The sequence below is a fragment of the Mus caroli genome, unplaced genomic scaffold, assembly GCF_978045245.1.
Source record: "Mus caroli unplaced genomic scaffold, Mus_caroli_1 scaffold_16, whole genome shotgun sequence".
Taxonomy (NCBI): Eukaryota; Metazoa; Chordata; class Mammalia; order Rodentia; family Muridae; genus Mus; species Mus caroli.
In genome coordinates, this window is record NW_028227271.1 from 99,598,215 (window position 1) to 99,742,393 (window position 144,179).

The following is a 144,179-nucleotide window of genomic DNA, read 5'->3' on the forward strand; positions in this document are numbered from 1 at the left end:
AGTTTGCAAGTCCAATGGGCCTCTCTTTCCAGTGATGGCTGACTAGGCCATCTTTTGATACATATGCAGCTAGAGACAAGAGCTCCGGGGTACTGGTTAGTTCATAATGTTGTTCCACCTATAGGGTTACAGATCCCTTTAGCTCCTTGGGTACTTTCTCTAACTCCTCCATTGGTGGCCCTGTGATCCATCCAATAGCTGACTGTGAGCATCCACTTCTGTGTTTGCTAGGCTATGGGGGCCATTCTTAAACATATCATAATGCAAAATGCATTTACTCCAACTTTCAAAGTCCTCATAGTCTATAGCAGTCTCAACAATGTTAAAAGTCCAAAGTTAAAGGTCTCTTCTGAGATTTATCCAACTAATTAACTGTAATCCCCAAAGCAAGGCAGGAAACTAGCTGGGCAAACTCCAAACTTTGCATCTCTATGGCTGATGTCAAAGCGGTCTTCAGATCTCCACTCCTTTTTCATCTTCGTTGACTGCAACAAACTGCTTTTTCCTGGGCTGGTTCCACTCCCTGTTAGCAGCTTTCCTGAGCATGTATCCCCTGGCTCTGGCATCTTTAACATTTTTGAGTCTCCAAGGCAATTTCAATGTTACAGCTTCTTGTTTCAGTGTCTGGGATTCCACTTGATCTTTTGGACTCCTCCTATGGGCTGGCATCACTTCTCCAGTTCTGCTCTCTGTAGCACTCTAAGCTCAGGGTGATCCACTCCACTATAGCTGCTGTTCCTGGTGATCATTCCATGGTACTGACATCTCCAATACACTTGGCTGTTCCACTCCAACTAAGCTTCACCAATAACCTCTCATAGGTTCTCTTCACAGTGCCAAGCCTCAAATTCTTTGCATGACCCCTTCAGTCATGGGCCATCAAGTACAGCTGAGGCTACACCTTCTCCAATGGCCTTCCATGACCTCTCACAAGCCTCAGCTGTTCTTCATGACATCTTCATGCCTTCAAAACCAGTATCACCTGAGTGACTCTTACACATTACCAAGTCCAGCCACAGCATGAGGTACTGAAAGACCCCCGAAGGGAGACCCTCACTCAAGTCTCGGGACAGCCGCGAACCCAAGAAGACACTGAGACCGAACTCAGAATATAGGAAGGAAGATTTAATAAAGGCACAACGAGAAAGCACATGAACCAGAGCTCTGGGGTCGAAACTCATACACCAAGCATGGTGTAGAGGAGAATCGACCACGACTCAAATTTTTCTCAGGCTTATATAGGGAAAAGCCAAGGGGGGAGCAGGGTAGGAAAAGTACAAGTTTGCGTAACTAAGGGGTTTTGCCAAGGGTTTTTCCAAGGGGCTTTCCAAGGGGCTTTCCGTAACCAAGGGGTCGTGTCCTATATTTGGCAATGTACCCGATCTATTGGAACATTATCTCAAAAATGTTCTTGGGGTTGTTCCAGGAAGCCTTTATCTAAAAAATGTTCTTGGAACAGTTCTCAATTGGGAGGGGGTCGGACTCTGGGGTGAAGAGTTCAGGAATGTACTCTGGGGTGAAGAGTTCAGGAGTGTTCCGGGAACAATCTCCAGATGGGAGGGGTAGGACTCTGAGTTGAAGAGTTCAGGTGGCTAGTAATTTTTCTCCTTCAGTACAACCTTGGCTATCTCTGGAACACAGCTTCTTTGTGTTCCCAGAAAACAATTCCCAGAAGATTTCAACTCAGTGATGCTGGTCTCTTCTTAATAACCACTAATTTTTTTAGCTCCAGCTAACCAGCATTGATTGTCCAAGTAGTCCCTTCTATTATTCACTCTAAAGCCAGAGCCATGTGACTGAAACTGCAGAGTTCTGCTACTTGCAGGAGCTGGAACATGACCCCCTTGTTCCATTACGTTATCACAAGCTTTCTGTTCTCCAACTCCTTCACTACCTAAGATTGTCTGTTCTGGATCTTGCTCTGTAGATTGACCTTATACACAGAGATCACCATGCCTGGATCTAAATTTAGCTGGGTAGGATCTTGCCCCAAGGTCCCACTCCCTTAATCTGTTATCTCCTAGAACACAGGATTTTGCTCCATTTCACTTCCTGGTCCCACTTTAATACTCAAACCATATATTTTATGTTTTTCCTTTCTAAGGTTGCTATGCTTGTTCAAACTTCTCTTCATAAGACTTAACCAGAGAACAAAGTCTCTGCTGGGCTTTTTTGAAACTTCCTTTGACAATGCAATTAATCTGAGTCTCTTCACCTTATCCTCAGGCAGACTTTTCAGACAAGGACGAAAAGTAGCCACATTCTTCACCAAAATACCACAGAAACAGTCTTTATGCCACATTCTGAAATTCTTCTCCTTTGAAATCTCTTGGGCCAGGTCAACACAGTTCAAATCACTCCCAGCAACAAAGTCTTCAATATTCCTACTAGGATGACCCATTAAGCCCCATGTAAAGCATCCCACTGCTTTCCAAATCCAAAGTCCCAAAATTCACATTCTTTCAAATAGAAGCATGGTCAGGTCTATCACAGCAATACCTCACTCCCAGTACCAACTTCTGTCTTAGTCAGGGTTTTACTGCTGTGAACAGACACCATGACCAAAGCAAGTCTTATAAAAAACAACATTTAATTGGGGCTGGCTTACAGGTTCAGTCTATTATCATCAAGGTGGGATTATGGCAGCATCCAGGCAGGCATGGCACAGACAGAGCTGAGATTTCTATGTCTTCATCCAAAGGCTGCTACTGGAAGACTGACTTCCAGGCAACTAGGGTGAGAATCTTATGCCCACACCCACAGTGAAACATCCATTCCAACCAGGTCACACCTATTCCAACAAGGCCATACCTCCAGATGTTGCCACTCCCTGGTCCAAGGATATACAAACCATCACAGTATCCAAGGAACTAAAGGAGTCTGCAACCCTATAGGAGGATCAACAATATGAACTAACCAGTACCCCACAGAACTGTGTCTCTAATTGCATATGTAGCAGAGGATGGCCTAGTCCGCTATCAATGGGAGGAGAGGCCCTTGGTCTTGGGAAGATCACATGCCCCAGTAGAGGGAAATGCCAGGTCCAGGAAGTGGGAGGGCGTGGATTGGGGAGCAGGGATGGGGGAGGGAATAGGGGACTTTCAGAATAACATTTGAAATGTAAATGAAGAAAATATCTAAAAAAAAAAAAAGAATGTGGTCCCTGATAGGTTAACTACATTCCAGTGGATTGTCATATACCTGGGAGTATATGGGCAGGACAAATTAGACTCAATGTTATTAAAAAAAGGACATGAAATTGGGAGGGACAGGGATGTGGGTTTAGATATAGTATGAGTGTGTGTGAATATGGGTGTGAATATGATTAAAATGCATTCCATGACATTTGCTCCTCCACAAAATTGCATGGTGCTTTGTTTGTAGCAAAGACTAAATAAATGTGATTATTGACTAAAACCAGAAGCCCTTGTCTTGGGCTTCCAAGCAGAGCTTGTCATTTTAACTGTGCTGAGTTACTTCAGAAAGCCTTAATGGAATTTGGCTGTAGCTAGGAATGGTGTCAGGCCCCTTCAATGCCAGCACTCAGCAGGTAGAGGCAAGAGGATCAGGTATCCAAGATATTCTATAACTTCCCATCACATCCATAAAGACTGTCTTTAAAACAAAATAGAATCATCATTTCTGAATCATTCTATTGATTGTATTACAGTCATCCCTGTTTACTGGTGGAGGAAACTATATGGCGGTCTAATCACCAGGATCCAGGATCTTTGGAAACCATACTGGAGAGTGGTTTCATCACCTAGAACATACACAAAGATTCCATGGAACACTAGCTTCAAAAGGACATATTGTTTTTTCTCATTTCTATGTTCCATTGTTATGTTATGGCTGTAACAATGATGTAAAAACTGTAGATACATAATGAATGTTTAAGGGAATGAATATAGGACTGTAGGTCCATATTCTTCAACTCACAAGACTACTTGCATCTCTCGTTTTGTTTGTAGGAACAAAATATTTTTCCTTGAGCAATTGAGAGTGAGGACAAGAGAATGTAACTAGTAGGAATCTTTAGCGATAGCCTGTCTAGAGGGAAAGATCAGTACCATTGCTAATACATAAGTATGTTTCGTAATGTTTGTTGTTAAATGTTTATATATGTATATATGAAGAACATCTATATCTAATATACTCACACATAGATATGTACACACAATGAATGTGCATAAAACATATATATTTTATTGCTTTAGCTTAAAAATAAAAACTTTACTTTTTAGTAGAATGTCAAAATGGTCTTTTGTAGAATAACACCTAGCATACATAAATTTGATTTGATACATTAATTATAACCTTGGAGACAAGAGGCAAGTTAAAGTTTATCATGTGATGATATTTGGCTATGGGTAGTGATTCAAATTATGACATCAATATTATTAAAGGCTTATGTGTAAAAGATAACAGTAGCCCTCTTCTTACCAGTAGTGTAATGTGCGGGCTATACCACTCATTGGTGTCTGCATTTGCTTGGGTGTACATTTCTCAAGAAAGAGGGCTAATTAATGCCATGTGGCTCTCATTAATCAAATAACAGGCCATCTCCAAAGTGAATTAATGAATTTCCTACTAATGGAATGCCCCCTGGAAGACTATGGAGTGTAATGAATATTCTTTTTTTTTTTAATGTGCTGTGAACCTCTTTTTTTAAAGGTTTATTTACTTATTACATGTAAGTACATTGTAGCTGTCTTCAGACACCCCAGAAAAGATTCAGTTATCATTAGAGATGGTTGTGAGTCACCATGTGGTTGCTGGGATTTGAACTCAGGGCCTTCGGTGCTCTTAACCACTGAGCCATCTCTCCAGCCCGAATATTCTTATCTAGGTGCCATGTCTGCCTTCAAGAAGATGCAACTTTGTGAGTTCATAGGACAAAGACAGGACTTAGTTTTAGAAAAAGCCTAGCAGTTTATTTCTTGATGGTTTACAGTGGGATGCTGATCTCTTTCCACCTTCTCAGGAGGGTCTGTAAGGTAGCTTCAGCAGCTCTCTGGACACTGACACAGGGGTCCTGCCGAAGAGCCTGGAGTCCTGAGATAGAAACAGAGAGATGAACAAGGAGGGTCAGTGCCTAGTAGGAAAAGCAACCAAAGCCAAGACCTGGTGTATACAGGCTGCAGTGCTGTACAGGTCAGTCCTGTGTGGTCTCAAGTCAGTGCTCACCTTCTACTCTAAAAGATGAAAAGTGATGAATGGCTGGGGATGGAGCTTGGTGGTACAGTGTGTAGTTTGAAATTATAAGATTCAATCTCCAGGAGAGGGAGTGGGGAGAGGAAAAGGAAGAAGAGGAGGAGGAAGAAGAGGAAGAGGAGGACAGAGCCTTCTGATTTTGTTCTCTGCCTGTACCAGATCCTCTCCCACAGCACTCTATACCCAAATAGCACTGGGAGGGAGCAAGCCTCCCAGGAGTGTGGATAGGCTGTGAGTGCAAGTAGGATCACCACTACTGCTCAAAAGAACCTGCCTGGAATCCTCAGGGCACAGGAGTCAAGGGGTGGTCTGGAATGGGAGCCTTCTAGTCTCCATCTGGGCCCAGAGCTGATCTTGCACCACAGAGCGACATACATAAATACCACCAAGAGAGAGCTGGTCTCCCAGGAGTGCCTACACACCCGTGAGCTAAGGTAAGACCACCAATTTTCTTCAAATTGCTGGTCTAAGAGGAACAGTCACAGAGCCATAAGGTCACAGGAACCAAGGTACAACTGGGGACAGGATCTTTCTGGTCTCTGTTTGCACCCCAAAGCTGACCCTTTACCACAGCTATCCATATCCAAATTCCTCCCGAAGAGAACTGGTCTCCCAGGAGTACAGACACACAGGCTTGCAGGAGGGACAAGCCAAAGTCAAAGACAGCAAGACCAGCTAACACCAGAGATAACCAGATGGTGAAAGGCAAGCAAAAAAACATAAGCAGCAGAAACCAAGACTACTTGGCATCATCAGAACCCAGTTCTTCCACTACAGTGAATCCTGGGTACCCCAACAAACCAGAAAAGCAAGACTCTGACTTAAAATCATATCTCATGATGATGATAGAGGAAATTAAGAAAGACATAAATAAATAACTCCCTTAAAGAAATACAAGAGAATACAGATAAATATGTAGAAGACCTTAAAGAGGAAACACAACACTTCCTTAAAGGATTACAGGAAAACACAACAAACAGGTGAAGGAGATGAACAAAACCATCCAAGATCTAAAAATGGAAGTAGAAACAATAAAGAAATTACAAAGGGAGATAACACTGAAGATAGAAAACCTAAGAAAGAAACCAGGAGTCATAGATACAAGTATCACCAACATAATGCAAGAGATAGAAGAGAGAATCTCAGGTACAGAAGATACCATAGAAAACATTGACACAACAGTCAAAGAAAATGCAAAATTCAAAAAGCTCCTAACTCAAAACATCCAGGAAATCCAGGACACAATGAGAAGACCAAACCTAAGTATAATAGGTATAGAAGAGAGTGAAGATTCCCAACTTAAAGGGCCAGTAAATACCTTCAACAAAATTATAGAAGAAAACTTCTCTAACCTAAAGAAAGAGATGCTCATGAACATACAGGATGCCTACAGAACTCCAGATAGGTTGGACCAGAAAAGGAATTCCTCCTGTCACATAATAATCAAAGCACCAAATGCACTAAACAAAGAAAGACTATTAAAAGCAGTAAGGGAGAAAGGTCAAGTAACATATAAAGGCAGGCCTATCAGAATTACACCAGACTTCTCAGAAGAGACCATGAAAGCTAGAAGATACTAGGTAGATCTCATACAGACCCTAAGAGAACACAAATGCCAGCCCAGGCTACTATACCCAGCAAAACTCTCAATTACCATAGATGGAGAAACCAAGATAGTCCACGATAAAACCAAATTTACACAATTTCTTTCCACAAATCCAGCCGTATAAAGGATAATGGATGGAAAATGCCAAAACAAGGAGGGAAACTACACCCTAGAAAAAGCAAGAAAGTAATCTTCCTCAACAAACCTAATAGAAGATAACCACACAAACATAAAAACAACATCAATAATAACAGGGAGCAACAATCACTATTCCTTAATATCTCTTAACATCAGTGAACTCAATTCCCCAATGAAAAGACATAGACTAACATACTGGATATGTAAACAGGACCCAGCATTTTGCTGCATTCAGGAAACACACCTTAGTGTCAAAGATAAACACTACATCACAGAAAAGGGCTGTAAAACAATTTTCTGAGAAAATGGTCCCAAGAAACAAGTGGGAGTAGCCATCCTAATATCGGATAAAATTGACTTTCAACCAAAAGTCATCAAAAAAGATAAGGAAAGCATTTCATACTCATCAAAGGAAAAATCTTCCAAGAAGAACTCTCAGTTCTGAACATCTATGCTCCAAATGCAAGGACACCCAGAATTCTCAACTGAGGAATACCGAATGGCTGAGAAGCACCTAAAGAAATGTTCAACATCCTTAGTCATCAGGGAAATGCAAACCAAAGCAAACCTGAGATTCCACCTCATACCAGTCAGAATGGCTAAGATCAAAAACTCAGGTGACAGCAGATGCTGGTGAGGATGTGGAGAAAAAGGAACACTCCTCCATTGCTGGTGGGATTGCAAGCTGGTACAACTACTCTGGAAATCAGTTTGGTGGTTCCTCAGAAAATTAGACATAGTATTACCTGAGGACCCAGCTATACCATTCCTGACCATATACCCAGAAAATGCTCTAAAATGTAACAAGGACACATACTCCTCTATGTTCATAGCAGCCTTATTTTTAATAGCCAGAGCTGGAAAGAACCCAAATGTCCTTCAGCAGAGAAATGGATACAGAAAATGTGGTACATTTACAGAATGGAGTACTACTCAGCTACTAAAAACAATGAAATCATGAAATTCTTAGGCAAATGGATGGAACTAGAAAAATCTCATCCTGAATGAGGTAACCCAATCACAAAAGAATACACATGGTATGCACTCATTGATAAGTGGATATTAGCCCAGAAGCTCAGAATACTCAAGATACAATTCACAGACCACATGTAGCTCAAGAAGAAGGAAGACTAAAGTGTGAATACTTTGGTTATTATTAGAAGGGGGAACAAAATACCCATGGGAGGCGTTACAGAGACAAAGTGTGGAGCAGAGACTGAATGAAAGGCCACCCACAAACAGCCCCACTTGGGGATCCATCCCATATACAGTCATCAAACCCAGACACTATTGTAGATGCCAACAAGTGCTTGCTGACAGAAGCCTGATATAGCTGTCTCCTGAGGGGCTCTACCAGTGCCTGACAAATATAGAGGTGGATGCTCACAGCCATGCATTGGACTGAAGACAGGGTCCCCAGTGTAGGAACCAGAGAAAGGATCCAAGGAGCTGAAGGGTTTGCAACCCCATAGAAGGAACTACAATATGAACCAACAAGTATCCCCAGAGCTCCCAGGGACTAAACCACCAACCAAAGAGTACACATGGAGGAACCCATGGCTCCAGCTGCATTTGTAGCAGAGGATGGCCTAGTTGTTTATCAGTGGGAGGAGTGGCCCTTGGTCCTGTGAAGGTTCTATGCCTCAATGTAGGGGAATGCCAGGGCCAGGAAGCGGGATTGGGTGGGTTGGTGATCGGGGAGGGGGTAGGGGGTAGGGGGTTTTCAGAGGGGAAACCAGGAAATGGGATAAAATTTGAAATAATGCAAATAAAAAATATCTAATAAAAAACAAAAAATAATAAAAAAAACAAAACAAAAAATAAAAGGATGAAGAAGAGGATAAAGAGGAGGAAAAAGAGGGAGAGGAGAAGCAGGGAGGGGAGGAGGGAGAGGAGTAGGAGTAGGAGGTCATTACTGTCAACAACAGTTTAGATAACAGGACATCATTGGGAATAATGCCACAAAGTGGTGGAGCTGGAGGCTGTGATCAATTCATAGAAATTCTAGGGTCTAGGCAACTTCAGAAAATACTGTGGATGCTAAAGTTTGTTATTTCTGGGCTGGTCTGGCACTTGGAACAATCAATCTCTCTTTCTCTGTGAATGAAACAAAAGTTTGTAAACAGTAGGGGTGATACTTACGCATGGTGAGCTGTTCTCTGTCTAATAACTCCACATATCGTTTGGTCAGATGAAGAATAATGGCATCTAAGGTCAGCAAAAGAAAAGGTTACTGACCTCACTGTCAGGGGAAAGCGGACCTGACTGTACATAATCAAAAGGCTAATGGGCTGATTGGTGACTGGACAAATTATGTAAGTCCCCATATGCCTCTGAGGCTGATGTGTGGAGAGCTTCGACTGGGTGCTGAGCAACCTGAGTGGAAAGTGTTTGCAAGTCCAGCTCATTTAGAAAACTCACAAGCTGGCCTTCTTGGGGTGGGGAGAATGTATTGTCAGGTTTCAAACCTGCATGAGATAGGATTTCTGAATTGGTCAAATTTATAGTGTAATTAAGGCAATGGTGTGCAAGATCAACAAACAAACAAACAAACAAACAAACAAACAAACAAAAAAACCCAACCAACCAGCCAAAAAAACCATGGAGTTAACACGAACACACCAATGGACTGGACCTGCTTACTGTGGGATGGGTCATTAGAACAGGCTTACAGAGACCACTTACATTTTTATAGTAGAAGAGTCTTTAGAGACTCACTCACTTTTGTGTCATAGATTGGCATGGAGGTGACACAGGGAAGCGAAATGTCCCATGTCACAGAAGCAGAACCTGTATCAATGTGCTCCTCACTTAGATCATCTTGCTGTTCATGTGTTCATCTTGAGAACACAGAATGTGATTCACAAGAAAGAGAGAGGCAAAGTAGTTATTCTGCGGTACTAGGCTAGGAAACAATACTCTGGGAAGATTAAAGACCAAAGACTTGGAGCAGTGGATCTTGGAAGACTTAAGAGAAGAGCAGTCAAGTCAGTGGACAGGGGCTGTGGGTGAGTTGGAAGAGGCTGTACTTTTTTCATTTGTGAAAGAAAAGATGATATCACAAGGCAGGTAACACATTTCTTCCCACTGCCCCCAACTTCCATCTTTTTGTCCTGCCATACCAGTCTCATACCATTTCAGGGAGAGTTCGATCAGAGTGAAACCTAAACAGGAAAGAACAGACATGTGTGTGTTGGGACCCAGAGGGGACATTCACCTGTGAGCTTCACAGCTGCGCTCCTGATCATCTCCCAGCTGCTGGTGAAGAAGGTGAATGAATGCGTGTGGAGAATCCACAGAATTTCCTGGTTCTTCTTGGACTGGAAGAAATGTGGATGAACTCAAAGACAGCCTTTGGAAAGTAACCCTTGATGACATTTTTCATCCCATATATGTCTCCGAAGAGAACGAACCGCTAAAGAATAGTTAACATCCATTGCCATACATTGATTGACTGAAAGTTGTCTTATGGTCATTTCAACAAAGATTTAATCAGGAAGGCACTGGAGATCAAAGAACTAGTTGACAGACTTAGTTTCAGGACACAGAAGAATGGATGCTTATTGGACTTGAGGGAGAGGACAGTGTGTGAGAATACTAGGGGTCGCTGCCATCCCAGCAAGGCTACCTTGGTCCTGTTGTTATTATTTCAATAAAACACAAGAAATATAACAGATGTGACCTGAAGAGGAGACTTCAGTCAGCTTCTTGCTAGATATTGGTACCAATTATATGCATCCTTCTGAGGTTTGTCTAGACTCCTTTCTTGCTATTTAGGCAGCACCATCTGTGGTACACTTACCAGTTTCATGCAGAATTGCCTGTAGAAGTCCCTGGCCCGTGGCAGGTCCCGTTCAAGGAGGTGGTCTAATAGCCCATAGAGCTCCTGAAGGCCCAGGAATGGGATACAGATGACCAAGACATCACGGCATGCCTAGAAAACAGAGGTTTTGCTATCACAGTCTACATTTGTCATAAGGGAATAATTGCTCATTGATATACTAAAAGCAACAGTAGAAGCCTGTGGCTTGAAAGGAAGAGAAAGGTGGAAAGAGACAACAAAATGGAATTCTGAGTCGGAGGAGTAGCTTTTGGGTTCAGTGCTAAAGGGTGACTTCTGGCCTAGTTTCTGATTCAGAGAGAGAAGGCTAATTCATGCATCTCAGCCCTGGAGTGAGAGGGGAGGTGAAGGTGTCTGCAGGCCTACTTACAGCTCCAATCTTGGGGTTCGGGTCCCAGAGGTGGAGGAGGAATGAGATCATGCTCTTTTTCACTTCCTCAGCAAAAAATATCTTCCACCTTCTTCCCGTTAGGGTGGCTAAGTCCTCAAATAAGGAGATGGCTGTCAGTCTCACATCATCTTGCTCCTGTGGTGACAAATGGATCTTCTCATAGGCTATTCCCTGCGGGCACTCTTTTGGTACCCAACCCCACCTTGCTATACTTCAAGCAATGGAAAGAAGGCTGGCATCTGAGCACTGGTGTATTCTTGTCACTGTCTCTGCATTCCAAGGACTCTTTACAAAAACTTGCACAGCATAGAAAAAGTAATCCTCTAGACTCAGTTTTGTTATAGGACTGAAGACTTGATTTCTGCCTTTGTGGGGAGATATGATTGCAGAACAACAAACAGAAGAGTTGGCAGCAGGAAGCCAGGGGTGATTTCCATTTGTTATATACTTTCATAAAGTGTTCTGGTTGTATCATTAAACCTAAAGTTGTGGATTGTCTTATCAAAGGGGCATAAGCTTCAGTGCTCTTCTTTAAGATGTCAAATGTTTTGTAAAGGGATGAAAAGCTGCTCATGGATCCTGGCATTGAGTCTCAGATCAAATGAAAACTTGACTGGTAGAAAGACTATCTTATGTCTGCTTGGATGGGGCACCTGTCAATAATAAATCTGATGGCCTATAACTTAGGAAGGAAATGGAAGGTAGGATGTCTAGGAGGCAGCAAGAATTCTGGGATAGCATGAGATGCAGGAGACGTGATGAGATAGATGCGTGGTACCTGAGCAGAGGTAACCAGTCATGTGGCAGAATGTAGATTCAAACAAAGGGGATATTTAAAGCTGTGATCTAGTCAGAGAAGAGCCAAGCTATGTGGCCAAGGCATTTGTAAATATAATTTGAGTCTGAGTCTTATTTCTTAGAGTATGGGGCTGGGAGGAAGAAACAGACCTAGCCTCTACAATGCCTGGTAGGCCTCCTGTGAACTTGTAAAGTTATGGGAAAAATATTTCTTTCTTTCTTTTTTTTTTTTGTCCAGCATAGTTGGAAATGACTTAAAGGAGCAATGTGTGAAATGACCGGAAGGAAAGCCTTTGTTAGCTCACATGCGTACTTTGCTGATGGGGTTCAAAGTTACAACAAGAAAAGAAGCACAGATGGGTTTTCTGTTCAGGCCAACAAAACTAGATTAAAAAATTAGGGAATATCTGTCAAGTTCAAATGTTCTCAGTTTTCAGTTGAGGAAAATGGATTAACACTGAGTGAACTGATTGCTCATGGTGGCGGTGTAATGAGAAGGGGTGTGTCATAGCCATGGGGCGTGGCAAGTCATGGGGGGCTTGGCACAGCCACAAGAGTGTAGCACAGCCACACAGTTTCACTTCTGCCCTTCACAGCATCATCGAGTTCTGATAATTACAGAAAAGCACTTGCACACTGACGGGGAAGAGAGGAAAGTTGACTGATGACACAATTGTGTGCTTAACCTATAGTGAAATATAGAGGGCAAAGTATTACAGAGTTACGCACACTGCAGGATGCACACTGCTAGAGGGAAATTTGCAGGTCTTTACTAACATCAGGGGTGTGTGAAAGTTTTATTCACATATGGTGGAATTAATCTTTACTGGGAGAGAAAATGCCTAACCTAATAACCAGAAAGTGTTTGCATATTGTTTATCATAGCACAGTGTAACATTACTTTCAAATTGGTAAGAAGACTTGTGACGTACATGGGGCTCAGATGTAAGAGAAATAGTATTATTTCAATGAGAACCCAAGAATCTAACAGATTGGGCCTGAAAGTCAGACTTCAGATAGCCCCTTGAAGTAAAGACTGACAGCAATTATCCGTGGAGCAAAAAGGGAAACTTTTTTTTTCCAGAAAATTCTACATTGGGTGGGAGCTCAGTAACCATTTTTTGAGGATAACTTGGGAATTAAACTGATGTTAGTAAATTAAAGAAAATGTTTGGGAAAAGTAGGCAGGGAGCTGTTTTCACATGCCAGGTCACTCTAGAATATAAACAAAGAATAGGGTGCAAAAATACAACACGAGAATTATTGGCTGTGGGTATATATTGCATATTAAAATTAAAATAATAAATTAAAATTATATGTAATTAAAACCTAAAGCTAGTAAATCACCAAAGTTTCAGAAAGGAATAGAAATATTAAGATACTGGAGTAAATAAATAGGGACATGTTGTACTTGAAAGGAAGTTTTTCTTTAAATTCTACTTGATACTTCTCAGGCCTCAATAGTAGATATGACTCAACCAGTTTTCTATAAAATATATAATGAATAGAAAAATTAGGTTTGTGATGAACTATGGAGGGAATATATGTTTTCAGTCTGGAGACCAGAAAATAAATAAATAATTTAATGAAGTTTTAATGTTTATGAAGGCAACACTAGAGAGGGAAGGTAGCAATTCTCTGGCTCCTCAGGCAACTAGACACGAGGAAAATTTTATAGATGATCAAAACATTAGGTTGAAGTTGTTGTGAAACAGATTTTTACATCCATAGAAGTAAATAAACAAGAAAAAAATTACTAAGACACAGTTTGTAGAATAAAGAAATGAGTCCAAAATTTGTACAGATACAGAATACAGAAATGACTCTCCTTCGCCTAAGATTGCTTAGTGATCTTTGGTGATCAGTCAAATAAATTGCAATTTATGAGCCCCATGGTCCCTTCATCAGTTATCAGCCCTGCAGGTAGACTGTGAAAGTCGTCATGGGCAATATATTATCAGCAAGAGTGGCTATGTTCCAATAAAACTTTATTGACAAATGCCGAGTGTGAGCCGGATTTGGTCCATGAGTTGAAGAGTCTTTGAGTTTGAGAAGTGGAACAGATCACGTTGGAGGAACTAGCAATTGTCTTGATGTCTGTATTTCCCAAAGCAAATGGATTGTGAGAGGGCTGATGAGATGGCTCAGCAGATAAGACTGCTTTTCCGAAGATCCTGAGTTCAAATCCCAGCAACCACATGGTGGCTCACAACCATCTGTAATGAGATATGGCGCCCTCTTCTGGTGCGTCTGAAGACAGCTACAGTGTACTTAAGTATAATAATAAATAAATCTTTGGGCTGGAGCGAGCAGGGACTGAGTGAACGGAGTTGACCTGAGCGAGCAGAGGTCCTAATTCAATCCCCAACAGCCACATGAAGGTTCACAACCATCTTTACAGCTACAATGTACTCATATACACAAGATAAATAAATAAAATCCTTAAAAAATAATGACTTGTGAGCAATTTATTTGGGAGAAACACCCAGGAAACAAACCTGGGGAATGAGAATCAGATAGGGGATGGAGGAAAGAAAGGACCATTTGCTTGCATTTGTGGGTGTGCTGCCCTCACAGGCGAGTGGTACTCGAACCTTCTGTGAAGTGAGGACCCTGAGGAATTCGTTCAAGTTTCTTCCCAGGGCTAGCCTCCTCCATAACTATTCTAGCGCACCCTGCTTAGATCGGTTGTGTTTTCTACGCCAGGGAGCATGCTTGAATAGAGGGACATGGGGAGTCAGCAGCCTGTATGCGGACTGTTTGTGGAGGCTCTCTGGAGTGGCCACAAAGGGCTGGTGAGGGCACCCCCACAGACTTCAAGTCCTACAGTGGCCGTTCCCTCACTTCTTCCAGGGAAGGGAGATTCCTGAAAAGGCTCACTTACATCTTCAAAGAAGGTTCTTGTTTGGAGCACTATCTCCTTGAAGTAGAAGTTGATGTCTCTTTCTGTAAGCAGCTCCAGGATCTTTTTCAGAGCTTTCAAGCTTTCACACACGACTTCCGTGCGAGCCAGGTGGTACAGGCCTCTGATGATACATTCTAACATCATCTGCTTATGCTTCCTCACCTGCGTGGGAAAAAAAGGTCTCTGGATGGATAACACGATTCTGTGTGTCTTTTGAAGAGGGTAGGGACTCCCAGGTGGGGGTGGTGGCTAAAACCTGGTTATGAGCACATGTACATCAACCCCAAAGCTGTTAATTAATTCACTTAATTTCCATGAAGCAACCAGATGGGTGCTGCTAGATTATTACCTTGAAACTCTACTTAAACAAATCCTTTCTCCCAAGAAGCCTCTTACCTTGTGAGGAGCCCCGAAGGCTGTGTTGCCCAGTCCCCGGATAGCCATTTGCCTCAGAATGGTGTTGGAATCCCGTGCATTCTGATCCATGAAAATCAGTACTTCTCGAAGATTTCCATGCTTCCAAAGGATTGGCTCCTTCATAAGCTGAAACCAACAAACTCCTCCCCTTTACTTAAGGGATTCCCTTCCCTTCAGGGGAACGCTAAAGGCATCTTAGCTACAGTTAAAGATGGCTTTTTACTGCTGTGGAGTGGAGGAAGAGAGCCCTTGCAAGTGAACCAGCAAATCTTGTAGTGGCTGAGCTCCTAATGTGAGCCTAATTCCCACAGGTCAAGGTAATGAGGACCAGACAATCTAGGTAGGAGGATTTACTCAAGAAGTAGCAAAGACAGAAGTTAGCTATCCCATTCCTTCCCTAGGTTTGCTAGCCTTATGCCAGGGAAGGGGGCTAATGACCTGTTGATTTTGCATTTTGTCTCCCTCACATCTATTATTGTCCATTCTCTGACCCGGAAGGTTGGTTTTCACAGAAGAGGCAGGAGATGGTTGTGAGAGGGACTTCCTTTCTCTCTCACTGCCTGCTTGTGCACCTTTGAAATGGGTCCCTTCACTACTACCCCCCCTCACCCCCTTAAAGGGCCCCTTCCATGGCTCCAGGCATCACTAAGCTACATGAGGAATGCAGTAAGGGACTCGTGAACAGGCTCTGTTGAGTATTTTTCCTTGCCTCAGAGAAGAATGCCATGCCTGTTATCTGATAGTTCTCAGAGGAGGAGGAGAGAGACGAGAGTAGGTGTTCCATGATATCCAGTATGACGCCATGTTGCCAGACTGCCATGCTCCTGAAAAACAGAAACATTAAAAGGGACTTAATTTCTCACTACATCAGAAGTTCTTAACCCGTGGGTTACAATGCCTTTGACAAACCTCTATCTCCGAAAATATTTACATTATGATTTGTAACCGTATAGAAAAAATTACAGTTATGAAGAAGCAACAAAAATAATTTTATGGTTGGGAGGGTCCTGACAACATGAGGGACTGCATGAAAGTGCGATCGCATTAGGAGGACTGAGAATCACTGCTTTAAATAATGGAACGAACTGTAGTGCATTTACAGGGCTTTCAAGCAATACTGTGTCTCAACAGGAATATTAGATGAAAGACTGCCGAGTCTTACATTTTAAGATGGCCCATCCAAGTAGTGAATTTAATTTAGTTTATTTAAATTAGTTCACTTGAATCATTTTTATTTTTTGTCTTTTTGTTTTTGTTTTTTGTTTTTGTGAGAAGTGGTAAGGTTGGAGCACACACTACCACATGGTTCTCCTCTCTGTCCCCAAGGGGACTCTTTCCCCCTTTGTGTCAACTTGATTGTGCATTGCATCTTCAATTCTGTATTCTTTTCCCTCTTGCATCCATTCTAGATAGCCTGCATATTACCTGGCTAGTGCACACACGCCGATGTGATGGGTGTCAGGATTGCTAAGGAGGGTCCATAAGTTGTCGCCTTCATCAGATTCTTTCGCAAGGCCTTCTCTCATGGCTTGGGCTTGCAGGCATTTCAGAGTTGCAGTTGAGAGTCTAGAAGAGACAGCGGAAACCATAGAAGTAAATCAACCCTACATGAGAAGTTGTGAATTCTCAAGTTGACTCTTCCTACTTCTTGTAAGCCTCTCCCAACTTGTAGATTAGTGGATGCTGTTCAAGACAAAAATAAGACAGTCCTATTCTCACACTTCAGTCTTGGGGGTGGGGTGGGGGGAGGCGGTCAAAGGAGACAACAGGGCAACAGGGCATGTGAGCCAATAGAGCCTCCTCAACTGTCCATAAGGAAAAATAAACAAATGATTAAAAAAAAAAACCCTGTAAATGGAAAGTGAAAAATAGTCTAGTTTATTGGATCTTTGAACTGTGACCTGCCAGTTGCCATGATGTAGAGAAGCTGCTGTTGTCTGTGCATTAACACACAGATGCTTGCATTCAGGTACGGCCCTTTATACTGCTGACAATTCGGTGAAGTGACAACGTGTATTACAGCATGTGTGGAGTCTAAGTGGTGTTTAAAATGTCTTTTAAAAGGTTACATTATGATTTGACATTGGAATGAAAAGCTATGCAGAAGGTCAGAGAAACAAGATGACATGATAGAAAGGAAGGACCTGGAACCCACAATTCTCATTCAATTCAGTTTATTCATATTCAAGTTCAATTACTTATATTCAAATTATTTATAGTCAATTATTCATATTCAATCATATGTATTCAAATTCAATACAATTGGTATCCTTGATGGACACAAAAACATTTAAAAATACCGGAAATGTAAGTTGGGCAGTAGTGCCCCACACACAACTTTAATCCCATCACTCAGAAGGCAGAGCCATGTGCATTTTTGAGTTCAAGGCCAGCCTGGTCTAGAGAATAAGTTACAGGACAGCCAGAGCTACACAAAAAACCCTGTCTCAAAAAACAAAAATAATGAACTCCATGTTTTTTGGTGGATTTTTTGTTTTATTATGTCATTTTTTTCTTTTGGTCTTATATTTTGTTTTCATTTCATTTCATGTGTGTGTGTGTGTGTGTGTGTGTGTGTGTAGGTTGGGGAGGATCTGTAGTTGGAGGAAGAGAATCATAGTAAAAATGTATTAAAATTTTTTAAATAAAATGATTTCTAAATGAAAGAAAAGAAAGCACTGATCTATGGTCTAATGGAAAGTTTTACTTTATACAGATGGATATTGCATTTTTCAATTGCTAAAGTCCTAAGATTAGATGGAATATTGTTTTCTTTCTTTGTAGCCTTCAGTATCACAGAATTCCAGCTTCCCTAGTAAGATTCCCCACAAGGGTAACCGTGTTTGCCCTTTAAGAAAGAAAGCACAGCCGTTGTTTCTAATGTGACCAAGCTAGGCAGATACCTTGGATATTGGCTCTGGGAAATGAACCATCGGTCTAGAGTCACGGTTAAAGAATGCCAAAGCCTTGTTTGTTCCATTCATTTTTGTTCAGTTTGGGTTTGATACCAGGGCAGAAAGGCACCAAATCTGAGTTCCACAGCCCCTTTTTGGGAGCATGGGATCAGACCCGTTGATCTTTTGTTTTCTTTTCTTTTTTTTTTTTTTATATTTTTTATTAGGTATTTTCCTCATTTATATTTCCAATGCTATCCCAAAAGTCCCCCATACCCTCCCCTCCCCACTCCCCTACCCACCCACTCCCACTTTTTGGCCCTGGCGTTCCCCTGTACTGGGCATATAAAGTTTGCAAGACCAATGGGCCTTTCTTTCCAGTGATGGCCGACTAGGCCATCTTTTAATACATATGCAGCTAGAGTCAAGAGCTCCAGGGTACAAATCAAAACAACCCGTTGATCTTTTCCTGATGGGCCACTTACCTGCAGGGGTCTGGGAACTGCTGTCGTTCTCCAAGTTGCATCACACGGCGCCTTTGACTAAGGGTAGACATTGGCATTTTCTGGCCCAAGGAGCAGCTGACCAGCTTCAGGAGCAGGGTGAACAGCTCTGGATACAAATGAGTGATATGAGCCCCTGTTAAGATCACTTCGTAGATAGCACAGGCCACCTGGGGGAACAGAGGACCTCTCAGTTAAGTACTTTTCTTTCCTCTGAGGCCATTTGTTTTTCCACTAGGTTGTTACAGAAGCTTGTACAGAAAGCTCCAGACTTTCAGGGACTGTTTTCTAATTTAAGCATGCCTATGGTAAAAACACACACACCAAAGGGAACATAAATTGGTCTGTAAATGACTCAACAGGCTGCGTTTCTTAGGACTATCATACTGGTGTCATGACTTAGGGTAGACACATGTCATGACTTAGTGTAGAGTATGACATTGTACTGGCTATTTTTGTGTCAACTTGACACAGCTGGAGTTATCACAGAGAAAGGAGCTTCAGTTGAGGAAATGCCTCCATGAGATCCAGCTGTAAGGCATTTTCTCAATTAGTGATCAAGGGGGAAAGGCCCCTTGTGGGTGGGACCATCCCTGGGCTGGTAGTCTTGGGTTCTATAAGAGAGTAGGCTGAGCAAGCCAGGGGAGGCAAGCCAGTAAAGAACATCCCTCCATGGCCTCTGTATCAGCTCCTGCTCCCTGACCTGTCTGAGTTGCAGTCCTGACTTCCTTTGGTGATGAACAGCAGCATGGAAGTGTAAGCCGAATAAACCCTTTCCTCCCCAACTTGCTTCTTGGTCATGATGTTTGTGCAGGAATAGAAACCCTAACTAAGACAGACATGTATTCCAGCATAGGAAAATTTTCAACAAACAAACAAACAAACAAACAAAATTAACAACAATGGTCTGTTTGAAGACTCATTTGGAAATATATTTTCTTTGTGACTGTTGAGAAATTTGCTTCCAAAAATGATCAACCACAGTCAACACTGCTGCCAAGTTCAATATGAACTAGACCATAGTTAAAATTAGGTCTCTTGAGAAGTGTGGTTAATGCTCCATTGGGAGCAGGTGGAAGCAGGCCACAGAGTAGATAAGAGACATAAGCAAGTGATCAAATATCCAACTTACTGAGATTGCTTCCGTCCCAGCTATATCATCCTCTAACCGGGCTACCAGTTTCTTGATCAGGGCTCTCATGAGTTTGCCACTGGAGGCTGGGTTTTCAGCCAGTGCCTTCCACAATGTCTTTGTGTCCCTAGGGTGACAAGCCAGGAAGTCAACAGATAAGGCACAACTCTCTGGACAGTGAGCTTTTCCATTCAGCTTAATTTAAGACCACATTATGATGATAATCACACATGCAAAGGCAGATAGATATGTCAGTATCATAAGGCAGTAATGATGGTTTGGTTAACAGCCCAGCATTTTGGCCTTGGAGAGGCATGTAAATATCCAAATAGATGGAAACCTCTCACACTGGTTCATTCTACATGACCAGAAAAAGTAGAAATATTCACTTTCAATAGTTACTTATTTTTATTATAAACATGATGCATTTATTTCTATTTTAAGATGAGAGCTTTTTTGCATTCAATAAAATGTTTGAGAAAATATTACTTGTGGTTCAAATGTAATTTTAAAATTGTTTTTCAGGTGAGATGTTATCAACCTTCACTATCTTTCAAACACTGCATCCTTCATGGTGGTCTTTTCTGGGAGAAGGGACCAGATGCATTAAGACTCTACCTGTCAAAGGGCAGAGGCTTCTGGAGCAGGTTGTTAACAACGGCGTCCATGTGAAAGCTGGCGATCTGGGAGATAGCTTCCAGCATGAACTGGAAACTTTCCTCCTTCTGTCTGAGGACAGGCATGTGATGGTAAATGGCGCTCAGGATCTCCAGGAGCTAAGAGAAAAACATTAAGCTGTCACTGTCTCTCTCCATGTGAATGGCACAAGGAAGCCACTGTTCACACAGTGGTGGGTGGTTGATGCATTGCTAATAATGTTAAAGATGGTGGTTGTTTTTTTCTCACCACTTATTTTTGAAATCTCACTCAGTATTGCTGGTGAACTGGGTATCCTTTATCACACTAGAGAAAGGGTACAGTGTGTTGGGCGTTGTAATCTCCTGTTGGTGAATATATTGAGATAGAAAAAGAATGCAGCCCTTTTGTGACAGCAGGAAGTGTCAAATAAAGGACTTCAGTCATCTACTCAAAGGTATAAGGCAAGTGATGGCCCAGAAGCAACTGGAACATTTTGGAGGAGTCTGTGTCTTAACAGGATGCAGCAATCTCACAGAGATGGTAGAGCAGGGCATTCTGGTCAGAAAGGACACAGTATAAATGTAACAGGGAGAGGCACGAGGGGAGGGGTCAAAGGCCATGAACTCATGGACGAGATGAAGCCAGCTCTAGAGGGCAAGGTAGGCAGTCACTTTTCTGAATTTGGATGCCGAGCAGTGACAGTGTACAATACTTTTATGTACATTCAGATTTTCTTTTTTTTTTTATTACGTATTTTCCTCAATTACATTTCCAATGATATTCAGATTTTCAATATGGGTTACGGCGTGTAACTGTGCAAAGCTACTTTGCCTCTACTAGAAGTTTCCTTTTCTTGTTTTGTATAGATATTTAAATTAAATTTTATTATTACCATATTGTTTTTTGTCATAAACATAACATTTTCTCAATTATTCAAAAAGTATTACAGGTATCTCTTATTTCGATTATCTTAAAGTCCTAATTTAATGGTAACTGGGGAGGGTTTAATACCCTTTTCAAAATCTTTACCGCATTCTGTGAACCAATCACCTTATGCCAATCACACCCAAACAAACTATCTTGTATTTATCAACCATAATTTTCCCACATTTAGCCTCATGCCTAACACATAGTTTGCCATGCTCTTTCAAGAACAAACAAACAAACAAAAAAACCAAACAAACAAAAAAAGAAAAACCAAAAAACCAAAAACCCCAAAACTTACTGGAAAGTAAGTAGGACAGGAAAAATTTCTAACAACCTTACTCAGAGCTGTGTAGTTGAGAATGTTGACAAAGGGATAGGGAGTCTTTCCTTCTGAGATGCTTCCATTCAGTTCTGTTTCCTTGCCTGCTTCTTTTTTTATTTTTTTTTTTGTAAAATATTTATTTTTTTTATTGGGTATTCATTTCATTTACATTTCCAATGCTATCCCAAAAGTCCCCACACCCCCACACCCACCCACTCCCCCACCCACCCACTCCCACCTCTTGGCCCTGGCATTCCTCTGTACGGGGGCATATAAAGTCTGCACAACCAATGGGCCTCTCTTTCCACTGATGGCCGACCAGGCCATCTTCTGATACATATGCAGCTAGAGACATGAGCTCTGCGGGGTGCGGGGGGGTGGTGGTGGTACTGGTTAGTTCATATTGTTGTTCCACCTATAGAGTTCCTTGCCTGCTTCTTAACCTTGGAGTACTGTGTGCTCAGTCTTTGACTTGAGGAGTCAGGAAAGAGTGTTTCCATTTGGAGCAATTAACAGAGATTCCTGCATTGAAGTTCTTTCTGCTTAAGTTCTCAGCTGTGACAGGAGCTAAGCACTTTCCCCAACTCTCTGTCAATCTCCTTCCCAGATAACACACTCTTATGGGGTGTGAAAGAGCAATATGAAGAACAGCAGTGAATGGATTGGTGGCCATCTTAGAAGCACCCATCTACCTATTCTCAACCCTGTGAATCTACTAATCTAATTTCCAAAGGCTTGAGCTGTTTCCTTTTTACAGAGTAGGGACCATTTTGAGTGTGTGTGTGTGTGTGTGTGTGTGTGTGTGTGTGTGGGCACATATGTGTGAGAAGCTCATACTGATAGCCTTGAATTTCTGAATCTTCTGCCTTCATCCCACAAGTGCTATTGCGTTCTGAAAGTTATTGTAATCAAAGATTTAGCTAGACCACTCAAGCTTGTTAACATATAGGTTGGTGCTCTGTTGAGGCCCCTGAGGCTCCTGCCTGTTTCTTACTAGACTCTAAGGATTAGAGAAGAAACAGAATGGAAATATGACTTGGCATTTCAGAGGCGCTACAATCTTGCTCGGTTACAGGGCTGATTGTCAGTTCACCTGATCTTCCAGCAAAGCGCCATGCTCCTTCAGGGCAGCAATCATCCATATGCCACAAGCCTTTGTGCACCTGGGGTCGAGAGTTTCCAAGCCATCCAGTGTTTCCTCCAAGAACACCTGAATTTCTTCACTGGGGATGAATTTGCAGACAATCTGAGGATATAACCACAAATGCATTATCACATACCTTACCCTACATACCTAAACCTGTGGCTGGGGTACGTTTTAGGATAACAGAAAGCCACTGTGATTTCCAAATGCTTAGCATATGACTGAGACCACAGAGAACAGAGGAAATAAGACCTCATCTGATATTTTGTCCCTAAGCAAACTTTACCTGAGGTAGCCTCTTTTGTCATTTTATATTTATTGCCTCTTAAGCATGCTGTGGCAATTTCTTCTCCAAGTACAAAGTCATAGCATATTGTAGAAGAGAAAAGAGTGGAATATATATATCTTCACACACATTTTATATATTATAGAAATATGCTTCAAGTGCACGAGAAATTGTCACATATACTTCGAACTGTGATGAATAACCAAGTGGCTGGCAGTAATCCATTCTTCACTATTAAGATCAGTTGATAAGGTCAAAGAAATAAGAACTGCAATTTTGGTCTCTGGGTATGAGAAGTTCAGAATGTTTGATTGAAAGCAGTGTGTGGATGTGAATGTCTGTGTCTGAATATAAAGCTAATGACTGAGGATAGGCATCCAGGTGGAAGTTGGCAGTTTAAATGAGTTCCCAGTGACATCATCTTCGGCTTTTAACTATCTTGAGTTGGCTGTACTTTATTGGCATGACAACATTCCTACACACAACCATCTCCCCTCGTTGTTAAGTGGTCTAATGATGTTTCATTGAGAAGATAACGAACTCTCTTTTTTTTCATGAATAGTTGCTCATGAAGGCCAGTTTGTGAGTTGTACAGTTCTGAGAGAAACTGTTCAGGCTTCTGTGATATGTCATTAGCTAACATCTCTTCCCGCTCCCCATAAGTTTCTCCTTCTCTCTGCTGCCACTGCTGTCTTGATCCAAGTTATATCCCCTAATAGATGGATTCTTGTAGTTTCCTTCAGATTGTCTTTGGTAATTTTGCTCTTACTTCCCCCCATATGACACTCTCCAGATAGCAATTACTGACCTTTCAGGTCTTTTAGACCAGCCACAATAACTGCACCCTGTCAGGATACTTCCCTCCACTCTGTGACTGTACTTACTGGAGTCTCTTTCCCTCCAGATGCTCATCTCTAGCCTATTCCTTATCCCTTTACTTGGTTTTCTTTTGTTCAATTATTATTAGTTAATGTTTCATTTATTTTTTTCAGACCTCCTTGACTAGGATGCAATTTAACTTTGGGTTCTCTCCTTTTCTCTTCTCTTCTCTTCTCTTCTCTTCTCTTCTCTTCTCTTCTCTTCTCTTCTCTTCTCTTCTCTTCTCTTCTCTTCTCTTCTCTTCTCTTCTTTTCTTTTCTTTTTTTCCTGTTTTTTTGTTTTGTTTTGTTTTGTTTTGTTTTGTTTTGTTTTTGAGGCAGGGTTTCTCTGTATAGCCCTGGCTGTCCTGGAACTCTGTAGACCAGGCTGGCCTCGAACTCAGAAATCTGCCTGCCTCTGTCTCCCAAGTGCTGGGATTAAAGGCATGCACCACCACTGCCCAGCTGGGTTCTCTTTTATTAGCGGCTAGAGTTGATCTTGATATATGTTGTGTGTTCAGGAGATGGTAAGTGAATGAAAACAGGATTGAGTAAAAGACAGAATTGATCAATCAATTCTCACAACATCTAAGAAATAAGCTGTAAGCTTTCATTGCCTGAAGAAGACCAAAGTTATTTAGGTAGTGTAGTGGCCATTCCTGGTTGTCAACTTGACTATATTTGGAATGAACTACAATCCAGAATTGGAAGGCTCACCAATGACCCTTATCTGGAGTCTTGGAGATAGAAGTTTCTGATCTGGATCTTGGTATGGAGATCTTGAGGCATAGTGGCTATGGATTTCAAAAGATTAAATCTCTGAGTTCAAGGTCATCTGGGATTAAAGGTGTGGTGGAACACACCTTTAATCTGGGCTACACCTTCTGCTGGAGACAATATAAGGACATTGGAAGAAGGGAGTCTCGCTTTTGCTCCTTCACCTGCTTGCCGTGTGAGTCTGAGTAACTGCTAGATCCTTGGACTTGCATTCACAGCTACGACTGAACCATTGTTGGGAATCGGGCTGGGAATTGGGCTGGGAATTGGGCTGCAGACTGTAAGTCATCAATAAATTCCTTTACTATACAGAGACTATCCATAAGTTCTGTGACTCTAGAGAACCCTGACTAATACAGGTAGTGTATAGAGGGTGCATCTGATTGGCTGGAAAACACTATCTCTGTCCATTTTACTCCAGGCCCTCCCCTTTCAGAGGCCCCTTGCTTCAGAATGCTTCCCATATGGCCTCATTAATCACAGCCAAGGGCTTGGAACATGTCCTCAAAGTTAGTAAGCTTAGTCATGGGCAGAACAGAAGGTCTTCTGAAAGGCTTATTTGGACATCTAAATCATTGCCTTGCTGTCCTCATAACAGGGAGGCCACACTTACTCATTTAGAGATTAAGCCAGAACTAGCTTTGTTTATGGGGCCAGTACTTCACAGTCATTACCTTAGCTATTTTGGAGGATATCTTGATCTGGACCTGTTCATCCTCAGAGTCCAATCCTTCCTGCAAGCCTTGTAGTCTGTCAACCTCCTGGCAAATGCCTACAGTTTGCAAAGAGAAAGGCAGGGTTTCAAAAAATCCAAATGGAGTTGAAAAGTCTGACTGTCTTTTGATGTGCCAGTACCTTAACTCTTGGATGCTTTTTTTAGTAAACACGGAAAAGGCTGCCTCATCAGGCAGTGACCATAAAGAAAGGGTAGCTCTGTGTTAACTACTCTGCACTCAGTGATCTCAATTTCTACCCATGGAGCTTATTTCAGGTATGTTCTCTGATCCTGTTTCTGTTTTTGCTGGTGAAGCAGCTCTGGCAGAGAGGTGTGAAGTCAGTTGCCTGAGGTCACAGAGTTACTCAAGATAGGGCTGCCTGATTTGAACCCATGTCTGCCACCAATTTGTAACTGCTATTACTACGATTCTTTTTGAAGTTTCATTCTGTGGTGAATTACCTTGAGGAAAATGAAAGAGAAACAATTTAAATATGAAATTCATCAGTAGCTGCATAATTCATTGTTGGTAAGGCTTTATCAATAGACCTGAACGGTAATGACTTCTTGTCATGGGAATGCATATGAATCATAGAAACTGAACTTTCGGCCATTTTGTAGGAGGCAGCCTAGCCCAGTGGAACAGACATGGACTTAGAACAGATGTAGCATAGCCATGGTGGCACACACACCTTAATCCCATTACCCAAGAGGCAGAGGTACATGGAACACCATGAGTTAGAGGCCAGTCTGACCTACAAAGTAAGTAAGTTATAAGGTAGGCAAGGCTACAATGTGGTGACACTTCATTCATTTTTTATTTTGTTTTATTTCCTTTCTTTTTTTATTAAAAAAAACACAAATAATCAAATATACTTAGCCACAAAGCCCTACTTCATTACTTTTAGTGGTGTAAGTAATATTTCTCAATATCTAATTTTCTGTTTTAAAATGTATTGAGTATTCATACATTGATGTTAACTAATTACTAAAGATCGGACTGTCTGAATTTGAACCTGTGCCTGTCTGACATGATTGTCTAGCTAGCTTGCTTGCTTTCTATCTTTTTCTTCCCTTTTGTGTATCTGTGTGTGTATGAGTGTGTGTTTCTGTGAGTATATGTGTGTATGTGTGTATCTGTGAGTGTGTGTCTATGTGTGTTATGAGGTGTCTGTGTCTGTGTGTGTCTGAAGTGTGTGTATGTCTGTGTCTGTGTGTATATGAGTGTCTGTGCGTATGAGTGCCTGTGTGTCTATGTCTGTGTGTGTCTGTATGTGTGTGTATGAGTGTGTATATCTATGTCTGTCTGTATGAGTGTGTGTCTGTCTGTGTGTTATGAGGTGTCTGTGTGTGTGAGTGTTTCTATGAGTATGTGTGCATATGAGTGCCTGTGTGTCTATGTCTACGTGTGTATGAGTGTGTGTCTATGAGTATGTGTGTATCTGTGAGTGTGTGTGTCTGTTCTCACTTGTGTGTGAGTGTGTCTCTCTATGTCTGTGTGTGTCTACCACAGTGCCAGGTGTTCTCCTTTCACGCTTATTGCTTTCCTCCTTTCTCTGAACCCAGAGGAGGACATGACAGCCCACAAGCTCCAGAGACCCTCCTGTGTCTTCCCTACGCACTGCTGGGTTTCAGGTGTATGTGACCATGCTCAGCTCTTGATGTGGGTTCTCGTTTGAACTTGGGTTCTCGTTCTTGTGCAGTAAGTGCTCTGACCCCCTGAGCCAGTTCCCAGGCCCTCCACTCAGTGTCTGAGACTACACTTGATCTCTGTGGCGCTATCTCCTACAGTGCAGAGTTGCTGTTGGTGAAGCATCTGCTCAGTGAACCTTAACTAGAGGTCACAGTTGAGAACAAAAATTTAAAATTCTTTTAAAAAGAATTCTTATTCTTTTTTTTAATGTTCATGGTTGTTTTTCTGGCCTGATGTCAATGCACCACATGTGTGCCTGGTTCCATGGACACTAGCAGAAGACATCAGATCTCCTAGAACTGGAGTTACAGATGGTTTTGCACTACCATGTGAATGCTGGGAATTGAACTGAGGTCAACTGGAAGAGCAGTGAATGCTCTTAACGGCAGAGCCCCAAATTCTTCTTTTAAAGTACAGGCAGTTATTCACATATAACTGAAGCACTGAGGGGAACTCTTTGTCTCTAATCTGGAAACAAAAATCAGACATTCACAGAATGCTCTCTGAAAAAATTATGCAGCATCACAGTAGTTGTGTAATTTTCTCTTGGAGGAAAATATGTGATGTAGAGATACAGCTAATATGTTCAACTTCTCTGTGATTTAAACCAGAGAGAGATTCAAAACATTTTGGTCTACTTTAAGAAATCATTCCAAGCCGGGTGTTGTGGCACACGCCTTTAATCCCAGCACTCGGGAGGCAGAGGCAGGCGGATTTCTGAGTTCGAGGCCAGCCTGGTCTACAAAGTGAGTTCCAGGACAGCCAGGACTATACAGAGAAACCCTGTCTCAAAGAAAAAAAAAAAAAAAAAAGAAATCATTCCAAACATACAAACAAACAAAAAACCCAAAAAAGCAGGATTCTCAGGATACCAGCCTAACATGGCATAAGAAGATATAAAAAGACTAGGCACAAACACATCACAGTTGGATAAGTTAACCCAGGAGGAGGAAAAGGGGGTCGGGGTGAGGGGTGGGGTGAGGGTCGGGGTGGGGTGGGTGATGTGGAGGGGTGGAAACTGGAGTAGAGATGCAATGTGTAAGAGAAAAAAAAACTCAACATGGAAGCTGTTCATCCGTATTCAAAAAGGAAATTATTGTAATGTTTTTTAAATTAAAAAAAAAAAGCTGGGTGTGGCGCTACACATCTTTAATTCCAGCACTCAGGAGGTACAGGTAGATCTCTGTGAGTTCCAGGTCAGCCTGGTTTACACAGTGAGTTCCAGGCCAGCCAGGGCAGTATAGGGAGATTTAAAAAAATAATCCGCTGTGGTGGTGTACACCTTTAGTCCTAGCTCTTGGGAGGACGAGGCCGGGGGATCTTGTGTGTCCTCTACCTTTCCCTCACCTTTTGCACAGAGCAGACCAATGGTGGAGCTGGTGGCTGCCTGCCGGATGGTGGGCAGGGTGTCACAGGAGTGCGGAGCCAGGAGTCCAAGGAGTGACCCGATTCTGAAGTTCTGTGGTGCCTGGAGAATAAAGCAGACACCCAATGTGAGGGGGTGGCTTAATGGTACAACAGGGTTAATCCGTCTACTTGCTTTTCTCTGCATGCTCTTCGGATGAAATTCAGTCGCAAACATCTAAAAGGTACATGATTTCTTATGGACCGTGGAAGACTGAGTGAGCATTTGCACAGTGCTTGCTCAGCTCTGGAGTTGGGAGACACCACCCATGGCTTTGCAGTACCTCTTCACCTGGAACCTGAGATCCACCAGACAAGAGTCTCGGATGTCCCCACGGTTCACTAGCAATGCCCTCTCTGCTTAAAGGAGTACTTGCCTCAACGTCTTTCGTTAGGACTTTCGAGGTGACTTGGAACGCTCTTTCTCTCTCCCAGTGTTTCTGGGAAACAAGCCACATCCGGAGAAGCTGTTGGGCAAAGAAGGAATGTCTTTGCTTAGTATTGTGCATTTACATTTGATTTTTCTTCCCTTCTCCCTCAATTTCCACCTTTCTCCGCTTCTATAACTGGGTGGGGTAAATGGACCATGCTGGATTGCTGGGGGTCATTAGTGTGTCTAACCTGCAGACAGGTCGGGGAGTTGGGCAGCCAGGGTGAGTGGTGCCCCCACTCACGTTAAACATTTCTTCACAGTTCTGTGCATCAGTGTTATCCCATATCATGGATCTCAGAAGTTTCCCTAGAGCATCCATAGAGCGTTCGTAGAGAAACTGAAATCAAGGGTGGCTGTTAGTTTCAGGCTGCAGTGGGGAATATCATCCCCACGGGAGCTTTGTCTTTCTTCGCAGGCCCCAGTCACGTACTTCAATGTGTTCTTTGTCCTTGTCTGTTTCGCCCTCGCTTTTGAGTTTCTCCAGAGGTGGAAGGGGCAGCAGCCTCCGAATATTCTCTTCAAGGATATTCAGGTGGTCGTTTAGTGAGAGGGGAGGTTTCAGTTTGCTGAAATGAGAACCACGTGGAGCAAAGGATAGAATTACAAACAGACCAGCCAGGAGTGCGAGGAGCAGGCAACAAATTAGGTCACACTTTCTGAAATGTTTGAAGTATTGAGGGAGGGGGTGATAGTAAGACAGATACAGGGGATCCATTGCTCTTTGGGATATTGGAAAGATGTTAAGTACTATTAAAGCACTGGTAATATCTGTTAAAATCGCTATTGATAAATTCTGTGGGCATTTCCAGTAAAAAGCAAAGCGCATTTCCGGTTAAAAAAGAAAAGCAAAGATCCTCTTCCCCTTCCTCCCACCTCCCTCCTCCCTTCTCCCTCCCCTCCATTCACACATTTACTATATAGTTATCAGAACAAAACTTGACATGACTTGGGAAAACTTGAGTTCAACATAAAGAGCCCATTCATTAAAATTTGGAAAAGATGTAGATTAGGACAATAAAGTATGAGTCTGAGTTTCCACACTAGGAACATAAATTAAAAATGAAGATGCGGTTAGAAGAACGGGAGAAAGGTACTCAGAGAGGAGTGTGAGTCATGCCGAGCTGGGATGACTACAATCTTCTCATTGCGATTGTCCGACTATTTTCTTAAAATTGGCATGCTAGTGTAAAACTCGAATGCACAATGAACTGCATTTACCCGAGGTCTTCACTTTAATGGATTTTGGTGTGCACATACAAGTGGAAGCAATGCCGTGATGAACACACACATTTCTAGCATCCCCCAATTTTCTTTCTGCCAGTTTTCAGGTTATCTTTTTCTCCGCTTTGGCCCCCATACAATTAACTGTTATTTTGTGTGTGTGCTTAGAGAATCGTCTATTTCTATACAAACTGAGTGTCACCATTGGCTATAGGAGTTGTTAATGTGAATTGAGATGTCATGTAAGTGTGGTACATATTGAATTTTATTTATTTTTCTTTCCATTTTTTATTAGGTATTTAGCTCATTAACATTTCCAATGCTATACCAAATTTTAAATGAGAGATAATATAGATGAAAAATACTGAACGCATGATGAAATGATAATTTACTGGATATGTTGGATAGATTAAAAAAACATGCAAACATGCTATTAAGAATTCTTTTTTTAGAGGTGGATAAGCTAACCCAAGGGTTCTATAATCGCACTATCAGTGCAATCAATGTTCTAATTCTACCCAGCTCTTTCTGATTTGAAAGCTTGTTGCAATGTCGCAGTAATCAAAATAGTGCAGTGGAAGTATATAGGGAGACTCATGGATGCCTGGGACAGAATAGAGAGCCTAGAAATAAACCCTCAATGATATAGTGATTGATTTTTGATGAGGATGCCAAGACCATTCAAAGTGGGGAAAGAAGGACAATCTTTTATTTTCTTCTGATACATTTATGGTGTACATTTTGGAAGCACACTATATGATATATCAATTATGTTATTTATTTATACGTATATACCATAATTTTATAATTATATATCATAATATATATATCTACCACAGAGAAACAGACTAACAGACTATGTAATAGGTCATATAGCCTCCTCGCATCCCACTGTAGGAAGTCCAGCTGTAATTTACTCATGCAGCTGAAATCTTGGATTAGCACACCATTCAGAAGCACAGCTGCTAGTGTTGCCTCTGCATTGCCTTCAGACATATTCATCGTACAGAATGCTACTCTATATTCTTTGATTGGCATTTTCTTATTCTCCTTGGTCCTTCATTTAGTAGCCATTGTTTTATTGTTCATTTCTTTGGTAATGGACTTTTATTTAGATTTTCCATATAAGGAAGAACCAATAGCAATTCTTCTTTCCATGACTGGATTAATTTATTTGGCATAAGGTCATCTAGATGAACCCATATTATGATAAAGGACAAGGTATTCTAATTTTTAAGGCTAAATAATGTTCTATTATGTATATGCTCCCTATAATCTTTTATATCCTTGTCTATTTATGGATACTTAGGCTGCTTTCTTACTATGGATTTTATGAGAGACTCCACAATGAACACTGGCATTAGATGTTTTACAAGATGTTTCATGTTCCTTGCGAATCTACCTACAATCTAGATGCAAGGTTGCATAATGATTCTGTTTTCAATTTCTGTCAAAAATTCCATACTGTTCCCTACAATGTACCAGCATCCATGCCCAAAGGCATTGTACAGGATTCTCCCGCCTCCCACCCCCACCAACACTTGTGGTGTTTTTTTTTGTTTTTTTTTTTTTGTTTTTTGGTAAAAGAGATCTAGCAGGCATTAAATTTCATTTCCTTGATGATTACAGATCTTAAATATATATATATATATGTTATATAAATCAATCAATCAATCAATAAAAGTTATCATTGATGGATCGACAATAATGTGGGAATTCATAACAGGAAGAGAGAAAAATCAGGATAAAAGGTCTTAGGCAAGCAGGATCTCAGGTCTGTGAAGAAAGTGAGGACCAGAGATAAGGGTGCAAGTGATGTTGACAAATACATCAACAAGGGCATTATTGGTGAGCTTTCTTATTTTAACTTTTCTGTACTTTCCAAATTTTGACAATGTAATTCCTTAACTGCAATGGGGAATATGACTCTAAAAACGTGCACAGATGCTGGGGTGGACAGAGACAGATAGTGTTCTAGTGAGCACAGAAAGGGTGCAATGGGCCAGCCAGCCTGGTCAAAACTGTGAAGTCTAGGTTCAGTGAGAGATGTGGCTTAAAAATGGGCTGGAGAGCGAGTGAGGAAGGCCCTCCATGTCCACCTCTGGGACATGCACATACACAGGCATATGTGCACAGAAGACACACACACATACTCACACGAAGAACAACAAAGATTTCTTCTACCTTAGGTATCTGATGGCAATTAAGACTTTCCACCGAACAGGACTGGCTAAGGTATTCAGGGGTTCATCCTTTATCAAGTCCTGTAACACATACACACACACAGACAATGAGGCAAAATATTTCAAAAAGGCTTGGGTCTTTGCCTTGGATCAGAAAGATGCAAGACATGTGTTTCAGGATGGGGATGATGAATGTCATCACTTTTACATGGAACACTTGGGGACCCCCTTTCTTCCTTCTTGGGCACGCACCAGCAAGAAACCAATCAACATCTCCTTGTAGGTAAACTGGAACTTGTGGTCCTCAGCATCTTGGACAGCGATGCCAACCTCAGTGATGCTTCTTGTGAAACTCATTTGCAGATCCATGTCCTGAAGCAAATGAGCCCCAGTAAGAGTCAAGGTCTTAGGCACCCGGCCTGGGTCTACAAACATGTCACCCACAGGTGACATATTTACTCCCTTTCCCATCTCCACTCTTCACCTAGGGTCTGAGTGGCAGGAAAATTAGAATATGAATGTCAATCTCTTCCCACATACATTGGAGTTTCTCTAGAGTGGTGCTGTTCAAGCTTTTTTTTTTTTTTTTTCTCTAACCACAAACCACAGAAGGAAATGAAATAATTAAGACTTGCTTGCACAAACAAAATCTAGGAGACACTGAAATAAGTATTTAATAATACTATTGTCATATGCACTGTATTGTTTATCCTTTTACTTTGTTTTATTAAGCATTTTGCTGTTTATAATTAACTTGATATAATGGTCCCCTTGAGGGGGGTGTTTGTATTCTCAACCTGCAGTTTGAAAGTGCTGCAATGGTTTCTACTTCTGAACTATCTGGAGCCTTAATATAGCTTATTGTTCTTAAATTAGGCTTAGGGGGCATGACTTCAGGTTGGGTTAGTGAGTTGCATGTTTAGATCTTCTCAGAAGACTCAGATCAAGAGGTTATCTAAATGTGACATGCTTCTCAGGGAGGAGTGTGCTCAATGCATGCATAGATTTGTTTCTTTCTTTCTCATCTATATCTGTCTATCTATCTATCTATCTATCTATCTATCTATCTATCTATCTATCTATCTAATCTCCTACCTTATTTATGACAGACACACCCAGAATCTGTAAAATTAAAGACAAAAGCAGATATGGAGTTAGCAACAATCACAGACATTTCCAACCCCCAAAGTGGGCACAGCCCCAAGAGGGCTCTTGTCTCACCGGTAGGTAGAATAGGAACAGCAACAGCAAGAAGGGTAAAGATGGGGTTTCAGGCTCAAAAAAGGCTCTACATTTGGCAGGAAGAAGGGTAATAATGTTCCCAGAGTAAATTGTGGGCAACACTATAAAATGGAGAGCTACTGGGTGGCTGACTGTAGAACTGAACGAACAGTCAGATCTGTAGTCAAGCTTGTGTTGGAGAGTCTGAATCTGTTCTTGTGGTACTGATGCATTAGGGCTACTTTTAGCATGTGCCATTTTCTGTTGCTTTATGTAGGAGATTGGAAAGGCATACAGTTGACCCAGGCCCTGTTAGAATATGAAGGGTACAAACATGCACACAGCTGCCAGTGAGCTTATTTACAGTGTGCTGTGAAACTTTCTGTATGACTCTTGTGTTGGAACTGTCCACTGGCCTTCAGAAAACCATCTCTCCATCATTTCATAACTAGTGTTACTACTGAATTCAGGTGTTTCAAGGTAAAATGTAATTTTTTTAAAAAAATGCATTCTCTGATTTTAACCAATTAATTATATTTTGTATTTTAAATTTTATTATTTATTTACTTGAGAAATGGTCTTGCTATGTAGCCCAGGGTGATCTCAATTTCTCCTTTTTTTCTGTTTTTTTTTTTTCTTCTAGCATAAAAAGAAATGGGTTTTATTGTGATATTTTGATGTTTTCATGTATGTAAATTATCGACACTCTAGTCATAATAACCAAAATGTGGAATGATATGCATGTCCATCAACAGACTAGAGGGAAATGTGATGTATGTATGCAATGGAATTTTGTTCAACCGAAACAAAGAATGAAATTGCTACATTTTTTAGGGGAAAAGGATGAAACTAGAAATTATTGTTAAGCAAAATAAGCCAGAAAAACAAATGTTGCATTTTCTAACTTCCTTCCCCACTGCCTCCCCCAGCCCCTGTCCTTGCCTCTAACTGGTTCTCCCTTCTGGTTTCATGAACAACTAATGGTTCATTCCATTAGTTGTTGAACATGCTTCATCCTGTCTTTAGACATATGCTTCTTTTTATTGCAATTCTCTTTTACTTTTATGACTATATGTATACAAATAAACTCAAACATATAATATATATAGATATAATGCTAGAAAATGCAACATTTGTTTTTCTGGCTTATTTTGCTTAACAATAATTTCTAGTTTCGTCCTTTTTCCCTAAAAAATGTAGTAATTACATTCTTTGTTTCCGTTGAACAAAATTCCATTGCATACATACATCACATTTCTCTTTAGTCTGTTGATGGACATTCATACTGATTCCACATTTTGGTTATTATGACTAGAGCTTCAGTAAACACAAATGCACAGATATCTCTGTGCTACACGTAAGAGTCATTTTAGTATACACTTAGGGGCTCCAGAGCTGGGTCATATAGTAGTTCCAATTTTAGTTTTGTGAGGAACGTGTGTATTATTTTTTCATAGTGGCAACACCAGTAGACACATCCACCAGAAGTTCCTAAGTTTTTCTCTTTCTCCACATCCTCACCATCATTAGCTGTTATTGGTTTTCTTGACAAGAGCCATTTGTGGGGGTGGGGTTCGGGTGGGGGTGAGATAGAATCTTAACGTACTTTTAACATGAATGTTTTACCTGTGACTAAGAAGCTGAAAAATATTCATTGGCCATTTGTGTGAGAATGCCTGTTCAATTAATTCATTAGCCAATTTATTGATTCAATGACTTGTAACATTAGTATTGGACTTTTGGATGCTCTGTAGAGTCTATCTACTAACTCCTTATCAGATGTATAGTTGGCAAACAATTTGTACTATTCTGTGGGCTGTTCCCCATGCAGGTGATGGCTTTCTCTTCTGTGTTGAAGTTACACAATTTTACAACAATCACACTGTCAGTTCTTGGGTTTGTTTACTGTACTTTGATGTTATTTTAATAAAGTCTCTGCCTCTGTCTATACTTTCAAGATCTGTTAAATTACTCCTCAAGAAGTCTCATAGTTTCATGTTGTATATTAAATCTTTGATTTTGAATTTTTTTTTGTGTGTGTGTGTGTGTGTATGTGTGTGCACGTGTGTGTGTAGGGTAAGAGATTTAGATTATTTCTATTCTGTCACATGTGGATATCCAGTTTTATAAGCATTGCTTATGGAAGAGATTCTCCCATCCAAAATATTGTGTTGACACATTTGTCAAAAATGAAATGGCTGTTGCTATGAGAGCTTTCCCCCAGTTCAACTTTCTTTTCTATTGTCCTGTATGCCTGCTTTGAGCCAGGACCATACTGTTTGTGTTACTATGGCTCTTTAGTATAATTTGAGGTCACATATTGTGACACTTAGGAGACTTTGGGGTATTTGGGCTTGTTTTGGTTGCATATTAACTTTAGGATGGTGTCTTAGTCAAGGTTCTATTGCTGTGAATAGATACTATGACCACGACATCTCTTGTAAACGAAAACATTTAACTGGGGCTAGCTTACCAATCAGAGGTTTAGTACATTGTCATCATGGCAGGGGATCATGAAAGCAGGCATGGAGACATGTTGCTGGAGAGTAACTGAGACTTCTACATCAGGATCCATAGGCAGCAGGAAGAGAGAGTGACACTGGGCTGGCTTGAGCATTTGAAAACTTAAAGCCCTACCCAGTGAAACACCTCCTTCAACAAGGCCATGCTGACTTTAACAAGGTCATGAGTCCCAACACTGACATTCCCTATGAGCCTATGGGAGGCATTTTCATTCAATCCACCACAGATGGTGTCTTAGGGTTTTACTGCTGTAAAGAGACACCATGACCAAGGCAATTCTTATAAGGACAACATTTAATTAGGGCTGCTTTACAGGTTCAGAGGTTAAGTTCATTATCATCAAGATGGGAACATGGCAGCATGCAGGCAGGCATGGTGCAGGCAGAGCTAAGAGTTCTACATCTTTATCTGAAGGCTGCTAGCAGAATACTGACTTTCAGGCAGCTAGGATGAGGGTCTTAAAGCCCACGTCCATAGTGAAACACCTACTCCAACAGGGCTATACCTTCTAATAGTGCCACTCCTTGGGCAGAGCATATACAAAACCATCACAGATGGATTTTCTATTGTTATGAAAAATAAGGTTGAATTTTAAATGGAGATGCTTTTAAACCTATAATATAGACATTTTCACAGTATGAATTCTGCCAATTCATGAGCATGCCATGACTCTCTATTTTCTACGTCTTCTAAGATTCCTACAGTGTCTTAAAGCTTTCACTATAGAAGTCATTTACATCCTTGATTATTGCTATTTTTGAATATTTTTCCTTCTGAAGTGATAGCAAATGGAATTTTTTCTTGATTTCTTTCTTAACAAATTTGTTATTGGTATATAGAAAAGCTAATGATTATTGTATGCTGATTTTGTGTTCTGATACTTTCTTGACATTGTTTTTATGACCTAAGAATTTTCTGGTGGAATTTAGGGTCTTTAAAGTATCAGGCCACATTTTCTGTGAATAGAAATATTTGCTTTCTTCTTTTCCTATTTTCATCTCTTTTATTTCTCTCTCTTGTCTTACTGCTCTAGGTAAGATTGAGTGTACTATATTGAGAGCAGGAGTGAACGCCCTTGTCTTATTCTTGATTTTAGAGGGAATGCTTTCAGGTTTTTCTCATTTAGTACAATGTAGGCTACGACTTTATCAGGCATAGCCTTTATTGTGTTGAGATGTTTTAATTCCTGGTTTCTTTAAGATTTTATCATAAAGGGAGATTGAACCTTGTCAAAGTTTTACCTACTGAGGCAATAGTGTGATTTTTGTCCTTGGGTTCAATAATATGCTGCATTGCAGTAATTTATGTATGCTGAACCATCTCCACCTTTCTGGAATGACACAAACTTGGTTATGGTATGTGATATTTTAAATAGCCTTAAATTCTTTTTTTTTAATTTTTAATATTTTTATTACATATTTTCCTCAATTACATTTCCAATGCTATCCCAAAAGTCCCCCATAGCGCCCCCCACTTCCCTACCCACCCATTCCCATTCTTTTGGCCCTGGCATTCCCCTATATTGGGGCATATAAAGTTTGCAAGTCCAATGGGCCTCTCTTTCCATTGATGGCCGACTAGGTCATCTTTCGATACATATGCAGCTAGAGACAAGAGCTCCGGGGTTCTGGTTAGTACATCATGTTGTTCCAACAATAGGGTTGCAGATCCCTTTAGCTCCTTGGGTACTTTCTCTAGCTTCTCCATTGGGAGCCCTGTGATACATCCAATAGCTGACTGTGAACATCCACTCCTGTGTTTGCTAGGCCCCGGCATCGTCTCACAAGAGACAGCTATATTTGGGTCCTTTCAGCAAAATCTTGCTAGTGTATGCAATGGTGTCAGCGTTTAGAAGCTGATTATGGGACGGATCCCTGGATACAGCAGTCTCTAAATGGTCCATCCTTTCATCACAGCTACGAACTTTGTCTCTGTAACTCCTTCCCTAGGTGTTTTGTTCCCAATTCTAAGAAGGGGCACAGTGTCCACACTTTGGTCTTCATTCTTCTTGAGTTTCATGCGTTTAGCAAATTGTATCTTATATCTTGGGTATCCTAAGTTTTGGGTTAATATCCACTTATCAGTGAATACATATTGTGTGAGTTCTTTTGTGATTGTGTTACTTCACTCAAGATGATGCCCTCCAGGTCCATCCATTTGGCTAGGAATTTCATAAATTCATTCTTTTTAATAGCTGAGTAGTACTCCATTGTGTAAATGTACCATAATTTCTGTATCCATTCCTCTGTTGAGGGGCATCTGGGTTCTTTCCAGCTTCTGGCTATTATAAATAGGGCTGCTATGAACATAGTGGAGCATGTGTCCTTTTTACCGGTTGGGACATCTTCTGGATATATGCCCAGGAGAGGTATTGCTGGATCCTCCGGTAGTACTATGTCCAATTTTCTGAGGAACCGCCAGACTGATTTCCAGAGTGGTTGTACAAGCTTGCAATCCCACCAACAATGGAGGAGTGTTCCTCTTTCTCCACATCCTCGCCAGCATCTGCTGTCACCTGAATTTTTGATCTTAGCCATTCTGACTGGTGTGAGGTGGAATCTCAGGGTTGTTTTGATTTGCATTTCCCTGATGATTAAGGATGTTGAACATTTTTTCAGGTGCTTCTCTGCCATTCGGTATTCCTCAGGTGAGAATTCTTTGTTCAGTTCTGAGCCCCATTTTTTAATGGGGTTATTTGACTTTCTGGAGTCCACCTTCTTGAGTTCTTTATATATATTGGATATTAGTCCCTTATCTGATGTAGGATAGGTGAAGATCCTTTCCCAATCTGTTGGTGGTTTTTTTGTCTTATTGATGGTGTCTTTAGCCTTGCAGAAGCTTTGTAGTTTCATGAGGTCCCACTTGTCAATTCTCGATCTTACAGCACAAGCCATTACTGTTCTATTCAGGAATTTTTCCCCTGTGCCCATATCTTCAAGGCTTTTCCCCACTTTCTCCTCTAAAAGTTTCAGTGTCTCTGGTTTTATGTGAAGTTCCTTGATCCACTTAGACTTGACCTTAGTACAAGGAGATAGGAATGGATCGATTCACATTCTTCTACATGTTAACAACCAGTTGTGCCAGCACCATTTGTTGAAAATGCTGTCTTTCTTCCACTGGATGTTTTTAGCTCCCTTGTCGAAGATCAAGTGACCGTAGGTGTGTGGGTTCATTTCTGGGTCTTCAATTCTATTCCATTGGTCTATTTGTCTGTCACTATACCAGTACCATGCAGTTTTTATCACAATTGCTCTGTAGTAGAGCTTTAGGTCTGGCATGGTGATTCCACCAGAGGTTCTTTTATCCTTGAGAAGAGTTTTTGCTATCCTAGGTTTTTTGTTATTCCAGATGAATTTGCAGATTGCACTTTCTAATTCGTTGAAGAATTGATTTGGAATTTTGATGGGGATTGCATTGAATCTGTAGATTGCTTTTGGCAAGATAGCCATTTTTACAATGTTGATCCTGCCAATCCATGAGCATGGGAGATCTTTCCATCTTCTGAGATCTTCTATAATTTCTTTCTTCAGAGACTTGAAGTTTTTATTATACAGATCTTTCACTTCCTTAGTTAGAGTCACTCCAAGATATTTTATATTATTTGTGACTATTGAGAAGGGTGTTGTTTCCCTAATTTCTTTCTCAGCCTGTTTATTCTTTGTGTAGAGAAAGGCCATTGATTTGTTTGAGTTAATTTTATATCCAGCTACTTCACCGAAGCTGTTTATCAGGCTTAGGAGTTCTCTGGTGGAATTTTTAGGGTCACTTATATATACTATCATATCATCTGCAAAGAGTAATATTTTGACTTCATCTTTTCCAATTTGTATCCCTTTGATCTCCTTTTGTTGTCGAATTGCTCTGGCTAGGACTTCAAGTACAATGTTGAATAGGTATGGAGAAAGTGGACAGCCTTGTCTAGTCCCTGATTTTAGAGGGATTGCTTCAAGCTTCTCACCATTTCCTTTGATGTTGGCTACTGGTTTGCTGTAGATTGCTTTTATCATGTTTAGGTATGGGCCTTGAATTCCTGATCTTTCCAAGACTTTTATCATGAATGGGTGTTGGATCTTGTCAAATGCTTTTTCCCCATCTAACGAGATGACCATGTGGTTTTTGTCTTTGAGTTTGTTTATATACTGGATTACGTTGATGGATTTCCGTATATTGAACCATCCCTGCATCCCTGGGATGAAACCTACTTGGTCAGGATGGATGATTGTTTTGATGTGTTCTTGGATTCGGTTAGCAAGAACTTTATTGAGGATTTTTGCATCAATATTCATAAGGGATATTGGTCTGAAGTTTTCTATCTTTGTTGGGTCTTTTTGTGGTTTAGGTATCAGAGTAATTGTGGCTTCATAGAATGAGTTGGGTAGAGTACCTTCTGTTTCTATTTTGTGGTATAGTTTGTGAAGAACTGGGATTAGATCTTCTTTGAAGGTCTGATAGAACTCTGCACTAAAGCCATCTGGTCCTGGGCTTTTTTTAGTTCGGAGACTATTAATGACTGCTTCTATTTCTTTGGGGGATATAGGGCTGTTTAGATCATTAACCTGATCTTGATTCAACTTTGGTACCTGGTATCTGTCTAGGAACTTCTCCATTTCATCCAGGTTCTCCAGTTTTGTTGAGTATAGCCTTTGGTAGAAGGATTTGATGGTGTTTTGGATGTCTTCAGGATCTGTTGTTATGTCTCCTTTTTCATTTCTGTTTGTTAATTAGGATGCTTTCCCTGTGCCTTCTAGTGAGTCTGGCTAAGGGTTTATCTATCTTGTTGATTTTCTCAAAGGACCAGCTTCTTGATTGGTTGATTCTTTGAATAGTTCTTCTTGTTTCCACTTGGTTGATTTCGCCCCTGAGTTTCATTATTTCCTGCCGTCTACTCCTCTTGGGTGAATTTGCTTCTTTTTGTTCCAGTGCTTTTAGGTATATTGTCAAGCTGCTAATGTGTGCTCTCTCTAGTTTCCTTTTGGAGGCACTCAGAGCTATGAGTTTTCCTCTTAGAAATGCTTTCATTGCGTCCCATAAGTTTGGGTATGTTGTGGCTTCATTTTCATTGAACTCTAAAAAGTCCTTAATTTCTTTCTTTATTCCTTCCTTGACCAAGGTATCATTGAGAAGAGTGTTGTTCAGTTTCCACGTGAAGGTTGGCTTTCTATTATTTATTTTGTTATTGAAGATCAGCCTTAGTCCATGGTTATCTGATAGGATGCATGGGACAATTTCAATATTTTTGTATCTGTTAAGGCCTGTTTTGTGACCAATTATGTGGTCAATTTTGGAGAAGGTACCATGAGGTGCTGAGAAGAAGGTATATCCTTTTGTTTTAGGATAGAATGTTCTGTAGATATCTGCCAGATCCATTTGCTTCATAATTTCTCTTAGTTTCTCTGTGTCCCTGTTTAGTTTCTGTTTCCATGATCTGTCCATTGGTGAAAGTGGTGTGTTGAAGTCTCCCACTATTATTGTATGAGGTGCAATGTGTGCTTTGAGATTTACTAAAGTTTCTTTAATGAATGTGGCTGCCTTTGTATTTGGAGCATACATATTCAGGATTGATAGTTCCTCTTGGAGGATTTTACCTTTGATGAGTATGAAGTGTCCCTCCCTGTCTTTTTTAATGACTTTGGGTTGGAAGTCAATCTTATCAGATATTAGAATGGCTACTCCAGCTTGTTTCTTCAGACCATTTGCTTGGAAAATTGTTTTCCAGCTTTTCATTCTGAGGTAGTGTCTATCTTTTTCTCTGAGATGAGTTTCCTGTAAGCAGCAAAATGTTGGGTCTTGTTTGTGTAGCCAGTTTGTTAGTCTATGTCTTTTTATCGGGGAGTTGAGTCCATTGATATTAAGAGATATTAAGGAAAAGTAATTGTTGTTTCCTGTTATTTTTGTTGTTAAAGTTGGCATTCTGTTCTTGTGGCTGTCTTCTTTTATGTTTGTTGAGGGATTACCTTCTTGTTGTTTCTAGGGTGTGGTTCCTGTCCTTGTATTGGTTTTTTTCTGTTATTATCCTTTGAAGGGCTGGATTCGTGGAGAGATAATGTGTGAATTTGGTTTTGTCGTGGAATACTTTGGTTTCTCCATCTATGTTAATTGAGAGTTTGGCTGGGTATAGTAGCCTGGGCTGGAATTTGTGTTCTTTTAGTGTCCGTATAACATCCGTCCAGGATCTTCTGGCTTTCATAGTCTCTGGTGAAAAATCTGGTGTAATTCTGATAGGCTTGCCTTTATATGTTACTTGGCCTTTTTCTCTTACTGCTTTTAGTATTCTATCTTTATTTAGAGCATTTGTTGTTCTGATTATTATGTGTCGGGAGGTATTTCTTTTCTGGTCCAGTCTATTTGGAGTTCTGTAGGCTACTTGTATGTTCATGGGCATGTCTTTCTTTAGATTTGGGAAGTTTTCTTCTATAATTTTGTTGAAGATGTTTGCTGGTCCTTGGAGTTGAAAATCTTCATTCTCATCCACTCCTATTATCCGTAGGTTTGGTCTTCTCATTGTGTCCTGTATTTCTTGGATGTTTTGAGTTAGGATCTTTTTGCATTTTACATTTTCCTTGATTGTTGTGCTGATGTTCTCTATGGAATCTTCTGCACCTGAGATTCTCTCTTCCATCTCTTGTATTCTGTTGCTGATGCTGGTATCTATTGTTCCAGATTTCTTTCCTAGGGTTTCTATCTCCAGTGTTGCCTCATTTTGGGTTTTCTTTATTGTGTCTACTTCCCTTTTTAGGTCTAGTATGGTTTTGTTCATTTCCATCATCTGTTTGGATGTGTTTTCCTGTTTTTCATTAAGGAGTTCTACCTGTTTGATTAGGTTATCCTGTTTTTCTTTAAGGATTTGTAACTCTTTAGCAGTGTTCATTTGCAATTCTTTGAGGGATTTTTGTGCTTCCTCTTTATTGTCTTCTACCTGTTTACCAGTTTTCCTTTGTATTTCTTTAAGTGTGTTATTAAAGTCCTTCTTGAAGTCCTCTACCATCATCATGAGATATGCTTTTAGATCCGTGTCTAGCTTTTCCGGTGTGTTGGGGTGCCCTGGACTGGGTGAAGTGGGAGTGCTGGATTCTGATGATGGTGAGTGGTCTTGGTTTCTGTTAGTAAGATTATTACGTTTACCTTTCGCCATCTGGTAATCTCTGGGGTTAGTTGTTGTCGTTGTCACTGTTTAAAGATTGGAGCAGAAGCTGTGTTCCACTCACCAGCAGTCTCAAAATCCTGTGGCGGTGGTCGTGGGTAGCTGGCAGTACCCCGGTGCTGGTCCAGCCGGAAAAGACCTGTGGTCCTACTCAGGCCGGTTTTCTGCTTCCCTAACTAATGCAGTCTCAGGTCCCGCGCAATTGGATTGGAGCAGAAGCTGTGTTCCCCTCTCCAGAAGTCTTAAGCTCCTGTGGCGGGTGTTGTGGGTAGCTGGCGAGTGTCAGCCGACCCTGCGCCCTAGCTACCCCGGTGCTTTTCTGACCAGAAGAGGCTTGTGGCCCTATGTAGGCCGGATTTCTTTCTCCCCAACCAAAGCAGTCTCAGGTCCCGCGTGATTGGACTGGAGCAGAAGCTGTGTTCCACTCACCAGCAGTCTTAAAATCCTGTGGCGGGGGTCGTGGGTAGCTGGCGGGTGTCAGCCGACCCTGCGCTCTAGCTACCCCGGTGCTGGTCCGGCAGGAAGAGGCCTGTGGTCCTACTCAGGCCGGTTTTCTGCTTCCCTAACTAATGCAGTCTCAGGTCCCACACGCAATTGGATTGGAGCAGAAGGTGTGTTCCACTCACCAGAAGTCTTAAGATCCTGTGGCGGGTGTTGTGGGTAGCTGGCGAGTGTCAGCTGATCATGCGCCCTCGCTACCCCGATGCTTTTCTGACCGGAAGAGGCTTGTGGCCCTATGTAGGCCGGATTTTCATAGCCTTAAATTCTATTTGCTGATATTTTATTGATTTTTCTTAAATGTTCAAACTCTTCTCCCTCATCTTCTCAAGCACCATGATTATAAGCATACCATAACACACCAGATTTTATTTTATATAAAAGATTAGGTTTCTAATAGCTTTTAAAAGGATCTACAATAATTATTTTTATTATAATGTCCTAGCCACATTTACCTATAAGGCTTATGTATTTTCTTTGTTTCATTTTCACATGTTATATTTTATCAGAATTTCATACTCTGAAAACACATTCATGTTCATTTTGATTATCTCTATTTTCTTTTATTTTTGTAGTGTTGCCTTGATAGATGACTAAAAATTAGTGTATCACAAGAAATTTTATAATTAAAAAAATCCTTATTGTTGCTTATTAGACTTGAGGGCAACAGAATCAGGGCCTGATGAGTGAGATTCCTTGGCATAACTGATTCTAGGTTGACCCTCTCTGGCTCTATTTTAGGACTTTGACCCCTTCCTGATTCATTCTCTTGAAGTTACATTGGATATTAGAAATGCCATGATCGATTGGTCAACATTTTTATAGTAGGAGACTGAAGTCATTTCTAAGTGACAGTGAGCCTTGTCAGACAGATTGTCCTTGAAATGAGTGTGATTGTTAGTGATGGTGAGGCTGCACCTCATAGGCTGTCCTCACAGGAATGAGACTGCTCCCTGTAAGTGACGGCAGTGCTAACAATTTCCTCAGGACCTTTCGCAGAACCAGAGCTGAGACAACGATCAGTCAGACCACTGATCTGACCTAGCCTATCTACTCTGCTGTACCCTGACCACTTTCATTGATTCCATGCCTGATAACATCTCACGTTCTGTAAACTCCTGGATGACAGATCTGAGATCAGTGAGTGCCACTCTCTTTGTTCTTCCTGACAGGGACACATTTCCCTAGAACTACTAGGGAATACCAGATTTTGTCATTTATTCTTAAAAACTGACTTATTGAATAACTGATTGTCAGACAATTCTCTGGGGTCTAAGGCGTGGGACTTACTGCTCTGCATCCTTCTCCTGGCATGTGCTGATATCTAAAATTTTATGAATTCCCTACGAACTTATTCTTATCACATGCATATAGGAATATGAGCCAAGGGCAATATTATGGCCTGTATGTAGAATGTCCCCCAGAGGCTCAAGTTTTGTGCTTGATCTCAGATAATGATACTATTTTGAGATTTTAGAAATATTAGGAGGTGGGGCTGAGCTCAGAAGATAGGGAGTATCTTGTTCTTGGCATTTTCTTATCCCCCATCATTCTTGTGTGCCACGGAGAAACTTCAGCCTGTACTCCTGATACCATAAACCATGGAAAGAGCTCTCTGAAACTGTGAGCCAGCTTAAAACTTCACTCCCTTAAGTTGTTTCTCTGTGAATTTATTTTGTTCACATCAGTGCAAAATTCTATCAGATCCTGACATCAAGAGGCCCTGCAGGGGAAGGCAGAAGCAAATGTGGAGACAATCAGGGAGACTTCCACATACCTGCTTTCAGATAAGAATCACTCCCAAGTCTTGCAAGTCTACAGATTTGCAGACTATTTTTGTGACCTACTTAACCAACCTTTCTGGAGACCCATGCTGTAAAGCTAAACTTTGAATTCAACCCCTTGGTGACTGACTCTTCAGGGCTGGGTCAGCTTGACTGTGGCCTGCCAAGAGGATATGAAGTGGTAACAAGTATGGAGCAGTTCTCAAGATAAATAAAGAAAGTGCTATGGGGGAAAGAAGTTTCAGATGAATTGTGACTCAGTTTTGTGGCTTCTGAGGCTGGACTCACACTTGTAGCATGGAAAAATGTCAAGGAGGTCAGTGTGCCTGGGCTGAGTGCAGAGGAAGAAGTGACACAAGATGAGTTGGCTTGAGTAGCTTGATAAATGACACATTTTGGTCATATTAAAAATAAATACATGGTGCTTGTGATTTAATGTCATGGGTGACAAATGAGAGATTAAATAGCTGACACTGAGTTATACTTGGAAGATTAATATACCAAGGAAGTGATAAGCCAGTGGACCTACAGTGGTGTGGGGCAGTTGTTTATATTCAAAGAAGGTTGAGATCACCATGGATACACCTGGCCTGGGAAGGCATCTGGGAGAGACAAAGGACATGCTGTGTCCAAAGACTCAGGAAATAAACAAAACATTTAGCCTTATTCCATAAAATAATGTCTCTGTTCATGTGTTCTCTAACACGCTACATTTTATTTATTGGTCTGGTTTGTATCCCTTTGGCCTAGGTGATTTTCCTAGGAGCTGAGCCTCTGTGAGGTAAGGCAGCCCTAGCCTGCAAGTAGAGTCAGTCCTGTGACCGGGGTTACCTGACAACATTGACCATAGAGAAGCAGGATTTGACCCATGATGTCTTGATCAAGCCTGGCTAGAAGTTGCTGCTTAGGGGCATGGAGGGCCACAGCTCCGTAGATCAAGATGAGGTCAGTCTTTGTCAGACTTTTTTTCCCAGAAAAAATACCCTGAAGACAAAAGAAGAGAGATATAAACCATGTGAAAGAATCCTTTTCTCATATTTTGTCTTTTTCCTGGTGGAGCACCACAAGGGTTGGTTAACTGGATTGAGATGATTACAGTGATGCTAAAACAAACACTCTTGCTTGTACAAATGCCAACAAGATGGACTGTGATACGGGCAGGCCATGAATCTTTTGTTAATTAGTATCCATCCCACCCCTCCTTCAGGGAAGCAGGGTATATCACTGAAGCTGTGACAGGACAAAGATAGGCACACTTAAGCTTTCTTGGTTAGCACTAGTGCCAGAGAAAGTGGAGTAGACTTCTTAGTTAGACAGTTGGCCATCCCGCAATGTCAAGGTTAAGGACTGAGGGCAAGGGCTAAGAATAGTATGAAAAAGGGATATTGATTGAAGAAATAAATATTGTTTGCCTCTGAGAGAATTATGAGCTTCCGAGAAAATTATTCCTTTACCTTACATCGATTGACAAAAAATTTCTCCTTGTCTTGGAATGTTTTAAGAACGTTTAAAACAATATCCAAGTGGTTCTCAGCGCAGAATCCTAAAATTGATGTTGTTCCCTAAAATCAGAAGGAATGGAGTTTTGAGTGTAGTCATGCGTTCAGTCAATACTACTGGAATACTTACCACTGTGTACCAGACACTTTTCTGGTCACTGGGGATTGAATGGAGCACCCTGATATCCCTATCCCTGTGGAGTACACAGGTAGTTAGACAGCTTTGAGGCAACAGGGGAACTCTATAGTGTATACAACTAATGCTACAGGATCCAGAAAGGGAGGACACAGTGGCTGGTGAAGACTCGACAAAATCCATGATATATGTAAGGTAGGTAGAAATTCTTGTGCAAACACATTAAAATTGAGCAGAAGCAGGGCCCTGACTAGCACAAATGTGAGTTGCTGGGATTCCTATGAGGGAGAGCTTCAAATACAAAGTAACTGCAAAGGCCTGATGCCTCTCAGGAGAACTGAGGAAGTGATCATAAAGGTCAGTGCTCCATGAGGCCTACAGGTGATCCTCAAGAATTTGGATGCACCGCTAGCTTTTTTTTTTTTTTTAACTTTTATTCCCAACTGGCAGATAAGGAGTACATATATTTAAATGGTACAGTGTGAAGCTCTGATACACATTCGACACTGTGGGATGTTCCAATCATGCTGAATATATTTGTTGTTCTAAATACCTATATTGCATGCATGCATGCGTGTGTGTGTGTGTGTTACACCTAAAACCTGTTATTTTTAGGCATTTTGAACTAGGTAATATATTATTATCGACTATGTTTATTGAAAAAATTTGAAGTCAATACTCTATTGAAACGGCCTCATATCTGAGGTGCTTTGATTCTTGAGGGCTGGTTCTTGGGAGCTGCTGGTATCATATTATAATGATAAAGGTCTTCCTACCTTACTTGCCCACTGTAGATGTCGCCATAAAATCTTCCTTATGAGTCTGACAAGAATTTTGTCATGGTTCATTGATGGCAATTTGTTTCATGGTTGCTGTCGTACTTCATTTGGCCAACTATGGTACTGTTTTTAGTTCGTAGACATGGGCCACTATCAGTGGCAAGCAATTGGCACACTCCCTTGACAGCTTATGGTCTTAGTCACCACCCTAAGATATAAACTCCTTTGGATCGTGTAGACTATTTGTATGCTTACCCCATGACACTGTGCCTTTATTTGTCTAATTTACCTGCCATTTCAGCCCACCAAAAGCCAGTTCCTAGACAAATGGACTCTCAATTATTCAGTGCTGAACTGCTCCAGAACATGGGAGAAAGCCAGAAGGGCACACTTATGGTTCAACCTTGGTGGAGCCCTCAAATCCAAAGATATATCTCAAAGCTTTTGTTTCGTTTTCTTTCTCCATTTCCCTCAAGTTCCCCTCCCATTTGAAAAGGCTCAGTAAAGTTCAAGCTCAACTGTGGACTCTGTTATGTGTTTATCCTCAGTTTGACCTTGGAAGAACCCGAGTTACATAGCATGGAGGTTGGCAGTGGTGTATCCTAGGCTAAGTAGGGAGTGAATAAAAATACTTCCCTGTATCTCTTAGGTTCATGCTCATATTCTTTCTAGATGACCATTGAGGTCACTCTCAGTTTGAAAATTTAATGATCTCACTGGTCATTGTCATACTCCAAGAAACCAGAAGTGAGACACATCACAGAGCAACAGTATTTGAAATGCATTTCTCAGGAATTTTACACACTTGGCAAAAAGAAGTGAGGTACTGACATTTAAACAGGGAAACTTTTTTCTTTTCAGGGGGGGGATTCTTTTGGACTTTGTGAATAATACTGGTACTACTAGTAATGGTACTAGTGAATAACTGTTTAATAAGACAGACCAGGATTGTTCCAAGGTTTTGTGGTTGGGATTAAAAGCTAGCACTGGAAGAGGGAACTTGAAAGGGATCGCACCTGTCTGTGGTCCCCCAGTAGGCTGGGAGTAACCAGGAACTCGTTGATCTGTGAGCTCACAAAGTCTTTGTCTTGGCAGGATGCTAAGGTAGTCCCCAAGGCTTTCCAAAGAAACTTCTGGAAGACAAAAGATGAGCAGGAGAATTCAAAAGTTAGGAAAGCAAGATGTATGAAAAGAGGGAAGAGTTGAATTAGTCATAAGAAAAGGAAAAACAAACAAACCAACAAACCAGGAGGCATTAACTTATAATTGCCTAATATCTGCATATCTCACACACTCTCTTCTTGACAGCATTCTTTCAGGCTCTGTCTTCGTTGGAGCTTCCTGCACTCCTTCTGAATCTTTTCCTAACAGGTTCATTCTCTATAGCTTCTTTTTGAAAACGTATACATGTATACAATGTCTCTCGGTTATACTCATTCCTCACTGCCCCCTTCCAGCTCTCCTTGGCCCCCTCTAACATATCTCCCATCTACATCCCATCCCATTAAATCTAGTGATGCTCATATGAACTTGTGTATGGGAGTCCTCCACTGGGGTGTGGGTAACCTACCAATTGCTTCCTCTAACTCCAACCAAAGAAAAGTGCATCTCCCTTCCTTAGCAGATATCTGACAGTAGTTTGCAGCTAGGGATGGAGCTTCTGGATACCTCCCTCCTCCATGCTGGAATTTTTAACTGTTTTTTCCTCCCATGGCCAGGGAAGACCTCATATGTTGTTACTGTATGAGGTTAAGCATAAACTAACCAGTTGGAAATGAGACTGAGAGTACATGGACTAGAAACAATCTGTCCTAGCTAAGCTATGATGTGTGAATCAAACTCTAGTTTATGCTGCAAGCCCAATTGAGAAGAATGAAAGCTGAGCCCAGCCAAGCTCATTTCTGAGACAACTACTCAAAGTATAGGGCTGTAGAGCCAGTTGTTGAGTGGCTTTATTTCAGACCATTATTGGTAGCTTGTTACACAGGAAAAACTAACTGGTATACTTTTACTTTACTTGTTTTTAGTGTAAGGATTGAGCAACTGAGAGATCTCACTGCTTAAGTTGTTGTCTCTCCAGGCATGGTAGCTCATGCCTATTATCTGAGCACGTAGGAACCTGATGTAGGAGGATTGCTATGAAGTTCTGAGTTAGCTTGAACTACAGAGTACAACTATATATATATTTTTAACATCCTCCTCAAAACTGGTCTGGCTCTTCAGAGGGTGATTATCTTGGAGCAGTATTGTAGGTTTGGAAAGTCCTGGATGAGCGATATGACATCAAGAACATAGGGCCAGTTTGTGCAATGATGACTAGGCACTGCTCACAAAGTCTTCCATATCCCTCCTCCCTCCAAGACAGGGTTACTCTGTGTAACAGCCCTGGCTGTCCTGGAACTTGCTTTGTAGAGCAGGCTTGCTCACAAAGTTTTAATTGCATCTGCAGGCTTTGTGGAGCAGTCTGGAAAGCTGGTATTCTGAACTAAGTGTGAATCAGGACAGAGAATTTTGACAATTAGATAGAAGAATTGAAGTTTAATAATGGTAATAACTCATTATTGAATTTGGTGTTAGAAATTGTAAATCTTAAATATCTCTATAGAAAACTGAAATTTATAAGTGATTTTAATCCAATAATGACCATGATCAAAGCTGCTTTCATACCCAGCACACATATTGTACTGGTCGCTTTGCTTAGGGACCTGCTTCTGCATCTCTCGAACCCTTGACATAGATCAAATCCTGAATGCTGTGAAGAGTCAGAGATTTAAATATTCCCCCCCCCCAGGCTACATTAGGAATACACAGCAGACTCTGGATTAAAATCCCATTTAGAATGGAACCCTACAAGGTAGAGAGCTATGGGCATGATACAATTGAATGCAAGAACTAGATTTTGAAAAACATCTTGCCTCTAACCTTGCTGAAATTTAGAGTTATGTCTGGTTGCCTAGCTTGTAAAAATGGCATAACAGAAATTAGTGCACAAACTGGCATTTAACCTGTGCTGAGATTGACTTTCCTGTGTCCATTGTTCCTCCTTTAGAGATCTCTGGATCTTAGCCAAGTGCATACCTATGTATGTCAATAGTCCTTAAACATGGATGGGTGCCTATAAGCATGTTGGTCTACATGTTGGGTGAAGAGAAGGAAGTACTCAGCCCTCAGCAAGGGACCTAAGGGAACTCTTTCCTCTAGCCATTTTTTTCTCCTTTTGAATGTACTCAAGACAAGATGGAGGTTAAGCAGACATAAGGTGGATTCCAAAGTCTTTTTGTTGGAAAACCAACCTTCTCCATTGAGCTGTTGGAGTAACTGCCCATTTGTAGGCTAAAGTCCCGACTCAGTTGGCTGGTCCAGGCCACGTCACTGATTTTCCATAAAGATTCCTTGAGCAACTGTTGCAGGAAGTGGAAGGTAGAAGTGAGTTTGACTATTTTGGGGGCTTTCCTGTTACTTATCTCACTTTCTAAAGTATAAATGTATACATAACTGGGGCCGTTCCTTTCTCATTAAGTAACTTGTTATTTTGGAGCCTTTCCCTTCATTTATTTTAAAAACTACTTTCTGATATGTTCTGAATTCCCATTAAGACTAAAATACACAGATGTAGAAATTACATAAGTACTTTCCTTTCCTCTATTAAACAAAACTTATACAAAGATTAAAATAGAATACAACCAGAAACAAATTTCAGTTAACATTTTCCAAATTTTGATAGAGTTGGAAAAATTCCATGTTTGTGTGCCAAATTGCTTATGAAATATGAGAGTGCGCATGTGCACGTGCGTGTGTGTGTGTGTGTGTGTGTGTGTGTGTGTGTGTGAGAGAGAGAGAGAGAGAGAGAGAGAGAGAGAGAGAGAGAGAGAGAGAGTGAGAAAGAGCTTTCAAAGAGGGAATGAAATGTCTTTAAGAACCAAAGAGAGGCACAGGTGCATTTCTACCAACTTGCCCTTTTCTAAGTGGATCTTCTTGATCTCACCAGATGTTCCCAAAGAGAATCAGAGGGTAGATTCTTGAATCCTTTTATTGCTTCATGGGATGATGTCTTAAAAGGACTTTTTTAAATCTCATTGGAGGACAAAAATCTGTTAGGATTTCTAAAACATATGATTTCTCTTATATTCCCTTTTTTCTAAGCTTAGAAAAGAACACTTAATGTCAAAAGCCCATGAAAAGATTGTGTGTACTTTTAAAACTGGAGCTCAGTTAGTGGGCCTCTTAAAGAAAAGAAATGAAATAGTCCTGGAACTTTGAGAGAAGAACATATGTTACATGGCTTTGAAAAAAAAGATTAGTTGCATACTCAGGAATGGAAGAAGGAAAGGAACTGTTCTCAAGGCTTCCTGCTAGAAAAAAAAATAAATTCCCCATCACAAAAAGCTATTTTAAAACCAGTAGCTAGTAAGTGCGTGCTTGGGATTTTGAGACAGGAAGGAGGACATAAGCGAAGTAGGAATGTAAGAACAGAGGACCAGCTGATATATATGTGTATATATATATATATATATATATATATATATATATATATAATCAAAAAGAAACAAATGCTGATTTTTGGAAGAAGCTTTGAAAAGAGGCAGAGGAAGTAACATGGGGAGGCCACTGAAAACTAACACTTTTGCAGTTAAACAAACATTTACTTAGTTACTTATTGGTGCATGTGTGGAGGTGCAAAGGCAATTTGTGGGGGTTGGTTCTCTTCTTCCACCATAGAGAAATGGGGATGGGACTCTGGGTTGTCAGTCTTGGAGACAAGCTCTCTGATCTGCCTAGCTATTCTGCTAGCCTGGAAAGTGGCATTCTCAAGAAGCCACCAGAAATTCTTATGCAGACAGATTATGATGGGAAATGTGCCATACCAAACAAACAAACAAACAAACAAACAAACAAACAAACAAAAAACAAAAAAACCCCTCCCTGTCTCTGAGCTTCTTCATTGCCATTGGCTTCCTGAGCTGGAAACCCTGCCCACTCCTGCCTGCAACTTGACATTCCCCAAGCACTGTTTAGATTTAAACGTCTGAGGAGTTTCTTGGCCACAGAGGAGACTGTTTTCTGGAGAAAGGATACAGCAGGGGCCCTTTGGGTTTTAGAAACCAGGAGTGGAAGAGGATAACAAGAAACAGGCAGAAGGAAAGAGTCCATTTTGGACCCAGAAGTGGGCTTCACATTCATCTGTGTTTTGTGAACTACCAAGGAATGAAGGGGATAAAAATTCTGGAGAAGTCAAGATGTAAGAAAGAGAGAGATACTAAGTACAATCATCATGACTCCTTAAACTCCCTTTAAACACACTGAAGAACAAACATTGCTGTTTCCATTAAGACTTAAAGAAGATTTAAGCGATGATGATGATGATTTTAAAATGCTAATCCTTTTCTCAAGCCAAGGTGCTACATGCTCTTTGCAATGCATTCTTTTGCTGTTAATAAGAAGAGGGATAATGAGCTAATTTACCCTCCATCATCAAGAGTTCCTGAGGATGCCCCCTTACCTGCTGCTGCTCATCAGAGGTGTAGGACCCACCCTTACCTGTAATAGCATGGTTTCCCACAGCACGATGCTGGCATTACTTCCTAGAGATGAGAATGAATGTTGTAACTTCAAATCAGCCAACTTCAATTCTCCCCGACTCAACATCCAGTGGAAGAGTACAAATCAAGCTTTCTCTTTGTTCAGGATGAGTGTTTTGAGATGAAATTTACTGTGTTGGCAACTTTAAATTGCTTGTCAAATAGACAGTGTCCTTAATCTATGATAACATATTATTTTTGCTACTTTCAGAATTAATGACTGAAATGAACACATTTTGTAATGCATATTTTAACATCAACAATGTTTTTCAGGTGTTTTCCTTTTGCATTGGAAAGCTGTAACGTGTGTGAGTGTGTATGCACAAGTATGTACGTGCCCTTCCCCACCCCTCCAATGCATATGCATACTGAACACATATGGGCGTCAGAGGACAACTCTCAGAGACTGTTTATCTTCTACCATGCATGTTCTGGAGACCCAACTCAGGCTGTCATGTTTCATGGCAAGTGCCTTTACCCACCAAGACCTTTATCCCCTTGCCCCCTTTAAAAACCATATAGCCCAAGCTAGCCTCAAACTTCATTGTGTATCTAAGAGTGACTTTGAATAAGAATGTTTGCCCATCTCAATTATTAGAATTAGAAGCATGTATCAGCATGCAGCTACCTCTTAGATAATAGCAAAGGAAAATATTTGTATTTGCCAGGAAAAACAAAAACAGAGCAAAAAGAAAAGTTCCCATAAAGCTGCTATTCTGACGTGTTGAGAGCTAGATGGTAAGGAGTCAAGTCAAACAAAGCAGAGCTGACTGCCTTACCTATCATGCTCACTGCATTAATTGCCTAAAATGAGTACTGTTGCCTTATGGGGTTACAGAAAAATGGGGCAGCATTTCTCTATGGTCTTGTCTCCTAGCATAAAGACACAGCCACACTCTCACATACCTTCCAGAGGCTGCAGAAATGCAGGCATTCGTGTTTTCCACATCTCTACCAGCTTAGGATGGATTATCTCAGGCATAATCTTCAGAAGACCTATTGCACCGACCCCACACAACTGCCCTAAACTGGCCAGTATAGATACTACCTACAAGGCAGAGCAGGGAATGGTCAAGTGAGAATGTGTGTAAAGGGCCCATCTTTGCTTTGTCCTCACATTTTCCTCTCATCCCTAAATTAGATGCTCTTTTAACAAATAAGCTAACTCTCTTCTTTCTCAAGGACAAAATTAATATTTAGACTACTCTTCCATTTCTGTTCTCTTTCCTTCCTTCCTTCCTTCCTTCCTTCCTTCCTTCCTTCCTTCCTTCCTTCCTTCCTTCCTTCCTTCCCTCCCCCCTCTCCTCTTCCCCTCCCTCCCCTTCCCTCCCCTCCCCCTCCCTTTCTTCCTTCCTTTCATTCTTTTTTTTTTTGGCCCAAGGATGAAGGTGAAAAAAAATACATGGAAACAAAGAACAAAAAACTTAATGGAAAGAATCAATGTTTGGATTTACTCACTAATTAAATAAGGACATGTAGACTATTGTTTGAAATAAGGATATGTTTGTGGCAAGATATGGAGAAGAGAAATCTACATTGTAGATATGGGATTTGATTGATGGTACTTAGGCATGAGATTCAGTACATGTTTATTTTAATTTTAATTTTGGTGGGCTCATCTTAGGTCTGAACCGGCATCCCATGTTTATTTTGAAATAATTTAAGTTTGGTAAGAGTTTCAGAGTCAGAAGATTATCTTGTCAGTAGTAAGTTTTTATAAATGCCATCAGTGTAACAGAGAATTATCAATTCCTCTCACTGTGTCTTTGAAAGTGTTTAGCATTCTTTTTCTCAGAATTTTTATTTTAACCCAAACTGTCTGTATTATCAGCTTAAATTTATCCCATTTTGGTCACTCACCAGAAGTCGTGCCAGCAGCTGCTGGGGTGAAGGAAGTTTCACTAGAAAGAGAAAGCAATTTTCATCATCACCGCAGGGGGCCCGGGGAAATTCAGACTGGGATCAGGTATGAGCTCAAAGTGTGGTTGGTAGCCATTCTGGAATGAGTCTCTCAGAACAGAAAAGTTTTACTTTATTTATGGATGTACGAACCAGCTCCTGTAGAGACGACAAGTGCTGTTGACTCCTGGATATCACGCTTCTTCTTCTCTTCTGCCATGATTAGAATTCGGATGATGTTAAACAGGTAGTCCAGTGTTCCTGTGTATTCCTTGGGTACCACGTAAGTCAGGATTCGAGGCCACAGCACCTGTAGGACACATGCAAAGTGTTACTTCTCGTTTTCCATACTTCCTAATATCGTCTTATGTTCCCCCTTTTGTTTGAGAATATCCTCTTTTGTGTGTCAGTATTTCAGTTTTCAGGTCGTGTCCAAGAGAAATAAGCATGTCTACGCATTCACATTTGAGTGCTAGTTGTAGTGAGCGTGGGTGGGTGTTTCTCCCTGGAGTTGTTTCTTGACTTTGGAGTGGAAAAATTCTTCACTTTGAATGATGGCTGGAGGCACTAAGGGTAGACCTGCGTCTCTGAGCTCCCTCCACAATGCCAGGGTTCTTCTTGTCAAAGTGACGACTGAAACTACCCCACATGCTTTCTCCAACTTCAACGCTGAAGTGACACTGTTCTGGTGAGAATGGGGACGAGAGGATGACTGGACAAGAGGACGACTGGGAGTGGCTATTCCTTGTGCTTTGTGGCTCCTTTGCAGCTCTCCTTGTTCTGCATCAGCTTGGGCTTTGCGTATTGGCAACTTGTATTTAATCATGAATTCCCCCATTTCCCTGTAAGACTTCTCATGCCCCCACCCCCCAGTTTCGCTTGTATATGGGTGCTGCTGTATGACTCCTATAACTGGCATCTGGACTGATAGTTTCTTTCTCTAAGGCTGTCTGTGTGCCATTCCATGGGGTCCCCACACGGATTCTTTTCTGTATTTAGCCTTTGATTAACATTTTCATTTGTTCATCATACACGAGGCAATAGTTCAATATGCCAGATTCTTTGACGTTTAGTCAGGGAATTCTAAATGTCAAGAATACTGTGATATATTTCTTTTCTTCTACTTCACTGACTCTTTGATAAGAAGGTTTCAAACTTTAGTGTGCACCAGAAATACTGGTACTTTTCTCCAGATGTAGACTCTGATATGCTGATTCATTAGGTTTATAGCTTCAAAATATGCTTCTGAAACAAATATTCCAAATAACTCAAGAACTATATACTAGCCTGGATGAAGACTCAGACTGTAATTGGAGGGGGAGACCCTTTTGATTGCATCCTGGTTGGAACAATGATTTTAAGTCATCAAAATTTATTTTCAGGTTACTTTGCTCAAGAAAAATAGTTTCTTAGGATCTTCGCTTTGGAGTTTAGATTAACTTTGTCTCCAACTATCCCTGAGCCTGGGCACATTAACACTGCAATATTTCTAGGTAAGTTAAGATAACTTAAGAGCATTAATATATTAGAATCTCTATGAACTGAAATGTACTCTCCACGCATAGGTTACCCATACCCATTGCCTTAATTGTAGAGTTTACCTGGCTTTGAGAAACATCCCTCAGCTGTGTACTGAGCATCAAACTGCAGTTCTTACAGAGTATCAAGAAAGTTAAGACTATCTAACCTTGTGCAAACTCATGCCTTTAACCCCAAGTGAGCAGGTCCCTAGACAGGTGATCACAGTAACTTAAATGGCAACGAAAGTCCCTCATTGAGGAGGGGTTGTCTCAGACTCTATTCCCTGCCACTGGATCCCCTTCCCCTGCCTAGAGTGGTAGAGGATGTGCTTAGTCCAGCTGGGATTGGATGTCTCAGGGTGGGGTGGTTCCCAATGGTGGCTCCCCCTTCTCTGAGGTGAAGAGGAGTCATGGCTGGAGGGATTTGTAAGGGCCGGACTGGAAGGAAAGGAAGGAGGTGGGGCTGCAATCAGGGTGTAAAGTGAATTAAAAAAAAAGTAAATTACTGAAAAAAAAATCCAAAAAATAAAGAACAGAAGAAAGTCCCTTACCTGGGGCATCCCAATGACCAGTGGATCCAGGGATTTTAAGACCTCAAGGCTTGTTTCTTGAACAGATTTTTCTCCATTTTCATCTTCTTGAGAGTTAGATTTAATTGGGTTTTCCTTTAAGACATGATAAACAACTTTCTTTAGCCTTACTTTGGTGTGTTTTCAGACTTCGGGTAGAAGACATTAATGGTCATCTTAAGGGCTCATGGAATCACTGATCTGGATCCCTAATACCAATCATGTTGCCATTGGAGAAATGGGCTAGAAGATACAGGGTTGGCTGAAACATCAAAAGAAAGGTTCTAAGGCTCTCTTCGATGCTGTCCTTTTTCTCTGTCATCTAGGCTTTTACCATTTTCTCTAGGGAAGAAAATGCAAATCACTGTTTGCCAGTGGAATGGATTCTAATTTCAGCTGTGACCCTCTTCCTAGAATGGCTGAGATCTCTCACACACTCCTAGATGGAAAGCTAGTCTCAGTTGCTATGGCCTGGATGTTTTTTTCTCCTACATTCTCAAATGTTGAAATCTTAAACCTCAAAGTGATGGTATAAATAATGGTGGTGATCCAAGGGTGGTTAGGTTGTAGGTATGTGATTGAATGGGAGTTTTGAGGAAAAGACCTAAGAATCAGCCAGTCCCTACATCAAGAATGGCCACACTGAGAAGGCACTGTGTGGGAGGAAGATCTCACCAGAAACAGACTCTTAAATATTGTTTAGAAACCGCCCAGCTCAAGGTATTTTTGTGTTTGTGGCTCAAACAAACTAAGTCACCACTGTAGTATGAAGTTGTGTCTGAAGCCATTTAAATTATCCGGCCTCCCTCATTTGAGGCCCTTGGAGGATATGTTGCTTCCTTAGAGAAAACTGATTTATCCTAGGGTACATTCGTTTTAAATGAGAAATGAAGTCAGTGAAAGGGAAAGGGATCTGAGAGAACCAGGGGGTTAGAGAAATAATAAAAATGGTTAGACAGAGCTTGTACTTGGGCGCCATCACTTTCTTTGAGGTTTATTGAGCCAACTTCACTTGAAGGATAATTACAATCAAAACTGTAGCATGCTCATACCAGGTTCCTGTTGGACATGGCAAACTGGGAGAAGATATAATCGATCAAGGGCCATCCTTCCCGAGCTTCGATGTATCCTTTTTCACACATGGTTTGGATGAGAAGAAGGGTGGACTTCCTTACCTGGACGAGGAGTAATACAACTGAAATGATTTATGCTTCACAGAGGAGAGGGTGGCCCTTCCACGTGCCTGCCAACTTCGGAACCATCCAAAGGTAGGAACTTTAAAAGTATACATTTTTACTCAATCATGATTTATTCCAGAATCTCTTAGGGAGAAATTCGTTCTTTTCATGTATTCCAAACTACTATTTCATATGAAAATTAAAATAATCATTCATTTTTTTCTTGTTTTTACTTTTCTAACATGAAAAATGTCAATCGAATAACAAGATACAGGAAACAACAGCAATTTCCCACTTATATGACTTAATCTTGATGTTCTCAGGTTGAAAATAGGACATCTACGCTAAGAAAAAGACCCATGGCTTATTTTTGGGAAGAAGGTGCACTATCTTTTAAAGAAATATTTCTTTTTGAAATTATAATATAATTATATCATTTTCCCATTCCCACTGAATCCTCTCATAGATTTCTCCATGTTCTGTTTCATATCTATGGCCTCCCTTTTCATTATTACTACACACACACACATACACACACACACACGCACACGTATATGTAATAGATTTGCAAAATATGTATATACAAAATGCTCTGTGTGTATAGTGTTTCTTGAATGTGAATGTTTTTAGGACTGACCATTTGGTACTGGATAACCAGTGCTCTTTCCCAGGGAAGATTCTTTCTTCCACTCTCAGTATTCAGTAGTTGCTACTATTCTTTCCTCTGCTCACGGTTAGCATGTGTTTTGTTGTTCTTGTTTAACCCACATTTGGTAGTCATCTTTTTAAAGAAAATTTCTATTTATTTTGTGTGTGCATGTGCATGGTTGCATGCATTCTCCAGCACATATGTGGAGATAAAAGGACAACTTGCTGGAATGAGACTTTCCTTCCAACATATGGGTGCTCAGGATTAACTCTCAGGTTTTTATGCTTAGCAGCAGGTACATTTTCTCACTGAGCCTCTCTTCAGCACATAGCATCTTTGCAAGTAACCTAGAAAAATCTATTTGAAGAACATCACAGAGTTGGGATGGGAAAACTCTTTGATTCCTGTACTGGCTAGTTTTGTGTCAACTTGACACAGCTGGAGTTATCACAGAGAAAGGAGCTTCAGTTGAGGAAATGCCTCCATGAGATCCAACTGTAAGACATTTTCTCAATTAGTGATCAAGGGGGAAAGGCCCCTTGTGGGTGGGACCATCTCTGGGCTGGTAGTCTTGGTTCTATAAGAGAGCAGGGTGAGCAAGCCAGGGGAGGCAAGCCAGTAAAGAACATTCCTCCATGGCCTCTGTATCAGCTCCTGCTTCCTGACTTCCTTGGTGATGAACAGCAATGTGGAAGTGTAAGCCAAATAAACCCTTTCCTCCCCACCTTGCTTCTTGGTCATGATGTTTGTGCAGGAATAGAAACCCTGACTAAGACAATTCCACTGGGAAGCCTTAGAACTGTATGTAAATTAGAATGTAAATTATTTTTTGGAGTTGAGTTCTTTAAAAAAAAATGACAGTGATTAGTGAACAATTTATAAAAACGTTTCACACTAGATCCTCAAAGACCCAGAATAATTTTAGTCATTTCTAAAGCCACCACTAACCAAATAGAAGTGCCAGTTAAATTCCTTACTTTGACACTGAGGTCACCCATGACAAGTTTGACTGTCTTTTCAATTGAAGTTGTATGATTCCTAAACTTGGGCTCTGAAAATCAAAAGGAGAAACTAAGATCAGAAACAGTGGGAATACAGTGCGATCTAGAATTGGTAAAAACCTATAGAATCAAAGCCCACAAATCGAAGGCTCTGCTCGCTAACACTATACAATACCCCTTCTTCTCCTATCTCTTCTGTCTTCTGATCATTAACCATGCCAGTTACCCTTTTAGTTTTCTGTTACATCTGTTTCTTCCATCACAGGTTAAATTACAGCATGCATTGAAAATGCCATGCCCAGGCTGTAAAATTTAAGACTATTTTGTATTGTTACCAGCCAATTCTTAAACAACTAGACTTTTAAACCTACCATGTTACAAAAAAAATTGAATTCTCACATTTTACTGAATTTATAGTATATCATTTTTTTTTAGTGTAACAAAAAAGAAAAAATACAGTGGACAATTACAATAAAAATATTAATGAAAACATGTTCACTATTATAAAAATGTAATTTTTGGAAGTAAGTGATACAGTGATTCATCACATTCTAGTCTGTTCTAAATGCAGAGAATTCTATACCCCTTCACCAAACTTCTCCAACTTCTAATTTTTAAATTTTAACTCTTCGAGTTTCTTTATCTTTCTCAGTGAAATGCATTTGTAAATTTCACAAAAGAAGGAAAATAACTGAAAATACCTGCTTAGACAGGGGAAGTTACAGAAGACCAATAAGACAGCTTTTCCTCAGTGTGACGTCACACAGAAGATGTAGCAGAAAGTTTGGGGACAATGGGCCTTTGCGACTGTCTTGCTGATGAACTATTCTGGCTTCATCTTTAATGCTTACCCTCAGCATTGATAGTTGATCTTAACAGAGTTAAGATTCCTGTTCGAACAGCCTCATTGGTACTTCTTATTTGTTCATCAAAAAAATCCAGCAGGTCTACAGGGTTGGCGTGAGCTGCAGGTTTAGAAATACCAAGCTTGTGAGAATACCTTCAAAGGATTCGTATTAGCACATGCTAAGTACACAAGCATGTAACATATGGGATTCGTATTAGCACATGCTAAGTACACAAGCATGTAACATATGGGATTCGTATTAGCACATGCTAAGTACACAAGCATGTAACATATGGGGGACTCATTTTCTTCTTAGGTAAGGTACTTGTGAATGAGAGGACAGGAATTTCCACTTGAGGACTGTCAGGGACCCTCCATGGTGGGTTTTGTGACTTCTGGGCACTGGTAGTTCTGTAAGTAGTAATGCAGAGCTAGCTGAGAAGTTTGTTTTCTAAGATACTTGCAGAGCTTGGGTTACTGTCCTCCAACCTGTGTCCTTAGCCTCCTGTAGAAGTTAAGGATGTTACAAAGACAATCTAGAGAAGGCTAGTAGAAGGGATACTAATTCAAAGGAACTAATGTCCCTATAAGAAGAAAAGGGATGTGTGAAGGGGCATGGCAAGACCAAGGAAGATGGAGGCAGAGGCTGGACCAACGCCTCAGCAGCCCAGAAGCTAGAGGGCTGTAGGGCAAAGCAATGGAATGCCTGGGTCAAGGGAGAGTAGTGTGAGTTAGAAGTGATCAGAGTAAAGTGACTTTGAGTTAGACATAGAGGGAAGAAGAATGTACACCATCAGAGGAGTTGGGAAGGGACAGGGAGGGCTGGAAAGACTTCTCAGCAGTCAATGGCACTGATTGCTCATCTAGACGGTCATGGATTGGTTCCCAGCACCTACACAATGCCTCAAAGTCATCTTTCACTCCAGTTACAAGTAACTCAATGCCATATTCTGGTTTCCAAAGGCATTGCACACACACAGCGCACAGACATACACACAAGTGAAATACATGTAAGTGGATGGAACTAGAAAATATTGTCCTCAGTGAGGTAACCCAGATAATAAAGAACACACATGGTATGCACTCACTGATAAGTGGATATTAGGCAAAAAGCTTGGAATACCCATGATGCCACTCATAGACCATATGAAGCTCAAGAAGAAGGAAGACCAAAGTGTGAATGCTTGAGTCCTTCTTAGGAGGGGGAACAAAATACTCACAGGAGGTAGAGGGTGATAAAGACTTGGGAGGAAGAGAGGAGGGGGAGGGGAAACGGGGGCAAGATCAGGTATGGGAGGAGATGGGGATGATAGACAGAGGGTCAGGAAATTGAAAAGAGGTGTGTAGCAATGGGGGATGGGGAACTGGGGGTAGCCACCAGAAAATCCCAGGAAAGCAAGAGGCTTCAGGGACCCAATGGGGATGACATTAGCTGAAATACCTAACAAAGGGAGGGAGAACCTGTAGAGACCATACCCAGAGGTTAGGCAAGGCCCCTGGTTGGGGGATAGGGCCACCAACTCATCTCCAAATTTTTAACCCAGAATGGCTCCTGTCTAAAGGAAATAGGGGACAAAGAGTGAAGCACAGACTGAAGAAAAGGCCATCCAGATACTGCCCCACCTGGGGATCCATCCCATATACAGACACCAAACCCAGACACTATTGCTGATGCCAATAAGTGATTGCTGACAGGAGCCTGATATAGCTGTCTCTTCAGAGGCTCTGCCAGAGCCTAACAAATATAGATGGAGATGCTCACAGTCAACCATTGAACTGAATATGGGGACCCCAATGGAGGAGTTAGAGAAAGGAGTGAAGGAGTTGAAGGGGTTTGAAACTTCATAGGAAGAACAACAATATCAATTAACCAGACTCCCCAGAGCCCCCAGGGACTAAACCACCAACCAAAGAGTACACATGGAGGGACCTATGGCTCCAGCTGCATATGTAACAGAGGATGACCTTATCTGGCATCAGTGGGAGGAGAGACCCTTGGTCCTCTGAAAGCTCTATGCCCCAGTGTAGGGAAATGCCTGGGAGGTGAGATTGGAGTGGGTGGGTGGGTGCGGGAGCACTTTCATAGAAGCAGGGGGAAGAAGGTTGAGATAGAGGGTTTCCAAAGGGGAAACTGGGGAAGGGGATAACATTTGAAATGTAAATAAATAAAAGTATCCAATAAAAAATGTCAAAAAATACTTAAAATTGTAATAGATATGCAATGGCATAAGAGGGATCTGGAGGAGGTGGTCTCTCAGAGGAATCCAATGCCTGTTTCTAAATGTGCTGATTGATGCAGGGGCTTTGGCATCTCCTTTTTCATCTGTGCCAGGTATTTAAAAGAGGACAGAAAGACGTATGGTAATGCAGAAGTAAAACAAAGAGAGAGATAGAGGGAGAGAGAAGACAAAAGAAAAGGGGGAAAGATGAGAGAGAATTTTTTTTCTTTTAAAGTTCTTGAGATTGAAGGAATGACCAAGAATGAGACAAAGAATCAAGCCATGACTTAGGACTTGAAAATATCACAGCGTCTGATATACTCAGAGGGAAGCAATCTCCTATCTTTTAGGGTGAGAAATTCATGCTGGCTTCCCAGAAAAATCTTCTGGTTGGTAGCAGATAATATTCTCTACCCAGAATTACCGTGTCCTGGGTATCCTGGCACGACTTACTGCCCTACCCATGCCACTCCTCCTGCGATCCTCGGGACAGGGGCAGGGGCGGAGAAGGTTAGGCAGAGCTGCTGTGAGCTTAAGGAACATTCTGTATGTTTGCAAGCAGTCCCAGTGACAGCACACACTCGCCCATCTTTGTCACTTTGAGCTCTCTTTATTAGCACTCGGGATGCTGGGTCATACCTAGAATGAGGAAACAGCTTGAAGCTTCAAGTTTGTTCTCCTTTATTGGTGGTTCTGGAACTTTGCAGATCTGAATGGGGGCGGGGGAATAACAACAATCAGAGAGTAAGTGGAAGGCTAAGGGGGAGAAATAATGAGAACCGAACTAAGAGATCCGACGGCATGGACTTCCTACCTGGTGCAGCAAACTGCTGAGGATTGATCTTCTCAGGTTCTTGGGAAGGACAATGTCATAGAGGACTGCGGCAGTGAGGATCTGTTTCAGACTCTAGAACAGAAGCACTCATGGGTTAGTGGACTGCTGCTGCCAATGAGGCAGCCACACAGGAGATCAAGGACAACGAATGAGTACATTTTATAAGAAGAACAAGCCCAACCGTGCTTCAGTTACAGAGTTTTCATAGGGATTCTGATGTCACCAGTTCTTTACCTACTTTTTGCAGTTTCTGTCAGCAGTTGCGGTGAGCTCTCTGCTATGCCCCAGCGCGTGGCCAAAGGGGGCTACCGAATAGGTGTTTGAGTTCCCTAAGCTTTTTGAAACTTGGTGTCCACAGATAGGTTTCAAATGGAGCCCCCCCCCCTCACCTGTGTGATGTAGAAATCATTCTCCTTGTCTCGGTATTGGAGGAGAAGCCAGGATATTTGGCTCAGCGCGAATTCACAAAAGTCTTCCCGATGCAGCAGCAGGCTCACGGTGGGGCCATGGGCCTTAATTATGGCCAAAGCCTATAAAGGCAATAAACAATGATCATTGGTGACACTGTCCTATGTTTTGTGGATGGCTTTCAGTGTATGGGTGCTTTGGGGACTCCATAAATACAAAAATCTACTTTAGAAAAAAAAAACACCTTTAGAAACAAAACTATTCTGTTTTGCTTTGTTTTGTTTTTGAAAATTCATGAGCAACAAACAGCATGTGTAACCACATCTATGTCAATGTTCGTTTCAATACTTGTTCTTTGTTTTCAGTGTATGATCCCTCTGCCCTCTGTGTTTGTATACATGTGCAGATGTGTGCATAATTGAGCAACCTCAGGTGTAGGTCTTGTGAGAGAGGTTGTTTTTGTTTGTTTTTGTGTTAGTCAGGCTCAGCAGCCTAGAGCTTCCTCTAATTCTCATGTCTTTGCCTCTCAACTCCTAGTAGGAGTGTGCTGAGAATCCAGACGCCTGCCCTGCCATGTCAGACTTCTGTGTGAGTCCTGGAGATCCAAATTAAAGGTCATCAGACTTGTGCAACAAGTGCTTTACCAAATCTCTCATAGTCACTTTCTTTCAACATATTGATGAATTAAAAAATTTCCTGATATTATAAAATACCTTGGGACTCCATATTTCCTCAAGATTAAATAAAATCTTCCATTCGTAGGGAAGCTTGTAAAGACACAGGATGGAAATTAAAACAATAGGGTATTTTCAGGGGAGGTGAAACATTTTTTCTAGAGGGGAAGTCTGTTTTTAGTGAATACCTCACCATCTGAGATGAAAACCTTTCACTTTGCAGAGAAGGTAATCAAGACACAAGTTGTTCATATGAAGATGAAACAGTAAGATGTAAGAGGAGGTGAAACACTGCATCCTTCTGAAAAGCTTATTAATAAGCTCAGGAAATAAAAAAAAATTAGTGCCTTCAGGAAGTTCCTGAAACAGACAAGGTTCACTAAACCCCTCCTTTTCCCAGGCATATAGAAGCAGTAAGAATGGCTGAGAGAATTTCTCAGACAAGCTGAACTGCTTGAAAGAAGCAGAAACCATCTGAGCTGCCTAGAAGAGGCTCAGAATAACTGAGCTACCTGGACACCCTTCATCTTGGTAGAGCCACCTGAAGGTTTTGAAGCACACTATAAGCTTCTCCCTTCCTTGAACTGTTACCCATGTTGGGATGGGCTTTGATGATGTAGCTGTCTTGGAGTCATTTCTGCTCCTGTACCTAACCCCTCACCTAAATGCCTGTAAGTACAAGAAAACTTATTGGATCACCAAGTTGGACTTTGGTGGGAATTGGCTCTATTGTTGGTTCTCTGTCCTTGATGAGCTGATGCTTGTTCACATCACACAGCATTGTACACTATTTCGTTGGTTTTCCCTCACGCTATTCCCCCTACAATAGTCTACTTACTTTCCTCCTTTTCTTAGGGTAAATTTGTTAAGATGCTTTGTTCTGAATTTCCTACCTCTACTTCTTACAACCCCTGCCCCTAGTCCACTGTAACCTAGTTTCCATTTGACACTGGGGAAGACCAACTTCCAGAGCAGAACATATGACAAAGATTGGTCATAAAAATCTAGAGTCTCACTATCTTTTTGTCAAAAAAGTGATTTTTTAAAGTAAAAACAGTGTAGTGTATAATTTGATAGCCTACATTCTGAAGCTAATATATGTGGTGATGTGTAATGTTCTACTTTACAACAAACCATATTAAAACTTACCAGCTCATTACACCACCGTTTATTTGACTTGAGACTGTGTCAGCTGCAATGGTTCTTCTAATGTCCCTTACTGGGCACTGCATACTTTCCAGTGTCTTTCTTGACTTCTGTAGTAATGGCCTGTTCATCTTTCCTTCCTATTTTGAAACTTGTTTTTCAGTTTCTGCAATCTCATTCTCCTTTTTCTCTCCCTTTATCCTGTCCTGAGTTATTCCTCTGCATTTTCCCAGAACTCAGTTTTTGTCACACTCAGATCTTCATGCAGTTCTTAGATGACACTATCCCAGATCATCCAGTTATTTAAATTATGATGATACCCAAACCTATGTAACTTGCTTTTGATTTCTGTCTTAATAATGAGCCAAAAGTATCCAAGCCTCCTAAAAATATATATCATAGGCATTTAGGAACCATAAAAATGGCAATATTTTTTGTGCAGCTGAGTGAATTCTTTTGATGTTATTTATTTAATTGTGTTACTAGTAGAACCAGAGTTTGTTTTTTTGGACCTGTTGCTTTTTGTCAAGTTAACAATTCAGTTAAATATAGTTTATGACACATAAAACATACAAAAATTGACAGTCTCTCATTTACTCGTTTGTTTTCCCCACACATTGAAATACCAGAGTGAGATTTTGTTCTCTTCAATCTTTGACACATCTCTGTCATCTGAAACAGGATCCAGGTATATTGTTGTTCTTCAAAAACTTTGAGTGGGACAATGACACAAATACACAGTGACTTGAAGTAGATAGAAAAATTGGTAGACTTAATATACCTCCAAAAACATAACTAATGACACCCATAAGAAGTTCCATATTTGATGATTTAACTGGGAAATATTCTTTTAAAAACTGCTTTAATAGCTTAAAGTGTTGGCAAGAACCTAAAGAAGTTCACTAAATTTTAGGCCACATATGAGTGTGTGTGTGTGTGTATGTTTAGAACATATGTGTGTGTGTGTGCGTATGCGTGTGTGTAAGATACACATATATAAGATAGAAACAAACTCTAAATCTGGTCTGACCAGTATGGGGATTTACAACTTGAGCCTATCTGAAACCTCACTCACATGCATGGGTGAGGCCTGCGGGGCCCATTTCTCCATTATGTACCGGAACAGCATGAAGATCTTGTCAGAGAGCCGGTTAGCATCTAATTTTGGATATGGGAAATCCTTCCAGTGGTTGACATACTTGTAAATGGACTTGCTGAAATTTTCAAGGGCTGTATTAAAAAAAAATACAACCACAGACTGAAACAAAGGTGAAGATGGAAAGAAACATCAAATTGTTCTAAAAGAGAGCACAGACAATTAGCAAAAGTTTCTAAATTATCTTAAAGCTTCATCAAATAACCATGAAAACATGAAAATTATTTAGCCAATTTCAATTAATAGTTAATAGAGTGTAAATTAAGATTGTTGTTATATACTCTTACTAGGAGATAGTCTGTCTAGAATGGAACATATTTAAGACGGCCAATGCCACATGTCAACTAGATTAACTTATAGTTGGTACTCTTACACATCGATGGCAGAGAATATTTGATATAAACTCTTTTGGAAACTCTGTGTGATCTATCTGCACCATGTGAGAAATGTCCTGGAAGCATGTCTATTCTTAAGAAGAAAGCAAATCATAGGAATACCCACCTATACAGAAGGTTTGCCTCATATTTTCATCCTCTACCAGCCTGAGCATGGTCTGCATGGTGAGCAGGGTCATCATCATGAAGGGTATGCTCTGAGACACTGCAGTGAAGGGCACAAGAGGAAAAGGCGCCATTCACTTTTCCTGTGGGTGGTCCTGACTCTTTCCGTCATCCATAAAAAGCATGCCAGGACTTACTGGCTTAGACAGGTGAAGAGCAGTAGGGAGATTATGTTCTTGCTCTTCTTCTCCCAGCTGAAAGCCTGAATATCATTACTAAAGGTGCCGTGGGTCTGAAGGAAACCACTAGCTAGGTAGCCATCTATGCCTGCTGAATACTAATAAGCAATTTTGGATTGTTACTTCACTAATATCCATATATTCCATCTAGCTTTGCCCAAGTCCCGGAGGTATAGCAAATAAACAGGTACTCAATGACATCTGTTCAATAAAATACTCTAGGAACAAATGGTGGACATCGTTTTTTATAAAGTGTCTTCCTGTTGGCAGCCTCATGGAGAAAGTGTTTCTGAAATGTGAAGACAGGAGGGAAAAAGGAGGGTGGAAGAGAGCCTGTTATATTTAGCAGTGCATCCTGAATCAATGGCTGGTCATCAGTCTCATCTGTGCTCACAACATCTCCCATGGCTTTCTACCAATGGATTGTACTGCAGTAGAACATAGACAGTCTTGCTTTTGCTTAACTTTCTGGGGCTTTAGACAATTAGTCATGGGTAGCTATTTCCCAGGGAAGATGTAGGATGCTCCTTTCATACCATAGCTGGTTGCCAGTTCAGCCAGGGCAAGCACAACAAATTCATTTGGCAGCTCTAGAATCCTAAAGTTACTTTGCACTTCATACATCACGGAGTTGAAATCATGAGCAGCAAGAGATACCAACACCTCACCAGCCAGCATTCTGAGTTCTCTGGGAATCTGAGAAGGGAAATAACAAGAATAAGTAGAAGAGTGAGTCTAAAGGGTGGGGTGGGGGTGGGGGTAGGGCAATAATAGTCTATGCAGTATTCTAAGTTCACCTCAATTTTAAAGAGAGGAAAAACAGACTGTTTCAAAGTCATAGTTCAGATCTCTCAGGCAGGTGTCAGTAACCAAGAGTGCTGAGACAATTTTGATGCAGTTCTTAAGACTTGGGGCCAATTGTTCTCTCTTTGCTTCAGATAGAGTTTCACTCATGTAGTTCAGGCAGACCTTGAACTCATGACACCCTTCCCCCTGCTTCCAGAGCATTGGTGTTACAGACATGGGCTACTAATTCTAGATCATTATTTTCTTGCTATTTAATCAGGTACCTTGATGGAGAGTTTATGTTTTATGTTTAAGAAATATGAATTACTGTGGTTGAGTAAATAAAGGTGAAAGGGATTGAGCTAGGTGGTGAGACTTTAATTTTGCTGTCATTCTGATGAAATTATCTTCAAATTTAGACATATTGGGAGATAGATACTTCTATTGCTGATGGTAGTGAGCTAGGTAAATTTAATCAACCCTCCTACCCAGGAAAATAAGGCCTCAACAAAAGCCCACTGTACTCATAAAAGTACAAGAGAGCTTAAGAAATTCCTATATTGAGATCTGAAACAGTCAGATATTGGAAGAAAATGGAGCCAGATACAGAGATAGGAAGTGATATACGAGCTAAGAGAACTGGGGTCTAAGTACTCTTTCTGTCGGCAGATTGCGGTGCTCTCACATGCACAAACTTCCTCATCTAGAAAGATGGATAGATGATACATCTTCTAAAGTCTTCCTTACATTTGTCTCAATTTCCTAATCTGTGTAGTGGTGACCAAGAGACTCTGTAAATAGCTCTATGGAAGCTACCACAAGGAACAAATATTCCAGTTATGGTCATGGTGGCTGTGACAGAAAGGCTTTTGTGCACCTACATGGTGTATCTGAGGCACTCAAAGTAACCAATACTAGTCTCAGTGCACAATCACCACCAAGACCCAAACTTACTTCCTCATCCCTCATGTCCTTAGAAGTGTAATAAATCAACCTTTGGACTATTGCATCATCCATGATGTCAGTATTCTGAATAAAAGAAGTGAGATGACAATAAATGTCTTCCTGTGAACACAGAAGGGGACAAAAGCATTTGAGTTGCAAACATGAAGAACTCAGATAAAGCCTAAACAAAGGACACCATGAAACTAAGCAAGATATGTTTGCTGTACAGTTGTTTAGACTTTCTAAGCACAATATGCATGTTTAAGAGTCAAGCACTTACATATATAGCAACATTAATCCTAAAATATATTATTTTATTTTGTTACATTTCTAAGACAATACCTAATTGAACCAGAGGCAAAGTAGTCAGCATCTCTAAGTGTCTGTCCATCCCTGTTGTAGAGTTCTCAGGGCTGAGGCCTTTGTTATGGTACTAAGGAGCATCCTGTATCATAAAGACCATTGCTGTACTGTGAAGCTTTGTCCCAAGGAGTGTTACAGTCTTTTGTTTCATCCATGCCTTTTTCTGAGACAATATGGGGGACTTTGTGAATGGCAGTGCATCTCTAGGAGACATATGATTTGAACAAATGCCCTATTGGGACTTGTAGATGCTGAAGATGTCCTGTGAAGGATGAAAGGAAGACTGGAGTTCTCAGATCTCCAATTGCCTCCAGCACATACTTCCAGAAATGGTATCAGTGTTTACTGTGTTTGTAGTAGTCTATAAGGATGGCCTTAGGAAGTGTTAGAAGGCGGTATTCTTCTCTGTGTTTCCTGAGCCTATTGAAGCACCTGTAAGATTTTGCTTTGCTCAACATGTATTTTCTGATCTCTGTAAGCCTTGTTCTCTTTGCAAGGGTCACCTTATAGAGCCTTTACCATGTTTTAGAGCTTGGACATGCCCTTTATTTAGAACATTTCACTAATGTTCACTATTTTTTATGTTTGCTGCCACTAATAGACTCATAACTGAAGAAAGAGTCATAGAGTCATCAACATGACTCATTGACTGTTGATGCTGTAAGTACTTCAATCTTAGCACCTCATATACACTATAGTGCAGGATAAGTTCATTTTGATACTATACCTTGGACCATTTTCATTAAAAAAAAAAAGGACATCTCACATGTAGGCATGGCCTGCTTGGAACTTACTATGTAGTCCAGGCCTATCTCAAACTCGTATGGTCTGCCTACTTCTGTCTATTGAGTGCTGGGATTAAAGGCATGATCAACCATGCTTGACTCATGTCTATTTCTTTTAAAAATGGTATTTGTTTCTGTTTATTGCATGTTTCTGTGTATCTATGTACATGTGAGTATAATGATTACAGAGGCTAGAAGAGGGAGTTAGATTTCCTGGAACTAGGATCTATAGTAACTAGGGCTTATAGGAACTTATAGGCTACTGTGTGTGGATAGTGGGGACTAATCCAGGTCCTCTACAAGAGCAGCATGTGCTCTTAACTGCTGAACTATCAGTCTAGACCCTTACACCATTTTCACTGATCAGTTAGTTTTACTCAGTGTGAAAGCAACTTAGAAGTGGCTGCTAAACGTTCTATTCTTTAGTCTCTTTTCTAGAAACTCTATCACAGTACTTAAACAATCTAGAAATCATTTCCAAAATATCTCTAAGTCTTTGAAAGCAGTGCTCTGTGGGAATGTTAATATCTACTATGAGATTCAAACCTAATGTTAGGGACATCTCTATGAGCTACCTATGCCTCATCTTGTCATTGAAGGAAATAATTAGAATCCGTGTTAGTGAGGCCTAGTCTTTGGTATTTTCTTCATGCTAACATCAGGCAAGTAGGTTTGAACATCACTAAGTCATGAGATAACAACATAGATACTGCCTTTCACAAGAGGCAATGTTGAACAATTATTAGGGTGACTTTGTTGGCATTAGATGGGCTTCTGCTTGGATATGCTGCAGCTGTCCTTATTTAGGTAAGTCACACAATGTTAGTGTTTCATTTTTCTCAGTTGTCAAATGAAAATAGAAATACAAGAGAATAGAGTTATGAGGAATAAATATTATGTTATGTGGAGAACATTAAGCACTTTACTTCATAGACAAGCGTTCAGTGAAAGGCGGTAACTGTTGCTTGGTTGTTGATGCCTGAAAAGCCTTCAATTTTTGGAGTAATTTTTAGGTTGTGGGACAAGATGATAGATGGGCATAGGAAGTCTTTGTACACTTTCAAAGCAAACTTCACATTACCAGGGGGGAGAATCTAACCCTCAGGGTTACAAATCTGGTATTTGCCTTTCTCCGCATCTACCCACATAGAGTTATGAACAGGAGTATTCTTGAGTAGCTTCTGTGAGTTTTGAAATTCTAAATACCATTATTTCAGGACTATAGTGACTTCTATTACAAATGTATTTTCTAAAAGATTTAGTGACATAAGAGAAGCCAGGAAAAGTGAAGGAGGAGGGGGAGGAAGGAAGGAATCAGAGGAGTAAGGAGAGGAGGAGGAGGAGGAGGAAGGAGCCAAAGCAAAGGGGATTGTGTATGGATTGTCTCAATAGCTGGATTACAGGTGAATAAGAAAGAGAATTTGCATACCTTGCTAATGTTGTCCTCCTTACTCAGCATCCCAATCGTGAGGTTAATATCTCCAAACATATCTAAATTACACAGACAAAGAATTAAAATATGTATCAAACTGCAACTGCCCCCCCAGCCCCCCAGCAGCAGTAGTCACAGATATTCACTTCTTATCGGTCTCCAGTCTCCTTTTAAAACTTTTTCTATTTTATAGATAGCTCTTAATGATAGGAATATATTGTACTATATTTCCTATCCCTACAAGACTTGAAACTATCAGATGCATAGGGATTATTCAGTCTTAAGGTGCATATAGAACATTCTGGATTCATGGATAGCTTTGATCAAGTGTGCACCATCCTCTACATCTCGAGTAAGGTCTGACTTCCAGGTTCAATGAGATAAATCCTTCACGTCTAATTGAGCATTAGATGAAACAGTGGAACCCCTTGATTTTTCTTTTTGGGCTCCATGTTCATGACACTTTGATTTTTCCCCAATAAAGATCTAAGTATTGGTTTTGTATTTTTCCAAATGACACCACCACCACAGCTACTGCCATCCCTGTCACCATCATCACCATTTCAGATCACCACAACTATCACACCACCCTACCACCACACTTCACCATCATCACCACCACTACCACTGCCGACACCAACACCACTATCACTACCACCAACACACACTACCACCACACAACTACTACCATACCACTACTACTACCACCACCACCACCATTACCACACCACCACCATTGCCACACTACCACAGCCATCATGACTACCAACACAGCCACTATCACCATTACTGCACCACCACCACCGTTACCATCACCACCACCATCAATGACAACAGCAAAAACCACAACAAGGTTGGAATCAAAAGACTACAACAAATTCAGGTCAACGGCAGACTGGCAGAAGGAACAGGGAAAGACTTCCCATGAGCCCGTGAGCCAGGGACATATCCTGTTAATGGAGAATTTTTGGCAAATTTTTTTGGCAAAAAATTGGAAGAAGACATTGTCCAAAGATTTTAGAATATTCAAAATTAAATAAGAACCAACATTCCTGGTATATAGCTACCCTTTCCTTCAAGTAGATTAAATACAACTATCTCTGGGCTTCCAATCTGTCACTGGCTCTTCACAACCAACATTTTATTTTTATTTATTTTTCCATAATGATGAATAGAGGGAAACAATCTGACCTCATCAAAACCATTTCAGACCAACTTTGATGTATACAATCATGCAAAACCCCCACAGGTCAGCGTGTATCAGAGTGCTCACTCCTCAAGACTCAGACATCCTTACCTCCGTATTCTTCCATTCTGAGAGTTGTCTTGGCTGTTACAGGCTTTATAAGAGGCAGCACCTAAGTATCCGAAGCAGTTCAGCTAAAAAGTCAGTGAAGCAAGCTGACAACTCTCTCACATAAGGTTCCTTAAATGAAAATCCTTCTTTCCTTGCTTGGCGGGGTGACCCAGGAGCTTCTTGTGATGGGTCTGCTGTTCGGGTGGATGATACTGGGTTCTACCACCATCACATTTTCTTTGCCTCTGAGCTCCTGTTAACCAAGATGGCTGCATCTCACCAGACTATTGTCTCTTTGCAGGAGACCAGTATGTCTGAGGAGGAAGAGATTAGAAAGTAGGACTCAAACGACTGTTACAGATGAAAGGAGCTGCTTTTCCCATTCTTGGGTCTATTGACCCATGAGTTTAAGAATGGTGTGTATTGGTGGCCACTTTCCTGGCCTGATGTTGGTAAAGCTTTTAGGTGGTCTTGATAGTTCTATTTGGTGAGGTCAGTCACACAACAGGGCATGCTCAGTGGACCGGAATGCCTGTCAGGGGCAGTTGCAAGGAATGACCAACTGACACAGCAGTCAAGCCACTCCTCCCTACTGCTCCCCTGCCCACCACTCCTTGCTGACTTATCAGAACTCTAAGCTTCCCATAGGCTCAGGGTTTTTCTATTTATTTCATTCATTTCCTGTCTATTTGGTTTCAAATGATTTGTTGCATGAATATCTTGGCTATGATATTTTCATAGGGTGGACCTGAATCTTGTCCAAATGCCCAATAAGCCTAAGTCTGTGTGATTTCAGTTTCATACAGGGAAGATGATGACTTCTGGGACAATATATAGGGCTGGGTGTTCAGGGAAGATGCTCATTCCAATTTTGATGGTTGCTTCTCAGGCTAAGTATTTTTACCATACTATCCCATGTTCTTCCTTCTTCCATCTATTTTCTTCCCCCTTCTGCCATCATGTGCTGTCACACACACACACACACACACACACACACACACACCCCACCCCACCCCCACACACATTCTAGGATCTAGCATAACTGTCTCTGAGAAGCTCTGTCCAGCAGCTGACTGAAACAGATGACAGGGACTCTTAGGGAAGAGTTAGGGGAAAGATTGAAGGCCCAGAGGAGGATAAGGAACTCCACAGGAAGATGAACAGAGTCAACTTGCCTGGACACTTGGGGCTTTCAGAGATTGAGCCACAAACCAAAGAACACACACAGGCTTTAGCCCTCGGCACATATGTAGCAGATGTGCAGCTTGGTTTTCATGTGGGTCCCCCAATAGCTGGAGTGGAGGTTTTCCCTAAAGCTGTAGCTTGATTATGGTTTCTGTTCCCCAACAGGGCTGCCTTGTCTGGCCTCAGTGGGAGAGGATATGCCTAATAGACTTGATACACCAGGGTCAGGGGATATTGGGGGTAGGGGGTGGGGGTGGGCACAGGCATCCTCTCAGAGAAGAAGGGGATGGGGAATAGAGGATGGGGGAGAGGCTCTGAGAGGGAAGGACTGGGAAGAAGGTACCATTTGGGATGTAAATAAATAAATAAATGGAAAAAAAATCTAGGCTCCACAAATGAGAAGAAATAGATACTTGTCTTCTGAACCAGGTTTATTTTTCTTAATATTACAGTACCCAGTGTCACCCGTTTTCTAGCAAAAAAGCAATTTGATTTTGATTTGTAGCACACACACACACACACACACACACACACACACACACATCTATTTTACTCACTTTTGTCTTGGCAGACATCTTAGCTGGTTCCACCTGGCTAATGTGAACAGCACAGCAGAGAACTTGGATATGCTCATATCCTTAGGTAGGACATGTATATGGATATACACCCAGGAATGCCAGAGCTGGTTCATATGGTAGTTCTAGCTTTAGTTTTGTGAGGAACTTCCACCCTTCACACTATGAGTGGCTGCAGTAATTACACTCCTACTAGGGGTATATGAGAATTTCATCCTTACCAGCATTTTTTTCTCCATGTTATGCCATTTATTGATTGGGTTGTTTTGCTTTCAGTATTTAATTAGACTTTAGTTTTTAAATGTGTTCTAGATATCAATCCATGTCAGATGGGTCGTTAGCGAGGAGTGTTCTTCCCTTCTGTATAGCCTGTATCTTCATTGTATTATTTCCTTTGCTGTGCAGAAACTTCTTAATTTCATGTTATCCCATGTGCCCACTCTTTGTGTTATTTACAGAGCTGTGGAGTCCTTTTCAGAACTTCCATGCCTTTGTCTATTGAAGAGTTTCCTCTGTGATTTCTCCTAGCACTCTTGGAGTTGCAGGCCTTACAACTCTTTGTTACATTGTAAACAGATTTTGTTAACCATCCATCTAGTATGTGTTTGTCTCAGTTTTCCAAGTCAGCATCACTTTTTCTGAGCATGTCAGACACAGCAACTTGTCCCACTGTGCACCCAGTGCTCTTATTTAAAATGTCAATTCCAGGGCCTACATCCGACCTGGTAAATTTGAACAAGGCAGCAAGAATCTCTGTTAGAATGAGCACTGATCCATATTTTAGCAAGGATCATTAATGTCTAAGAAACACTTGGCAGGATCCTTGCCTCAACAACCCACTTGTAAATAAGCATAAATTTCGCCATGTTTTTGAGGATGATCATTGTGATTGGAAAGGATAACAACTATTCTTCTCCTGCTTTCTGATTCATTCACACCATTAACAGAGTAGTGAGTCTCAGTGTTACTGTGGTGATTACTGTGGCATCCTGAAATTCAATGCTGTTCTGAAAGCATACACATGCAAGTAGTGTTATGTGGATTGAACAGGTTTTGTGTGTGTGTGTGTGTATATATATATATATATATATGTATATATATATATTCCTAAATCTTTATGTGTATATATTCATATATATATATATATGTGTGTGTGTGTATTCCTAAATCTTTATTTGTGTGTGTATATATATACATATATACATATATATGTATATATGAATGAGTGTATAGGTCTATATATATTTAGAAACATGTGTGTGTACCACACATACTCATACATGAATATGTGTGATACACACGCATACAGATACATCCTTATCCACATACACAACAACAAAGAAAAAGAGACCATGACTTTTAGTGATAGTGTGGGTCAGTGATACCTGAGAGGAGTTGGAGGGAAAAAGGGGAAGGGGTAAATAGTATAATTTTATTGTAATCCTCCCAAGTTAAAAAAATACATAAAAATGAAAAAAGAGATGAGAAATAACATGCTTTTGGAATAATAAAGAATAATGTGTAATAACATTAATAAAGTTAACAATTAAAAATCTAGCTATTTAGGAAATTGTTATAATCTTTTCCCATGAATGGTAACAAGTGATTTTTCTGCATTTCCATGAATAAAGATTTTGTTGATTTTATAGAAAATTCGGGAGGCTAGGAGATGATTGATTTATATTAACTTTGTCATTTATTCATCAGGGTAATCAAAATAAATTTTCTTGACTGACGTCTTTTCAGATAAAATACATTTAAACAGATTAGGAATCCTCATAGTCTCAGAACAGCTAATTTTCTCTAATTTTTCCCTTTGGGGAGGAGGGTTTTCTTCTTGCTTATTTTCATCAATGCCTCTTCTCCTTAAACCAGACAAACACAATGTAGGTTTGATTCATCTGAGGCTCTCGAGGCATGTTAAACAGCAACTCCCAAAGCTGGTAAGATTGTGTGTAGTGAGGAATTCAATGTTTATGAAGCCTGAACCCAGCCTTCTTATGAACTAGAGTGCCTCTTTGTTAAGTAATAACTCTCTGTTTTCAATGTACTTTTTCTGCTTCATGCTTCCTGTATTCTTATGGGAAAATAAACCAAGGCCCCCAATGAAATTTGGTTTTTCAAGTATGAAAACATTAAGGGATCCTTTAAGCTGGCATCCTGACCATCTCTTATGCCAAGTTTCCCTCCCCCATTTTCATGGTCATTTCTAAACCATTTATAGTCCTCCTAATTCCAAAGCAATGCAGCTATAAGTGCATCTTTGTGCCAGACCATTGATGTGTAGGGAGTTTCTTATTCTCTTGTATATAGACACAGTAGGAAACTTCTCATCTTGGGGGGAACCTCCCCTCTTGTATTGGCAGAAGTCTGTGATACAGAGGAGACTGGAGAACCTAGCAGGGATTAATCCCAAGGCAATGCCAGTGTGAATCATGAGCTAAGGGAAGTAGGTATGTGTCAGACCCTATTTCACTGACTGAACTAATGAATTAATGTTCCTTGATTAAAAATCCTCAAGAGATGTTACTTGTGAATTACTAATGTGAAACATGTGCAATCAGCAGTTATATTTCCTCTTATCATGAAAAGAATTGCATTAAAATAAAGAGCATGGTTTTAAAGGTATCCCTTTAGGGATTTGGAAAGCTTGAAGACAAAATCTCTTTGGTTCTTTTTATGCAATGGCTTCATTCTTGATTTGTAAACTATACGGGCTGGTTTTAGGTCAACTTGACACAAGCTAGAGTCATGGGAGAGGAAGCAGACTTAACTGAGAAAATGTCTCTATAAGATCTGGCTGTAGGGCATATGCTTAATTAGTTATTGATGGGGAAGAATCCGGCACATTGTGAGTGGTATCATCTCTGGGCTTGTGGTCCTGGGTTCTCTAAGAAAGCAGGCTGAACAAGTTATGGGAAGCAAGCCAGTAAGCAGCACCCCTCCATGGCCTCTGCATCAGCTCCTGTCTCCAGGTTCCTGCCTGGTCTGAGTTCCAGTCCTGACTTCTATTGATTATGAACAGCAATGTAAGATTCACCAATGATGGTGAAACCCTTTCCTACTCCACTTGCTTTTTGGCTCTGGTATTTTGTTGCAGCAATAGAAATCCTAGGCCACATGCTTAAGGGTTAAGCCACCATGCAAACCCTTGCTGGCATAATTGTTATTCAGAGTCCTTTATATTAGGTATGTCTTTGTCACTGACAGGTTTGGAGAGAACTCAGTCTTCTGTTACAATTTGAAGTAACAGGAGAAGGTCTGAATCCTGACCCCTCTTACCTCAACAGATTTTCATGTAGTGTCTTGGTGCTTTGGGAAGAGGGTCACTCTTTCCTGGGGGTCACTAGCTGGACCTTGACCAGAATTTTGAGCATGAAGTTTTGAGATTGTTTCCTCTTAGCCATCTATGCTTGGCACGCAGGCTACCCTTAAAATATTTTTTTTTCCCCAGTGAGACTCTCCCTAAATTTTCATTTGCAGGTAGCTATGAATTGGAAATAACTTCTGGGTACACATAGGGGAATGTATGCACAGCTATGAATTGGAAATAACTTCTGGGTACACATAGGGGAATGTATGCACTTCTTATTTAAGCTCTAAGATGCCCCTCTGATGTAGACCCTTGCAGACCCTATGTATGGTGAAGGCAGTTTATGGCAATTCCATAGCCAGACATCATGCAGGCAGAGTGAGAGACCAGGAACCTTTAGTCCTAAGTGTGGCTACTAACAGAATTCAAACATCCATAAGGATTTTGTTGGAGAAAAGACAAGTTATAAACCCTTAGCTGGATCCAGGATTGAAAGGCAACCGATTTTCATGGCCAGTTCTTTGAATGTCTGTAGCTCTTCATGTGCCCCCACAGGGCCCAAAAGTGCAGAGGTTGAAGAAAGCAGGACTGATGTCTGCGTTTTGCTTACACTGCAGCGGGGCAGACATGTAAAGACAGATCTCCAGTGAAGTTACCAGAACATCTAGACCACCACAAAACTGGTAAAGAGGAAATCAATGGAGCATCAGCAGCAACACAAAGAAATCGTGTTACATCTGCTTAGAAGTCAATCATTGCTACTTGCCATTGTTGTTCCTGTTGTTCTTATAACTACCAAAACCAAAACGAAATAATCCAGCAACAACACAAAACCAGACAAAAGAGACCACAGCCCACAGCATCCCCAAAGCATCTGGTTTATTGAAGATCTTAAACTTTTGGTTTCTTACTTTAAGAGAATGTGTTCTTTCAGGATTCTACCAAATTCTTTTTTTTTTTTTTTTTTTTTTTTTTATCTTTGGACTGAACTATTTTGAGAGTTTATTTTTAGACTGTGACTTTTTCCACTTTTATTTAAGACACACACACACACATATACATGAATATATATAACTAATTCTTTGATGATTTCATACAACATATTTTGATCAATTTTAACTCTCAACTGCTTTCCTTAACTCCTTTCAGAACCTCTCACACTCCATATCCCACCCCAAATTCCTGTCTTATTCTTCTGCTTCCTTCTTCCCTCCCTCCCTCCCTCTCTCTCTCCCTCCCTCCCTCCCTCCCTCCCTCTCTCCCTCCCTCTGTTCCTTATTTCCCCTCTCTCTCTCTCTCTCTCTCTCTCTCTCTCTCTCATCCTCCTCCTGCTCCTCCTGTTGTTCCTGCTCCTCCTTCTCTTCTTTCTTCTTCTTCTTCAACTCAGCAACTCATTAACTCCACTTTGTGCTGTCATATACTTCTGGGATAGGGCTATCTTCTGGAGTCTGGTCAACCTATCAGTGGCCGTACCATAAAGAAAATTGATTCTACCCTAAAGCTCCAGAAGTGATCAACTGTCCTTAACTCCTGAGTAAGGGGTCACCTCTTTTTTTTTTTTTCTTTTTTTAAAATTTTTAATATTTTTATTACATATTTTCCTCAATTACATTTCCAATGCTATCCCAAAAGTCCACCATAGTGCCCCCCACTTCCCTACCCACCCATTCCCATTCTTTTGGCCCTGGCATTCCCCTATATTGGGGCATATAAAGTTTGCAAGTCCAATGGGCCTCTCTTTCCATTGATGGCCGACTAGGCCATCTTTCGATACATATGCAGCTAGAGACAAGAGCTCCGGGGTTCTGGTTAGTACATCATGTTGTTCCAACAATAGGGTTGCAGATCCCTTTAGCTCCTTGGGTACTTTCTCTAGCTTTTTCCATTGGGAGCCCTGTGATACATCCAATAGCTGACTGTGAACATCCACTCCTGTGTTTGCTAGGCCCCGGCATCGTCTCACAAGAGACAGCTATATTTGGGTCCTTTCAGCAAAATCTTGCTAGTGTATGCAATGGTGTCAGCGTTTAGAAGCTGATTATGGGATGGATCCCTGGATACGGCAGTCTCTAAATGGTCCATCCTTTCATCACAGCTACGAACTTTGTCTCTGTAACTCCTTCCCTTGGTGTTTTGTTCCCAATTGTAAGAAGGGGCACAGTGTCCACACTTTGGTCTTCATTCTTCTTGAGTTTCATGCATTTAGCAAATTGTATCTTATATCTTGGGTATCCTAAGTTTTGGGATAATATCCACTTATCAGTGAATACATATTGTGTGAGTTCTTTTGTGATTGTGTTACTTCACTCAAGATGATGCCCTCCAGGTCCATCCATTTGGCTAGGAATTTCATAAATTCATTCTTTTTAATAGCTGAGTAGTACTCCATTGTGTAAATGTACCATAATTTCTGTATCCATTCCTCTGTTGAGGGACATCTGGGTTCTTTCCAGCTTCTGGCTATTATAAATAGGGCTGCTATGAACATAGTGGAGCATGTGTCCTTTTTACCGGTTGGGACATCTTCTGGATGTATGCCCAGGAGAGGTATTGCTGGATCCTCCGGTAGTACTATGTCCAATTTTCTGAGGAACCGCCAGACTGATTTCCAGAGTGGTTGTACAAGCTTGCAATCCCACCAACAATGGAGGAGTGTTCCTCTTTCTCCACATTCTCGCCAGCATCTGCTGTCACCTGAATTTTTGAACTTAGCCATTCTGACTGGTGTGAGGTGGAATCTCAGGGTTGTTTTGATTTGCATTTCCCTGATGATTAAGGATGTTGAACATTTTTTCAGGTGCTTCTCTGCCATTCGGTATTCCTCAGGTGAGAATTCTTTGTTCAGTTCTGAGCCCCATTTTTTAATGAGGTTATTTGACTTTCGGGAGTCCACCTTCTTGAGTTCTTTATATATATTGGATATGAGTCCCTTATCTGATGTAGGATAGGTGAAGATCCTTTCCCAATCTGTTGGTGGTTTTTTTGTCTTATTGATGGTGTCTTTTGCCTTGCAGAAGCTTTGCAGTTTCATGAGGTCCCACTTGTCAATTCTCGATCTTACAGCACAAGCCATTACTGTTCTATTCAAGAATTTTTCCCCTGTGCCCATATCTTCAAGGCTTTTCCCCACTTTCTCCTCTATAAGTTTCAGTGTCTCTGGTTTTATGTGAAGTTCCTTGATCCACTTAGACTTGACCTTAGTACAAGGAGATAGGAATGGATTGATTCGCATTCTTCTACATGTTAACAACCAGTTGTGCCAGCACCATTTGTTGAAAATGCTGTCTATCTTCCACTGGATGTTTTTAGCTCCCTTGTCGAAGATCAAGTGACCATAGGTGTGTGGGTTCATTTCTGGGTCTTCAATTCTATTCCATTGGTCTATTTGTCTGTCACTATACCAGTACCATGCAGTTTTTTTTTTTTTAATCACAATTACTCTGTAGTAAAGCTTTAGGTCCGGCATGGTGATTCCACCAGAGGTTCTTTTATCCTTGAGAAGAGTTTTTGCTATCCTAGGTTTTTTGTTATTCCAGATGAATTTGCAGATTGCACTTTCTAATTCGTTGAAGAATTGATTTGGAATTTTGATGGGGATTGCATTGAATCTGTAGATTGCTTTTGGCAAGATAGCCATTTTTACAATGTTGATCCTGCCAATCCATGAGCATGGGAGATCTTTCCATCTTCTGAGATCTTCTATAATTTCTTTCTTCAGAGACTTGAAGTTTTTATTATACAGATCTTTCACTTCCTTAGTTAGAGTCACGCCAAGATATTTAATATTATTTGTGACTATTGAGAAGGGTGTTGTTTCCCTAATTTCTTTCTCAGCCTGTTTATTCTTTGTGTAGAGAAAGGCCATTGATTTGTTTGAGTTAATTTTATATCCAGCTACTTCACCGAAGCTGTTTATCAGGCTTAGGAGTTGTCTGGTGGAATTTTTAGGGTCACTTATATATACTATCATATCATCTGCAAAAAGTGATATTTTGACTTCATCTTTTCCAATTTGTATCCCTTTGATCTCCTTTTGTTGTCGAATTGCTCTGGCTAGGACTTCAAGTACAATGTTGAATAGGTATGGAGAAAGTGGACAGCCTTGTCTAGTCCCTGATTTTAGAGGGATTGCTTCAAGCTTCTCACCATTTCCTTTGATGTTGGCTACTGGTTTGCTGTAGATTGCTTTTATCATGTTTAGGTATGGGCCTTGAATTCCTGATCTTTCCAAGACTTTTATCATGAATGGGTGTTGGATCTTGTCAAATGCTTTTTCCGCATCTAACGAGATGACCATGTGGTTTTTGTCTTTGAGTTTGTTTATATACTGGATTACGTTGATGGATTTCCGTATATTGAACCATCCCTGCATCCCTGGGATGAAACCTACTTGGTCAGGATGGATGATTGTTTTGATGTGTTCTTGGATTCGGTTAGCAAGAACTTTATTGAGGATTTTTGCATCAATATTTATAAGGGATATTGGTCTGAAGTTTTCTATCTTTGTTGGGTCTTTTTGTGGTTTAGGTATCAGAGTAATTGTGGCTTCATAGAATGAGTTGGGTAGAGTACCTTCTGTTTCTATTTTGTGGAATAGTTTGTGAAGAACTGGGATTAGATCTTCTTTGAAGGTCTGATAGAACTCTGCACTAAACCCATCTGGTCCTGGGCTTTTTTTAGTTGGGAGACTATTAATGACTGCTTCTATTTCTTTGGGGGATATAGGGCTGTTTAGATCATTAACCTGATCTTGATTCAACTTTGGTACCTGGTATCTGTCTAGGAACTTCTCCATTTCATCCAGGTTCTCCAGTTTTGTTGAGTATAGCCTTTGGTAGAAGGATCTGATGGTGTTTTGGATGTCTTCAGGATTTGTTGTTATGTCTCCTTTTTCATTTCTGATTTTGTTAATTAGGATGCTTTCCCTGTGCCCTCTAGTGAGTCTGGCTAAGGGTTTATCTATCTTGTTGATTTTCTCAAAGAACCAGCTCCTTGATTGGTTGATTCTTTGAATAGTTTTTCTTGTTTCCACTTGGTTGATTTCACCCCTGAGTTCGATTATTTCCTCCGTCTACTCCTCTTGGGTGAATTTGCTTCCTTTTGTTCTAGTGCTTTTAGGTGTGTTGTCAAGCTGCTAAAGTGTGCTCTCTCTAGTTTCCTTTTGGAGGCACTCAGAGCTATGAGTTTTCCTCTTAGAAATGCTTTCATTGCGTCCCATAAGTTTGGGTATGTTTTGGCTTCATTTTCATTGAACTCTAAAAAGTCCTTAATTTCTTTCTTTATTCCTTCCTTGACCAAGGTATCATTGAGAAGAGTGTTGTTCAGTTTCCACGTGAAGGTTGGCTTTCTATTATTTATTTTGTTATTGAAGATCAGCTTTAGTCCATGGTGATCTGATAGGATGCATGGGACAATTTCAATATTTTTGTATCTGTTGAGGCCTGTTTTGTGACCAATTATGTGGTCAATTTTGGAGAAGGTGCCATGAGGTGCTGAGAAGAAGGTATATCCTTTTGTTTTAGGATAGAATGTTCTGTAGATATCTGCCAGATCCATTTGATTCATAATTTCTCTTAGTTTCTCTGTGTCCCTGTTTAGTTTCTGTTTCCATGATCTGTCCATTGGTGAAAGTGGTGTGTTGAAGTCTCCCACTATTATTGTATGAGGTGCAATGTGTGCTTTGAGATTTACTAAAGTTTCTTTAATGAATGTGGCTGCCTTTGTATTTGGAGCATAGATATTCAGGATTGATAGTTCCTCTTGGAGGATTTTACCTTTGATGAGTATTAAGTGTCCCTCCCTGTCTTTTTTAATGACTCTGGGTTGGAAGTCCATCTTATTAGATATTAGAATGGCTACTCCAGCTTGTTTCTTCATACCATTTGCTTGGAAAATTGTTTTCCAGCCTTTCATTCTGAGGTAGTGTCTATCTTTTTCTCTGAGATGAGTTTCCTGTAAGCAGCAAAATGTTGGGTCTTGTTTGTGTAGCCAGTTTGTTAGTCTATGTCTTTTTATCGGGGAGTTGAGTCCATTGATATTAAGAGATATTAAGGAAAAGTAATTGTTGTTTCCTGTTATTTTTGTTTTTAAAGTTGGCATTCTGTTCTTGTGGCTGTCTTCTTTTAGGTTTGTTGAAGGATTACCTTCTTGTTGTTTCTAGGGCGTGGTTCCTGTCCTTGTATTGGTTTTTTTCTGTTATTATCCTTTGAAGGGCTGGATTCGTGGAGAGATAATGTGTGAATTTGGTTTTGTTGTGGAATACTTTGGTTTCTCCATCTATGTTAATTGAGAGTTTGGCTGGGTATAGTAGCCTGGGCTGGAATTTCTCTTCTTTTAGTGTCTGTATAACATCCGTCCAGGATCTTCTGGTTTTCATAGTCTCTGGTGAAAAATCTGGTGTAATTCTGATAGGCTTGCCTTTATATGTTACTTGGACTTTTTCTCTTACTGCTTTTAGTATTCTATCTTTATTTAGAGCATTTGTTGTTCTGATTATTATGTGTCGGGAGGTATTTCTTTTCTGGTCCAGTCTATTTGGAGTTCTGTAGGCTTCTTGTATGTTTATGGGCATCTCTTTCTTTAGATTTGGGAAGTTTTCTTCTATAATTTTGTTGAAGATGTTTGCTGGTCCTTTGAGTTGACAATCTTCATTCTCATCCACTCCTATTATCCATAGGTTTGGTCTTCTCACTGTGTCCTGTATTTCTTGGATGTTTTTTTTTTTTTTTGGTTGGATATTTTATTTATTTACATTTCAAATGTTATCCCATTTCCTGATTCTCCATTCTAGAAACCTCCAATCCCATCCCCCCTCCTCCTGCTTCTCTGAGGGTGTGCCCCCACCCACCCACCCACTCCCACCTCCTCGCCCTCGAATTCCCCTACACTAGGGCATCGAGCCTCACAGGACCAAGGGTCTTTTCTCCCAGTGATGCCCAACAAGGCCATCCTCTGCTACATATAAGGCTGGAGTCATGGGTCCCTCCATGTGTACTCCTTGGTGTTTAGAGGTGGTTTAGACCCTGGGAGATCTGGTTGGTTGATATTGTTATTCTTCCTATGGGGTTATAAACCCCTTCAGCTCCTTCAGTCCTTTCTCTAACTCCTCCACTGGAGACATCGTGATCAGTAAGCAACTGAGGAGAGCAAAAGTTTATACTTTACAATTCCAGGTTATATTTCATCACTGTAGGGAAGTTAAGGCAGGAACCTTAAACATCTAGTCACATCACACCCACAAATGAGAGCACAGAGAAATGAATAAACACATATTCACTTGCTTACTTGGTTATGATCAGCTTGATTTCTCCACTCATACATTTTAAGATTTCCTACCTAGGGAGTGGTGCTGCCTATAGTGGGCTATGTCTTCCCACGTCAATTAACTAAATTAAGACAACTCCCATCAGACACAGGGCAGCCAAGGTTTCCTTTCCAGATAATCTAAACTAACTATTACACCCCACCTCCTTGTCAACGCAACATGCAAATAAGCCATAGCCAACATGGACAAAGCCATAGCCTTTCACTCCCTATCCCTAGAGTCTCTTTTGATAATGTGAAATACAGTTCAACATTAAAATTCCCAAGTGTTTTTAAAAGCCACAAGTCTCTTAACTGTGAACTCCTATAAAAATAAAATTAAAAGCTACAGACTTACAACTTATGCGGTGGTTTGAATATGCTTGGCTGTCTTGGAACTTGCTCTATAGACTGATCTTGAACTCTGAGATCTGCATGCCTCTGTCTTCTGAGTGCTGAGATTGAAGGTATGAACCATCACACCTCAACCTAAGTTTTTCTTTTCCTTTTCACAAGATCTTTACAAGTTCTGCATTGTAGTTCATTCTAGATATAGTCAAGCTGACAACCGAGAATAGCCATCACAATCCATCCCCTGTCAATTTGACACATAATCATATCTTCTTACATCCAAATGAAAAAATAACCAGGTCATACTAAAACCTAACATACTATAAACTATCCCTTGTTCAACTGCAAACACATAAGCAATAAGCTTGGCGGGGTGGGCACTTGCTCTGAGGTCACCACTCGCTTCCACACACAAATTTCCCCAACATCCCTGCCACTTCCCAAAGCCTACTATCCATAACAGAACTACACACTGCCTCCAACAAGGCCACACCTCTTAAAAGTGCAACTTCCCACGGGCCAAGCATATTCAAACCACCGCAGGCTTCCAACATATAATGGCACAAAACAATTAGTCTTGTTTAAAAGTGGAAAGTTAGCAACACAAGAAATAGTCTGATCAAAAAGAAGCCAAAATCCCGCAAGGAAAATACCAAACCTTGTAACTCTAATGTCCAGCATCTGGGGCTCATAATGCAATCTTGCCACCAAACGGCTTGGGTAGCCCCATCCCTCCATATCTACCATGAGCAGTGAGTGCACCCAGCTTCTCTCTTGGGCTTAGGCTGGCTCCACTTTATACCTGAAGCTTCCCTTAGTGGACATCCCATGACCTGACTTTATCATCTCCAATATCCTGAGTTCTCCATTGAAACTGAGGTTTTACAGGCCCCTGCATTGGCTTTTTAAGGCCCTCTCCACAAAGACTCTGTCCAGGCCACAGAGGACAAGGCATCAGATATTTTCCACAACTTCCTCAATCTTACATCTCTCAGGTCTTCAAAACCAGCAACATGGACAGTGCTTAAATTGCTACGTTCAGCAGCCAGCTTGAGATGTAGTCCAGCCTCCTTAGACAACAACTACATGAGCTTCTGGATGCTGGCCCTGAGAAAACACTTTTCTGTGGTCCCAGTACTGGAGGTTTCACTTTAGGGATGCCAATCTTCTTGACAATTGCAGATGCTTATTCATCTCTAGTATGATGAGTACACACAGAGAGAATGTTGGCCAAATTATCACACAAATAGCCTCTGTTCTTTTCCAGGCAGTTTCCAGACTTAACCTTTAATCCTAGCACTCAGGAGGCAAAGGCAAATAGATCTCTGAATTTGAGGCCAGCCTGGTCTACAGAGTGAGTTCCAGGTAAGTCAGGGTTTGTGTGTGTAGTGTGTGTGTGTGTAAGTGTGTGTGTGTGTGTGTGTGTGTGTGTGTGCGTGCGTGCGCACACGTGTGGTATATCCATGTGCATCTGTGTGTGCACAGGCAAACTTATCCATGTGGGGGTGTGTGGAAGCCAGAGTTTAATGCCAGGATGTCCCCCTCAATCACTCCTTCACTTTATTATTTTCTTAAATATTGATTTTTGTATTTTAATCACGTGTTCATGTGTAAGCACAAGTGCCCAAGGAGTACAAAAGGGGGTCCTAGACCCCCTGGAGATGGATTTGCAATACCCTGTGAGCTACCCAATGTGGCTGCTGGGAGCTAAACTCTGAACTTCTCCTCTTTAAAGGCTGAGTCATCTCCGTCCCTTTACCTTAGTTTTTCAGACAGACCTTGTGACTTAACCTAGGGCTTGTCATTTTGGCTGAACTGTCTGGCCAGCAAGCTCCCAGTGTATACTGAGCCATCTTCCTGCATTCTCTTCTTAACATTTAATCTTGAAATAAAGTATAGATTTCCAAGAAGTTTCCCTTTACCCACTCTTTCTCATTAAATCCATTTCTCATAACTTATGCATGCTAAAAATGCTGAAATACTTGACATTGGCACAATATATATCAACTTCTGTCCCATCTTCTTATTACATGTATACTTTTGTGGACCTACCAATGTAATCAAAATATTGAGCTATTCCCTTGCCACAAGGATCTCCCTCATGCCCCTTTGTAGCCTTCCCACACCTCCACCATCCCAAACCCCTGCTACTACTTTATTCTCCATTTCTATACTTTGGTACTTTAAAGTAAAATTTCTAGTGTGTTTTCACAAACCTATCACCCTAGCACTCAGGCTGAGCCAGGGGTACAAGAAATTCAGGGCTAGCATGGGATACATAATGATAACCTATTTCAAAACCCAACACTGCCACCCCCACCCCTCAAGGTTAGTTTCCTCAAGAAAATGGATCATCATATCTAGTTTTAACAGAATCTCAGGCTCAGTGGTATGACCTTTCACCCACCCCTTCTGCAGTGTACATGCTGAATGTAAAGCCAACTGCATATTCAAATTTGCAAGGGTCCTGTCAAGAAGGGAGATGGTCTAAAGAGAGAAACTTGTGCTCCCTCTCCAACTCTCCATGTGTGAGTATGTCTCTGTGTGTGTGCGTGAGAGAGAGAGAGACAGAGACAGAGAGAGAGAGACAGAGAGAGAACACACATTTTCCCAGAAATTCCAAATTTCATGCTAGATGGATAAAATCTGGATAGATAAAGTAATGGATGAGACTTGAGTACTACCCAGTAAGGGATTTCACACAGTTCTGACAACTTATCTGAACAGACTGAGGAGAGTCAGCTGAGACAATGAGTGAACATTGAACAGGATCACACCTTGATCAAGACTGCTTAATTAGGAATATGTCTTGTTTGGGATTGAACCTAAACCTTGCATCAGTGACTTTGAAATTAAGGCTTATTATTTGTACTTCTTCCCAGTGTGACCACACTGCCTAAATCCTGCTCTGCTTTTCAATATTAATTCTACATTGAATTGGCATGTTGGGGAAGGGTGGCCAAGCCTAGCTTGCTGAGGTCAGCAGTGCCTAGACCTTTACCCTAAAAGCTCCACTTAACAAAGCCAGAGCCTGCTCGGACATTCTAGGATTGTTGATGAGTTTCCCCAAATATTTAGAGCAAGGACACTCTTCCTGTCCATTTCCTCTGTAATTAGCAAAATCCTTATCTTTATTTAGCTTAACTGCTACAAATGCCTTCTCACATGCTGATATTCTCATCTCACAGAGTCCTGTTGGAGCTGGAGTTTAGAGACCACAAAAGCCTCTCCCCTGAAAAGCAAGCTAGATACAGCCAAGCATCCACAATATGCAAACTAAAGAGATGGGGCATGGTGAAAAGGAGAGAAAGGATATTATTCAGGATGGATTGAAAGGAGGACTAGATGAAGGTGTCTAGTGATTCCCATGCCTGCCTTTGGGTGAGCTTTCAGTTTGAGTAGAGAATGAAGTGGGACAGGGGGCATGTGGAAATGAGCTGTCCCAGTCATGCTGAAGTCTGGTTGATTGTTGTCTCAGTTCTGCTTCTCCAAGGTGCTCAAAACTCCTATTGCAGTCTTGGCTTGAGGGCAGCAATCTGGTCCTTCTGCCCCAGAAGGTCACATCATCAGGAAGTATTGTCCCTAACTGGGCAGAGGTCTGTTCTGTGAGATTTTTTTTTTTTTCCTTCTCGAATCCAAGCTGATTAGAGATTCAAGACAAAGACTTCTCTCTGTACCTTTAGCCTGAGTAAAGGTGACAGACACAAAATGAAGGCAGAAGGTGTCAGGCTCTTATTCAGTATTTGGTTCCATTTGAAGCTCTTGGAGGAGTGAATACTGCTTGTTTGTTTGTTTCCTTGCTTGTTTGTTTGAAACTTAGTTTTATTTAGGCCACGTTGACCTGGAACTTACTATGTAGCCAATGGTGACTTGAACTATTAAACATCCTGCCTCCTCCTCCCAGGTGCTAGTGTGATGGATTTCAGAGTGGGTGTCTTTTATCTCAAATGTCTCCTTTTCTGTTCCTTTTACCTAGTAGAAAGGTTTGAGGATCAGGAAGCCTGGAAAGCTCACAGGAAATTCCAGGATTCTTTCACAAACAAGCAAACTCATGTGGCCTCCAGCAACTGGAGTTTTCCAGAATGACTGACTGTGGTACCTGAGGTGATATGAATTCCCAGGTGTATTGTGAGAGTGCAAGAGTCATCCTCTGAGGTGATCTACGTGGAACAGCACCTTGTAAGGAATTGTCTGAGTAGGACAGCTTATAGGAAAGGACCCCAAGTCATGCAAAGACTGGAAGGAGAAAGCCAAATGGAAGCCCTGGCTATCCCATGGTTGGAACGAATTTGAATTAACTACCTGCTCTCTTTCTCTCTTTTGGGCTGTTTTTTGTTTGTTTCTTTACTTTTTTTTTGATTTTTAATATTTTTATTACATATTTTCCTCAATTACATTTCCAATGCTATCCCAAAAGTCCCCCATAGCGCCCCCCACTTCCCTACCCACCCATTCCCATTCTTTTGGCCCTGGCATTCCCCTATATTGGGGCATATAAAGTTTGCAAGTCCAATGGGCCTCTCTTTCCATTGATGGCCGACTAGGCCATCTTTCGATACATATGCAGCTAGAGACAAGAGCTCCGGGGTTCTGGTTAGTACATCATGTTGTTCCAACAATAGGGTTGCAGATCCCTTTAGCTCCTTGGGTACTTTCTCTAGCTTCTCCATTGGGAGCCCTGTGATACATCCAATAGCTGACTGTGAACATCCACTCCTGTGTTTGCTAGGCCCCGGCATCGTCTCACAAGAGACAGCTATATTTGGGTCCTTTCAGCAAAATCTTGCTAGTGTATGCAATGGTGTCAGCGTTTAGAAGCTGATTATGGGACGGATCCCTGGATACAGCAGTCTCTAAATGGTCCATCCTTTCATCACAGCTACGAACTTTGTCTCTGTAACTCCTTCCCTTGGTGTTTTGTTCCCAATTGTAAGAAGGGGCACAGTGTCCACACTTTGGTCTTCATTCTTCTTGAGTTTCATGCATTTAGCAAATTGTATCTTATATCTTGGGTATCCTAAGTTTTGGGATAATATCCACTTATCAGTGAATACATATTGTGTGAGTTCTTTTGTGATTGTGTTACTTCACTCAAGATGATGCCCTCCAGGTCCATCCATTTGGCTAGGAATTTCATAAATTCATTCTTTTTAATAGCTGAGTAGTACTCCATTGTGTAAATGTACCATAATTTCTGTATCCATTCCTCTGTTGAGGGACATCTGGGTTCTTTCCAGCTTCTGGCTATTATAAATAGGGCTGCTATGAACATAGTGGAGCATGTGTCCTTTTTACCGGTTGGGACATCTTCTGGATGTATGCCCAGGAGAGGTATTGCTGGATCCTCCGGTAGTACTATGTCCAATTTTCTGAGGAACCGCCAGACTGATTTCCAGAGTGGTTGTACAAGCTTGCAATCCCACCAACAATGGAGGAGTGTTCCTCTTTCTCCACATTCTCGCCAGCATCTGCTGTCACCTGAATTTTTGAACTTAGCCATTCTGACTGGTGTGAGGTGGAATCTCAGGGTTGTTTTGATTTGCATTTCCCTGATGATTAAGGATGTTGAACATTTTTTCAGGTGCTTCTCTGCCATTCGGTATTCCTCAGGTGAGAATTCTTTGTTCAGTTCTGAGCCCCATTTTTTAATGGGGTTATTTGACTTTCTGGAGTCCACCTTCTTGATTTCTTTATATATATTGGATATTAGTCCCTTATCTGATGTAGGATAGGTGAAGATCCTTTCCCAATCTGTTGGTGGTTTTTTTGTCTTATTGATGGTGTCTTTTGCCTTGCAGAAGCTTTGCAGTTTCATGAGGTCCCACTTGTCAATTCTCGATCTTACAGCACAAGCCATTACTGTTCTATTCAGGAATTTTTCCCCTGTGCCCATATCTTCAAGGCTTTTCCCCACTTTCTCCTCTATAAGTTTCAGTGTCTCTGGTTTTATGTGAAGTTCCTTGATCCACTTAGACTTGACCTTAGTACAAGGAGATAGGAATGGATCGATTCGAATTCTTCTACATGTTAACAACCAGTTGTGCCAGCACCATTTGTTGAAAATGCTGTCTATCTTCCACTGGATGTTTTTAGCTCCCTTGTCGAAGATCAAGTGACCATAGGTGTGTGGGTTCATTTCTGGGTCTTAAATTCTATTCCATTGGTCTATTTGTCTGTCACTATACCAGTACCATGCAGTTTTTTTTATCACAATTACTCTGTAGTAAAGCTTTAGGTCCGGCATGGTGATTCCACCAGAGGTTCTTTTATCCTTGAGAAGAGTTTTTGCTATCCTAGGTTTTTTGTTATTCCAGATGAATTTGCAGATTGCACTTTCTAATTCGTTGAAGAATTGATTTGGAATTTTGATGGGGATTGCATTGAATCTGTAGATTGCTTTTGGCAAGATAGCCATTTTTACAATGTTGATCCTGCCAATCCATGAGCATGGGAGATCTTTCCATCTTCTGAGATCTTCTATAATTTCTTTCTTCAGAGACTTGAAGTTTTTATTATACAGATCTTTCACTTCCTTAGTTAGAGTCACGCCAAGATATTTTATATTATTTGTGACTATTGAGAAGGGTGTTGTTTCCCTAATTTCTTTCTCAGCCTGTTTATTCTTTGTGTAGAGAAAGGCCATTGATTTGTTTGAGTTAATTTTATATCCAGCTACTTCACCTAAGCTGTTTATCAGGCTTAGGAGTTGTCTGGTGGAATTTTTAGGGTCACTTATATATACTATCATATCATCTGCAAAAAGTGATATTTTGACTTCCTCTTTTCCAATTTGTATCCCTTTGATCTCCTTTTGTTGTCGAATTGCTCTGGCTAGGACTTCAAGTACAATGTTGAATAGGTATGGAGAAAGTGGACAGCCTTGTCTAGTCCCTGATTTTAGAGGGATTGCTTCAAGCTTCTCACCATTTCCTTTGATGTTGGCTACTGGTTTGCTGTAGATTGCTTTTATCATGTTTAGGTATGGGCCTTGAATTCCTGATCTTTCCAAGACTTTTATCATGAATGGGTGTTGGATCTTGTCAAATGCTTTTTCCGCATCTAACGAGATGACCATGTGGTTTTTGTCTTTGAGTTTGTTTATATACTGGATTACGTTGATGGATTTCCGTATATTGAACCATCCCTGCATCCCTGGGATGAAACCTACTTGGTCAGGATGGATGATTGTTTTGATGTGTTCTTGGATTCGGTTAGCAAGAACTTTATTGAGGATTTTTGCATCAATATTTATAAGGGATATTGGTCTGAAGTTTTCTATCTTTGTTGGGTCTTTTTGTGGTTTAGGTATCAGAGTAATTGTGGCTTCATAGAATGAGTTGGGTAGAGTACCTTCTGTTTCTATTTTGTGGAATAGTTTGTGAAGAACTGGGATTAGATCTTCTTTGAAGGTCTGATAGAACTCTGCACTAAACCCATCTGGTCCTGGGCTTTTTTTAGTTGGGAGACTATTAATGACTGCTTCTATTTCTTTGGGGGATATAGGGCTGTTTAGATCATTAACCTGATCTTGATTCAACTTTGGTACCTGGTATCTGTCTAGGAACTTCTCCATTTCATCCAGGTTCTCCAGTTTTGTTGAGTATAGCCTTTGGTAGAAGGATCTGATGGTGTTTTGGATGTCTTCAGGATTTGTTGTTATGTCTCCTTTTTCATTTCTGATTTTGTTAATTAGGATGCTTTCCCTGTGCCCTCTAGTGAGTCTGGCTAAGGGTTTATCTATCTTGTTGATTTTCTCAAAGAACCAGCTCCTTGATTGGTTGATTCTTTGAATAGTTTTTCTTGTTTCCACTTGGTTGATTTCACCCCTGAGTTCGATTATTTCCTCCGTCTACTCCTCTTGGGTGAATTTGCTTCCTTTTGTTCTAGTGCTTTTAGGTGTGTTGTCAAGCTGCTAAAGTGTGCTCTCTCTAGTTTCCTTTTGGAGGCACTCAGAGCTATGAGTTTTCCTCTTAGAAATGCTTTCATTGCGTCCCATAAGTTTGGGTATGTTTTGGCTTCATTTTCATTGAACTCTAAAAAGTCCTTAATTTCTTTCTTTATTCCTTCCTTGACCAAGGTATCATTGAGAAGAGTGTTGTTCAGTTTCCACGTGAAGGTTGGCTTTCTATTATTTATTTTGTTATTGAAGATCAGCTTTAGTCCATGGTGATCTGATAGGATGCATGGGACAATTTCAATATTTTTGTATCTGTTGAGGCCTGTTTTGTGACCAATTATGTGGTCAATTTTGGAGAAGGTGCCATGAGGTGCTGAGAAGAAGGTATATCCTTTTGTTTTAGGATAGAATGTTCTGTAGATATCTGCCAGATCCATTTGATTCATAATTTCTCTTAGTTTCTCTGTGTCCCTGTTTAGTTTCTGTTTCCATGATCTGTCCATTGGTGAAAGTGGTGTGTTGAAGTCTCCCACTATTATTGTATGAGGTGCAATGTGTGCTTTGAGATTTACTAAAGTTTCTTTAATGAATGTGGCTGCCTTTGTATTTGGAGCATAGATATTCAGGATTGATAGTTCCTCTTGGAGGATTTTACCTTTGATGAGTATAAAGTGTCCCTCCCTGTCTTTTTTAATGACTTTGGGTTGGAAGTCAATCTTATCAGATATTAGAATGGCTACTCCAGCTTGTTTCTTCATACCATTTGCTTGGAAAATTGTTTTCCAGCCTTTCATTCTGAGGTAGTGTCTATCTTTTTCTGTGAGATGAGTTTCCCGTAAGCAGCAAAATGTTGAGTCTTGTTTGTGTAGCCAGTTTGTTAGTCTATGTCTTTTTATCGGGGAGTTGAGTCCATTGATATTAAGAGATATTAAGGAAAAGTAATTGTTGTTTCCTGTTATTTTAGTTGTTAAAGTTGGCATTCTGTTTTTGTGGCTGTCTTCTTTTAGGTTTGTTGAGGGATTATCTTCTTGTTGTTTCTAGGGCGTGGTTCCTGTCCTTGTATTGGTTTTTTTCTGTTATTATCCTTTGAAGGGCTGGATTCGTGGAGAGATAATGTGTGAATTTGGTTTTGTCGTGGAATACTTTGGTTTCTCCATCTATGTTAATTGAGAGTTTGGCTGGGTATAGTAGCCTGGGCTGGAATTTGTGTTCTTTTAGTGTCTGTATAACATCTGTCCAGGATCTTCTGGCTTTCTCTTGGATGTTTTGAGTTAGGATGTTTTTGCATTTTACATTTTACTTGATTGTTGTGCTGATGTTCTCTATGGAATCTTCTGCACCTGAGATTCTCTCTTCCATCTCTTGTATTCTGTTGCTGATGCTCGGATCTATGGTTCCAGATTTCTTTCCTAGGGTTTCTATCTCCAGTGTTGCCTCATTTTGGGTTTTCTTTATTGTGTCTACTTCCCTTTTTAGGTCTAGTATGGTTTTGTTCATTTCCATCATCTGTTTGGATGTGTTTTCCTCTTTTTCTTTAAGGACTTCTACCTGTTTGATTAGGTTATCCTGTTTTTCTTTAAGGATTTGTAACTCTTTAGCAGTGTTCTCCTGCAATTCTTTAAGGGATTTTTGTGCTTCCTCTTTACTGTCTTCTACCTGTTTACCAGTGTTCCTTTGTATTTCTTTAAGTGTGTTATTAAAGTCCTTCTTGAAGTCCTCTACCATCATCATGAGATATGCTTTTAGATCCGTGTCTAGCTTTTCCAGCGTGTTGGGGTGCCCTGGACTGGGCGAAGTGGGAGTGCTGGGTTCTGATGATGGTGAGTGGTCTTGGTTTCTGTTAGTAAGATTATTACGTTTACCTTTCGCCATCTGGTAATCTCTGGGGTTAGTTGTTGTCGTTGTCACTGTTTAAAGATTGGAGCAGAAGCTGTGTTCCACTCACCAGCAGTCTCAAAATCCTGTGGCGGGGGTAGTGGGTAGCTGGCGGGTGTCAGCCGACCCTGTGCTCTAGCTACCCCAGTGCTGGTCCGGCCGGAAGAGGCCTGTGGCCCTACTCAGGCCAGTTTTCTGCTTCCCTAACTAATGCAGTCTCAGGTCCCGCGCGCAATTGGATTGGAGCAGAAGCTGTGTTCCACTCACCAGAAGTCTTAAGATCCTGTGGCGGGTGTTGTGGGTAGCTGGCGAGTGTCAGCCGACCCTGCGCCCTAGCTACCTGGCGCTTTTCTGACCGGAAGAGCTCTACCAAATTCTTGTATTCAAGGTAACTGGTTACTAACTACTCAACATTTAATTAATTATTAAACATTTATCTTTTGTGTTTTATTAAATTGTGTTTTTAAAGCAAATCACCGTTTCTTGATATCATATTAGTTTGATAAAGATAAATGTCCAGAACATCTCTGTCTGCTTACAATTGCAAGTACATAATCAAAAAAAAATGAAATTAACTCTAAATAAAGGATCTTCCTGAAATATTTTAATGAAGAGAATCATTCTCACAGGTCACATTCTCTAGGGATAATAAGCTACAGGGCCAATAACCCTGTAAGTGCTCTCTGCTATCACAGGCATCTGCAGTTAGACAACATTGTCTCAAAAGGCTCACAACAGGGAGGCCTCAAGAGGTGAGGAATCAAAATTTGTGAAGGAACAGGCTATGTGTGGGAAGGTTAAGTGCACTCCCTTAGGATGAATCTGTTAAAATTGTAAGCACTTCGAGAAGATTCTTTCTGCTCTAAAGTCTTTATGTTTTTATATGTGGATAAAGCCTCTCAAGAGACAATTGGAATAGGCACCAATCTATGAGTATGGCAGAACATCATTAGGTATCACTTTATTGCCTCTTTTTTTTTTTTTCTTTTTTTGCCAGTCCTGTTTTGTTCTGTTAGGTTTCTGGGCTATCCTCCTTCTGGGTCCTGGTCCTCCAGGCAGCGTCAAGGGTGGGCTCACTCTTGTGGCATGGGTCTTAGCCTGGACCAGTCATTGATTGCCCTCTCACAATTTCTGTTCCACCTTTACCGAAGCACATTTATAGGCAGGACAGATTGTGGGTCAAAAGTTTTGTGGCTGGGCTAGTGTCCTAAATGCCCCATTGGAAGTCTTTCCTGGTTACAGGAGATGGCCAGTTCAAGTTCAGTATCCCCCATTGCTAGGAGTCTTAGCTAGGGTCACCCTCATAGATTCCTGGGAGTTTCTGTTGTACTAAGTTTCTAGACATCACAGAGATGTCTCCCAGTTCCAGTCACCTCTCCCAGTACTTTCAATGTACTTTTTCTGCTTCATGCTTCCTGTATTCTTATGGGAAGATAAACCAAGGCCATCATCACCTCCCTCCATCCTCACCATACCTGATCACTCCTGTTCCCATTCCTTTTCCTATCCAAACCTCTCCCCGATGATGGGAGAGGTTTCGAGACAGGGTTTCTCTGTGTAGCCCTGACTGTCCTGGAACTCATTCTGTAGACCAGGCTGGCCTCGAACTCAGAAATCCACCTGCCTCTGCCTCCCAAGTGCTGGGATTAAAGGCGTGCGCTACCACACCCAGCCTGAAAGCCTTTCTTTGAAGGTTCTACATAAGCAAGAGACTGAAATGGGGTCAGAGGCCTGTCGTTCCAGGCAGAGCAGGCAGAAGACTGGGGAAGGTGCTGAAGGCCACAGCCTTCAATTCAATTTTCCTTTTCATGGGAGACTCCTATTTAATTTCCCCATTTACAGTGAGATTTTTGTGTCTTTCTCCTCCTCCGTCTTGATCTCTTCCTATTACTTAGCTTCTTTGGATATCTGGATTGAAGTGTGATTGTCCTTTACTTTACAGCTAATATCTACTTATAAGGGAATACATACCGTGCCTGCCTTTCTGTCTCTAGGTTACTGTCTTGAGGATGACATTTTTGTGGTACTCTCACCCATTTGCCTGCAAATATCATGTTTTTAAAGGCTGAGCAATACTTCACAGTGTAAATATATATTTTCTTTATCTCTTTTTTGGCCTAGGGATGTCTAGGTTGTTTCCAGTTTGGGGCTATTACAAATAAAACTGCTGAAAACAACAAAAATAATAGGAAGCAACAGTTACTTTTCCTTAATATCTCTTAATATCAATGGACTCAATTCCCCAATAAAAAGACATAGACTAACAGACTGGCTACACAAACAGGACCCAACATTCTGCTGCTTACAGGAAACCCATCTCAGGGAAAAAGACAGACACTACCTCAGAATGAAAGGCTGGAAAACAATTTTCCAAGCAAATGGCCTGAAGAAACAAGCTGGAGTAGCCATTCTAATATCGAATAAAATCGACTTCCAACACAAAGTTATCAAAAAAGACAAGGAGGGACACTTCATACTCATCAAAGGTAAAATCCTCCAGGAGGAACTCTCAATTCTGAATATCTATGCTCCAAATGCAAGGGCAGCAACATTCATTAAAGACACTTTAGTAAAGCTCAAAGCACACATTGCACCTCACACAATAATAGTGGGAGACTTCAACACACCACTTTCATCGATGGACAGATCGTGGAAACAGAAACTAAACAGGGACACAGTGAAACTAACAGAAGTTATGAAACAAATGGACTTAACAGATATCTACAGAACATTTTATCCTAAAACAAAAGGATATAACTTCTTCTCAGCACCTCACGGGACCTTCTCCAAGATTGACCATATAATTGGTCACAAAACAGGCCTCAACAGATACAAAAATATTGAAATTGTCCCATGCATCCTATCAGACCACCATGGACTAAGGCTGATCTTCAATAACAACATAAATAATGGAAAGCCAACATTCACGTGGAAACTGAACAACACACTTCTCAATGATACCTTGGCCAAGGAAGGAATAAAGAAAGAAATTAAAGACTTTTTAGAGTTTAATGAAAATGAAGCCACAACATACCCAAACCTATGGGACACAATGAAAGCATTTCTAAGAGGAAAACTCATAGCTCTGAGTGCCTCAAAAAAGAAACTAGAGAGAGCACACCAGCAGCTTGACAACACACCTAAAAGCTCTATAACAAAAGGAAGCAAATTCACCCAAGAGGAGTAGACTGCAGGAAATAATCAAACTCAGGGGCGAAATTAACGAAGTGGAAACAAAAAGAACTATTCAAAGAATCAACCAGAGGAGGAGCTGGTTCTTTGAGAAAATCAACAAGATAGATAAAAACCCTTAGTCAGATTCATTAGAGGGCACAGAGACAGCATCCTAATTAACAAAATATGATATGAAAAGGGAGACATAACAACTGATCTTGAAGAAATCCAAAACACCATCAGATCCTTCTGCAAAAGGCTATACTCAACAAAACTGGAAAACCTGGATGAAATGGACAAATTTCTAGACAGATAACAGGAAACAAAGTTAAATCAGGATCAGATTAATGACATAAACAGTCCTATATCCTGTAAAGAAATAGAAGCAGTCATAGTAGTCTCCCAACCAAAGAAAGCCCAGGACCAGATGGGTTTAGTGCAGAGTTCTATCAGACCTTCAAAGAAGATTTAATTCCAGTTCTTCACAAACTATTCCACAAAATAGAAACAGAAGGTACTCTACCCAAATCATTCTATGAAGCCACAATTACTCTGATACCTAAATCACAGAAAGACCCAACAAAGACAAGAAACTTCAGACCAATTTCCCTTATGAATATCAATGCAAAAATACTCAATAATGTTTTTGCTAACCGAATCCAAGAACACATCAAAACAGTCATCCATCTTGGCCAAGTAGGTTTCATTCCAGGGATGCAGGGATGGTTTAATATATAGAAATCCATCAACATAATACACTATATAAGCAAACTCAAAGAAAAAAAAAACACATGATCATCTCTTTAGATTCGGAGAAAGCATTTGACAAAATCCAACACCCATTCATGATAAAAGTCTTGGAAAGATCAGGAATTCAAGGCCCATACCTAAACATGATAAAAGCAATCTACAGGAAACCAGTAGCCAACATCAAACTAAATGGTGAGAAGCTGGAAGCAATCCCACTAAAATCAGGGACTAGACAAGGCTACCCACTTTCTCCCTACCTACTCAACATAGTACTTGAAGTCATAGCCAGAGCAATTTGACAACAAAAGGAGATCAAGGGGATATAAATTGGAAAGGAAGAAGTCAAAATATCAGTTTTTGCAGAAGATATGGTAGTATATATAAGTGACCCTAAAAATTCCACCAGAGAACTCCTAAACCTGATAAACATCTTCATTTAAGTAGCTGGATATAAAATGAACTCAAGATGGTCCATCCTTTCATCTCAGATCTAATCTTTGTCTCTGTAACTTCTGCCATGGGTGGTTTGTTCCTAATTCTAAGTAGGAGCAAATTTAAACACTTTCGTCTTCATTCTTTTTGAGTTTCATGTGTTTTGCAAATTGTATCTTGTATCTGGAGTTACAGAGACAAAGATTGGAGCTGAGATGAAAGGATGGACCATCCAGAGACTGCAATACGCGGGGATCCATCCCATAATCAGCCCCCAAATTCTGACACCATTGCACACATTAGCAAGATGTTGCTGAAAGGAACCTGATATAACTGTCTCTTTTGAGGCTATGCCGGGGCCTAGCAAACATGTAAGTGGAGGCTCACAGTCAGCAACCCTATAGGTGGAACAACAATATCAACTAACCAGTCCCCCCCGGAGCTCATGTCTCTAGCTGCATATGTATCAGAAGATGACCTAGTCGGCCATCAGTGGAAAGAGAGGCCCATTGGTCTTGGAAATTTTATATGCCTCAGTACAGGGGAACGCCCGGGCCTAGAAGTGTGAGTGGGGGTGGAGGGTTTGGGGGACTTATGGGGTAGCATTAGAAATGTAAATGAAGAAAATACCTAATTAATAAATTAAAAAAATAAAATAAAATGAACTCAAACAAGCAAATGGCCTTTCTCTACATAAAGGATAAACAGGCTGAGAAAGAAATGAGGGAAACAACACCCTTCTCAATAGTCACAAATAATATAAAATACCTTGGCATGATTCTAACTAAGGAAGTGAAAGATCTGTATGATAAGAACTTCAACACTGAAGGAAGAAATTAAACAAGATCTCAGAAGATGACAAGATTTCCCATGCTCATGGATTGGCAGGATTAATATAGTAAAAATGGCTATCTTGCCAAAAGCAATCTACAGATTTATTGCAATCCCCATCAAAATTCGAACTCAATTCTTCAATGAATTATAAAGGGCAATCTGCAAATTCATCTGGAATAACAAAAAACCTAGGATAGCTGAAACTCTTCCCAATGATAAAAGAACCTCTGGTGGAATCACCATGCCGGACCTAAAGCTTTACTACAGAGCAATTGTGATAAAAACTGCATGGTACTGGTATAGTGACAGACAAGTAGACCAATGGAACAGAATTGAAGACCCAGAAATGAACCCACACACCTATGGTCACTTGATCTTTGACAAGGGAGATAACACCATACAGTGGAAAAAAGACATCATTTTCAACAAATGGTGCTGGCTCAACTGGCTGTTATTATGTAGAAGAATTCAAATTGATCCATTCCTATTTCCTTGTGCTAAGGTCAAATCTAAGTGGATCAAGGAACTCCACATAAAACCAGAGACACTGAAACTTGTAGAGGAGAAAGTGGGAAAAAGTCTCTAAGATATGGGTACAGGGAAAAAATTCCTGAATAGAACAGCAATGGTTCGTGCTGTAAGATTGAGAATCGACAAATGGGACCTCATAAAATTACAAAGCTTCTGTAAGGCAAAAGACATTGTCAATAAGACAAAAAGCCACCAACAGATTGGGAAAGGATCTTTACCAATCCTAAATCAGATAGGTGACTAATATCCAACATATATAAAGAACTTAAGAAGGTGGACTCCAGAAAATCAAATAACCCCATTAAAAAACAGGACTCAGAACTAAACAAAGAATTCTCACCTGAGGAATACTGAATGTCTGAGAAACACCTGAAAAAATGTTCAGCATCCTTAATCATCAGGGAAATGCAAATCATAACAACCCTGAGATTCCACCTCACACCAGTCAGAATGGCTAAGTTCAAAAATTCAGGTGACAGCAGATGCTGGTGAGAATGTGGAGAAAGAGGAACACTCCTCTATTTTTGGTGAGATTGCATGCTCATACAACCACTCTGCAAATCAGTCTGGTGGTTCCTCAGAAAATTGGACATAGGATTACCAGAGGATCCCCCAATACCTCTCCTGGGCATACATCCAGAAGATGTTCCAACTGGTAAGAAGGACACATGCTCCACTATGTTCATAGCAGCCTTATTTATAATAGCCAGAAGCTGGAAAGAACCCAGATGCCCCTCAACAGAGGAATAAATACAGAAAATGTGGGACATTTACACAATGGAGTACTACTCAGCTTTTAAAACGAATGAATTTATGAAATTCCTAGGCAAATGGATAGACCTGGAGGGCATCATTCTGAGTGAGGTAATCCAATCACAAAAGAACTCACATGATATGTACTCACTGATAAGTGGATATTAGCTCAGAAACTTAGAATACCCAAGATACAAGATACAATTTGCAAAACACATGAAATTGAAGAATAACAAAGACCAAAGTGTGGACACTTTGCCCCTTCTTAGAATTGGGAGCAAAACGCCCATGGAAGGAGTGACAGAGACAAAGTTTGGAGCTGAGACAAAAGGATGGACCATCTAGAGACTGCCATACCTGGAGATCCATCCCATAATCAGCCTGCAAACGCTGACAACATTGCATACACCAGCAAGATTTTGCTGAAAGGACCCTGATATAGCTGTCTCTTTTGAGGCTATGCAGGTGCCTGGCAAACACAGAAGTGGATGATCGCAGTCAGCTATTGGATGGAATACAGGGACCTCAATGGAGGAGCTAGAGAAAGCACCCAAGGGCTAAAGGGGTCTGCAACCCTATAGGTGGAACAACAATATGAACTAACCTGTACCCCCAGAGCGCGTGTCTCTAGCTGCATATGTATCAGAAGATGGCCTAGTCTGCCATCAGTGGGAAGAGAGGCCCCTGGTCTTGCAAACTTTATATGCCTCAGTATGGCGGAAAGCCAGGGCCAAGAAGTGAGATTGCTCGGTTAGTGGAGCGGGGGCGGGGTCTTGGGGACTTTTGGCATAGCATTTTTTATGTAAATGAAGAAAATACCGAATTAAATAAAGAAATTAAAAAATTAGCTCATTTGGGTTTTTTTGTGTGTTTAGTTTCTTGAATTCATTATATATTTTGGAAGTTAGTACTCTCTCAAATGTGGGGTTAGTGAAGATCTTTTCCCATTCTGTAGGCTGCCATTTTGTCCTATTGATGGTGTCCTTTGCAGTCCAAAAGCTTTTCAGTTTTAGAGGTCCCATTTATTAATTGTCTTAATGCCTGTGTTATTGGTAGTATGTTCAGGGCGTTGTCTCCTGTGACAATTGATTCAAGACTATTCCCCATTTTCTCTTTTATCAGGTTTAGTGTATCTGGATTTATGTTGGGGGTCACTTGGCTTGAGTTTTGTATAATGTGATAGATATAGATTCATTTGCATTCTTCTACATGTTGACATCTAGTTGGACCAGAAAAATTTGTTTAAGATGCTTTCTTCTTTTTTTTTTTTAATATTTTTATTACATATTTTCCTCAATTACATTTCCAATACTATCCCAAAAGTCCCCCATAGCGCCCCCCACTTCCCTACCCACCCATTCCCATTCTTTTGGCCCTGGCATTCCCCTATATTGGGGCATATAAAGTTTGCAAGTCCAATGGGCCTCTCTTTCCATTGATGGCCGACTAGGCCATCTTTCCATACATATGCAGCTAGAGACAAGAGCTCCAGGGTTCTGGTTAGTACATCATGTTGTTCCAACAATAGGGTTGCAGATCCCTTTAGCTCCTTGGGTACTTTCTCTAGCTTCTCCATTGGGAGCCCTGTGATACATCCAATAGCTGACTGTGAACATCCACTCCTGTGTTTGCTAGGCCCCGGCATCGTCTCACAAGAGACAGCTATATTTGGGTCCTTTCAGCAAGATCTTACTAGTGTATGCAATGGTGTCAGCGTTTAGAAGCTGATTATGGGACGGATCCCTGGATACAGCAGTCTCTAAATGGTCCATCCTTTCATCACAGCTACGAACTTTGTCTCTGTACTCCTTCCCTGGGTGTTTTGTTCCCAATTCTAAGAAGGTGCACAATGTCCACACTTTGGTCTTCATTCTTCTTGAGTTTCATGCGTTTATCAAATTGTATCTTATATCTTGGGTATCCTAAGTTTTGGGCTAATATCCACTTATCAATGAATACATATTGTGTGAGATCTTTTGTGATTGTGTTACTTCACTCAAAATGATGCCCTCCAGGTCCATCCATTTGGCTAGGAATTTCATAAATTCATTCTTTTTAATAGCTGAGTAGTACTCCATTGTGTAAATGTACCATAATTTCTGTATCCATTCCTCTGTTGAGGGGCATTTGGGTTCTTTCCAGCTTCTGGCTATTATAAATAGGGCTGCTATGAACATAGTGGAGCATGTGTCCTTTTTACCGGTTGGGACATCTTCTGGATATATGCCCAGGAGAGGTATTGCTGGATCCTCCGGTAGTACTATGTCCAATTTTCTGAGGAACCGACAGACTGATTTCCAGAGTGGTTGTACAAGCTTGCAATCCCACCAACAATGGAGGAGTGTTCCACTTTCTCCACATCCTCGCCAGCATCTGCTGTCACCTGAATTTTTGATCTTAGCCATTCTGACTGGTGTGAGGTGGAATCTCAGGGTTGTTTTGATTTGCATTTCCCTGATGATTAAGGATGTTGAACATTTTTTCAGGTGCTTCTCTGCCATTCGGTATTCCTCAGGTGAGAATTCTTTGTTCAGTTCTGAGCCCCATTTTTTAATGGGGTTATTTGACTTTCTGGAGTCCACCTTCTTGAGTTCTTTATATATATTGGATATTAGTCCCTTATCTGATTTAGGATAGGTGAAGATCCTTTCCCAATCTGTTGGTGGTTTTTTTGTCTTATTGATGGTGTCTTTAGCCTTGCAGAAGCTTTGTAGTTTCATGAGGTCCCACTTGTCAATTCTCGATCTTACAGCACAAGCCATTACTGTTCGATTCAGGAATTTTTCCCCTGTGCCCATATCTTCAAGGCTTTTCCCCACTTTCTCCTCTATAAGTTTCAGTGTCTCTGGTTTTATGTGAAGTTCCTTGATCCACTTAGACTTGACCTTAGTACAAGGAGATAGGAATGGATCGATTCGCATTCTTCTACATGTTAACAACCAGTTGTGCCAGCACCATTTGTTGAAAATGCTGTCTTTCTTCCACTGGATGTTTTTAGCTCCCTTGTCGAAGATCAAGTGACCATAGGTGTGTGGATTCATTTCTGGGTCTTCAATTCTATTCCATTGGTCTATTTGTCTGTCACTATACCAGTACCATGCAGTTTTTATCACAATTGCTCTGTAGTAGAGCTTTAGGTCCGGCATGGTGATTCCACCAGAGGTTCTTTTATCCTTGAGGAGAGTTTTTGCTATCCTAGGTTTTTTGTTATTCCAGATGAATTTGCAGATTGCACTTTCTAATTCGTTGAAGAATTGATTTGGAATTTTGATGGGGATTGCATTGAATCTGTAGATTGCTTTTGGCAAGATAGCCATTTTTACAATGTTGATCCTGCCAATCCATGAGCATGGGAGATCTTTCCATCTTCTGAGATCTTCTATAATTTCTTTCTTCAGAGACTTGAAGTTTTTATTATACAGATCTTTCACTTCCTTAGTTAGAGTCACGCCAAGATATTTTATATTATTTGTGACTATTGAGAAGGGTGTTGTTTCCCTAATTTCTTTCTCAGCCTGTTTATTCTTTGTGTAGAGAAAGGCCATTGATTTGTTTGAGTTAATTTTATATCCAGCTACTTCACCGAAGCTGTTTATCAGGCTTAGGAGTTCTCTGGTGGACTTTTTAGGGTCACTTATATATACTATCATATCATCTGCAAAAAGTGATATTTTGACTTCATCTTTTCCAATTTGTATCCCTTTGATCTTTTGTTGTCGAATTGCTCTGGCTAGGACTTCAAGTACAATGTTGAATAGGTATGGAGAAAGTGGACAGCCTTGTCTAGTCCCTGATTTTAGAGGGATTGCTTCAAGCTTCTGACCATTTACTTTGATGTTGGCTACTGGTTTGCTGTAGATTGCTTTTATCATGTTTAGGTATGGGCCTTGAATTCCTGATCTTTCCAAGACTTTTATCATGAATGGGTGTTGGATCTTGTCAAATGCTTTTTCCGCATCTAACGAGATGACCATGTGGTTTTTGTCTTTGAGTTTGTTTATATACTGGATTACGTTGATGGATTTCCGTATATTGAACCATCCCTGCATCCCTGGGATGAAACCTACTTGGTCAGGATGGATGATTGTTTTGATGTGTTCTTGGATTCGGTTAGCAAGAACTTTATTGAGGATTTTTGCATCAATATTCATAAGGGATATTGGTCTGAAGTTTTCTATCTTTGTTGGGTCTTTTTGTGGTTTAGGTATCAGAGTAATTGTGGCTTCATAGAATGAGTTGGGTAGAGTACCTTCTGTTTCTATTTTGTGGAATAGTTTGTGAAGAACTGGGATTAGATCTTCTTTGAAGGTCTGATAGAACTCTGCACTAAACCCATCTGGTCCTGGGCTTTTTTTAGTTGGGAGACTATTAATGACTGCTTCTATTTCTTTGGGGGATATAGGGCTGTTTAGATCATTAACCTGATCTTGATTCAGCTTTGGTACCTGGTATCTGTCTAGGAACTTGTCCATTTCATCCAGGTTCTCCAGTTTTGTTGAGTATAGCCTTTGGTAGAAGGATCTGATGGTGTTTTGGATGTCTTCAGGATCTGTTGTTATGTCTCCTTTTTCATTTCTGATTTTGTTAATTAGGATGCTTTCCCTGTGCCCTCTAGTGAGTCTGGCTAAGGGTTTATCTATCTTGTTGATTTTCTCAAAGAACCAGCTCCTTGATTGGTTGATTCTTTGAATAGTTTTTCTTGTTTCCACTTGGTTGATTTCACCCCTGAGTTTGATTATTTCCTGCCGTCTACTCCTCTTGGGTGAATTTGCTTCCTTTTGTTCTAGTGCTTTTAGGTGTGTTGTCAAGCTGCTAATGTATGCTCTCTCTAGTTTCCTTTTGGAGGCACTCAGAGCTATGAGTTTTCCTCTTAAAAATGCTTTCATTGCGTCCCATAAGTTTGGGTATGTTGTGGCTTCATTTTCATTGAACTCTAAAAAGTCCTTAATTTCTTTCTTTATTCCTTCCTTGACCAAGGTATCATTGAGAAGAGTGTTGTTCAGTTTCCACGTGAAGGTTGGCTTTCTATTATTTATTTTGTTATTGAAGATCAGCCTTAGTCCATGGTGATCTGATAGGATGCATGGGACAATTTCAATATTTTTATATCTGTTGAGGCCTGTTTTGTGACCAATTATGTGGTCAATTTTGGAGAAGGTACCATGAGGTGCTGAGAAGAAGGTATATCCTTTTGTTTTAGGATAGAATGTTCTGTAGATATCTGCCAGATCCATTTGATTCATAATTTCTGTTAGTTTCACTGTGTCCCTGTTTAGTTTCTGTTTCCATGATCTGTCCATTGGTGAAAGTGGTGTGTTGAAGTCTCCCACTATTATTGTATGAGGTGCAATGTGTGCTTTGAGCTTTACTAAAGTTTCTTTAATGAATGTGGCTGCCTTTGTATTTGGAGCATAGATATTCAGGATTGATAGTTCCTCTTGGAGGATTTTACCTTTGATGAGTATGAAGTGTCCCTCCCTGTCTTTTTTAATGACTTTGGATTGGAAGTCAATCTTATCAGATATTAGAATGGCTACTCCAGCTTGTTTCTTCATGCCATTTGCTTGGAAAATTGTTTTCCAGCCTTTCATTCTGAGGTAGTGTCTATCCTTTTCTCTGAGATGAGTTTCCTGTAAGCAGCAAAATGTTGGGTCTTGTTTGTGTAGCCAGTTTGTTAGTCTATGTCTTTTTATCGGGGAGTTGAGTCCATTGATATTAAGAGATATTAAGGAAAAGTAATTGTTGTTTCCTGTTATTTTTGATGTTAAATTTGGCATTTTGTTCTTGTGGCTGTCTTCTTTTAGGTTTGTTGAGGGATTACCTTCTTGTTGTTTCTAGGGCGTGGTTCCTGTCCTTGTATTGGTTTTTTTCTGTTATTATCCTTTGAAGGGCTGGATTCGTGGAGAGATAATGTGTGAATTTGGTTTTGTCGTGGAATACTTTGGTTTCTCCATCTATGTTAATTGAGAGTTTGGCTGGGTATAGTAGCCTGGGCTGGAATTTGTGTTCCTTTAGTGTCTGTATAACATCCGTCCAGGATCTTCTGGCTTTCATAGTCTCTGGTGAAAAGTCTGGTGTAATTCTGATAGGCTTGCCTTTATATGTTACTTGGCCTTTTTCTCTTACTGCTTTTAGTATTCTATCTTTATTTAGAGCATTTGTTGCTCTGATTATTATGTGTCGGGAGGTATTTCTTTTCTGGTCCAGTCTATTTGGAGTTCTGTAGGCTTCTTGTATGTTCATGGGCATCTCTTTCTTTAGATTTGGGAAGTTTTCTTCTATAATTTTGTTGAAGATGTTTGCTGGTCCTTTGAGTTGAAAATCTTCATTCTCATCCACTCCTATTATCCGTAGGTTTGGTCTTCTCATTATGTCCTGTATTTCTTGGATGTTTTGAGTTAGGATCTTTTTGCATTTTACATTTTCCTTGATTGTTGTGCCGATGTTCTCTATGGAATCTTCTGCACCTGAGATTCTCTCTTCCATCTCTTGTATTCTGTTGCTGATGCTCGTATCTATGGTTCCAGATTTCTTTCCTAGGGTTTCTATCTCCAGTGTTGCCTCATTTTGGGTTTTCTTTATTGTGTCTACTTCCCTTTTTAGGTCTAGTATGGTTTTGTTCATTTCCATCATCTGTTTGGATGTGTTTTCCTGTTTTTCTGTAAGGACTTCTACCTGTTTGATTATGTTATCATGTTTTTCTTTAAGGATTTGTAACTCTTTAGCAGTGTTCTCCTGCAATTCTTTAAGGGATTTTTGTGCTTCCTCTTTATTGTCTTCTGCCTTTTTATCAGTGTTCTCCTGCATTTCTTTAAGTGTGTTATTAAAGTCCTTCTTGAAGTCCTCTATCATCATCAGGAGATATGCTTTTAAATCCGTGTCTAGCTTTTCCGGTGTGTTGGGGTGCCCTGGACTGGGCGAAGTGGGGGTGCTGGGTTCTGATGATGGTGAGTGGTCTTGGTTCCTGTTAGTAAGATTATTACGTTTACCTTTCGCCATCTGGTAATCTCTGGGGTTAGTTGTTATCGTTGTCACTATTTAAAGATTGGAGCAGAAGTTGTGTTCCACTCACCAGCAGTCTCTAAATCCTGCGGCGGGGGTCGTGGGTAGCTGACGGTACCCCGGTGCTGGTCCAGCTGGAAGAGGCCTGTGGTCCTACTCAGGCCGTTTTTCTGCTTCCCTAACTAATGCAGTCTCTGGTCCTGCGTGCAATTGGATTGGAGCGGAAGCTGTGTTCCACTCTCCAGAAGTCTTAAGATCCTGTGGTGGGTGTTGTGGGTAGCTGGCGAGTGTCAGCAGACCCTGCGCCCCAGCTGCCCAGGTGCTTTTCTGACCGGAAGAGGGTTGTGGCCCTATATAGGCCGGATTTCTCTCTCCCCAACCAGAGCAGTCTCAGGTCCCGCGTGATTGGACTGGAGCAGAAGCTGTGTTCCACTCACCAGCAGTCCCAAAATCCTGCGGCGGGGGTCGTGGGTAGCTGGCGGGTGTCAGGCAACCCTGCGCTCCCGCTACCCCGGCGCTGATCCGGCCGGATGAGGCCTGTGGTCCTACTCAGGCCGGTTTCTGCTTCCCTAACTAATGCAGTCTCAGGTCTCGCGCAATTGGATTGGAGCAGAAGCTGTGTTCCACTCACCAGCAGTCCCAAAATCCTGCGGCGGGGGTCGTGGGTAGCTGGCGGGTGTCAGGCAACCCTGCGCTCCCGCTACCCTGGCACTGATCCGGCCGGGTGAGGCCTGTGGCCCTACTCAGGCCGGTTTCTGCTTCCCTAACTAATGCAGTCTCAGGTCCCGCGCAATTGGATTGGAGCAGAAGCTGTGTTCCACTCACCAGCAGTCCCAAAATCCTGCGGCGGGGGTCGTGGGTAGCTGGCGGGTGTCAGGCAACCCTGCGCTCCTGCTACCCTGGCGCTGATCCGGCCGGATGAGGCCTGTGGTCCTCAAGATGCTTTCTTCTTTTTCATTGTATTGTTTTGGCTTTTTTTTTTTTGTTGTTATTAAAAATCAGATGTCTATAGGGGTGTGGCTTTATGTCTGTGTCTTTAATTTGATTCCATTGATTCACCTGTCTGTTTTTATGCCAATATTGTGTGTATCTTATTACTATTGTTCTCTAGGAAGGTTTGAAATCAGGGATGGTGATACCTCTGGAAGATCTTTTATTCTTCAGGATTGTTTTAATAATCCTAGGATTTTTATTTTCCCATATGAAGTTGAGTATTGTTTTTCTAAGGTCTGTAAAGTATTGTGTTGGAATTTTGATAGGGATTACATTGAATCTGTAGATTGCTTTTGGTAAGATGGCCGTTTTTACTACTTTAATTCTATTGATCCATGATCATGTGAGACCTTTCTGTCTTCTGATACCTTCTCCAATTTCTTTCTTCAAAGATTTGAAGTTCATGTCATACAGATCTTGCACTTGCTTGATTAGAGTTACACCAAGACACTTTATATTATTTGTGGCTATTGTGAAAGGTATTGTTTCCCTGATTTCTTTCTGTGCCTATTTATTGTTAATATATAGAAGGGCTACTGATTCTTTGACTTAATTTTGTAGCCAACCATCCACTTTGTTGAAGATAACGGTCATCTGTAAGAGTTCCCTGATAGAATTTTTGGGATCACTTATGTATACTATCATATCATCTGCAAATAGCAAGACTTTGATTTCTTTTCTAATTTGGATCCCCTTGATCTCCTTTAGTTGTCTTATTGTTGTAGGTAGAAATTCAAGTACTATATCAATACATATGGAGAGTGGACAGCGTAATTTGTTCCTGATTTTGGTGGAACTGGTTTGAGTTTTTCCTCCATTTAATTTGATGTTGACTATCTGCTTGCTGTACATTTCCTTAATTTTTTTAGATATGGCCCTTGTATCCCTGATCTCTCAAAGACTTTTATCATGAAGGGGTGTTGGGCTTTGTCAGAGACTATTATTCCAGCATCTAATGAGATGATCATGTAGATTTTTCATTTAGTTTATTCATATGGTGGATCACATTGATAGGTTTTTGTATGTTGAACCATTTCTACATCTCTGGGATGAAGTCTACTTAATCATGGTGGATGTTATTTCTGATGTGTTCTTGGATTTAGTTTGCAAGCATTTTATTGAGCATTTTTTTTTGCAACAATATTCATGAAGGATAGTGGTCTGTAATTCTCTTTCTTTGTTGGGTACATGGATAACCATAGCCTCCTAAAATGAATTTGGGAATCTTTTTTTCTGTTTCTGTTTTGTGGAATAATTTGAGGCATATTGGTGTTATTTCTTTGAATGTCTGGTAGAATTCTGCACTAAAACCACCTTTCTCTGGGCGCTTTTTGGTTGAGAGTTTTTAATGACTGCTTCTATTTCCTTAGGGATTATAGGTCTATTTAAATTGGTTATCTGATCTTGATTTAACTTTGGTAAGTGGTATCTATCAAGAAATTTGTCTACTTTAGATTTTTCAGTTTTTTTGTAGTACAGATTTTTGAAGTATGATTAGTGATTCTTCGGGTCTTCTTAGTGCCTGTTTTTCTGTCTCCCTTTTTATTAAGGGTTTTGTTATTTAGATATTCCATCTCCCCTTTTAGTTAGTTTGGATAAAAGTTCATGTATATTGTTGTTTTTCTCAAATTGGCAACTCTCTCTTTTATTGATTATTTGCACTGTTCTCTTCCTTTCTATTTTATTGATTTTATCTCTGTATTTGATTATTTCCTGTGACTACCCTTGGGTGTGTTTCCTTCTTTTTGTTCTAGAGTTTTCAGGTGTGCTGTTAAGTTGCTAGTATAAGATCTCCCTAATTTCTTTATAAAGGTACTTATTGTTATGGGCTTTCATTTTAGCACCTCCTTCATTGAATCTCATGTTTGGATATGCTTTACATTCACTTTAATTAAATTCTATAAAGTCTCTAATTACTTTTTAAAAATTACTTCCTTGACACAGTAGTCATTCCGTAGAGAGTTATTCAGTCCATGAGCTTGTAGGATTTCTGTTGTTTATGTTTTTGTTGAAATCCATTTTTAATCAGTAGTGTTTTGATAAGATACAAGGTATTATCTCAATTTTCTGTTGTGGCTTGCTTTGTAACCAAGTATAAAGTATATGGTCAGTTTTGGAGAGGATTCCATGAAGTGCTGAGAAAAAGGCACACACACACACACACACACACAGAGCATGTTTGGGTGAAATGTTCTGTAGATAGATATCTGTTAGGTATATTTGGTTCATAACAGCTATTAGTTCCATTATTTATCTCTTTAGTTTTGTTGGAGTTGGTATTGTGCATGTGTATTCAGATGCTGAGTTCTCTGTCCTAAGATCAGGATGCAGTCCAGACATCAGCATTGTATTGACTGATGTGCTGTAAAGAATGCTCCCCAGTTATCTCTGATTTGTTAATAAAAGGCTTGAGCCTGTGACTGTGCTGAAGATAAAGGAAGTTAAAACTTGAGATTGGGGGCGGGGAATGCAGATAGGAACCACAAGGTGAGTGAGAAGAGGAGAAGAGACAGAGGTCACCATTAAGTAGGATGGTCCAGGAACACATACAAGGCCAAGAGAAGTTTCCTCTGAGGACAGACAACTATATCAGAAGTTGCCCAGGAGACACTAATTTGGCAAGTAATGGGGCATTCATGTAGCTCAGACTGACCAGAAAAATGCAACAACTTATTAATAAATTATGGTGTTTCTGTGTCATTTTCTTGGCAGCAAAACATGTAGGAGTGGGGAAGAAACCCCCGATAGATACTAGGAAGAAAAAGGGGGTATAGCAACTTCTCCCCAAAATAACTATAGCAACAAGTTTTTGTCTGGATGACCTGCCCACGGGGGTGTTGAAGTCTCCCATTTTTAATGTGTGGTTTAAGCTTTAGTAATGTTTCTTTTACAAATGAGGGTGCCTTTGCATTTGGGGCATAAATACTCAGAATTGAGACATCTTGGTGGATTTTTCCTTTGATGAGTATTAAGTGTTCTTCCTCATCTCTTTTGATTAATTTTGGTTGGAAGTTTATTTTGTTAGATATTAGAATCACTACTCCAGCTTGCTTCTTGTGTGCATTTCCTTGGAACATCTGTTTTCAGGCTTTACTCTGAGGTAGTGTCCATTTTTGATGGGGAGGTGTGTTCCTTGTAAACAGCAGAAGGATGATCCTCTTTTCACAACCACTCTGTTAGCCTGTGTCTTTTTTTATTGGGGAATTGAGTCCATTTCTATAGAGAGATATTGATAATCAGTGATTGTTAGTACCTGTTATTTTATTGGTGGTGATGTAGTGTGTGTGTGTGTTTTTCCCTTCTTCTGATTTTGCTGGTGTGAGACAATTTAATTCCTATGTTTTCATGGGTGTAGTTAACCTCCTTACATTGGAATTTTCCTTCCAGTCCCCTCTGTTGGGCTAGATTTGTAGATAGATACTGGTTAAATTTGGTTCTGTCATAGAATATATTACTTTCCCTATCTATTGTGATTGAAAAATTTGCTTCGTATAGTAGTCTGGGGTAGGGCTAGCATTTGTGGTCTTTTAGAGTCTGCAAGATACCTGCCCTGCCTCTTCTGGCTTTTCCAGTCTCTGTTGAGAAGTGCAGTGTAATTCTAATTGTTCTGCCTTTATATGTTACTTGTCCTTTTTCTCTTGGAGCTTTTAATATTCTTCCTTTGTTCTATATGTTCAGTGTTTTGATTATTATGTGTGCGTGGACTTTCTTTTCCTGTCCAATCTTTAAATAGTAATTTTTATGCCTATACCAATTTCAAGCTCTGTAAGCTTCTTGCACATTTAAAGGCATCTCTTCTTTTATGTTAGGGAAATTTCCTTCTATGATTTTGTTGAAAATATTTCTGGGTTTTTCAGTTGGGAATTGTCTTAGTCAGCGTTTCTATTCCTGCACAAACATCATGACCAAGAAGAAAGTTGGGGAGGAAAAGATTTATTCAGCTTACACTTCCATACTGCTGTTCATCACCAAAGGAAGTCAGGACTGGAACTCGAGCAAGTCAGGAAGCAGGAGCTGATGCAGAGGCCATGGAGGAATGTTCTTTACTGACTTGCTTCCCCTGGCTTGCTCAGCTTGCTCTCTTATAGAACCAAGACTACCAGCCCAGAGATGGTCCACCCACAAGGGGCCTTTCTCCCTTGATTACTAATTGAGAAGATGCCTTACAGTTGGATCTCATGGAGGAATTTCCTCAACTGAAGCTCCTTTCTCTGTGATAACTCCAGCAGTTTCAAGGTGACACAAAACTAGCCAGTACAATTGACTCCTTGTCAACTTGACACACAAACACATCAGTAGTAAGCCTCAACCCTTACATTCTTGTTCATCCCCAAGGTCTAAATAACTTTAAACGTCCCACAGTCTTTACAAATTCTTAAAATATCAATCTCTTTAAAATATCCATCTCTTTAAAATCCAAAGTCTTTTTACAATTAAAAGTCTCTTAACTGTGGGATTCACTAAAATATTTTCTTCCTTCAAGAGGGAAAATATCAGGGCACAGTCACAATCAAAAGCAAAAGTCAATCTCCAATCATCCACTGTCTGGGATCCAACTCACGATCTTCTGGGCTCCTCCAAGGGCTTGGGTCACTTCTCCCTCCATGCCCTTTGTAGCACATGCATCGTCCTCTAGGCTCCAGATGCCTGTACTCCATTGCTGCTGCTCTTGGTGACCACCAAGAGCATCTCAAGGTACTGGCATCTCCAAAACACTGCACGACCCCTTCAGTCCTGGGCCATCAATTGCAACTGAGGCTGCACCTTCACCAATGGCCTTCCATGGCCTCTCACAGTGCCGAGACTCAGCTGCTCTGCATGACCCCTTTATGCCTTCAAAACCAGTCCCACCTGGGTGACCTTTACACATTACCAAGTCCCTCTGCAGCAGGAGTACAACTTTCGATATCTCTGGAACACAGCCTCTTTGTACTTTCAGGAAACACTTCCCAGAAGATGTCACTTCAACGATGCTGGTCTCTTCTTAATCACTGCTAATTTCTTAACTCCAGCTAACCAGCATTAATAGTCCCAGTAATGCAAAGGTTTTGCTTTAGTAGTTCTGGTATCTTGTTAATCACAGCTGACTCTTCAGTCCCAGCTAACCAGAACCACAGAATAATCAAACTCCAAAACAGCAATGACCCTGAAAAGAGTCTTTAATCTTCCCTCTGAAATTTCACAAGCCAGGCCTCCATCTTCTGCACTGTTCTCAACATTATCTTCCAAGCTCCTACACAACATCTGACAGAGCTCTTAACACCGAATGGATCTTCTAGCCCAAAGTTCCATAGTCCTCCCCAAAGCATGGTCAGGTTGTCACAGGAATACCCCACTTCTGGTACCAATTTGTCTTAGTCAGGGTTTCTATTCCTGCACAAACATCATGACCAAGAAAAAAGTTGGGGAGGAAAGGGTTTATTCAGCTTACACTTCCATACTGCTGTTCATCACCAAAGGAAGTCAGGACTGGAACTCGAGCAAGTCAGGAAGCAGGAGCTGATGCAGAGGCCACGGAGGAATGTTCTTTACTGGCTTGCTTCCCCTGGCTTGCTCAGCCTGCTCTCTTATAGAACCAAGACTACCAACCCAGAGATGGTCCCACCATCAAGGGGCCTTCCTCCCTTGATCACTAATTGAGAAAATGCCTTACAGTTGGATCTCATGGAGGCATTTCCTCAACTGAAGCTCCTTTCTCTGATAAATCCAGCAGTGTCAAGTTGACACAAAACTAGCCAGTACAGGAATCTTTTCCTTCTTTTATTCCTATTATTCTTAGGTTTGGTCTTTTCATAGTGTCCCAGATTTCCTGGATGTTTTATGTTAGGAACTTTTTAGATTTAACATTTTCTTTGACTGATGTATCAATTTCTTTCATCTTATCTTCTATGACTGAGATTCTCTCTTCCATCTCCTGTATTCTGTTGATGGTGCTTGTGTCTGTACTTCTTGTTCTCTTACATAGAGTTTCTTTCTCCAGGACTCCCTCAGTTTTTGTTTTCTTTCTTTTTTAATTTTTTATTGGATTTTTTAAAATTTACATTTCAAATGTTATTCCCTTTCCAGGTTCCCTACCCCCACCCCTAACTTCCCTATCTCATCCCTCATCCCCTGCTACTATGAGGGTGTTCCCCCACCCACCCACCTACTCCCATCTCCCCACCTTGAATTCCCCTACACTGGGGCATCGAGCCTTCAGAAGTCCAAGGGCCACTCTTCCCGTTGATGCCTGACAAGACCATCCTCTGCTACATATGCAGCTTGAGCCATGGGTCCCTCCATGTGTATTCCTTGGTTGGTGGTTTAGTCCTGGGAGCTCTGGGGTGTCTGGTTGGTTGATATTGTTTTGCAAACCCCTTCAACTCCTTCACTCCTTTCCCTAACTCCTCCATTTGTAAACCGTGTGCTCAGTCCAATGGTTGTCTGTGAGCATCTGCCTCTGTACTTGTCAGGCTCTGGCAGAGCCTCAGGAGACAACTATAATAGGCTCCTGTCAGCATGCACTTCTTGGCACCCACAATAGTGTCTGGGTTTGGTGTCTGTACATGGGATGGATCCCTGGGCAGGGCAGTTTCTGATGGGCTTTCCTTCAGTCTCTGCTCCACACTTTGTCTCTGTAATTCCTCCCTTGGCCATTTTGTTCCCTCTTCTAAGAAGGACTGAAGTATCCACACTTTGGTCTTCCTTTTTCTTGAGCTTCACGTGGTCTGTGAACTATATCATGGTTATTCTGAGCTTTGGGTCTAATATCCACTTATCAGTGAGTGCATGCCATGTGTGTTCTTTTGTGATTGCATTATCACACTCTGGATGATATTTTCTAGTTCCATCCATTTGTCTAAGAATTTTAGAGTTCATTGTTTTTAATAACTGTGTAATACTCCATTGTGTAAATGTACCACGGTTTTCTTTATCCATTCCTCTGTTGAAGGACATCTGGGTTCTTTCCAGCTTCTGACCATTATATATAAGGCTGCTATGAACATGGAGCATGTGTCCTTGTTATATTTTGGAGAATATTTTGTGTATATGCCCAGGGGCACTATAGCTGGATCCTCAGGTAATACTATGTCCAATTTTCTGAGGAACCACCAAACTGATTTCCAGAGTGGTGGTACCAGCTTGCAGTCCCACCAACAATGGAGGAGTGTTCCTTTTCTCCACATCCTCACCAGCAACTGCTGTCACCTGAGTTTTTGATCTTAGCCATTCTGACTGTTGTGAGGTGGAATCTCAAGGTTGTTTTGATTTGCATTTCCCTGATAACTAAGGGTGTTGAACATTTCTTTAGATGCTTCTCAGTCATTTGATATTCCTCACTTGACAATTCTTTGCAAACATTGTGCCTTCTTTATTGCTTCTATTTCCACTTTCACAGATTGAACAGTTTTATTTATTTCCTGTATCTGTTTGTTTGTGTTTTCTTGGATTTCTTTGTTTTATTTTCTCTTTAAGGGAATCTAGCATTTTCACAAGATTGGATTTAAGGTCATTTTCTTGTAATTCGGCTATGTTGGAATGTTCAGGGCTTGCTGTAGTAGAATAATTGGTATCTGGTGGTTCCATATTGCCCTGAGTGTTGTTGATTTTGTTCTTATTCTGGCCTCTAGTCATCTGGATTTGGAGCTATTATTTGTTTAGGTGCCAATTTTTTACTATCTTGGATCAAATTTTTTTTTTTTTGTCTCTTTTTCCCCTTGGTTTTCTGTTCACTCTCTGGTCTTCTGGCCTGTGCGGCCTGTGGTTCTGATGACTAGCAAGTATTTAGGTCCAGTAATGTGTTTCTACAATTTTTGGCCAGAGTGATCTCTGGGGTTTTGGATGTTCACAATGCCTCTAGCATTCTGGAGTTTTGATAACTGGTGTGGTCTCTGGGGTTCCTGGGGTTCTTACTACTGGTGTGGTCTTTTGTACAGTCACAGTCTTCAGCTGGGGCTGGGGCCTGCACTATGGAGCCCAGGAGAGGGGGATCCTGATGGGCAGAGTTTAAGGCATATTAGGAGGTTGAGGATGGTAGCTTACCTGGGGTTCCTAGTACTGGCTTGGCCTCCAGTAAACTGGGAGTCTTCTGCCCAGTTGTGGCCAGGACATAGAGCTCAGGGGAGGGTTGCTATTCTAATTTGTAATACCAACTTCCTGTTTCTGTTCACTTGGAACCTTATCATGAGGAAACTATAATTTATAGAATCCTATGCAATTGTTATTGATAAGAAATGCATTATTTTTGTTTACTTCTTAATTTCAGCAAAATTAGTTTTAGATTTAGTCACGTGTATCAGCAGCTCATAGATTATTTATTTATTTATTTATTAGGTATTTTCTTCATTTAAATTTCCAATGGGATTTTTTTTTAATCATTTTTTATACGATTTCCTGCTGTGTGACTCTTTCTGTAATTGCTTTGTTTACTTACCTAACAGGGAATATTTTAGGTATTTCTGGTTATTTTTTCTGCTATGAGCACATAGGTACAACTGTGTCTGTAAACATATAGTGAGCATATACTTCTCCCCTGAGCAGTTAGCTATGGATGGAATATAGTGAGCCCTCTTTTAATTTTTCAGAAGCTGTCAGAATGTTTTTGAAAGTGGTTGTGAATTTTTAGATACCTGCCAGCAGTGTATTTATGAGCTTCTGGCTGTGTGCCAACAAATAACACATTCAGAATACTTAAGTTTAGCTCTCTATGTAACCCTAAAGTGGTATCTCAGGTTGGCATAAATGTGTACTTCCCTCATGTCTGATGGTCTGAACAAATTTCTACATGTAAGTCTCTAATTGTTACAGAATCATTTGCTAAAAGTATGCCTTTTCTTTTACTGACTAGTCTTGATTTTATATTTTGGACTTATGGATTCTATTATTTTTAAAATTAGTTAATAATTTATTTTGTTTACATCCTTTCTCAAAGCGTCTTCTCTCTCCTCCCCTTCAGTCCCTCTATCTCTCTTCTCCTCTCCCCATCTTCTAGTCCTTACTTCCTCCTCAGAAAAGGGGAGGCCTTCTGTGGATATCAATCCACCTTGCATATCAAGTTGCAGTAGGTCTAGGTGCATTTCCTCCTATTGTGGCTAGACAAGGGCATTACCGTTATGATCTATTCTCTCTCTTTTTAAATTAGATAAAAGATAACCTTTCTTTCTTTCTTTCTTTCTTTCTTTCTTTCTTTCTTTCTTTCTTTCTTTCTTTCTTTCTTTCTTCCTTCCTTCCTTCCTTCCTTCCTTCCTTCCTTCCTTCCTTCCTTCCTTCCTTCCTTCTTTCTTTCTTTCTTTCTTTTTTTCTTTCTTTCTCTCTTCCTTAGTCTTCTTTGATACATTCCATCCTGACCACAGTTTCTCCTCTCTCCATTCCTCCAAGTTCCTTCCACACCTTCTCTCTTCCTCAGATCCACTTCTCCGTTTCCCTTATAAAGAAAAAGCAGGCCACCCAGGGATATCGACCAAACTTGGTTTAACAAGTTGCAACAAGACTAGGAAAATAACATAATATGAAGGGTGGATAAGGCAACTCAGTAAGAGAAAAAGGGGCTGATACTCAGGCAAAGCAGTCAGAGAGAACTCCATTCCCACTATGCAGGAACACTAAGCTACAGGAGAATCATGTATATATATGTATGAAGAGGACTTAGCTCAGCCCCATACAGGATTCATGAGCACTGCTTAGTTGATTATGGGGGTCATGTTCTCATGGTATCCTTGACCCATCTGGGTCCTACAATATTTGTTTCCCCTCTTCCAAAAGGTTCCCCTGGCTCCACCTACTACTATTTGTCAGTGGGTCTCTGCATCTGCTCCCATCAGTAGCTGGATGAGGTCCCTTTGATGACAATTCGGATAGGTATTGATCTGAGAATATAGTAGAATATCATTATGAATCATTTTGTTGACTTTTTCTCCCTGTTATGTTTTGATCTACTCTAGGTCTCTGAACTGTCCTGCTTCTAGTTACTTGCCCTCCACGCTGTGCCATACATGTGCTCCCTCTTTGTGGCAAGGGCCTCAAGTTGCTAAAAAGATGACTCCTCCTTCATTGAATAGTCATTGATTGGCCACCCCCACAAGTTCTGTGTCACCATCTTGCAGCAGATGAAAGGTTTGGTGGTGTACTCACTTTTAAGTGGACATTAGTTATTAAAGAAGGATAATTATCGTATAAACTGTGGACCCAGAGAGGCTGAGTAATAAGGAAGGCTCAAAGGGAGATGTATAAATCTCTCAGGAAGGGGAATAGAATAGATTTTTTTTTGTGGCTGTCTTGAGGTGAGTGAGGATTGAAGCAGGGGGGACGGAGGAAGGGGAGGGATTAGGGGAGGAGTAGAGGGATGCAAAACTGGAATTGAGTGGCATTTGGGAGGTGATGTAGAATACTACTGCAGTGGAAACTCTCTAGAGTAATAGGGGATGCAGAGGTCAAACTGGTCATCTCTAACCAGGCAAGGCTCTCAGCAGTGGGACTGGAAGATCAACTCATCCAGGATCTATTTCTATTTTTGTGCTGATACCACCTGCCTTGATCATGGTAGTGATCAAAATCCTCTTTGTTCTTTTGTTTTTTGGAGTTGTCTTGGCTTTTGTATGTTCCTTGCATTTACACATTGCCTAGGATCAACTGGCCATTTTATAACAAAATGAACAGACAAATGCCAAGTTTTGGATTGTATTTACATTAGGTTATAGATTAACCTAATGTAAGAGCTAATGTAATTGGAAAGAGCTTAATTAGTTAATTTAATTAATACAATTGAATCTCCAGTCTATAAACAGTATATAGCTATGTATTTATATAGATTTCCTTCATCTTAGTAATGTTTTGTAGACTTGAATACACAGGCATTACATAGCTTTTTTGTTTTTAAGATGGTTTAAGTTTAAATCAAAGTTGGCTTGGTTTTATGTTATCTTAAAGAGCAATTTTTAAATTTCATTTTCCATAGTTCACTGTTCCTCTACAGAAATAGTAAATGCTATTTTAAAAAGATATTTATCTTGTTCTTGAAACCTTGGCAAACACATTGCTGAAATATTACTTTGTTGCTCTTTTTGATACAGGTCCTCACTGTATAACTGGTGTTAAACATGAAGTTCAGGCTGGCCTCATAATCAGGATCCTCTAGCTTCACTCTCCAGAGTGCTGAAGTCATAGGCTTGTGTCACAATGCAAAGCTTAGCTAGTAATTTTACTATTTATTACTTATTTATTTGTGTGTGTGTACATGTTTGTGTTTGTGTGTGTGTGTGAGTGCGTGTGTGTGTGTGTGTATGTGTGTGTGTGTAACAATGACACAGCATGTGTGTAGAGGTCAGAGGACAATGTGTGTGTGGGAGTTGGTTCTTCTAGTGACAATTCTGGAATTTTTGTTTCTTTAAGGTGGAACAACAATATGAACTAATCAGTGCCCCCAAAGCTCATGTCTCTAGCTGCATATGTATCAGAAGATGGCCTGGTCGGCCATCAGTGGAAAGAGAGGCCCATTGGTCGTCCAGACTTTATATGCCTCAGTGCAGGGGAACTCCAGGGCTGGAAAGTGGGAGTGGGTGGGTGGGGGATTGGGGGTGGGGAGGGTGTGGGGGACTTTTGGTATAGCACTGGAGATGTGAATGAAGAAAGTACCTAATATAAATAAATAAATAAATAAATAAATAAAACCCCCAAAAACCAAAACAACAACAACAACAACAAAGAACAAAATCAAAGAACTCTTGAGATAAGATAAACACTGACTTTTCTGGTTCTCAGGATTGAATCTGAAGGCTTCCACATAACAAGTTGGAGTTCAGCTAGTGAGATTCTGTACCAGCCCTACCACTCACTGCTCTAATGTGAGATGTGTGATCAGAAGATATCTTTAAATGGGAATGGGTGGGTAGGGAAGTGGGGGGCGCTATGGGGGACTTTTGGGATAGTATTGGAAATGTAATTGAGGAAAATATGTAATAAAAAATATTAAAAATTAAAAATAAATAAATAAAAAAACATGAAATAGAAAAAAAAAGAAAAAGAAATAAAATAGAATTTCAGTTTTAAAATGTCACTGGGGGTGGAGGGAAAGAAAATAAAATCTCTGCTGGGACAACGGAAGACTGTTTGATGGGACTGTAGCATTTGTGCTAACAAAGACGTGGGTAGCCTGCACAGAGCTTATCTATCAAATAGAAATTAGCCTTTAGGACCTGATGTGGCTGGAAATCTCTATATCAAGTATTTCTTCCCTCTTTATGGAGGGATTTTTTTGTTTGTTTGAAATCTCCTGAGACATAATTGTAGTTTGTTTTCTATTGCAGAAATAAAATATTCTGACCACCAAAAAAAAAAGAAGAAGATATCTTTAAAATAACCTATCTGAAGTATAAAATTAAGCTTTTGATTATTATTTCCTTTTCTAAGATCCATTATATTTATCGTTATACTTTTTATGATGAAAAGCATAAATAAAACACATTTCAGCATTCAGAGTTTATTGTTACTCTGCATCAAAAAAGAGCACTCCTTACATTAAGAATATATAGCATAATTATTATTATGTAATTAACATACATGATTAAGCAAATTGAAAATGCATTACTCAATAAAAGTAATGTAAAAATATAATGCATAGTGTAGTAATAATATAAATTTTCACAAAATATAAGAACAAAATACCTAAAGAAAATATAATAACTTTTATTGATGGTGTTTAAAGACTTCTGTATTTGAGCAATAGGTACTATTTTTAAATTAAAGTACTTTACATGGAGTGACCCATGGCTCCAGCAGCATATGTAGCAGAGGATGGCCTTGTCAGACATCAATGGGAGAAGAGGCCTTTGGTCTTGTTAAGGCTCAATGCTCCAGTATAGGGGAATGCCATGGCAGGGAGGTGGGAGTGGGTGAGTGTGGGAACACACACATAGAAGCAGTGGAGGGATGGGATAGGGGTTGTCTGGAGTGGGGGGACCAGGGAAGTAGATAACTTTTGAAATGTAAATAGAGAAAATATCCAATAAAAATGCAAAAGACCTGAAAGGTGACCTCAGAATCTCATCTCCAGATGTAAGATTATACATTGTAACTGTGATATGGAATAGAAAATATAAACAAAAACAAAAAATACTTAATATTAGTTTTAATACATTGCTTTCTACTGATTTCCTCCCATTAGTTATAGAAAATGTTGATTTTGTTTTGTTCTGGTCCCTCATGCTAGTCAAATTTTTGCAACTTGGGTTCTATTGTTCAGTATGTATTTTAAATGGACTTACTTTTTTGTCATTGACCAAATAAAATGTAATTTTTTCGTCATCCCTAAACAAACAAACAAACAAACAAACAAACAAACACAGAATTATTATAAGAAAGTAATTTGTTTGAATCTCAGGCATAGGGATACGGGGCTGCTTTGGACTGACAGCAGCAGCTGACTATGACTGGCCTTGAGCTCTAGCAGAGACGTAGTTTTGCCAGCTGCAGATAGTTTCTGCAACTGTGTGATGTTTAGAATTCTGGGAAATTTTCAGAAAGTCCATAAATGCTACAGTGTCAGAGGAGGGATATGTGGTTGTTGGTTGTTTAGGGAGGTTGGTTGCCATTTGTTAGTAACTGTGGTCATAGAAGGAAGTAAAGGAAAGAAATTACGTTCAGGAATTCTCTGTCTGTCGCTGTCTCTGTATCACTCTCTCTTCCACTCCCCCCCTCTCCTTTATTTTCTATCTAGTGTTAGGGGGTGAAACCAGAAAGGATAAACGGTGGTAAAACAAAGAACCCATAAAGTAGCAAAGACCAGCTATAGGTTCTCTCCTCTCTCTTTGAGGATTCTGTGACTGAATTCAGGTTACCAGGTTTGTCAGTAAATGAATCCACTGAAGCATCTTACCAGCCCAGCTTGCAAATGTTTACATTTACTTCTTCTTTTGAAAATGGGTACATTTTTCCCTTGGGTTATTCCATCATTTAAAATTCAAGTATAACGTTGAATAGAAATTACAAAGCTTAACATTGCTATGTTGTGGTAGCCAATCTTTTGTTATTGGGACAAAATTCATGATAAGATTTACATGACTTATGGTTTATGTGGTCTTAGTCTATTATAGTTCCTTAGTCTATACAGCGTGGTCTGTGTCAGTATAGTGTATTATAGCAAAAGAGCCAAAAGAACCTGGTTGTAAGCCTGTTCACTTTATTATGGGTCAGAAAGAAAGCGATTAAGAAGGGTCAGAGGTCCCATATATCTTTCAGAGACATGTGTTTATGACCTAACTTCCTACTAAAAGACTGTATCTCAACGTTTGATGACATCTGCAATAGTGACACCAACTCTTTAGTGGGTCAGTGGGAGGTATTTATAAAGACCATAAACTTTGCTTCTGATCATTACTCTAATTTGTCATTTAAGCTTGAACAATTTATTATTTATTTATTTATAACTTTTTTCAATTTTTTATTAGGTATTTTCTTCATTTATATTTCAAATGCTATCCTGAAAGTTCCCTATATCCTCCCCCACCCTGCTCCTCTACCCACCCACTCCCACTTCTTGGTCTTGGTGTTCCCCTGTACTGGGGCATATAAAGTTTGTAAGACCAAGGGACCTCTCTTCCCAGTGATGTCTGGCTAGTCCATCTTCTGGTACATATGCAGCCAGAGACACGAGTTCTGGGGGTACTGGTTAGTTTGTATTGTAGTTCCACCTGTAGGGTTGCAGAACCCTTCAGCTCCTTGGGTACTTTCTCTAGCTCCTCCATTGGGGGCCCTGTGTTCCATCCAATAGCTGACTGTGAGCATCCGCGTCTGTATTTGCCAGGCACTGGCAGAGCCTCAAAAGAGACAGCTATATCAGGGTCCTTTCAGCAAAATCTTGCTGGTGTATGCAATAGTGTCTGTGTTTGGTGGCTGATTGTGGGATGGACCCCCGGGTGGGGCAGTCTCTGGATGGTCCATCCTTTCCTCTCAGCTCCAAACTTTGTCTCTGTAACTCCTTCCTCAGGTATTTTGTATTTTAACCACTACTTGAGATTTTGTACCATCTGATCACACATTCAGACAGACACATACATATATACATATATGCATGGATACACATCACTCTTGGTGCTGTAAGAAAATTCATGATAATTCATTTTCTTCATTTAAAAAGACTCTGGGGTAATGATCTGAAAGCAGAACCAAACTTAGGTTGACTGATTAAACAGATGTTTGCAATGAAAAGCAAATATCTAGTGCTAGACATTAAGCATATATTTTTTAAAAATGGGAAATTTTGATAGCTTGTGGTTGAAGAAAGACTTAGAAGAGGGATGTCTAATTGGAATCTGATTTTATCTTCAAATGTGGAAATCATTTATAATATACAAAGTATGGTGAGTGCAAATGTACTTTCCATCACGTTTCCCTAATCAAATCATTGCCTTCCTTCACTCTAGTTTCCTCTACATCTCTCATTAATGAGTTATTTTAAAGCACTGAACTTCATACAATTTCATTCACAAATATTTTAGAAGCTACTAAAAATTATGAGTTCAAAAGATATCTTAAATGGCAAGTAGCCATGATGCCATTATTGTAATTTTCAGAACAGTGATTTCTGTTTCTTGTCATCCTATAATTTTATTTACATAAAAAATGAAGGGAACATTTTAAACACAAGCATTAATTCTTTCCATATAGTAACATGTGAAGCCAAATTGCAAAGGTCTAGTCAATGAAGCCATTGGTATTCACACAGGTCACAAAACTCAGGTGATACAGACAGCAAGGCAGTTTCCACAATCCATGTCTGTTGCTAAGAGTGGTTGTCACTGTTGACCTTGTGAAACAAGCTATATTTCCAAAGGCTTTCAGTAGTACTGCATACCACAATTGTGGCTTCCTGAAAGAAGAAGGAGCAGAGCAGCTCCCAGATGCAGGAACTGTGATTGATGAGGCATAGCCAGCAGGCTCTTTTCCATGTTGTGACATTACTTGATCATGTATGATCTTCACAAGTACATCGTATTGTCCTGCTCATGTTATGTGGGGTATTTCCTCACACTTTCCTCAAACTTGCTCTTCACATTCTTTTTACAAACATTTACAGATCATTCCAATCTGCCAGAAAGTAAATAAAGGCTGCTCTACTTTGAATAGGGAGGATGCTGCCCATCTTGTCCCTGGTGTAACTGGTCCGTGGAAGAGAAACTTGTGGCTCTGCCTCAGAACCACAATGTGGATCTGTCAGGTGAGAAGTGGTTTCCAAATGTATTCTGCATCTTCTGCATGCACTCACAATGTACATAACTTGTTTATAATTGTGCCGTATGATTGTCTGTTTTCTTTATTCTACTTAGGGCCATCTCCCATGATTGCCTCATTTCTATCTAAATGATAAATCATGTCCTTTCCCTTCCTACTTACTGCTATCCCTAGTAATAATTTGTTTATAGGTATATTTTAATTATGTATATGAGTGTGTGTGTGTCAGTATATATCCACATATGCGTGTGAGTATTCACAAAGGGCAGAAAAGGGTGTCTAGTCACTGGAACTGGATTTACAGGTTGTTGTAAGCTGTCTATATGAGCATGTGGGTTCTCTAATAATACAGCAAGTGCTTTAACTACTTAACCATTCTGCCATTCTCCCAACTAATTTCTTTCTTTTTTTAAAGATATATTTTTATTTGCATTTCATATGTTATCCTCTTTCCTGGTTTCCCCTCTGAAAACCCCCTATCTCCTCCCCCTTCCCGCTGCTCACCAACCCACCCACTCCCACTTCCTATCCCTGGTATTCCTCTACACTGGAGCATAGAGGCTTCACAGGATTAAGTGCCTCTCCTCTCATTGATGACTGATTAGGCCATCCTCTGCTACATATGCAGCTGGAGCAGTGAGTCCCACCATGTGTATTCTTTGGTTGGTGGTTTAGTCCCAGGGAGCTCTAGGGGTACTGGTTAGTTCATATTGTTGTTTCTCCCAGGGGGATGCAAGCTCTTTCATCTCTTTGGGTACTTTCTCTGGCTTCTTCATTGTGGATCCTGTGCTCAGTCAAATGGATGGCAGTGAGCACCCACTTCTATATTTGTTGGACACTGGTAGAGCCTCTCACAAGACAACTATATCAGACTCCTGTCAACAGGCACTTATTGGCATTCACAATCCAACTAATTTCTTATACCATTATATATCTAGCATAAGCCTTGTTTTGGCACACAATCATTGATTTTGAAGAAGATTCAAGCATGGCTCAAACACTCATATGAGCTAATAACACCTCTAAAATTTTTAATATTTTTATTCATAAGAATTTTATTAACTTGCTTTTCATTTAAAGAAAGAAGCCAATCTTCTTTCACCTTTCAGATAACAGCCCAAATCTAACAAACTTGCTCGTGTCATTTGGAGCACTTTTAACACACTTTGGTGGAATAAAACCATTATAGTACAAAAAAGGCAATGTTAAAATAAAGAATAGGAAATTAAAGATATGAATACTTTCTAGTTCATCTAGAAACACTTTCTTATAAAAATAAATGTATATAATAAAAAGAAAGCCTTAAAAATATGTCTGTATACCATATTTGCATTATAAATTGGCAAAGTATTTCACTCAAAAGATATAATATTTAGACAGATCTGTGGTTTTGAAGTTGGCACTTAAATATTTTCCTTGCCACTTCAAAAGTATATTAACAGAGCACCATATGCAGTGTTAGACAGGTTTTACTTAATCTACTGAACTAATCGTTCACACTAGGCCATTCTACTCCATTTGACAGTGTTGCTGGGTGCATTTTCTCTCCATTCAGGAAGTCCATCAGGCTTTACTGGAGCTTAGTGATGATTCCTGCTTCCTTTAATGGCTGAAGCAGTGTGTAGAGATGACAGAACATTAAAACTGAGATGCAAGCAAAAAACAAACAAACAAACTTGCAAACTAAATCCAAGGCTACATGAGGAAAATTATCTGCCATGATTAAGTAGACTTCATTCCAGGAATGCAGGAGTGGTTCAATATACAAAAATCCATCAAAGTAACCAACCACATTAAAAAACTAAAAGAAAAAAACAAAACAAAACCCAAAACTGGAGAGGATCCTGGATGGCTTGCTTGTTCCAATGGAAAAATTTCTCTTCCTTCCTATAGTGCCTCCCTATTCCATTTTTTTCTTAGTTACTTTTTAAATTAGGTATTATCTTCATTTACATTTCAAATGCTATCCCCAAAGTCCCCCATACCCCCCCCCACTCCCTTAACTACCCACTCCCACTTCTTGGCCCTGGTGTTCCCCTAGGCAGAGGCATATAAAGTTTGCAAGACCAAGGGGCATCTCTTCCCGAATAGGCCATCTTCTCCTACATTTGCAGCTAGAGACACGAGCTCTGGGGGTACTGGTTAGTTCATATTGTTGTTCCACCTATAAGGTTGCAGACCCCTTTAGCTCCTTGGGTACTTTCTTTAGCTCCTCCATTGGGGAATCTGTGTTCCATCCAATAGCTGACTGTGAGCATCCACTTCTGTGTTTGCCAGGCATCGGCATAGCCTCAAAAGAGACAGCTATATCAGGGTCCTTTCAACAAAATCTTGCTAGCTTATTCGATGGTGTCGGTGTTTGGAGGCTGATTATGGGGTGGATGCCTGGGAGGGGCAGTCTCTAGATGGTCCATCCTTTCATCTCAGCTCCAAACTTTGTCTCTGTCACTCCTTCCATGAGTGTTTTGCTCCCAATTCTAAGAAGAGGCAAAGTGTCCATACTTTGGTCTTCGTTCTTCTTGAGTTTCATGTGTTTTGCAACTTGTAACTTGGGTATTCTAAGTTTCTGGGCTAATATCCACTTATCAGTGAGTACATATCATGTGAGTTATTTTGGGATTGGGTTACTTCACTTAGGATGGTACCCTCCAGGTCCATCCATTTGCCTAGGAATTTCATAAATTCATTCTTTTTAATAGCTGAGTAGTAATCTATTGTGTAAATGTACCACATTTTCTGTATCCATTCCTCTGTTGAGGGACATCTGGGTTATTTCCAGCTTCTGGCTATTATAAATAAGGCTGCTATGAACATAGTGGAGCATGTGTCCTTCTTACCAGTTGGAACATCTTCTGGATATATGCCCAGGAGAGATATTGAGGGATCCTCGGTAGTACTATGTCCAGTTTTCTGAGTAACCACCAGACTGATTTGCAGAGTGGTTGTACAAGCTTGCAATCTCACCAACAATGGAGGAGTGTTCCTTTTTCTCTACATCCTCGCCAGCATCTGCTGTCACCTGAATTTTGGATCTTAGCCATTCTGACTGGTGTGAGACAGAATCTCAGGGTTGTTTTGATTTTCATTTCCCTTATGATTAAGGATGCTGAACATTTTTTCAGGTGCTTCTCAGCCATTTCGTATTCCTCAGGTGAGAATTCTTTGCTTAGCTCTGAGCCCCAATTTTTAATGGGGTTATTTGATTTTCTGGAGTCCACCCTCTTGAGTTCTTTATATATATTGGATATTAGTCACCTATCTGGTTTAGGATTGGTAAAGATCCTTTTCCAATCTGTTGGTGGCCTTTTGTCTTATTGAGAGTGTCTTTTGCCTTACAGAAGCTTTGCAATTTTATGAAGTCCCTTTTGTCATTTCTCAATCTTACAGCACAAGCTATTGCTGTTCTATTCAGGAAATTTCCCCCTGTGCCCATATTTTCAAGGCTTTTCCCCAGTTTCTCCTCTATAAGTTTCAGTGTCTCTGGTTTTATGTGGAGTTCCTTGATCCACTTAGATTTGACCTTAGTACAAGGATATAAGAATGGATCTATTAGAATTCTTCTACAAGATAACCGCCACTTGTGCCAGCACCATTTGTTGAAAATGATGTATTTTTTCCACTGTATGGTTTTAGCTCCCTTGTGAAAGATCAAGTGACCATAGGTGTGTAGGTTCACTTCTGGGTCTTCAATTCTATTCCATTGGTCTACTTGTCTGTCGCTATACCAGCACCATGCAGTTTTTATCACAGTTGCTCTGTAGTACAGTTTTAGTTCAGGCATGGTGATTCCACCAGAGGTTCTTTTATCATTGAGAAGAGTTTTTGATATCCTAGGCTTTTTGCTATTCCATATGAATTTGCAAATTGTCCTTTCTAATTCGTTGGAATTTTGATGGGTATTGTGTTGAATCTGTAGATTGCTTTTGGCTAGATAGCCATTTTTACTATATTGACCCTGCCAATCCATGAGCATGGGAGATCTTTCCATCTGCTGAGATATTCTTTGATTTTTTTTTTCAGAGACTGGAAGTTCTTATCATACAGATCTTTCACTTCCTTAGTTAGAGTCACTCAAAGGTATTTTATATTATTTGTGACTATTGTGAAGGGTGTTGTTTCATTAATTTTTTTCTCAGCCTGTTTATCCTTTGTGTAGAGAAAGGCCGTTGACTTGTTTGAGTTAATGTTATATCCAGCTACTTCAATGAAGCTGTTTATCAGGTTTAGAAGTTCTCTTGTGGAATTTTTAGGGTCACTTATATATACTATCATATCATCTGTAAAAGTGATATTTTGACTTCTTCCTTTCCAATTTGTATCCCCTTGATCTCATTTTGTTGTCGAATTGCTCTGGCTAGGACTTCAAATACTATATTGACTAGGTAGGGACAAAGTGGGTAAAGCCTTGTCTAGTCTCTGATTTTAGTGGGACTGCTTCCAGCTTCTCACCATTTACTTTGATGTTGGCTACTGGTTTGCTGTAGATTGCTTTTTATCATGTTTAGGTATGGGCCTTGAATTCCTGATCTTTCCAAGACTTTTATCATGAATGGGTGTTGGATTTTGTCAAATGCTTTCTCCGAATCTAAAGAGATGATCATGTGGGTTTTCTTCTTTGAGTTTGTTTATATAGTGGATTATGTTGATGGATTTCCAAATATTAAACCATCCCTGCATCCCTGCAATGAAACCTACTTGGTCAGAATGGATGATTGTTTTGATGTGTTCTTGGATTCGGTTAGCAAGAATTTTATTGAGTATTTTTGCATCAATATTCAAAAGGGAAATTGGTCTGAAGTTCTCTGTCTTTGTTGGGTCTTTATGTGGTTTAGGTATCAGAGTAATTGTGGATTCATAGGATGATTTGGGTAGAGTACCTTCTGTTTCTATTTTGTGGAATAGTTTGAGAAGAAATGGAATTAGATCTTCTTTGAAGGTCTGGTAGAGCTCTGCACTAAACCCATCTGGTCCTGGGATTATTTTGGTTGGGAGACTATTAATGACTGGTTCTATTCCTTTAGGGAATATAGGACTGTTTAGATCATTAACCTGATCCTGATTTAACTTTGCTACCTGGTATCTGTCTAGAAATTTTTCTATTTCATCCAGGTTTTCCAGCTTTGTTTAGTATAGCCTTTTTCAGAAGGATCTGATGTTGTTTTGGATTTCTTCAAGATCGGTTGTTATTTCTCCCTTTTCATTTCTGATTTTGTTAATTAGGATGCTGTCTCTGTGCCCTCTCGTGAGTCTGGCTAAGGGTTTATCTATCTTGTTGATTTACTCAAAGAACCAGCTCCTCGATTGGTTGATTCTTTGAATAGTTCTTCTTGTTTCCACTTGGTTGATTTAGCCCCTGAGTTTGATTATTTCCTGCTGTCTACTCCTCTTGGGTGAATTTTCTTCCTTTTGTTCTAGAGCTTTTATGTGTGTTGTCAAGCTGCTAGTGTGTGCTCTTTCTAGTTTCTTTTTGGAGGCACTCAGAGCTATGAGTTTTCCTTTTAGAAATGGTTTCATTGTGTCCCAAATGTTTGGGTATGTTGTGGCTTCATTTTCATTAAACTCTAAAAAGTCTTTAATTTCTCTTTTTATTCCTTCCTTGACCAAGTTATCATTGAGTAGAGTGTTGTTCATTTTCCCCGTGAATGTTGGCTTTCTATTATTTATGTTGTTATTGAAGATCAGCCTTAGTCCATGGTGATCTGATAGGATGCCTGGGACAATTTCAATATTTTTGTATCTGTTGAGGCCTGTTTTGTGACCAATTATATGGTCAGTTTTGTAGAAGGTATCATGAGGTGCTGAGAAGAAGGTATATCCTTTTGTTTTAGGATAAAATGTTCTGTAGATATCAGTTTAATCCATTTGTTTCATAACTTCTGTTAGTTTCACTGTGTCTCTGTTTAGTTTCTGTTCCCACAATCTGTCCATTGATGAAAGTGAGGTGTTGAAATCTCCCACTATTATTATTATTATGTGTGCTTTGAGCTTTACTAAAGTTTCTTTAATGAATGTGGCTGCCCTTGCATTTGGAGCATAGATATTCAGAATTTTGAGTTCCTCTTGGAAGATTTTACCTTTGATGAGTATGAAGTGCCCCTCCTTGTCTTTTTTTGATAACTTTGGGTTGGAAGTCGATTTTATTTGATATTAGAATGGCTACTACAGCTTGTTTCTTCGGACCATTTGCTTGGATAATTGTTTTCCAGCCTTTCACTCTGATGTAGTGTCTGTCTTTTTCCCTGTGATGGGTTTCTTGTAAGCAGCAAAATGTTGGTTCCTGTTTGTGTAGCCAGTCTGTTAGTCTATGTCTTTTTATTGGGGAATTGAGTCCATTGATATTAGGAGATATTAAGAAAAGTAATTTTTGCTTTGTATTATTTTTGATGTTAGAGTTGGCATTCTGTTCTTGTGGCTCTCTTCTTTTAGGTTTGTTGAAGGATTACTTTCTTGCTTTTTCTAGGACATGGTTTCTGTCCTTGTATTGTTTTTTTTTTTTTTTTTTTTTTCTGTTATTTCCTTTGAAGGGCTGGATTCGTGGAAAGATACTGTGTGAATCTGGTTTCGTCATGGAATATTTTGATTTCTCCATCTATGGTAATTGAGAATTTGGCTGGGTATAGTAACCTGGGCTAGCATTTGTATTCTCTTAGTTTCTGTATAACATCTGTCCATGATCTTCTGGCTTTCATAGTCTCTGGTGAGAAATCTGGAGTAATTCTAATGGGCCTGTCTTTATAAGTTACTTGACTTTTTCCCTTGCTGCTTTTAATATTTTGTCTTTATTTAGTTTATTTGTTGTTCTGATTATTATGTGTCTGGAGGAATTTCTTTTCTGGTCCAGTCTCTTTGGAGTTCGGTGGGCTTCTTGTATGTTCATAGGCATCTCTTTCTTTAGGTTTGCGAAGTTTTCTTCTATAATTTTGTTGAAGATATTTGCTGGCCCTTTAAGTTGAAAATCTTCATTCTCATCAACTCCTATTATCCGTAGGTTTGTTCTTCTCATTGTGTCCTGGATTTCCTGGATGTTTTGAGTTAGGATATTTTTGCGTTTTGTATTTTCTTTGATTGTTGTGCTGATGTTCTCTATGGAATCTTCTGCACCTGAAATTCTCTCTTCCATCTCTTGTATTCTGTTGCTGATGTTCACTTCTATGGTTCCAGATTTCTTTCCTAGGGTTTCTATCTCCAGCGTTGCCTCATTTTGGGTTTTCTTTTTTGTGTCTACTTCCCTTTTTAGGTCTAGTATGGTTTTGTTCATTTCCATCACCTGTTTTTATGTGTTTTCCTTTTTTTCTTTAAGGACTTCTACCTATTTGTTTATTTGGTTGTGTTTTCCTGGTTTTCTTTAAGGACTTGTAACTCTTTAGCAGTGTTCTCCTGTATTTCTTTAAGTGAGTTATTAAAGTTCGTCTTGATGTTCTCTACCATCATCATGAGATATGCTTTCAAATCCAGGTCTAGATTTTCGGTTGTTTTGGGGTGCCCAGGACTACGTGGGGTGGGAGTGCTGTGTTGTGATGATGGTGAGTGGTCTTGTTTTCTGTTAGTAGGATTCTTATGTTTGCCTTTTGCCATCTGCTAATCTCTGGAGCTAGTTCTTATAGTTGTCTCTGGTTAGAGCTTGTTCCTCAGGTGATTATGTTAGCCTCTATCAGCAGACCTGGGAGACTAGCTCTCTCCTTAGTTTCAGTGGTCAGAGTACTCTCTGCAGGCAAGCTCACCTCTTGCAGGGAAGGTGCTCAAATATGTGGTGTTCGAACCTGCCTCCTGGCAGAAGTTTTGTTCCACTCACCAGAGGTCTTAAGATCCCGTGGAGGGTCCTGTGAGGAACTTGGGGGTGTCCAGAATCTCAGCGCACAAGGAACCCTGGTGCTGGAGTGGACTGGAAGGGACTTGTGTCCCTAATTAGGCCGGGTTATCTGCTTCCCTAGTTAATGCAGTCTCAGGTCCCGCAGGATTGGATTGGAGCAGATGCTGTGTTCCACTCACCAGAGGTCTTAGGATCCCGTGGGGGATCCTGTGTGGGTCCTTGCGGGTGTCCTGATACTCCCTGGGCCAGGAACCCTGGTGCTGCAGTGGACCGGAAGGTGGTTGGATGTCTGGAGCCCGAAAAGGGTGCTGCCTCAGATGCTCTGTGGCTCCCGCCTGTCCCAGAAGCTGTTTGCTTCTGTGTGCACACTCTTTCCTGTGCAGACTACTTTTCGGTGGAGTCCCGGGACCAAGACGGCTCCTGCTGTTTCTGAGGCAAAAACCTTCCGGGCTGGGTGGACACCTCTCCTCTGTCCGGGGAGGTGGTCAGATGTCACGTTTTCTATTTCTTAGACAAGAAACTCCTCACTGGTTACAGAGACAAAGTTTGGCGCTAAGATGAAAGGATGGACTATCCAGAGACTACCCCACCCAGGGATCCATCCCATAATCAACCACCAAGCCCAGACACTATTGCATAAACCAGAAAGATGTTGCTGAAGGGACCCTGTTGTAGCTGTCTTGTAGGAGGCTATGCCAGTGCCTGGCAAATACAGAAGTGGATGCTCACAGTCATCTATAAGATAGAACACAGGGCCCCCAATGGAGAAGCTAGAGAAAGCACCCAAGGAGCTGTAGGGATCCGCAACCCTATAGGTGGAACAACAATATGAACTAACCAGTACCCCCAGAACTCATATCTCTAGCTGTATATGTAGCAGAAGATGGCCTAGTCGGCCATCACTGGGAAGAGAGGCCCCTTGGTATTGCAAACTTTATATGTCCCATATTGGGGAATGCCAGGGCCAAGAAGCAGGAGTGGGTGAGTAGGGGAGCAGGGCAGAGGGAGGGTATAGGGAACTTTTGGGATAGCATTTGAAATGTATATAAGGAAAATATTTAATAAAAAAAATAATAATAGAAAAAAGAAATTCCTCACTGATATCTTAGTAGTTCTTTCAATAAATTTCTAGATTTCTATGTTTGAGTCAGCTCACAGACCTTTTAACTACATTGTAAGCATATCAGAACTCTCCCAGTCTATATGTGTATAAAGGGGATTTAAAGTGCAGCTTTTAAAAAGTAGCTAAGTGACGTCATCAAGCTGGCACAATGGAACTGTCCAGAACTCACCTACTTGCAGAAACATTAAACTGAAAAGCCACCCATGTTAAAAATAACAAAGCAAAACACCTTCATAATAGTTGAAGAATCCAAGGGAGAACAAACCATTCTTAGATATGTCACAGAAGTAATGTCCATGTGAATTTCCCATAGGCCTCAGCTACATGATATAGAGAGAGTCAACCTTTTCTTTCTTTTTTGCCGTAGACCCTCTGGATCCCTTTGTCTGCGTGGAACAGGTCTCTGGGGTAGGTGGTCAAAGTGTCGGATGAAATGACAGACAGATGCACACAGGAGCGGTTGTGTAGAATCTGAATATAATTTGTCAAATTGAGCATTAAACTTTTTATACAGAAGACAATAGGGAAGTTGGGTGACACACCAGCAAGGTACAAAGAGGTTACAGGATTCTTACACAAAACAGAGGAATACAAACACAGAAGGTCTGACAGGAACTACCTGAGATAGATAGAATTCAACTGGGATCAAAAAGAGCTCCACCTAAGGTCCACTTAATCTTAGAAGCCAGGGTCAAGGGCTTCGTGCCCTTGCCATAGTTCCTATTTTAGTCTATTGTATAGTCCACTTTCCTCCTAGGCCATTGTAAATACATGTGTATGGGTGTAACTCAGCTATTTATAGTTCTAAGTATCTACTCTGGTTCCTCCTTAGGTCTCAAACTTCCTTCTTCTTAGATGATGGTAAATTCCTGTGTAGGGCAGTGACTTAGCTTTTATTCAAAGTAATAGTGTAATCCCAGAGACAATTCTAAATGTCACTGAATAGGCAACATTTTTACTAAATTTCAAGCCCATGGTTAGCTCAAGGACTTTCTAGGACATTGGAACACTGACGAAGGCTTAGCTATGTCAGAATTCAATCTTAAAAGGCACTTATAATAAGATAACACTAAAAGAGAGCATGTGGATCCATATGTCAGACTAATGCAGAAATAGGGTATGAGTATGAGAACGCCAAAGCTCCAGGAGGTGAGCTTCCTTAAAACTCTCTGCCTCGTAAGTGGCTTTTAGGCTACACAGCCTGTCAAGCTGACTCGACCAGAGTGCGTGACACTTTTTTTGTTGTTGTTTTTTTGAGAACAAATAGTGAATTTATCAACAGAACCTGCTATATATCTTCCAAGTTGAGTTCTCCACCAGTGAAACTGAATTTAAGGCTGACACCCATGGCCTCAGGTTCTAGATGAGTATTTGTAAATCAAGCCTATAGGTTCACCCAATGCCAGAGGTGCTTGACTGACACCAAGCTACAAGTTACCCAAGACTAACTACTGGCATGTTTCAGGTTCAAGGCCTACCACACTGAAGGCTATTCCCTATAGACTAAGCCGCCTCACATGAGCTCAAAGACAACATCTGTTGACTAAGTTATCATAAATTCCTATTCACAACTGCCCCTGTAGACTCATCCTTTAGGTTTGACCCAGTAAACTGTTGACCCCTGAGCACCTAGTTAGGATAAGCTAGAAGGAATGTATCACAAGAAAAACTACAGAAATCAATGTATAGTGATTAAATAACACACTCTCAAATAAGCAACAGATCATTGAAGATATCAGCTATATATAACAAATTTATAGTCAAGATTATATTTACTAAATGAGAAAAACATGAGAGCATTTCCTTTGAAATCTGGGCCAAAAGAAGAGGATCTGTTATCTTCACTATTACTCAATAGCACTAAAATTGTAGTCAGAGAACTAAGATAAATAAATCAAAGGGAAACAAATAGGGAAGGAACAATTTACATTGCCCCAAGTTGCAGACAACGTAACCTAATACTTAAAGGGTCTAAAGACCTACAGAAACAAAACAAAACAAAACAACCTCAAAAAACCTCTTAGATCTTTTATACACTTTCAGTAAAATAGCAGAATACAAAATTAACATACAAAACCAGTAGTTTTCCTATATCCCAATAACAAATTTTCCAAGGGCATATACAGATACATTCATGCAGAATCTCTTGGCCTTTCTTAAGGAATTGTTTGGTTTGTTATTGCCTTACATTTGCATTCTTGGCTTTGCTAATGGCAGTCTTTGCTTTTACTTTGTCAGTGACAGACATTTCCCCAGAATCAAAGAAAGAAAGCTCAGATTATGCTCCTTTCTTGTTTTTCTCTGAGGATCATGGGAATGGAACGGGCCACTACTTCTCTGTTTGTTAATGGCAATGGGGTTAAGTCAACACAAGGCCCTGGTGTGGGTATATCAGCCAATTTCCCGATGGTCTTTTTGAAAGAACAATTAGTTCTATGAACAGTTTGTCCACCAACCTGTTCCAAACCACAGCTAGATGATAATCATATGGTTAGGAAGGCCTTGCATGATCTGTTGGTTCCAATACCTGATAGGAGCACTCAGAAGTGAGCCAAGCAAGGATGAAAAACTGAGTCAGGTTACCAATTTGATGAGAGCCCTGGGCATTAGAGGAATTAGATCTCTGGGTTAGGATATGGGGAAATGCTTGGTGCCGGTTATTAAATCAGAATTTCCTGGGTATGTACTCAATCACCTCTCTATACTATAACTGAAGTTACTACCAACCATGATCACTTGGTTATGTAAAAATGTGCTGGGTTAGATATTAAGAACTGCTTGCCGAAGCTGTGTTTCCTCTTTCTTGATACAGTTCATGGGTTAGCAGGAAACCATGGTGATTGAGGAGGAGAAGGAATGGGAAAAAGTGCAATGTGCACATTATTGTTCAATGTAAGAAGTTCTTAAAAGGGATTGTACATGAGAAAATGAGAAAATGAATGTAAACCTTTTCAGCTGAAAAAAAAAATACAAGTATGAATAAAGGTGGCCTGAGTTGTCACAGTGCCAGTATGTGTAATTTGCACTTCTTGGTGAAGGTTTTCTTCCTCTGATTTCACATATCTACCTTTGGATTCTGAGTTCTACTTGGCATTTGGTTTCTAGCCTGTATTTTATAAAAACAGGTAACATATAAACATATGACTATGGAAATAAAGGATACACACAAGTCAAAATATTTTTAAAAGTAAGTAGTTTTAATTTTATTTCCTTTTCTTTCTTTTCTTTTTTATCTTTTTCTTTTCTTCATTTCTTTTTTTTTTGTTTTTTTTTGTTTTTTTTTTTTGTTTTTTTTTTGTTTTTTTTGTGGTGCTAGGGATTGAACACAGAGCATCACACATTCAGGCAAGTGCTCTGCCACGAAGCCACACCTCCAACCCCTGTGTCAGTTTCTGTAAAGTGTGAAAATTCCATGTCATCCCATTTTATTATTTACTTATTCATTTTGGTTAATTTTTTTGCATAGATGCCAATCTCCAAACTCAGTAGCTTTTGCTTTCCCAGAGGTGTTGAATGAGTGTGAATGGCCAAGTCAAGTGTTTCAGCTAGAAGGTTCTGGATGTCTTATAGCTTTGAGAGGAAAAACTTTCCCTATGGAAGTGTTATTATAGCTACTAGGGGAAAAACTTCCCCAACAGAGGCTTTATAGCTCTGTGAGGAAACTCTTCCCCAGTGGAGGCATCAGAGCTCTGAATGAAAGCTTTCTCAGATGGAAGTTTTATAGCTCTGAGGGGGAAGGTATACTGGAAGCCATGAGTCAAGGTAACGCTGCACAACAAACCTCACACAAGGGATTTATTGGGAGAACCCCAAGAAGATGGTTGTCTCTGGTTGGGTGAGAAGCAGCAGGAAACCGGGTAGGATGCAGGTTTATATAGTTTTTTTGCAGTGGAGGATTTTTCTAGAATGGTGATTTCAAGCGTAAGGACTGGCAAGATTTCAAGTCCCGAGCTTGAAGCACATCCAGGGATTGGTGGAATCTTCTGCTCAGGGATTGGTGGGTTTGGGTAATGTTTTTTTTTTTTTTTTTCATGCATAAGTGGGCTGAGACCTTTTCCCCTCCAGATTCACCTGATCCAGCTTGAGTGTGTGTGAGTGTTCAGTTGTGTTTTTCATTTCCCTTTGTGCGCTGTAGAATGTTCTTCATAGTACCTATACAGTTGCAAAAGACTGACACCACTCCTGTGGATATTGTTCAAATCTTTGCATCCATTATACTTGTCAAAATCCCATTGATCAAATCAAGTGATCTGGTTAAGTTGAGTTGATATAAAAGGTTACCCTCTTTCCACAGTAGAAGGCCTTATAAAATTATTTGGTAAATGGCACAGAAAGAAGTGAAGACTTATTTACCATCCTGAGTTAGGTTATATGCTCATTCATGGAGTACACCATAGTACACAAAGCAGCAAAGATCATTGGTTTGGAAATTGAAGAAACCTGATGTCTGCCATTTATTTGCTCTCTCTTCTATTCTAAAACAGCGTTGTATAGCAATCTCCTCTCAATTGGAATATCCTTTTATGGAAGGGATGGGGAGGCTCCAGAGACTTGGCAAGTAAACAAACTTCACATGTCTGAGAAAGCTGAAGTTTACAAGATATCCTTTGAGGTTAAGGAAGCAGTAAACAGTCACTGGAAAAGGAGACAGACCTGCCAAATTGCTGGGAGGAGATTCTCAGTCTTGTTAAGCTGTCTGTGAGCCATCCAAAGTGCTCCGGGGATGGGTTCTCATCAGGTGGGCCTTTTGGTGATGCAGTTGCTTTTGAGTCTTCTGCTCCTGTAAGAAATTTCTCATTGGCACTCCTGTTGAGATGCTAAACATCATGTTTAGAGTATACATTTTCTGTGCTAGGCTTGTAAAAATAAAATTGTTTTTAGCTTGCGTAAGCCATAAGGAAGTTGCTCCTACCTTAAATGTATCCTGTCATCAGAAATACTAACATGGACGACTTCCTGTTACAGTTGGGCTATTCTCTGTCTCTTCTCTCTGTCTTTCTCTTTCTCTCTTTCCTTCTTTCTTCCTTTACATATTTTTTTTTACTAATTTAGTCTGTCATATCTCAACTGTAGCCTCCCTTCCCACTGCTTCTCTTAGGTCCTTCCTGTATCCACTCCTCCTTCAAGGAAAGAGCAGGCCTCCCAGGGTTATCAACCAAACAAGGCTTATAGAGTTCCAGTAAGACTAGGCATCTCTCCTCATATCAAGGCTGGATGAAGCAACCCAGTATGAGGTAAAGGGTGCCAAATGTAGGCAAAAGTATCAGAAACAGTACCTGTTCCCTCTGTTAGGAGTTCCACATAACACCATCTATACCACTGTAACATATATGCAGAGGGCCTAGGTTAGAGCCATAGAGGTTACACCCTAATTGTTGGTTCAGTCTCAGTGAGGTCCTATGATGAATCCAGGTTAGTTTATTCTGTGGGTTTTCTTGTGACCTTCTTGACCCCCTCTGGCTCCTACAAGCCTTCTTTCCCTTCTTCACTAGGATTCACAGAGTTCTACCTTATGTTTGATCATGGATCTATACATCTGTACCAGTTGCTGGATGCAGCTTCTCTGATGATGATTATGCCAGGTACCTGTCTATGAATATAGCAGAATATATTTTCTTTACTTTGATTTTTTTGTTTGTTTGTTTATTTATTTATTTATAGTGCCAGTGCTAGGTCTCTGGGCCATCTGTCCTCTGGTTTTTGGTCCTCCAGGCAATGTCAAGGGTGAGCTGCCTCTTGTGAAATGGATCTCAAGCTGAACCAGTTATTGATTGGCTAGTCACTTTCACAATTTCTGTGCCACCTTTACCCCAGGACATCATGTTGGCAGGGAAAATGGTAGGTCAAGGTTTTATGTCTGGGTTGGAGCCCAATCCCTACACTGAAGTCTTACCTGGTAACAGGAGATGAGCCCCTGCCATGTCCCAGAGATTTTACGCAATCCTAAATTCATACTACCACTATACCCAAATGTTGTGTGAGACTAATGAGACAAAGTCTTATGTTTACTCTCCATAAGCAGAGAACTCACGACAGCCCAAAGTAAAGAGTCTACCATATCCCCCATTACTAGAAGTCTTTGGTAGGATCATCTGTTAAGGTTTCTACCTTTCCTCCAATTGTCCTCCAATTTCAGTCATCTCTCTCAGTACTTTCTCCTTCCATCCTCCCCACAACCTGATTACTTCCGTTCCTGTCCCCCACCCACCCCTAGTCCATCTGGTGCACTTGGGCTATTCTAAAAAAAATTGTTGATTGTTTCTAAATATTTCATTGCTTCAGCTATTTCTATAAGGTAATGAGTCACAAGATTAAGCAGGCTCACTAAGTTCTGCTTTTGTATGAAACACTTGCTTGGGTGGCTGAGACAGGTCATCTGTTACAAAATCAAGTCTTGCCTGTACCTAGGCAGGATATGAGTTCATTTGGCTACATGAAATGTTATAAATTTGTTGTTTTGGCCTTTGTAATCCTTGAGCTAATAATAGCCAGGGCCTTACCTAGAAAATTCTCTCTGGTTTGGTCCTGGCCAGTCTCTTCTTCAATAAAAAGCCTCTAATTTACTCAGACCAAATTGAAGTCATAAGCAAAGTTGAGTCATTCTGATGAATCTCTGAATGACCACAGACTCACAACAGTAGTAACTCATCACACTGCACTTTGGTGACCTCATTGCTTTGGTCTGTCACGGGTTCTCTGCTTGTGGTGAATAGATGTATACGTGTTGACTCATTAATAATGCTCACAAACCTATGGGTTTAGTGGTATATGCATTGAAGACTGCACAAAATTCTTGAGACCTGGAAGGGGCTACGTGAGCCCTAGATCTCTTCTTTTGTAAATTGTTTTTCTCTTTACATATTTTTTTTTCATTCTGCTTCACAAGGCTCTTGCTTATCATGCTCACAACCTCTGTCATTAAAGAACCTCTAATCTGTTATTGTTCCTTGACATGAATCAGATACCTACAGGGACTCTTTTAATTCTACAAAAGGAAAACAAAGGAGAGCTGCCTCTGCCATCACACCTCCCAGGAACGATTCCTTCAATTATTTTCAAAACATGTTCATTGAAATTCCTGATATGAGCGTTTCTGACAGAACAGGAGTCTAAACTGGGGTAAGATAGAATTGTGGATTTCTAATGAAATGTCGCATAACTAAAAATAAACATGAATCACAGACACACCATGATGATCTCTGAACCTCTGAAGATTGAATTCCAAAATCCCAGGGATGGTTCATGCTGGCAGTGCATGAGGTGAGGTGTTGGAAGCCAAACTGACATTATGGAACCAGATGGAAATAGATCATGGTAGAATTATCAAATTGAAAACATCACTCTTTTTTTTAATTTTTAATATTTTTATTACATATTTTCCTCAATTACATTTCCAATGCTATCCCAAAAGTCCCCCATAGCGCCCCCCACTTCCCTACCCACCCATTCCCATTCTTTTGGCCCTGGCATTCCCCTATATTGGGGCATATAAAGTTTGCAAGTCCAATGGGCCTCTCTTTCCATTGATGGCCGACTAGGTCATCTTTCGATACATATGCAGCTAGAGACAAGAGCTCCGGGGTTCTGGTTAGTACATCATGTTGTTCCAACAATAGGGTTGCAGATCCCTTTAGCTCCTTGGGTACTTTCTCTAGCTTCTCCATTGGGAGCCCTGTGATACATCCAATAGCTGACTGTGAACATCCACTCCTGTGTTTGCTAGGCCCCGGCATCATCTCACAAGAGACAGCTATATTTGGGTCCTTTCAGCAAAATCTTGCTAGTGTATGCAATGGTGTCAGCGTTTAGAAGCTGATTATGGGATGGATCCCTGGATACGGCAGTCTCTAAATGGTCCATCCTTTCATCACAGCTACGAACTTTGTCTCTGTAACTCCTTCCCTGGGTGTTTTGTTCCCAATTCTAAGAAGGGGCACAGTGTCCACACTTTGGTCTTCATTCTTCTTAAGTTTCATGCATTTAGCAAATTGTATCTTATATCTTGGGTATCCTAAGTTTTGGGCTAAT

The 144,179-nt window shown here is 40.5% G+C and overlaps 1 protein-coding gene across 2 annotated transcripts; it reads right to left on the minus strand.

Moving 5' to 3' along the window:
• Positions 1–4,339: 4,339 nt before the first annotated feature.
• Mroh2b (maestro heat like repeat family member 2B) lies at positions 4,340–74,532 on the minus strand. Of its 2 annotated transcripts, XM_021183789.3 has the most exons (42): positions 74,049–74,532; positions 72,749–72,810; positions 70,181–70,291; positions 68,977–69,136; positions 68,203–68,301; positions 67,621–67,775; positions 64,707–64,847; positions 64,297–64,389; positions 64,122–64,191; positions 61,268–61,381; positions 60,393–60,466; positions 58,641–58,763; positions 57,571–57,684; positions 55,653–55,809; positions 55,461–55,501; positions 54,507–54,648; positions 53,560–53,603; positions 51,315–51,422; positions 49,038–49,154; positions 47,062–47,169; positions 46,439–46,591; positions 33,536–33,562; positions 32,693–32,812; positions 32,442–32,521; positions 29,467–29,602; positions 29,278–29,373; positions 28,981–29,070; positions 28,547–28,667; positions 25,466–25,563; positions 22,821–22,973; positions 20,458–20,615; positions 19,840–19,966; positions 18,690–18,877; positions 16,736–16,876; positions 16,020–16,134; positions 15,290–15,436; positions 14,873–15,055; positions 11,170–11,325; positions 10,761–10,892; positions 10,176–10,278; positions 9,101–9,166; positions 4,340–5,055 (listed from the first exon to the last, which is right to left on the minus strand). In XM_021183789.3, exons 1-42 carry the CDS (start codon positions 74,062–74,064, stop codon positions 4,949–4,951), a joined length of 4,746 nt encoding a protein of 1,581 aa, XP_021039448.1. In that variant the 5' UTR covers positions 74,065–74,532; the 3' UTR covers positions 4,340–4,948. The 2 variants fall into 2 exon arrangements, with proteins under 2 accessions (XP_021039448.1, XP_021039449.1); XM_021183790.3 differs by lacking the exon at positions 33,536–33,562.
• Between the last annotated feature and the right edge of the window lie 69,647 nt (positions 74,533–144,179).

Coding starts and splice junctions, on each gene's coding strand:
- Mroh2b (XM_021183789.3), bottom strand. Junction 29,374..29,466: donor AGGACAAAGAACACATTGAA/GTACGTGACTGG, acceptor CCTTGATTTCAG/TTTCTCTACGAACGCTCTAT. Junction 9,167..10,175: donor CGCAGCTGTGAAGCTCACAG/GTGAATGTCCCC, acceptor TGCTGACCTTAG/ATGCCATTATTCTTCATCTG.